Source organism: Alosa pseudoharengus, unplaced genomic scaffold, assembly GCF_046254945.1.
Source record: "Alosa pseudoharengus isolate Yale_2024_CS ecotype anadromous, Long Island Sound unplaced genomic scaffold, YU_APseudo_1.1 YU_APseudo_1.1_scf_19, whole genome shotgun sequence".
Lineage (NCBI taxonomy): Eukaryota > Metazoa > Chordata > Actinopteri > Clupeiformes > Clupeidae > Alosa > Alosa pseudoharengus.
Genome location: NW_027468657.1, coordinates 29,690,760 through 29,832,941, shown reverse-complemented (window position 1 = coordinate 29,832,941; position 142,182 = coordinate 29,690,760). Strand labels below are relative to the sequence as shown.

General features: G+C 43.7%; 10 protein-coding genes, 1 long non-coding RNA gene and 1 other non-coding gene across 19 annotated transcripts in view; 6 read left to right on the top strand and 6 right to left on the bottom strand.

Annotated features, from left to right (window-relative positions):
- The window catches only part of csnk1a1 (casein kinase 1, alpha 1), a 22,536-nt gene extending 21,449 nt beyond the window's left edge, over positions 1-1,087 (top strand). For all 3 annotated transcript variants that reach the window (XM_076292272.1, XM_076292270.1, XM_076292273.1), the window contains one exon: positions 1-1,087. This exon is cut by the window's left edge and continues 898 nt beyond it. The gene's annotated coding sequence lies outside the window, so the exon portion shown is untranslated.
- Positions 1,088-23,367: 22,280 nt separating this feature from the next.
- fbxo38 (F-box protein 38) lies at positions 23,368-45,357 on the bottom strand. The gene is made up of 21 exons (XM_076292267.1): positions 45,005-45,357; positions 44,180-44,414; positions 43,925-44,058; positions 43,522-43,685; positions 40,643-40,808; positions 40,233-40,508; positions 39,654-39,747; positions 39,406-39,536; positions 38,106-38,276; positions 36,661-36,803; positions 36,009-36,225; positions 35,500-35,637; positions 35,134-35,322; positions 34,505-34,969; positions 30,727-30,827; positions 30,486-30,588; positions 29,878-30,044; positions 29,323-29,468; positions 28,753-28,856; positions 28,241-28,354; positions 23,368-25,641 (listed from the first exon to the last, which is right to left on the bottom strand). The coding sequence occupies exons 2-21, from the start codon at positions 44,308-44,310 to the stop codon at positions 25,463-25,465; spliced, it is 3,333 nt and encodes a 1,110-aa protein (XP_076148382.1). The 5' UTR covers positions 44,311-44,414; positions 45,005-45,357; the 3' UTR covers positions 23,368-25,462.
- A 3,085-nt stretch (positions 45,358-48,442) lies between these two features.
- Positions 48,443-74,624, bottom strand: fgfrl1b (fibroblast growth factor receptor like 1b). The gene is made up of 7 exons (XM_076292266.1): positions 74,158-74,624; positions 73,961-74,044; positions 61,785-62,057; positions 53,471-53,560; positions 52,422-52,700; positions 51,841-52,194; positions 48,443-49,938 (listed from the first exon to the last, which is right to left on the bottom strand). Exons 2-7 carry the CDS (start codon positions 74,031-74,033, stop codon positions 49,559-49,561), a joined length of 1,449 nt encoding a protein of 482 aa, XP_076148381.1. The 5' UTR covers positions 74,034-74,044; positions 74,158-74,624; the 3' UTR covers positions 48,443-49,558.
- Positions 74,625-78,419: 3,795 nt separating this feature from the next.
- LOC143133200 (uncharacterized) lies at positions 78,420-80,550 on the bottom strand. Of its 2 annotated transcripts, XR_012988488.1 has the most exons (4): positions 80,478-80,550; positions 79,670-79,720; positions 79,444-79,486; positions 78,420-79,196 (listed from the first exon to the last, which is right to left on the bottom strand). It is a non-coding gene; the product is annotated as an uncharacterized LOC143133200 (long non-coding RNA). The 2 variants fall into 2 exon arrangements; XR_012988487.1 differs by having other exon boundaries at positions 79,670-80,535.
- LOC143133338 (small nucleolar RNA SNORA74) lies at positions 79,798-80,000 on the bottom strand. Its single transcript, XR_012988501.1, has one exon. It is a non-coding gene; the product is annotated as a small nucleolar RNA SNORA74 (small nucleolar RNA).
- A 762-nt stretch (positions 80,551-81,312) lies between the features above and the next one.
- Positions 81,313-84,154, top strand: c1galt1c1 (C1GALT1-specific chaperone 1). Its single transcript, XM_076292264.1, has 2 exons — positions 81,313-81,605; positions 82,276-84,154. The coding sequence occupies exon 2, from the start codon at positions 82,288-82,290 to the stop codon at positions 83,248-83,250; it is 963 nt and encodes a 320-aa protein (XP_076148379.1). The 5' UTR covers positions 81,313-81,605; positions 82,276-82,287; the 3' UTR covers positions 83,251-84,154.
- Positions 84,155-85,176: 1,022 nt separating this feature from the next.
- mcts1 (MCTS1 re-initiation and release factor) lies at positions 85,177-87,729 on the bottom strand. The gene is made up of 6 exons (XM_076292265.1): positions 87,556-87,729; positions 86,706-86,858; positions 86,441-86,538; positions 86,208-86,341; positions 85,493-85,560; positions 85,177-85,402 (listed from the first exon to the last, which is right to left on the bottom strand). The coding sequence occupies exons 1-6, from the start codon at positions 87,564-87,566 to the stop codon at positions 85,321-85,323; spliced, it is 546 nt and encodes a 181-aa protein (XP_076148380.1). The 5' UTR covers positions 87,567-87,729; the 3' UTR covers positions 85,177-85,320.
- Positions 87,730-87,971: 242 nt separating this feature from the next.
- Positions 87,972-93,995, top strand: gcna (germ cell nuclear acidic peptidase). Its single transcript, XM_076292966.1, has 15 exons — positions 87,972-88,002; positions 88,586-88,748; positions 88,881-88,947; positions 89,078-89,121; positions 89,247-89,310; positions 89,393-89,469; positions 90,450-90,665; positions 91,192-91,258; positions 91,339-91,415; positions 91,544-91,885; positions 92,026-92,185; positions 92,293-92,437; positions 92,746-92,881; positions 93,002-93,206; positions 93,373-93,995. Exons 2-15 carry the CDS (start codon positions 88,592-88,594, stop codon positions 93,602-93,604), a joined length of 1,989 nt encoding a protein of 662 aa, XP_076149081.1. The 5' UTR covers positions 87,972-88,002; positions 88,586-88,591; the 3' UTR covers positions 93,605-93,995.
- An 810-nt stretch (positions 93,996-94,805) lies between these two features.
- Positions 94,806-95,714, top strand: LOC143132946 (uncharacterized). The gene has a single exon (XM_076292775.1). The coding sequence runs from the start codon at positions 94,806-94,808 to the stop codon at positions 95,712-95,714; it is 909 nt and encodes a 302-aa protein (XP_076148890.1).
- Positions 95,715-99,202: 3,488 nt separating this feature from the next.
- Positions 99,203-101,528, bottom strand: cetn2 (centrin, EF-hand protein, 2). 2 transcript variants are annotated; one of them, XM_076292262.1, is made up of 5 exons: positions 101,283-101,528; positions 100,811-100,969; positions 100,607-100,735; positions 100,347-100,529; positions 99,203-100,209 (listed from the first exon to the last, which is right to left on the bottom strand). In XM_076292262.1, the coding sequence occupies exons 1-5, from the start codon at positions 101,283-101,285 to the stop codon at positions 100,120-100,122; spliced, it is 564 nt and encodes a 187-aa protein (XP_076148377.1). In that variant the 5' UTR covers positions 101,286-101,528; the 3' UTR covers positions 99,203-100,119. The 2 variants fall into 2 exon arrangements, with proteins under 2 accessions (XP_076148377.1, XP_076148378.1); XM_076292263.1 differs by having other exon boundaries at positions 100,392-100,529; positions 101,283-101,526.
- Positions 101,529-102,083: 555 nt separating this feature from the next.
- On the top strand, positions 102,084-105,740 carry nsdhl (NAD(P) dependent 3-beta-hydroxysteroid dehydrogenase NSDHL). Of its 2 annotated transcripts, XM_076292964.1 has the most exons (8): positions 102,084-102,127; positions 102,295-102,354; positions 102,595-102,756; positions 102,929-103,075; positions 103,249-103,377; positions 103,830-103,972; positions 104,319-104,421; positions 104,762-105,740. In XM_076292964.1, the coding sequence occupies exons 2-8, from the start codon at positions 102,334-102,336 to the stop codon at positions 105,092-105,094; spliced, it is 1,038 nt and encodes a 345-aa protein (XP_076149079.1). In that variant the 5' UTR covers positions 102,084-102,127; positions 102,295-102,333; the 3' UTR covers positions 105,095-105,740. The 2 variants fall into 2 exon arrangements, with proteins under 2 accessions (XP_076149079.1, XP_076149078.1); XM_076292963.1 differs by lacking the exon at positions 102,084-102,127 and having other exon boundaries at positions 102,158-102,354.
- A 4,632-nt stretch (positions 105,741-110,372) lies between these two features.
- On the top strand, positions 110,373-124,962 carry znf185 (zinc finger protein 185 with LIM domain). 3 transcript variants are annotated; one of them, XM_076292259.1, is made up of 35 exons: positions 110,373-110,542; positions 113,352-113,401; positions 113,752-113,866; positions 114,058-114,162; positions 114,252-114,284; positions 114,359-114,412; positions 114,625-114,681; positions 114,790-114,870; positions 114,999-115,082; positions 115,492-115,551; positions 115,739-116,008; positions 116,117-116,200; positions 116,298-116,357; positions 116,500-116,562; positions 116,790-116,843; positions 116,951-117,022; positions 117,361-117,435; positions 117,522-117,605; positions 117,706-117,732; positions 117,818-117,871; positions 118,132-118,215; positions 118,316-118,342; positions 118,428-118,481; positions 118,823-118,873; positions 118,974-119,012; positions 119,239-119,283; positions 119,409-119,474; positions 119,583-119,630; positions 119,725-119,784; positions 120,059-120,130; positions 123,661-123,708; positions 123,807-123,845; positions 123,965-124,009; positions 124,129-124,228; positions 124,323-124,962. In XM_076292259.1, the coding sequence occupies exons 2-35, from the start codon at positions 113,392-113,394 to the stop codon at positions 124,419-124,421; spliced, it is 2,319 nt and encodes a 772-aa protein (XP_076148374.1). In that variant the 5' UTR covers positions 110,373-110,542; positions 113,352-113,391; the 3' UTR covers positions 124,422-124,962. The 3 variants fall into 3 exon arrangements, with proteins under 3 accessions (XP_076148374.1, XP_076148375.1, XP_076148376.1); XM_076292260.1 differs by lacking the exon at positions 114,359-114,412; XM_076292261.1 differs by lacking the exon at positions 115,492-115,551 and having other exon boundaries at positions 110,374-110,542.
- The last annotated feature ends 17,220 nt before the right edge of the window (positions 124,963-142,182 follow it).

Sequence of the window (142,182 nt, the reverse complement as noted above, 5' to 3'; positions counted from 1 at the left end):
ATTGCTTAGATGAAAATTGTATGCATTGATATTCTTTTCTCCCCTGTCATTTGGAAGTATGGGTGTTTAATTGATGCGCATAACCATCCTCCTGTTCATTTGATTTGCAACAATGGCCTCCATATTCTGTTTTGAGACTGATGTGCTCACGTCACCCCTACCCGTTATCATTTTTATATGCATATATATACACTTTTTTATCAGAGGAAAAATTACTTTTTCAGTTTTATAGAGTTGTCTTTCCCTGTTTTGAATTGATCATTTGGGGAAAGGGTGTTTTTGTTGCTTCTTCCTGCAGTGAAGCAGATCCTCTTGTAAAATATCTCTGGGACTTTCTCTGCTAAACTAAATTTGTTTTCTCTCGCTGCTGTTTAGAGTAGCGACCTTTTGCTCTTTTCTGTTAGTCTTTTTTTTTATTGCAAGAAAAAGTTGAGGGTTTCTTTTCTATATATTTTGGGGATCTTGCAAAAGAAGGAAGATCCATTTTGAGTTTCTCAGCCTTTAGTCACAACCAGATGCACACTTGGCTGTCTTCTTTTTCTCCTTATTACCCCCCCTGACCCAGCTTAAGGCATCTACTGCTGGACATTCTATAAAAGTGTAATTTATTCCCTTTTAGCATGTCAGAATAAATTAAAAATGACTTCTCAGAACCACTGTCCCAGTCTCTGTAATTTGAAGAGAAAACCTAGAATTCTCACCTTAAGCCCTAACAGCATTTTTTGTTTTGTCTTTATTTTTCTTACTCCATTTGTTCCAGTCTTGATATGTTTACCTCTCAAACCACAACACAGCCCCAGGCATTGTAAAGCCTGTATCAACTGAACGAGAGAATTGTGAGCCTCGCCACACTGAGAGCTAATGCTTTGACCTGAAATGTATTTTCTTTTTACCCCCCCCCCCCCCATGAGGTTTTGGTTGCCAGCGATACAGAGGGGTTTTTGGAAATGGTCTAAAGGTGTTGCTGTTAACTAGATCAGTTCCTGTAAACTGATTGTAGGGGTGGTGGGTAGTTGTTAGGTGCTTGTGGTGATGTTTTAATCTTATGGGATTTATATCTGTAAATATTAAAAAGGCTTCAAGTGGCTATCGTGGTAATTGGTTCAATTAATTATACCACATTGATATATTTAACCTCCCAGGTTACAGCAAGGACAGATGGTCATTCATGGCTTTAAAAAAAAATTTGCACAAATGCCGTTTCACTGGTTGGGGCTGCTTAGCACAAAGGGGGATTCCCTGTTTGGTAGCAAATTATGACCCATACTTACATTTGGATATGCAGAGAGTACAATGGCACAGGCATGCTCCCTTTAGGGAGTTTGCAAAACAATGGATGTAGTGGGGTTATACAAGGAAATTCTTTTAACACACACACACACATAAATGAATGCTGTGTTGTCCTAAAGCATTTGTCGTGTTGTGCTTACCACCTTCCTGTGAACTACAATTCACCTTTCAGTTGTATTGTTTAGTCGGCTGCAGCCATCACAAACCCGTCAATTGAACTCATGGTGCTCAAAGCGCACCACCAACAACAGTTAACACGGGGAGTAAAGAGTAAAACATATCTGGGCCTTTGTGGTAAAGAACCTTGGCTAACCATTTGGGAAGATGACCCAACATTTATCCGACTAGGCACTTTTAAGCAAAAGGCAGCAACAGGATGTCAAGACTTCTGTCACAAGTGTCACAATCCATGGGTGTCTAATTTGGGAGCCTAATATGGCTAAGGCTTTGTCATCCCCCAGCAGGCTAGAGAGCATCCCTTGGGAGTGGGGAGGGTGAGGGCCATGACTGGGCAGAACTCTGGCCGTTGGAGGGTGAAAGGGGCTCTGAATGCTCCTTTCATCTATTGTGAGGTCAACCTATGGGGAAGCAGCTGCCAGCAAAGACGAGAGGGAGGCCCCCAGACAGCTTACGAGCTGGACAATAGTGGCCACTGAGACAATCAGCGTCTGGAGGCAAAACACATACATCCCTGTGTGCACTTCTAGAGCTTTTCCGCCCTCTGCACTTATAGAGCAGGTGTCTGCACGTTTTACTTCAGTGACACTCAGGTAGCCCCACCTCTCCACAACAGGGACGCCATAGCCTGTGTTCTTCACTTGGTAATTACTGCAAACCCAACAGCTTAATTCTCATGTGTCTTGAAGTGGGGATAATCTTGAGTTCACGGCCCTTACGGCAACCTACTATGCCAGGCTCAGAGTTGCTCTGAGGAGTGCATCCCAGTGGTAGCCCATTTGAGTGAGGCATCACGTGCCCAGCAAGCCTCCTGTCGGCTGCTGGTGAGGCCGCTGCTGTTTCTGCGTAATGTAATCCTATTCCTAAGCCTTAGCTCGCCTAGCCCCAACCCCCATCTATTTTACTCTAAGCAGCACACTATAAGGCACACCCTGCCTCACTCATTTCTCATAGTGCGTCCACACCATTTACTAGATTTATTCAGTGGTCGTTGGAGGGGTAAATCCTTTGATGGGAGCTGTGTGTGAAGTGTCGATACACACAGGCTGCTCAGCTGTGAGTGGGGGAGGGAAGCTGTGACAGGAGGTGGGATCAGCTGAAAGCACTCTCCAACTGACCCGTTAGTGACAAAAATGGTTGGGTAGCTTCTGGTTGCCTACCAGGCTGGACAACAGAATACGGCACGTCATAGGCTACCCTCACGAGCATTTCTGTTGTGGATTATCCACTTGTAGGCTACCTGTCAGGAACTATATGCGACATCATTGCTAATGTTCTTTCACTGCAAACCTCCACGTCAAATTACAGTATTTGGGAATACATCAACCAAGAATTTCATGTCAGAGGACAGTTGTAGCATGGCCTATCAATCATATGGTTTAGGTACTAGCTGTTTCTCCCAGGAAGGTGTCACCGAAGTTTGGAGTCAGAAAGAACAGACTTTCGTCATTTAAAAGTACGCAAAGATCCAACCGTTTATCAGCAGGCCTGCCAGTAGCCTAGCCTACTACTGTCAACACAACACAAGTCTTTTGCGATGCCTTGCCCTTGGCTATATGGCGGTGCGATTATCTAAACAAGACGAATTCCAGTCCGCCTAGGTAGAAATGAGCTAGGGCAAGATAGCATATTTGAGTCATGCAGTAGCATAAGACTAGTTGCAATGCACTAGATTAACTACGACACGTTTATGAGCATCTAGAACGCAACCGTTCTCATGCGATAGATAGATGAGATAAATAGATACTTTATTGAAATTCAAGAACATGCGTATGGCGGTAGTAAAACATTCATGCGTGGGCATAGTGAGGAGTGGTGGTAGCGCATGATAGAGGCATGACCGCCGGTTCCCTTTTAAACTGTCCATTTGCAGCTGAACTCACTCACCTGAACCGAGCAAAACATTTCGCCTGCCGTTGACCGCGCCCCAGTGTGGCGCAGATTGGACACTACAGCGTCTTTGTTGCAGCTGTAACAGACAAAACTATCGAGTTTCGTGCCGTTGTCTTTCCGTCAGCTGATGGCTGACCTCAATACAGTATTCACAGCCATAAAATTAGATGCATAATAAGCCGGCCAAATGAAAGCTGGCAAGGAAATCCACTCTAAATTATACATAAGCCTCGTCATAGCACGTAGGTGGGAGATTGTGTTGCATGACCTAGTAGTAGACCAGGCCATCCCTTTATTCTTAGAAATAAAGCAGGGTAGGCTTTATACTGTCCTGTTATTTGAGGGTGGCTATAGTAGCCTAGCCTATACAGTCCTGCTGGTTCATACTTTAAATGTAACTGTTCAGAAGGAGTGATTTTCCCTAATGCTTTGACTTCAAATAGGCCTACTCCGGCCTACATCCAAGTATAGACCATAGTGCTGTCTTGTCCTTTTTGAAAGTGCTCTCATTATGAATAGTTTCAGGAGAGGCTACAAGAAGGTGAGAGCCTCATCCTGACATCATTGGATACATCTACCTAGGGCTAGACCGATGTAAACACCCAAGAGACCTGTGAGGTTTCATTCAGAAGCTACACACTGTTGTTAACCAGTCTACGAACCCTTACCAAATCAGTAGACAGGATTATGTCCTGACAACTTGATTAGAATGGGCTGTGTAGCATTGAGCAAACCCAGTTCATGTGAAACTAAATGAAAAAAAAAAGACTTCAGGCACATGTTTAAACTTTGGCACGCCCTTAAGGCAACAGATACACTGTGTTTCAGACCTGTATGTACTGCCATATATGTGCTGTCAAATTATTATTCATGCCGGGAAAAGCTATTGTCTACATAGGACGAAATATGTAGCTAAAGTACAATCATTTTATGAGTCAGGGTGTGGGAGGATTCATGACCTTTTGCTTTCAGTCTGCATAGTGTGTCAGATTAGTGTCTGTTTGCAGAGTTGAGTGACACTTTCTGGACGCCCCCCTTACAGCTCTAGTTCTGTTGAATTGTGAAATACCTGAAATTGTTGATGCTGCCCCTGTTTAGAAGAAACAAGGGAAGCAAAGTCATTGGAGAACAATTCAATTCAAACATGACAGCACATGTGTGGAATAAATGTGCCTCAGACAATTGTTCTGCATGTTCTGCAAACCTTAACTCTGACTGGGAAAAAAACCACATGTCCATACAAGGTGAGGTAAGAAACAGAAACTCAGCTCTTAGAACTACTTTGAATGAAAGGATGGTAAGGAGAAGAGAAGTAGGCCTAAAGGCAGAGATTAAGACCAGACCAGACACACACTGCAATGTACAATGTGGGTCTGGTCTGAAATGGACACTGTATGACATCCAGCTTTGGGGAACCCCTCTTCATCTCGTTTTCCTGGTTTTAGAGTAGTTTTTAGTGTTTTAGTGAAAGCAAACTCTTGTATTTCTGGGAATGAGCTTTAGATAGTCATACAGTGCATTCATACTATTAAATATGTCTTTCTAATGTATGACTGATAGAACACAGAGACATGTATTAACTCTCTCACAAACACGCTTGGCTTGGTGCTGACAGACAGTAGTTCACTGAGTCATAAGGTAAGATTATATCACACCACAGCATTGGACACACCCAGGGCAAGGTGCACTGAAAAATTCAGGTAAGTGTGTATGTGCGTGTACGTGTGAGAGAAAGCGAGAGAGATGATTGGCCTTTTTGAAGTTCTGTGATCCTCTATGACTCCTTCCCGGCCTGCCCCTCCCTTCCTGTGCGTCATCTGGTCATGTCTGATCAGATCTCTCCACCAGAGGATTTGTCTGGTGAGAGACGTGTCCATGCCCATGCTGCTCTTTCAGCTGACATTTAGGTGGAAAAGCCTGTTCACCTAGTATGTGAGGCTATACCTCATGCTCACCACTACCACCACCAACAACAAGGTGTAAACTTCAACCATTAATTGTTGTCGCTTGTTTGCTTCACAACTTCTTTGTGTACTCTGCTGTCCCGCGAAATCTCATTTTCTCTATGTAGACTTTTATACAGTATATGAACTGCACCATTTAGCTTGGTCTTATCAATGGGGAACTCCTGTATTATGTTTGACTATGGCTTCTTTTAACTGTAGACAGAGGCCTAGTTCTTACCTTTTTCTCGGAAAATGGCCTCTTCTTGGTCCTATCTGATATGTGTTTGTGTCCAAATGTTGACAGATCAAATAACTTTTGTAAGATTCAATTGAGATCAGACAAACAAACATTTGCTTTTCAAATATTTGTAAACATGTTGGTTATGAAACCCAACCATCCATCCAACCCACCATCATCACTACACAAAAAGGAAAGAACACGACCCCCCGCTTATAATCTCCCAGCTTGTTTGTGTTTATTAACCGTTCTCCCATCGGTCAGGGCAGCACACACAGAGACGCCCTTTGTGTGCGCTCGGAGGTCAGCTGGCTCCTGGGAACATTGAGAATCAACACCCGAGGATTCCAGTATCGGGTGCTTGAGGTAAACGTGAGGGGGTGGAGATGGTTGGGGGTGGGGGTTTGGGTGTTGGGGGGACCTCGTGTTCCATCTCCCATTTCCCACCTGCCTGCTTTGAGGAATGGGATTTCACGCTCCAAACAGTGGATGCCAGTGAGGAGCCTCGGGGCCGATCTTGTGAGGAGCATGTGGGACAGGGCCAGTGTGACTGCTCCTTACTCTGGAAAAGTGTATCTATCTGTCTGCTTGTGTGTGTATGTGTGGGGGCGGGTGGGAGTCTGTGTACTACATTCTCTCTCTCTCTCTCTCTCTCTGTCTTTCTCTCTTTCTCTGTCTATCCCTCTCTCTCTCTGTCTATCCCTACTTCCCACTGCATGCCCAGAATCCTTCTTTTACTACAAAATTCCAAAGGGAACACTCACAGATCCACTCAACTGTTCACACTGGGCTGTAATATTCAGCTGTCGGCTGCCCACGCAGCTCCACCGCTGCTACACATTCAATGGTGGTATTGATTGTAGAGGGGCTCTCAAGAATGTGAACATTCTCCCTCTCACTCGCCTCTGTGACTCATTTTGCATGTGCATATGGAACATCTGTAGGGAGAAGCAGGCAGCTATTTTTACTTTTCACAGCAGGGGAATCGGGCGAGCTTCTCTGTTTCACCACTGAACAGTGGAGAGTGCTTGGTGGAAATGTCCGCCACATTTGCCTAAGCCTTTTGAAATATATATGGCGGATATTCATGTGTTCACACAAAGATATTTGCCTCATTCTCTTCACGTGAGTCATGACAAGCTGTGGCTATGAACAGACAACCACATCCTGTTGAGTCTTCAGTGTTTACACAGACTTATGGGCTACATATATGGTTTCCTCTGTGTATAGCAGGCTATAGGATAGCCACCATGACCATAAGAGAGGGGAAGCATTTCAAGACCTCTGGCTATACCAATCCTGAATTCCAGTCATCTGGCCTAGCACGTGTCAAAAGCTGTTGGACTTCCCTAATGTAGTGTGGAGGAAACCATACTATGCCACCATGTGGACAACATTTGAACATGTCTGGTTGTGATATTCTCCTATCACCTAGATGGCGCTGTTTTGTCGTTTGTCTTTTAACCAATGAAGAAAATGTACTGGTCATGCTCATGTTTGAACAAGAGCCATAAATACTCAAATGCAAGACTTAACAAAGCTTTGGGGATCATTTATTGTCATTTTTACAAGGAATTCTGTAAATTAAAAAATATATATATACAACATATGTAGGCTAATAGTCTATAACATGTAAAAGTAAATGGTGCATACATGGTGCATTCAGACATGATGTCAGGCCCCAACCCCAAGAACAGTATTTCCAGGAATCCCCCTTGTTTATTGCCCAAGGGATTCCTGGGAAAACTGGACCCCGGGGACAGGGAAAATTTATACTCTACACAATTCCATAAATAGAGATATATGACACTGGGAACATAAAATACTCCAAAGAGCAAAGCAAACTATAAGGACAGGGTACAAATCTTTTTTTGTGTCAAGACAAATAACAACAAATACACTTTATTGCTTTCTAACCAATACTTATTTTAACTGCACTGAGAATGTAGTTATGTCCCAACAATAACGTGGGAGCTGACTTAGGCCTTGATCAGGGTCCTGGTGTGTGTGTGTGTGTGTGTGTGTGTGTGTGTGTGTGTGTGTGTGTGTGTGTGTGTGTGTGTGTGTGTGTGTGTGTGTGTGTGTGTGTGTGTGTGTGTGTGTGTGTGTGTGTGTGTGTGTGTGTGTCTGTCTCTCTCTCTCTGTCTGTCTTTGTGTGTCTGTGTGTGTGTGTGTCTGTGTCTGGAGCGGCTGCCCTCCCTCCCGAGCTACAGTGCTTCATCTCAGACTCCCAATTGACCAGAGATGCAGCACTGCACCTTGGGCCGGACGACCAGGGAATGGGTCGCCATCTATCCATCCGTTCCACGTCTTCGACATATCTTGGACTGTCCAGACCTACCTGTGTGTATTTTTGCCCTCTGGACACCAGGATTTCCTGGACTTGGCTTTGATCCTCTCTCACTCAGTTCACTTCACACCTGTTTCATCCTGACCAACCCCAGGGCATTTGGACTTCCTAGAAAAGAACAAAGACAACATAGATGTAATGTCTACGTTTGCATGGTAACATACCATTTTCAAGAGATGATATGGTTGTGTGACCACTGCTAAGCATTAGTCAGAGCTGACCATATATATAAAAGAAGACCCGCAATGTTTACAGAGGAAGTTGAGCCACCTAAAGGAGAGGGAGCTGTCATTGGTGGAGGGAGGAGGGAGTTGTAAACATTGCGAGACAGGACAGGAAATGGCTTTGACCCCTGTTTGCCTGTATGTTTAAGCACTGCTCACTTCCTGTTGCCCGTGCCCCCAGCTCCCCACAAACATTCCTCCCCGCTCGCCATTCTCACACTCCTCTTCTCCTGACGCCCCCGCTCCTCTCATCCCTCCCCTAAACTCCATTCCAGTTCTCTCTCTCTCTCTCCCCCCTCTCACACATACACACACACACACACACAGCCAGCAGCACCTGGCTCTCCTTTGTATGAGTATAAAGCTCTTGTAACCGTGTATAAAGCTATTAAGTCTTAACCAGGCAACCAAAATAAAGGTATTCAAGTTAGATTAGATTAGATATTAACAGCACAACAGCAGAGCTAAGAAAGCTAGCTGTTTAACAAAAAGCACTGTATTACAGTTGTCGTCATGGTATTTCTTAACTTGACATTCTCAATTCCCTTGGGCCCAGCGGGAACTGTAACTGTGGACATTTCTCACAGTGGGACATGTGAGAGGCCTAATGGGCTCCCTGAGTGAGTGTGTGTGCTGGACAGCTGCCTGTCCTGCTGAGACACAGAGATGCTCTCCCCAAGGCCGCCTGCGCCACTTTGGCTCGAGTCGGACCGCCCAGCCCTCTCTCACCAGCCTCACGGCCGCAGCGTGCCGGACCAGAGCCAGTGGCATCGGCCAGGCGAAACCCCCACACTGCGGGGCGCCAAATTCCACTGAACAAACAAACCGCACGGCCGTGCCCCCGACTGCGCACCCGGCCAACTTTCAAAAAGTGCTCGGGGGCCACAGAACAGCTCAACTAGCTCACGCTTCCTCTCAGATCAGTCAGGGATCTCCCCACAGAAAGCCACAAACCTCAGACTATACTAGCCTAGAACGACCATACACAGTCTACCAGCAAGTTTCCCTTACAGCTCACAGGGCCCTGACAAAGTCCTTAATCTGCCCTTCAGGGCTTAACAGTCAGTCAGTGGCACAAAAGGACTCAGAGCGCAGACATCGATACCCTCGTTGCGGCCCGATGGGTCCATTTCGGACCAGAGAGACAAGAGAGGGGTTGTGAGGTCCACATGCTTCTCTGCCCTCACCGCGTCACTCCGCACAACACGCCGCAGAATGCGGGGGCCACGCCTCTTTGTAGCGGGTCATTTAGTAGGAATTTAGGGCAGCCAGGTCCCTATGGGGGGAAGAAGTAATGGGACATCCTGCCTCCTGAAATCAAACAGCATCGGCAATGAAGGCAGAAAGTAAATCAGGGCATCATTCACTCTCTCACTCTCAGCACTGCATCAAGAAACAAGGGGCTTTAGCTTTCATTCACATTCAGGGAGCCACATTTAACTATTGCCTTCAGCCAAAGATATATAAAAAAAAACGGAGCATTAACGACACAAGGAAAAGCCGAGTGCCACTCAAACAGATAAACCAGATAAAGTCATACTTGTGGTATCTGACTCAGTCAGGAAATGACTTGGATCTGATGGCTTAAGGAAAATTATAAACACATTTCCAGTCGGTTAATTCCACATAAGTGGCACTTCGGCTGAAAGATATCGGGGAGCTGCCAGGTCGGTGAGCCTCACTCTGCCCCGCGTGGTGCGAATGACGCTGTGGTGTCTCGAAACCACAAAATAATATACAACACTGAAAATATACGACTGAGCTTAGCTAGTCAGAGTGGCTCAAGCGGTATGGTCTGGGTGCTAATGCTGTCGGCTAATCCAGGGAGAGAGGCCCTGTTCTTGGGATTGGTTATTCCAACTTAACTCCGCAGATTCTAATGGCATTCACAGCTGAATGCGGCGGTGCAGCGATGACTTGCAGGAGGAGTGCCTGACGAAGCTGAGACCTCAGCCGCATTGTGCGCACACACACACACACACACACACACACACACACACACAGACACACACACACACACACACACACACACACACACACACACACACACACACACACACACACACACACACACACACACACACACACACACATAGAGAAAACAGCAACCCAGCTGGAAGGTTAACAGACAGGCCTGGTGGAGCACTTAAGAGCCCCCCTGCTTTAAGATAACGCTGTGCCGCCTTCCTCTGATGCCACCGCAGAGGCGGCAGCGGCGTATTTTTGTCTCCTGGTGACCCGGCGGAGACGAGGGCCTGAAATGGACAGCGCTGAATGGAAGTCTAATGGCTGGCGCTCAGGGCCGCTCCGTCCTGTCATGTCCTGTTCCCGTTAAAAGCGTCCCTATCTCCTCTGAGCTGGGCCAGCTGCCCGTGTGTCCAGGCACCCCTCTCTGCTCTGCTCTGCAGGAGGTGTGTGTGTGTGTGTGTGTGTGTGTGTGTGTGTGTGTGTGTGTGTGTGTGTGTGTGTGTGCACACCCTGTTTGAGCGTTGCTCACCTCTGGCCTGGGGCGTGCCGGCTGCTCCAGTTGGTCCTGCTCCCATGGGGCTGCCACTCTTCTGTAACCCCCTGTGAGTGGGTAAGCAGAGAGAGAGAAAGAGAGAGGGAGAGAGAGAGATGGAGAGAGGGAGAGAGAGATGGAGAGAGGGAGAGAGAAAGTTTTTTAGTCCATTCAGACTGTACAGTAACTTTGGTCTACTTTCCTCCCCTCACACACACAGACAATGACAGGCTGAAACCCAAGCTGCATGTTGTTTGTTGGACTTGAATACTTGCTCTCATTCTCTATCAATAATGTCCACTAAGCTTATCAATTATTGTTGTCAAATTTGCAGTGTCTCGGGGGCTGCTATGATAAGCACAATGATAAACACAATAAATCTCTCAAATTTAATTTTGGCAGAGGCACTTATCCCATAGAAGGAAAGCAAAACAGATATGATGATAGGGGGAGGGGAAAGCAAAACAGATATGATGATAGGGGGAGGGGAAAGCAAAACAGATATGATGATAGGGGGAGGGGAAAGGGGGTGGGGAAAAAAAGGAAGAACGTGAAAATTCCCAAGTCATTTTGAGCCTTTTCCAAGAAGTGAGAGCTTTAGGTTGTCTCAAATCCCTCTCTTGGAATCTCCCACCACCTCCACCACTAGTTCCCCTCATACCCCTCCTCCCCCCACGACCATATAAGGAGTTTCGAAAGGATTTTATTTTGGGATAACGGAAAATGTAGCTGCGCTTTTGATAAACATTCACTCGTTCAGCCTCTTACGGCCAGTGATTGTGGAAGCAGATAGTTTGTCACTGCTCTGTGCACACTTGCCCCTCCCCACTCCAGCACCCCCCCCCCCCCTCTCCTCCCCCAAGCCTGCATACATTCCCTTTTCTAGTCACAGTCTGCCACTGACAGACATAAAAGGGAAAAGAGAGGCTAGGTGAAGAAGAAGCCAGAAAAGTCTGCAGCGGCTCCTGGAAAAAGCCACTCTCTGTCTCCGCAGCCTACTCTAACTAGAGTGCATGGCGGTATGGACAATGTTTAACACCTCTTGGTTGAGAAACTGCTTGGAGTTCTCTTTTTTTGGCTTTGACAGTTTGTTTTCACACAAAAGCCATACACTCTCAGTGAAATTCTGGGATGCTGAGTGTGTTTGTGTGTGTCTGTGTGTGTCTGTGTGTGTTTGTGTGTGTGTTTGTGTGTGTGTTTGTGAGAGTGTTTGTGTATGTGTATGTATGTATGTGGCGGCCCTTTGAGGAAGCACAGGAATTCTCTCTCATTTTCTCCACAAAGGGAAGATTCAACAAACACACAACACTTGTGTATGTGTGTGTGTGTGTGTGTGTGTGTGGGGGGGGGGGGGGGGGGGGTTGTGTGTAGTGTATGTGTGTCCCTGCATGCGTGCGTAAACGTTACTGATACCAGCATGCATGTTTAATAAGCGAGACCCAATAATAAACATCTCTCCCTCCACTCTAAATCCCATTTCCCAGGCCTGAGTTTCCCACGTCGAGTGAGGAGAGGAGCCGCAGCGCTGGGGAGAGGCGGCTTTCAGTAGAGCAGCGGGAGGCGCATCCTCCAGCAGTCGGGGTCACTCCAAAGAACACACTGCAGCGAGCGCCGTGCCTCCCGTCCCCCAGGAGCACACTGCAGGGGACGCTGCGTCCCACACACACCAATTAGCCTCTCAGGGGCCCGCTCAGCACCGCACCTATATATTTACAGGGTCACAGGGGAGGCACATCCCAAATAAGAGGGGACACAGTGGTGTGTGTGTTTGTGTGTGTGAGAGAGTGTATGTGTGTGTGTGAGTGAGTGAGAGACTGAGTGAGAGTGAGAGAGAGAGCATCTGTGTGTGTGTGTGTGTGTGTGTGTGTGTGTGTGTGTGTGTGTGTGTGTGTGTGTTTCTGCATGTTTTTCTGTGATTTAAGTGGAGGGTTTAGGGTTTACTGATACTGTAGTAATTGCCTCGCTATGCTTTGGTATGCTATACAATGGAACACACTGGGGTAATTTGTCCAGATCAAGTGGAATGTGAACGTAAAACTGTAAGGTGGTCAGCAGATCAAAGCAGCCCTTGCGGAGTCAGAGGCCAACAAACTGTTATGTCAAAAGAATTACCGAATACTTCGAAATGTCAAGAACTACAGTCGGACTCCAGGGGCCAAGATGAAGAGGCCTAATGGTAAACAGCTGATCATGAAAGGAGGGTGTATACACAGTGTTAGCCTGATAGAGGGGAGCCCATCTGACCTGATCGACTGATTACCTAAGCACTACCAGCTTTGCTCACGACACAGGGCCTTGGCTGCTCTTGTAAAGTCTTAACCATTCCAGCAGATGTCCAAAACAAAAAAATAAGATGTGAGTGGACGTGCGTCTCTGAATTGGCCATAAATGTACATGACTGTACACTGTTTCAGGTGGCGGTGACGCGGGCGAGGGCCAAACATTTATACTCTGTTTGGAGCCACTCAGCGAGGAAGCCATCAGTTGCGAGAGGGGGGCCTGACGTCTGGGCGACTGTTTATGCTAGCATTTCACAGTTGAGAGAGAGAGAGAGAGAGGGAGGGAGAGAGGGAGGGAGGGAGGGAGGGAGGGAGGGAGAGAAAGAGTATACAGTATACAGAGAGAAAGACAGCAGGAATGAGGAATGTAAGAGTGTTAGCGATAGAGAGAGAAAGAAAGAATACAGAGAGAACAGCAGAGAGAGTGAAAATTGTAAGAGAGCTATAGAGAGAGAGAGAGAAAGTATACAGAGAGAAAGACATGGAGAAATAGGACTGAAGAGAGCTAGCCATAGGCAGAGCCAGTGGCAGAGTGCTCACCTTCACAGCACAGCATAGCGCAGTTCGGCACGGCAGGCAGACGCTCTGTTTACACAGACACAGACACAGGCTCTGGGCCCTGATAATGGAGCGAGCAAATGCTCCCGCACGCCCAAACATTGCCTTTTAAGGCCCCTTCTCATTTCTCCCCATCTACTTAAATCATCTCAACAGGAAACGTGAGGGAAGGAGGGAGGGGGAAGAGAAAAGGAGAGAGGGAGAGAAAGAAGGAGAGAGGGAGGGAGGGAGGGAGGGAGGGAGGGAGGTATGACGGGGAAGGCCTCCCTTGTTAGTTCCCCCTCTCCTCCCCTGACAGACTCGGTCTAGATTAAGGGACCTAATCTGATCCAAAGCCTGGACGCTCGCTCTCTCCCCCTCACCTCTGCTCCTGACCGCTCACGCCGAGAGGAAACTCTAATTGGGCTGTGAAGGACACAGAGCAGCTCTGAACCCGCCAGCCAGCCAACAAAATGGGCCTATTAGGCAGCCTCAGTAATTCCCCCAGTTCAATTACTAACCGAGAAAAAAAAGAAGAGAAAATTGCCTTGGTGTAGTCTAATGTAAATTCTCTTGTCATGTAAAGAATGTCTGTCTAGTGAATGCATGTCCATTTCCTCAGGATCCAAATGCACTACATGTACAAAATGTGTGAGTTGCTGTTGTCTGGAAAGCTTATAACCTTCACGAGAGACACTAGGGGACCTATGAATCCCGCCGACTCCTTGAGGCTGATTTGAAAAAACCCCATGATGCCACTGCTAAACACAGGATTCTCTGTGCAGGAGAGCATGGTCCCAAATTCTCAGAAAACTGGTAGGATACTGCTCGACACTGTTTGTGTGTGACTTTGTGCATGTAGCCGTGATAGTGGTGGCCAATCAAAAGAGGCTATGAAATCAAAACAGTACACAACACACAGCAGTTCCCATAATACAGCCAATATTGTGTTGGCATTACAGTTTAAAAACCAACAGTTAAATAAGCTGTTTACAACTCCACTAAAACAGAACAAACTGATAGCTCTTTAAGAGTGCTGTGGTGAATAACTTAATACTGTGACGAAAACAACTCTTCAGGTGGCTTCTTCCTAGTGTAAACAAATTGTGATCTAAAGTAAACATAACTGAAGTGTAGGATTTTGTGTATAAGCGGAATAACCAGAATACCCAAATATTATCTAATCACACATTCTTTTGTATCATAGGGCATTTACCCGGCCTTTTTATAACCTGAAAGGGCACTGACGGACCCCACAAAGCATTCCTTGAATGCACAGCATTGGAGCAGTGGAGCGTATGGAAAGTAGTTTGGCTCAAGGGATGAGAGGGAGACAGAAATGGACATCCTCTCCTCTTATGGCCAAGGGTTTGAAGTCCCAGAGGCAATGACATATATGTGTGTGCTAGCTGATGTGGTGGAACCGAAATCACAGAGGACAGTGTTGGTGTTGGGCTGGTGCTGTGAGGATCTTGGCCATGAGCCATGATAAGGGCTTTTTTTTAAAAAGAGAGAGACCTCGGACAGTCTCCGGGGAGTGTACACCCCCCCCCCCCCGCCCCACCCCATGTGAAAGTGACCCTGGGAACGGGGGTCCCCAGAGGCTTGGGGAGGGAGCGAGTGACACGCGGGATGAACCAGAGGAGAGGGGCGAGCCAGAGGTCATGTGAAACTGCTCTGGTGTGATGGCTTCCAGACTTTTGACTCCTCGGAAAACAAATAACGCACTTCCTCTCCCTCCCTCCCTCTGACCACCGCTACATCTCTCCTATATCTGACCCATCCATCCATCCATCCACCTATCCATCTATCCGTCTCTCCATCCCTCCATCCTTTCCATACATTCATAAATCCATTAGATGCGAATGGAAAACCACAGACAGACAGACTGCAGTAAAAACACTCCTCGGCCCTTACAGAGCAACCAACTATGTGTGGGCCCGCAGTGTGTCTCTCGGCAGTTTGGTTTTGTGGTAGAAGGAACAGGGCACGTACGACATGCTTTGGGCCAGCTGCTGGATACAGATCGTCACTGATTCATGTCTTAGGGATTAGCAGCCTATATGCCTATCAACAACTTAGTTAGCCACTCTTCTCCAAATTAACCAGAGTTAATGAAAATGACACTCAAGGTGGAACACTTATCTGACAATGGCAAAATAATATTAAAGATCAAGGCTGGATTAAGGGTAATTCAACCTCTCTGCTTCTAGTGGCACTTGCAGTTAAAACTCACTAACTGTAATGGCTGATTCTGCATGAAATGTGTTGGAATTTTGGGGGGCTGGTATGCGTGTGTGTGCCTGTGTCTAGGTCATCACAGTGGCATCTAGCAGCCTCCTACACAAACCTCCTCAAAACGTCCACCAACAGCTGCGTACATCTGCTTGGCTTCTCTCCTACTCTCCTCCCATGGCAAGTCTTAAGCTAGCTCACGACTCCTCACACAAAGAGACAGCGGAGAAAAGACAGGGAGAAATGAAGCATGCCTTATATAGAGGTGCAACTTCACTTCAGCATGACCATCTGGTATCATGCATCTACTGTCATGTCATAGGTCACAAAGCAAAGTTGAACAACTTACAACTGTCACAACTGTATGTGTAAAATGAAAGTCTCAGTCTATCTCACATGCATTTTGGTATATTACATCATTGCTTGATGACACACAGCTTGATACTGGCTCTGTATTTCAGTTGCTAAACCAACTCAGCAAAAGACTGCTGCTCTTGGTAACACTCCACGGTGCAATGTCAGTGTGGCCTCTCTCCTGTGATAAGAGTGACAGGAATAACCCACTGCCCTCTCTTACTTTCACATCACACTCTAGCCCATTAAGACAAGCACATATCAGTCATGAAACATTCATTTAGTTTTTAAGATGTTTTTTTTAAACTATTCTGTTATTTTGCATTATGTATAGCATCAGATCTTACCCTAGATGAACCTTTAGTGAGAAGTTAAAAGACTCAGCCCTCTGTATGGGTTTGGAAAGTCTGCCAGTGCCCCCTCCTGAAGTCGGTTCTGTGGAATCTTATCAGTCTTTTTCAAACAAATCGCACACCCAATTGCCCATGCCGGTGACTATCACAGCGTGCCCTGTTCCAGAGTGCAATTTCTTCCAGACTCCAAGGCACTGTTATCTACATCAGGAGGGGAAGTGAAGGAAGTTTCACAAGCCCTCAACACACACACACACACACACACACACACACACACACACACACACACACACTCACACACACACACACATGTCCTACAACATCAGCCAGCCTCAGTCGTTAACTCAGTATGACCACATAACCACTGCCACGATAGATGAGGTGCCAAAATGCCATAGCAGAGATGCATGCCATCTGTCCCCAGTGACTAGAGGAAGAAAAAATAACCTTGCCCACCAGCTCGCCACACATGCTTCTTACCACAGAGTTGATGGTTTAAGGAGAGAGAGAACGACTTCATACGGACACCATTTCCCCCAGACAGGAAATACATCATACACTAGCTCATGCAGCATCTGGTTGCAATTGTGTGCTGGCATGTGATGGTGAGGTGGACTTACCTCCCAGTGCTGGCTCTTTCGGGGAAGGTGTGCCGCTGGACGCCGTCCTGGTCCGGTGGACTGGTGGGCCGGGCAGCCCTGGCCTGGTGGCGGTCGCAGGAGGTGGTCGAGGTGGCCGAGGCCAGGGGGGGGGGGGGTCACCATGGCTGCCGGTGGAGACGCGGACTGTCTGGAGGGGGTTCCCGGCTCCAGGCTCCCTTTTGAAGCGTGGCCGGCTTGCCGAGCAAAGACTTTTGTTTTACCTTATATGAGGAGAGGGGCCGGCCCTGCACCGCAGCACCACGAGGAGGGAAAACCCCCCGAGCCGCACGATTGGCTGGCGGGAGGGCCCCCGTGACCCCAGTCTGTGACCTGCGGCGTCTGAGGAGGAGAGCTCTTTGGGAAGGAGGGATCCTGTTGGGGGAGGAGGAGGGAAAAAAAGGGGGAGGCGAGTCGGGGGATGAGGACGGGAGGACGGGGGGCGCGGTGTGGGGGGCGGGGCCTGTCTCCCTTTCGAAGGAAGCTGCATTTGACAATTTTCATATTTCTTCTAAATTTGGAGATTTCTGCCCCGTGCTGGAGTCTTGGCCGCCCTCGCTCCGGCTCCATGTGGAAACCATTAGCAACAGAGGGCTCGCTGCCATCGCAGCCTGGGAACATGAGTGTGCTGCTCAGACACAGTTATTTAGAATAATTAACTTCCTCTCAGAAGGCTCTCATGGCTCCATATGGGAAAGCATTTACTCTTGGCGCACTGGGAATCGTATACAATAATGTCACAGAGACTCAAAACGAAGCCGCAGGTGGGCAAGACACACATTGTGTTTACTGTATTTTATTTATTTATTTATTTATTTATTTATTTTCTTTCTTTTTTTGGAAAAAGAGTAGAGACTTGAAGACATAACCCAAACATTGGCACTGGGCATTTTCTTATCCACCCACCCAAGTAAGCACACACACACAAACATCCTCGGCTCTCTTGCGACCTCATTACAGTGCAGATTGTATCGGCCACAGTAATTTCACTACTCGCAATCAAAACATTGCAAGTCCACTGGGGTGTATGAAACACAAGTCTGTCTGTTATGAGGAGGTTCATTGTACAAAAGTGTGTCGAAGTTATCACAGTTTTGTGGATATTTTGGCATATCTGTTTTGTGGGGAAATATCTGTTTTGTGCAATTCCATTATGTAGAAACATATTCACAATATATATTTGGTGACAGAAAAAAAGTCAGGTTCAGTAAAGAATAATAATTGTTGAAAGAAACGCGTATCGTAAACATGAGATGCCACATGCTTGCGTAGTCTCTGGTGTCTTCTCCTGGTATTTGCACTGATGAAATTTTGTTTCAACACTCAAAGATCAGACATATCAGGGTTTAATGTCAGATAGAATGTCATAAGCATAATCATACTCACATTTACAAATTTATATGATCAAGACATAGCAAAACAAACTTCAGCTCAAGCAAATAGCTAACAGCTACTGCTAAGTATTTGACTGACATATCTCTGATCTAATGATTACTGAGGTTACTTTATTACTCTGAAAGAATAAAACTTGAATATTTCCAATCAAATCATCAGAGTTTATGGTCTGTCCATGCTATCATTTATCATTAAACATCCCCTCTGTCAACCATCCAGCGCATGTGGACAGTTTTGGTAACCAACAGACAAAGACATCTGCCTTGAAGACAGATAAGGGCCTGTTATAAAAAAGGGGCCGGAACAAAGCCTTGACCTTGAACTGCATATACGGCCAGATGACTTCTCTTCTTCAACATCCCGCGGCTCGGGAGACTCAGGGGTCAAACAGACAGATTGGATACGGGTCCAGAGCGAGGAGGGGCAGTGTGTGATGCCTGTGAAATGTCAGTCAGGGTGAGCCCCCCCCCCCTCCACACGAACACACACACACACACACACACACACACACACACACGCGCACACACACACACACGCACACACACACACACACACACACACACACAGAGAGCCCCCCCCTCCACACAAACACGAACACACACACACACACACACACACACACACACACACACACACACACACACACACACACACACACACAGAAAGAGAGAGAGAGGCCCCCCTCCTCCTCCACCTCTGGCTGTATAAGCCCCTGCTAATGTTTGGAGGTGCTGTCTCCTCCTGAGGTGGGCTGCCAGACGTTGGGCTTGGAAAGACTAAATTTAGACAGGGGGCCATGGGGGCGGCCGGGGGACTGGGAGGGTTCCAGCGTATGGAGGGGAACAAAAAGAAAACACAACAGTAAAACAAAGCGGAGGAGTGCGGGGGCTCTCCCGCTCCAGCCGAGCCCAGGCAGGCCCTTCGTTAGCGCAGTGAACTGAGGAGGAGGTCAGCCTCGCGCCCTCCCCGAGAAGCCTTAAAAAGGCAATGTTTGGGGAAGATTCTCTGTTTACATCTGCAGAAACGAGGGGCTATTAAAGTCAGCAGCCAACCAGTGCCTCACTGCTTGGCAGCTCTCAGGGCTAATAGCCCGGGCTGATAGGCATGTTTTTTTTTTTTGTACCTCCAAAAAGTGTGTGTGTGTGTGTGTGTGTGTGCACTCACTCACACACTTCTTTTCCCTCTTATGGAAAAGACGTATGCCTTTTGGTCCTCATTTATGGTTTACATGCACTGTGATATCTGGATTACCATCATGTTTATATAGTTTATTACCAGTGAAGACCTATAGGGAACTCCTTTAAAGGGAAAGCACTTTTTCTTGTCCTCTTTCTGGTGAAATCTGAAAGTCCTCACTGGATGAAGTCGTGGCACTGAAGGACCTTTAGAAGGCCACCCAGTTGGATGGGGAATATTTGGGCAACCATGAGGAGTAATGTGCTCTGGAGACACAGTCATGCAACAATTAAACAGCAATATTTCATTGTGAGCTAGATGCAGCCGAGTGCCTTGTGAAGCCTCGGTGAGAACCGAGCCAGTGAGGCTCTGTTGTGTACCCAAAAACAGAGAGATAAACAAGAGTGTGAAAAATGTAAATAAAAGAAGGATTCCTCTTATCAGAGGGCTGACGTCAACCAAGTCTGGCTCGGTAAATGCGTTTATTTGATTCCGCTGGAGCCTTGGTCTATTATGAAACCTAGGCAGCCGCATTTGAATAAAGTATATCATTCTTTATACCCACAGATACTGAGATGATCTACTTATGATCTACTTAATTACTGTGTGTGAGACTACTCAGGTTTTTGCTTCAGATCCACAGCATCACCAATGAGGCACGGTAGGCAACATTCATGAAACCAAACAAATTTGACTTACATTTTTTCTTGTTACATAACATAAGTAGTATTTTTTGGAGTTACTCTTAAAATTCCGGAAAACTTTTGCAACATGTTTGTTCAGTGCAAAACTGGATATACGCATGAATGCTGGGTGATTCTGCTCTTAATGACAAAAATTCCAACAGCCCTATACAATGCTCCTGGGTCACACACATACCAAATCTAAACCAGAAGTATTGGTTTGGCCATGGGAAGTGAATAAGATTGCATACACATTCTCACTGCAGCGTCACGTCACATGATCACTTTTTCCCAGGCTGCTGATTTTTAAGGAAAAGGAAAAGGAAAAGCTGCTGATTTGTTTCAGGGAAAAGTTGAATAATTGTAAATATTATGCACACTGATGTTGATGCTGAATGTCTTAAATTAAGTGTATTTTAGATTGCCTTAGAAAAGACAGAATTACTAAAAGAAATTACTTAAAAAGACACTGATAGCTGAGATGTGCTGGCTCTGAGAAGAAAAACTTTGTTTTTTTTATCTTTCATTACAGGAAAAACAGTTTTTCCAGTGCACTGCACAGCTCAGGCCAGATTGATGGAGACAGATTCTTGTCTGGCTTCCCAAATGAAGATTCATGTGCTTTACCTTTTGCCTGTCCTGAGGAGAACGAGCGCCCAGCCAGGGTGTTTAATTTAGCCCTCCTGTCACATCTGACTGGGCTGGCTCTGCTCAGCGGCATGTTATAGCCAGCGCCCCACGGCCGAGGGTGGGGTGGGGTGGGGTGGGGGTGGGGGTGGGGGGTGACAAAAGCCATACCTGCTCCGTCGGCAGGATGTAGCGGCAAAGTGAAGAGCGCTGGATCCTGCCTGGCTGACAGCCGTGTGTCTGTTGCAGTGAGAGTGAAAAGGGGATCACGGAAGAATGAGTGGGACGCCGGGGCCTCTACTGTCCTGTGGTGTGGTGTTTTTCCCTGGCAATTAAAACCAATTTCCATTACAACATTCTCCTTTTACATTTTGATATAGTGAGACAATGAAATGGGTAATTGCGTCTTTCATTTACAATCATCTTCCAGCATAGTAATATTTCTGCTGTCATATTTGTAAAGACAAAATTGGTAATTTCACACCATAGCTGGCAGGACTGGAATTGTGTCCGTCTCAGTCAGTTTCACAGGAAGGATTTGCAGGGAAATTAAATTAAACAGTGGACGGATGATTATTTTTTACTTAATTAACTGGAATGGGACAGAGTGGGAAACTCAGGAAATTGCTCTCATCGAGACTGGGTTCATTGGCTGTGTTTCACTGCCATCAAGCTTGACTCCCCCTCCAATTCCTCACGCACAGAGTGGGGAATACTAAGCCATACAAAGTTAAAAAAGCAGCACCTTGTCCAAGCAGCCATGTCATGTAAATCCTCACAGATATAATTATCATTATTTATACCGAGTGTGTGTGTGTGTGTGTGTGCGTTCTATGTCTGGATACTATCAACAGGAAGAAATTATATTTACAGTAACAGTGAAGACAATGAAAGGGCATCTGAAATCCCAAGGCAGTTTGGGGGCCTCAGTAGAAATTAGTCTACTGTGTTGAAAATGCATGTATTACCGGTACATGACAGCCAAGACAGAAAATAATGTCCATTTTCTTGGCCCAAACAGGTGTCAAATGTTGTCTGCCTGCATCTGCCTCAAGAACATCCACCCGCAAACACACATATTCATGATAAGACCAACAGGAAAGTAGTAGATTAAGACAAGTTTATGTGGTGGGCACAAGTTTGTGGAATTAGACAAAGAAACAGCTGTCAACTTTTCAATTCGATACCGTGACTGTGAAACACCACTATTCACATAGTATCCACCCGACGAACTAGGCCAGTTTCCCCGAAGGACTATAGGTGAAAAAAAAGAGGAAAGCACACCATGATGGGAAGGTCTAAATAACAGACCACGAAAGACCATGAAGATTATGTTAGACACTCTTCAAGAATCTCTATTTGCCTTAAAGGAATAAATAATTTACAGAATGAGAGGGAGAACCAAGGCCAAAAAGACTTCATCTAAGGACAGCAGCTATCTTCAAATCTTGTGAAGCCATTAGGTTTGGTACAGGAGGAACACATCTCACGGCCCAGCAGAGATTTTTCCTACCTAGCGTCTCCAAACTTTGGCAGACCTTCCGTGCGTGGTGGAGAGACATTACAGGTTTCAAGAGCCCCTTCAGACAGGAACTCGGCTCGGAGAGGATAACTGTGCTCCTGCCACAAATCTTTCTGCCTTCCTGCTCGGGACAAGAGTTAAGCGACAAATGGCTTTTAACATTAAACACCTATTCGGTGTCAGGGAGCGCAGAGTAAACAGAGCGACAAGACTAACTCCAGAGCAGTGGTGTGCACCCCCCCCGACACCCACACCCAGCAAGCTCATCTCACCTCTCTTCACACATGCGGGGCAAGAAGACGGGCTTCAGACAGCCATGTCTGTGCTAGTCATTTGGGCAAGAGGTTGCAGAGCAGTTGGTTTTTACAGTGTGCCGGCTTGATGGAAAACTGTTCCGTCTCCTTCTGTCTCTCTGCAACACGCAGCTGTGTGCTTCTTGTAAACCAGGTGTCTGGCAGAGGCCAGGGCTGGGCCTGTTCTGAGCCCAGAGAGCCTAGGGTATGCTGTGGGCAGGTGTGTGCTGGGTCTAAATGGGGCTCTTACATAAGCATGAATTTGAGTAATGGTGAATTTATATATATATATATATATATATTTATATATATAAGGGCAAACTGAAGCAACAATTTGAACAAAACAGATACAACTCCAATTCTTAGACTAAAGTGCACAATTTGGAAATCCCAAACTTGGATAACACATTGGGGGATTAATTTTGCTCATCACTTAACATTTAGTCATTGCAGCACTGTGTCTTAACTCTGTCTATAGGCAGAGCTTGTGTTTTTACAGATGCCACCACTTACACGTCAGTGATGTGGACTCCAGCTCATTCCCTTTATGAGTCAATCTCATAAACACACACACACCTGTGGTTGATGTCACCTCTCTCACCATCCCACACACACACACACACACACAGACAAAGATGAAAAACTCACAATCTTGTATTCTCCCTTTTTTATTATGTGAAATAGGTCTTTTTTTATATAAACTTATAAAACAAATCTGGAAGATCCTTTAAATACAGCTTATCTGTACAAGGTTTTTTGTGCACAGGTTTCTGCAGTGCTTAGCATGGTTCTCAGTCGAAACCCACCAGCGATTGTTAGCTTGGCCTTGAAAGGGGAGAGTCAGTCGCTCGAGTAGAAAGAACAGCAGCAGCAGGAAAACAGGGAGGGCTGATGACGCTTTTTAATGGCTTTTTTTTCACTCTTGACTTGACTTTGTTATCATGTTAACTCCTGGAACACCGAGTTCTTTCACAGTAAATGTATTCAGCATTGCGTGCGAAGTTAAGACAAAACGTGTTTTTTTTTTCTCTTCCCGTTCTTTCGCCTTCTTCTCGTGTCATTTGTCGATGCACACAAACACCAGACATGCACCAATCTCTTCACCTGTTGAGCTTCCTGTGGAAAACTCGCTCAAAAAAACAAACAAAAACGGGGTGCAACACCTCATCCCAGATCCAGAGTACTCTCCCCGCAGGCTCTCTCTCTCTCTAACACACATTCCTGGAGTCTCATTGTCCACCTCTGGTCACCAGCAGAATGGTGGCAGTACGGGGACAATAAGTAAAGATGCTGCCATGAGGGGTGGTTTGAGGGGTGGACACCTGGTCACATGTGGGTCATATGAAGGGATGAATTCAGCCATGACCCGCTCACCTCTCACGCTCATCAGTTACGGTCTTCCAAACTAAACTAGAGGATGTGAATGAGTGTATCCAGCGAAACAAAACATGTTGATGCCTCTATGAAATCTGAATCCCTTTTTTAATCCTCAGAAAAACAGAACTACAGAGGGAGAAAAGGTAACTAATGATTCTGATACTTCCACAGGTGTGCAAGGGGCCTCCAAAACGTTCACCCGACAGACAGGAGTAAAACAACCCAACAAATGGCACCAATACAATCTCTGGTAATAGTCCCTACTCCAACCCAGTGTCAGATCTCAAGAGTAAAGTAAGAGTAAAGAGCAAAGGAAAGAGGTAAATTAAAATAAAGCAAAAATAAATAAAAAATAATAATAATAATCATAATAATATTAATAATAAAAAAAGAGACAGAGGTTATAGATTCCGATTCATTTCTAAGGGCACTTCTAGCCTTGCCGGTGGGTGCTCTTGGAAAGCGTGCTTCCTCCTCTCAGCACTGGAGGTAGGTGAGAGAACAGAACTTTCAAAACAAAACAAAAAACAAAGCAAAACAAAACAAAAATAATAAAAACTTGGTACTTCACCAGCTAGCAGTAGAAATCTTCCACACAAGCAAAAAAAAAAAAAGTAGACACTTTGGGGGATTAACCAACACAACAGAGAACAGAATACTATTTCTGTTTGATCGTATCACTTCATATGCAACTGAAAGACCAACCAACCAACCAACCACAACCTAGTGAATGTTCACCAAGCACAGCACGTTCCCCTACTGGAAACCAACCTCTAAAGAAACCCATGGTGTGCACTCTGCTCACGAGGTGAGCGCTCCTGCACCTTGGGAGCAGCAGCGTAAGGCGAGTCTACATCTCATCGTCCTCCTCCTGCAGCAGCAAAGCCACAGAGGGTCCTGGGGGAGGCCAACTCACACATGACAACACTCTGGGTAGGACACCGGAAAAGAAAACTGAGGAAAAGCCTGATGCTTCATCTGACAAAACATACTTCTTTTAAGAAACAGACACTCATCATCTCTCTCTCTCTCTCTCTCTCTTTCTCTCTTCTTCAGTCATCTGGTCATGGTGCTCGTGTTGAGTGACAGGGCAGCATGTTCTATGCTCCTACACCTCTCCCTCTCCTAAAGGTCCTCTTGCACCCCCACCCCCATAGACTGTACCACAGACCAACGTGTGGAGGTGAGAAGAGAGGAGGTCAGTGTGGAGCACCTGTGCTGGAGCAGGTAGTGGTCAAACCCTTAACCACCTCCCCTTCACCCCCTTTCCTCTTCAAATGAGTCTCTATACCCCATCCCCCCCCCCCCCCCCCACTAGCACCCTCCACTGTGGGGCAGGGCGGGAGGCAGGGGATGGGCAGGAAGAGACGAGGCACTAGATGTAGTCATCGTCGATGGGCTGGCCGCGGGCATCGCAGTAGTGGATGAAGACCACCACCAGCCGCTGGAAAACGCCACGCCGCGCCTGCCGGCGTTCCGAGATCTCCTCGCCGATGGTCTCCATGCAGATGTCGGCCGACAGCTGGCCCTTTCGCCGTGGCGCGTAGATGGTGGCTACGTGGAGCAGGGAGAGGAGGAATGTTAGCCGTAGGATAGAACCATATACATACTGGCCCTCATTTATGAAACGTGAGTACGACGTAAAACAGGCGTAGGACAGGCGTGCGCTCATTTCCACGCAAAGCATGGGGTGGCTACGCTCGAATCTCACGTCAAGTCTCAACTCGTGTACGCAAGTCTTAGGCGGCATAGCGCGGTGCAGCAGTAAATCATTGGAGGATTGGAAAGTTGAAGAGTTGAATTCATGGAATATCTTGGACCTAAGACTTTTGCTGCACATTTGTAGCCTACTTGCCATAATGTAGCCTGTTATGTTGACACATTTAATGACTTAGGATAGCCATTAGGCCTACTTTCTCTTTGGAAAACACAACAGCCATAATTATTTTTTTTATCATTTTCAAAGGGCAAATGGCAGTGTTGTATGGTTTTGTAATGAATGTTATTGTAGTATGATGTGTTTCCCAGCTTTCTTGACACTTTTCTAGCTGTCAAAATTAACAAGGTTCAGCTGTACTTGCAAAGTCACTGTGGCTATCTTGAGATCACGAATGTTTTTCTTGGACGTATAATGCACTTCGAAGGGGCGAGGCCTTTAAAACGAGCATATATAGGGCCGTGATATTTAAATTACGCTCGTTTCCAGCTGCCACATTTATTAACACACGTTTATTCTTACGCTGCAATTGGAGTGATACGAAAGTTTCAGGAATCACACGTGAGCCCCGTTATAAGATGATTTCTGTGCTGATCCATACCGGTTTCTACGCTCGGTTGATAAATGAGGGCCATTGATTGCAAATAAAGCTTGTAAGGGATGCAATACAGACCCATCCACACTGAAAACAATAACTACACACAATAATGGTTTATAGCTTTTAGCAATGGTTAATTAGAACAAACGATAATGGTAAAAACTATATATGGTTATTAGGGTATGGGTATTAGTCTACAGCGTATACTATAACAACAGCAACATTGTGAGCGTTTTTGAGAACAACAGAAACTAGAGTCTGAATGATAAATCGGTGTGCCGATATTAGCTATTTGCCGATCTATCGGTATCGGCGTTTATAACGGCCGATAACTACTTTAACATTAAGTAAAGGAAAGCCAAATACTGATCCTCATTTTGGCCAATTTGCCCTCACTTTTAAACACAACTTGTCCTCCTTTTCAGAGTCACCCTATTTCTGCGATTTTATAGCACACATGTAGCTTCCACTTCCTTTTAAACACAAATTATGACTATCAACTGGTGTTTTCAGTGTATTTCTGCACAGAACCGCTTGCATGAAGTGAAAAAATAGGCGTCCCTTCCATTCTTTAGCTGGGTCACAGTTGCAGCACGGTTCAAGCCGTGCCTGAGTCGCAGATATGGCGGAGGCACTGTGGCTGCTGTAACCTGTTAACACTGGTGCCGAAATGAAAATCAACACACAACGAAACAGTTCCGCAGATGCAACGCATAGGACATACTCATATGAGAGTATGGATGTTATCTTACATTATGCAATTTTCCTTTCCAATCACACAAAGTATTGCTTATAGGGGGCTTATTCCTTTACTTTTTCATTTGTAGCCTGTCACATTTATTAAAGGTAAACTATGCAGTATTGGCAATTTCCTTACTGTTTTCTCGGTTTTTTGCTTCTTTTTCGCTGGCTCTGTCATGACGAATGTCGCTACCTTTTTCTAGCCGGTGCCTGGCGTGTATGTGTATGTGAATGCAGTAAAGCAATTCGTTACACTCGTTATACTTCCTGACACTGAGACCGTCGGCCCGCCAGCCCACAGTTGCAAGGGTGGTTTTTCCGCTCACAGGCGCTAGGGGGAAGCGAGACAGCCACCATTCAACCCGAAAAAAGTAATATAACCATTCTAATGACTCTGAAGCTGTTAAAGGAAGGTAAATTAAGTATTAAAAAACTTGCATATTAAGCTAAAAAACCTGCATAGTGTGCCTTTAAGTCAATGTTTCCTCACTGGCACAGACCTGTCACTCACCAACCAATCACAAGGTCATTGCAAGCAAGATTGTACATGACAACTGAGGTCAGCTATAGCAATGGAATCTTTTTCTGATCCTAGGATTTGAGACTAGGCAGCTTTGCGAACAGGACTAAGGACAACGTTAACCTAGAATGTTTTAGAGAAACAAGACAAAAATGCTTTGTATATACAGGCCCAGAACTACTAGATGCTAAAGCAACATGCTGATTGGTTGGAATTCTTTAACATTGAACCAACAGTTAGAGGATCATGAGGAGCAATTCCCTGAATGTGGACATGGAAGTGTACAAGATTAGAATCATGAATGAGCCTGAAATGAGAATACATGGTAATTGCTAATGTCAAATCTCACTAGTAGTGATTGACTGAGCTTTACTAACTCTCATGTGGATAATCTATATTATATTACATTATCCATACTAGCATCTCATATGGATAATGCAATACTTATATTAATATATATCTTTGCTCTATCAAGAAAGTGGTGAGGGTCATGGAGAAATTGAAACGTTCTTATGGCATTAGGTCGTACATCATGCAACAAACAGGGAAAACAACATAATCAAAAGCAATGACTCACTGATTTCATCATCTTCAAAGTCATAGCGAGCATAGCTGTTAGGCTCTGCTGCGCGTAGTGTCCGTAGCCAGGGGAAATCAGTGATCATAGTGTACGGCGCGCCATCCACCGCACCTACAGACCAGAGAGCAGTGAGAGATGAGGAGGAGGAGGAGGAGGAGGAGGAGGAGGAGGAGGAGGAGGAGGAGGAGAGATGATGAAGACTCCAAGGGAAAGGGTGAAGTTTATAATCAAACAAAACAGCGGTGGGGGGGGGGCAGTGGTCATGGGAAATCTCTATATGATAAACTGGGGTGCTTAGATGGGGAGGGTGGGACCAAAATGACCCAAAGCCTCCCAAACTGAATCCATCTCACTGTTATGACATTAGCTTTAGGGAGGTGGAGAGGGGGCTGGGGGGTGGAGAAGGCCCCGAGGTCAGATGCATGTGGAGGGTTCTATTTATATTTCACAGGATGTGTGGAGCACGGAGACCCTGCATTTCCAAGGGGCTGGACCCCACTTCCGCTCACCCTCCAAGGTGTAGATGTCTCGCCCCCAGGGGTAGTTGGGATACTTCTTCACATCCTCTTCCGTTCGTGTGGCCTCCGGGAAAAACTCGTACTTGATGAGTTCTCTGTTGATGAAATGAAAATAATTCACTGGGGGTTGGGTGATGAAATGCAGTGTCTTTGGCCCAGGATTGCTCTGCTGTCCTGATCCTCAGCTAATCATTAAAATACCCAGCGTGGCAACAGTAGCACCACCTGGTGGTCACTCTGTGACTTGCGCACTGAGTTCTTCACTGAAAACAAAATAATTGGTTTGGTTTGCTTTCCTCTCTCATATTCCCCTGCTCACGGTCCTTAAAGCGTAACATCAGTCACCTTGGCTCACATACAACTGACTGAATCATAGACAGCAAATAATCTATTTGAATTCATATATGTGTGTGTGTTTTTTTCTTTCTTAAATCACACAATGTCTGAGGGAAGGCTAATCTGGCACAGTGTGAGCTTCCAGTGGAGTGAGGGAACAGTGCGGTCAGTAAAAGGCGCGTTTCCTGTGCAGCTGCGGGGAGCCGAGGGGCCGACACTACTCACTGGCTGATGTTGGCGATGGTGTCCATCCAGCTCCGCACGCGCACCTTGTTCCTGACGTTGGGCGGGTTGCTGAACTCGTGGATGATGGCGATGTGGTAGGGGTACGGGCCGCTGAACAGCATCTTCTCCAGCGCCAGAGAGTTGATCTGCGGGACGACAACACAGGCATCGGAGTTGGGCTGGGCTCCTGCTGACCTTTGACGAGCTTTAGAACCATACACCTAGGACAACATTTCGCTTTTTCTGATCATTGGGATTGTAAGAACTAGATTTTCACTGGAATAGGGGATCCCTCCAAACCAGGCAGTTCATCCTGCAACTCTTTAATACTATCTAATAATAGTACCTCCTATTACATTACACACATACACAGTGTATTTGTGATTTCATTTTCTGTTCAGCTCAAATATATAGAAAAAAAGACAACTATGTTACAAGACAACTATGTTGCCACCTTACAGTACAGTATCAAACCAACAAAACCACTATCTTCTCTAGTCAGCAGTTAAGCGTGTAGGACATGGGGAGTGGGCGGTGCGGTTGAGCAGCTCTGACCTGCTGCATGGGCCTCATGTAGATGATGCGGTTGCGCTCTGGGGGCATGCGCAGGATCTGATCCAGGACCTGCTCCATGTCCAGCTTCTTGCACTGGGCGTAGTCGAAGCGGTTGACGATGGGGGCGTTCTCCACCTTCAGGTACTTCAGCACTCGGCAGCGGGTGGCTGGAGACGCAAGAGGACAAGACCAGGAAGGAACACGTAGTGAATGGGTAACCACGGAAACCTACACGGCAACTGTTTTTTATAAATAATATTAAACCACAGGTTTGGACTTCACTGCGGACACATACGCTATAGGGCTATAGAAGCTCTACCACTGCTTATTTCACTGTTTTTGTGTAAAGTCTAAAACATTTGGTATAAGTATACTTCTTAGAGTGGCAACCTTCAACATAATGACTGAAACTGAAATTAGAAAGGCAATTTTCTGTTCAAAAAATAAATCCATATTAGAGCCAATAGCAGTGGAATAATCCTTCACAATTCACTCCTGGGGAGATAATAGTCCTGCACTTCATGGAAAATACTACACCACCCAAGGTGAGGGCTATTTTTTTGTACGTCTGAAAGGTCAGTCATTATTCGTTCAATATGCGTACTCACCGTGGACAAACATCATTTTGGGGCAGTCTCTCAGCACCAGGTCTGTAATGCCACAGTTTGTGAGGGTAATTCCAACCAGGTTTTTGGACTTTAGTGTTAGCACCTTCAGGACAGAAAAAATAGAACATAGAACACACACACACACACACACACACACACAGACACACAGTACAAGGATCAAATGTGGATCCCTTTTTTATCAGACCATGTAATGAGGAAGAGGAGGCTGAGGAAGACTCGCCTGTACGTGGTCATCTTCTGTCACTGGGTCACTGGTGCTGGTGGACTTGTCCGCTGTGCGTTTCCTCTTCACTGTGACCCGAGGCTTTGGTTTGGACAGCTCTACGCAACAAAGGTAAGGGTACCCATGTTTAGAAAGACACTGAACCTCGACATTGGGCATCATAATTCCTATTATAGTACCTTGTGCCACTATTTAGATAAGCAAACTATAAGGGTGCTATTTTGCCTTACAAACATTGTTGGGAGTCCTTGATTTAAACATTACAGAGATTTTTAACCTAAAACTAGATAACTCGAACCAACAGACTTGAGTGGGTCATAGACTCCTTGAGAATACCAAATGTCATTTCTATTTTGCGGGTTCTGCTATGAGCCAAGTTAAACCTTGTTTGCGCTCCAGCATCGGAATCAAGGTAAGAGCTATCCATTAGAGCTATTTGACCACGTATGCTGTGGAAACCTATTGACATAATCTACCTTGTTTACGGACGACGCTTTAAAGGGACACCAGGCAACGTTTTCGTGTTAATTAATCATCTTCGTAAGTCGGTATATGGTTAAATGACTCATTACGGGGCGAATGAAGGCTCTCTCGCCCGCCCCTACTGCCTGTAGAAAGAATATCCCACTTGCAAGTTCGGTGTATCCTACCCGCCGACCGAAGCAGGATCAGTTTACAGCACAGAGGCAGGCTAACGAAACGCTAGAGATTGTTGCAAACGTGTGTATAATGGCAGAGCCGGCAAAGAAGCAGCGAAAACCCTTGACGGAAGACGCAAAGAAAAGGAAAAGAGCTTCAGACCGAGCAAGGGGGAGTTTTGTAGAGAAAAATCATCAGGCTTGCCTGGTGTCCCTTTAATGGGCACTTGCATCCCATCCATGGAGCCGATGATGTTAGAAAAACCCTGAAATAGCCAAGGCCCATTAATTAAAAGCTCACCAGCAAAGATACTTTCGGTGCAAATTGGGAAACTTAAAATAAGTGATGCTGACCTGCCAGTTGGTGAAACTACACAATGATCCTTGCGGGTTTGTGGCCAGGAAAAATAATGAAGTTGCGCAGGAACCGCTTTAGTGCAAGGCAAACTTTACCTACCGACAGACAGTTGCTTTGCCGATATGCTCTGCGTACAAAAACTCCCACTCGGAGAGCGATCACCGATGCACAAAGTTTGGAGGGAGGCAAAAAGTGTAGCCTATTTAAAAAATATTTTATCCCAAATTCCATCAGCATTCTTAACCAAACTAAGTGACAACACACATAATCGACTGAGCTGCTTTGCTATGCCTATTCAAACGTATTTATTCATTTTCTATATTTTACCCTTTTTTACCGTAGCCTACTTGTTTTAATGATATCTTCAATGTGTCCGAGATGTTGTCTGTATGTCCATCTGTCTGGTGATTCAAAGACAAATGTCCACTATGGTGTAGGCTACATTAAATATTTATTTTATTCTATTCCACGATGCGTAACGTTATATATAGTGTTATATATTATATATAACGTTAAATATAGGGATGGAGAATGTTTTTCAAGTATATTAAGGATTCCGCTGACAAAAAGTTAGTGCTCTCGCAAAACCTCGTTTGGAAAAGAAACGATATCATGTTGTGATCTACCACCCTCTCACGGTTACATAATTTGTGCTTGTCAATCAGACACTTCTCAAAAGGAAACGCCATTGTGTGACAAGTGTCAAAACAGCGGCCTAGCTGAACGTGCACTTACCTGAACAAAACCTGAACATAAACTACCCTCTACCAGGTTAAGTTCAGAGCCTATGTTACCATAGTGACTTACATAGCCTGATCATTTTTGGAACTGAAATCCCAGGTTTACCACTTACTCTGGGTTAACATACCCAGTTAAGCCAGTAAACCCGCTTTCTGGAATAGCCCTCAGTGCAACAACTTGCAATAACACAAATTTTTCCATAACACTTCTGTTACACCACTCATGGCCAGATATGAACTATCTAGCTGCCTAGTTAGCAAAGTTAACTAACTAGCTAATAAGCTAGTTTTGACTTTATCAGCATACCCGTTTTGACTAATGATATGCATCTCTGCCTTCTCCGCCTCTGACTGAATGAAAACATGTCACAAACGCTATGAGGTCTAAGTGGTCCTCTTTAGATGTTTTTTAAACCTTTTTTTTCTTTTCTTTTCTTTTTCTTATTCTTTAAAACTGCTCATCTTTTTTGTTTCTAACCTGTAGCACTTTGAGATCTGTGATGAAAAGTGCATTATAAATAAAATGTATTATTAGTATTATTATTATTATTAATAACTAGTGCAGTGCCCGTTCAAACATGCCATTCCTGAAGAAAACCCGTAGCCCAATTACATGCCCACAGGTATGCCTGCTTTAAAAATAGGATGATAGGGAAACATCGCATCATCATCATCGCATAATGAATACTGAATATTATAATATAGCCTATAATTAATGTGGCCTCTAATACATGTGTAGCAGCTAATAAATTTACGCATGGCTACATGTGACATTTCTACAGATCAGAATGACATAAGCCTAACAATTGTTTTGAGTTAAGGCTATTAAGCTTACTGAATAACTTCCTAATACTGAAGACAAACCATTTTGTGGAATGATGCATCATTGTTTGAAATTTGCAACGATGTGACTCAAAAACAGTCTTTAGCATAAGTGACGTCGCTCAGTCTGCCACTTGTTGTTGTCTAGCTATGTGGCATTAGCCTATCGCTTGTTTCAATTTGGGACCTTGCAGTCGGAATTGTCGTTTGTTTAGTCAAAGTCTAAAGACAGTCCAAAGTAACCTGGGCTATTCATAAGTGACATCACACTGTCTGCTACTTGTTGCTGGTTATGCTTTGCATGTGTGGCATTCTGGGACGTTCTTTGATTCGGGACCATTATCGCTCGTTTCAATTTAGGACCTTGCAGTTGGAATTGTCGTTTGTTTATTCAAAGTCTAAAGACAGTCCAAAGTAACCTGGGCTATTCATAAGTGACATCACACTGTCTGCCACTCGTTGCTTGTCGCTGGTTATGCTTTGCATGTGTGGCATTCTGGGACGTTCTTTGATTCGGGACCATTATCGCTCGTTTCAATTTAGGACCTTGCAGTTTGAATGGTCATGTCATGTGCTTATTCAAAGTCTAAAGACAGTCCAAAGTAGCCTGGGCTATTCGAAGTGTCCGCTTATTGCACATAATTTTTTACGTCATTTTGAAGAGCCACTGCATATAACCTACCTGTGTGTGTTGGCATGTTGGCGTGTTGTTGCAAAATCCGTGGAGTTATCTTGCACTCGCTTAAGTGTTTTACCCGTGTAACCTACACTGATCCAATTCTGCCAAAGCCCTGCTTCTATCCTCACTGGTAGCTTTAGCTTACAGTCCTACAGTGCTGTGTGGGAGGGGGAGTGGCTAGCGGCGAAAGCCAATGCGTGCTTCTTTTACCGATATAGGCTATTTAACGATATTAAAATAGCCAAACAACGTCAAATTCGGCAGTGCACTTACTCATGCCTGTAGCAAGACACCTGCCAAGTTTGTAATCAGTCTGACAAACGGTCAGCGAGATATGCGTGCCACAGACACACACACACACACACGGACACACAGACGCTTCTTGCTTTATAGATAGATATTAAGTGTTCTAAAATAGCTGTAATGTTTTGCAACGTTTAATTCCCCCCACTGCAACGGTTTCGTCTCGTTGCAAATCTTGGTGTGAATTGGCCTTGTGAGAGCCTAGTGACCGTGAGGATGACCTGTAAGAGCTCACCTGACTCGGACACCAGGGGCACTGCCGAGAGCCGGCTGCGGGAGCGTGTGATTGGCCGCCGGGGGATCTCGCCCGGCAGACACCTGTGCTGCTCCTCCTCATCATCCCCCTCGTCGTCGTCGTCGTCGTCCAGGCCGTTGGCCGGGGTTCCTCCCGCGTGCCGGCCGTCCATCCGTCCAGCGCCCTGATCTGCAGGCCCCTCCGCCCGCGCCAGGCCTCCCTCCGAGCTGCCGCCCTGGCCGCCCTCCTCCTGGCTGTCGGCGTCCTCCCTCCAGCGGATGGAGCCCACGTAGGCCCCCGCCCCCGGCACCTGGCCAGCCCCGCTGCTGCCCGCGCTGCGCTCGGGGGCCTCGGTGGCAGCCTTCATGTCCGCTTTGATCTGCTCACTGGTCACCTGGCAACCCTTCTCGCAGCTGGGCTCCTGAGGGGGCGGGCCTCGCCGCCGCAGCGGCGTCTTCCCTTTACCTGGACGAGCACGGGCAACCAATCAGCAAAGAGTAAACAACACCAGAGCTAGCCAAACATGTGCATCCCAAATGTCCACTTCAACAAGTAACCTACGGCATGACAGCCTGAACACCACAACAGAGATGTGGAATGTTGACCTGTAGGAGGTTGGCTGTACTCACTGCTGTGTGGGGCTTGGACCTCGGAGCTGGAGCTCTTTGGTCTGGTGTCCGGCTCGGCGTAGGAGGGCTTCGACGGGCCTGGAGGCTGAGCCCGCACCCGAGCCTTTTCCTGCTCCTCCTCATCCTCACTGTCCGAGTCCAGCACCACCACCGGCTGCTTCTTAACGGAAGACTGCACCCCACTGGGACCTGCAGCGCACACACACGGTAGCAAAGATGAGACAACACACCTAGTGCTCAAAGTGTGTGTGTGTGTGTGTGTCCTCCTGAATCAGAGGCCACATTCAGGCAGTCCAGTGATTCGGACATGGTCTGATCATTTTGAAAATGGAAGCAGCGTTCAGATCAGTGGCGTTTCCCTCTGACCTGCTTGCTCCTCGTCGCCCTCTGCTGGCCGAGAAGGCTGGCTGGGGCCGGAGGCACCTTGCTCCGCGTCAGCCACCTCCATCACCACCGGGTCCGGGGCAGCGTTCTCCTGCACCACCCCATCCATCCCTCGGATGTCTGCAAAGGAACAAACACACACATTCACACAGAAATCTAATGTGCAAGTACAGCACATGATGATATGATCCATCTCATGTAGGTACTACTCAATTTCTAAACAACATTAGGTGACGAAACTATGCATATTAAAAGGGGTATATGGTCAACATTCTGAGGACTAAGGGTTAGGCTATAGCAGCAGGGTTTGTATTAGATAGGGCTTCATCCTAGACCTCTCCTGGGCTCTGCTGGATTAGAAAACTATGACTCAGGCCACACTCAGACTAACTCTGGGCCATCTCCCATAAGGCCATCATTAAGTTCCAGCCTGTTCTAAATTCTGTCCTCTGCTGGTGACGGTGACAGGGCACCGTTGCCGGGCGACCTACCTTCCGGTCGCTGTTGCTGCGGCTGCTGGGGAATGGGCGCTGCGGCTTCCTCGTCATTGTGCGGCGGAATGTTGGCGGCGGCGTCGTTGTTGTTGTTGTTTTGGTGGTTGTTGTTATTGTTGTTGTTGTCGTTGTCATTGTTGGAGTTCTGGTTGCTCACCAGTGCCGAGGAGACGCCGATGCCAGTGCCTGCGCTCAGACCCACCCGCGCACAACCCTGTGAGGAGACAGGCCTCAGATCAGCACTGGGGCAAATAGCCCTGTATGGACAGAGGTCACCATGGTCGCAATACACCCAGTCACCTGCTAAAGAGAGCTGTTTGCTTCAGTTAGATAGTTAGGTAGTGCTTTGAAGTAACACATTTTGAGAAATGTGAGGGTTAATGAAAAAGCTCAAAAGACAGTGGATCACAAACACACTTAGAGGAAGAAAGAGTGCAGGCATGGCGATAGGTACAAATGGAGATGTCTTCTACGGCCATAATATTTTATCATACCTGAGTCAAGCTATAGTGGGTAACTGAAATCACAGTCTCTCCATAAGAGATAGCCATTTGTGGCTGGAGTACAATTAACAGAAGCTCTCTTGTGGTCAGGGATCAAAGACTGCAAAGCAGACAAGGTAAGACAGTGGCATCTATGCTGGACTAACCTTGGGAGGCTCGCGGAACATCTGGTCCAGAGAGATGAACTCCAGGCTGGGCAGCAACTCAATGAATTGGCAGAAGGAGTCCAGCTTGACTGCATGACACCGCACCAGCGTGAGGTCCACCAGCCGGCTCCAGCGCGAGTGGTCTGCAGACACACAAACACACACAAGTCACCTCCAAATGGACATAAAAGTATTAGACACACAGACACAAGCTGCATACAGCAAACACTGTGAAAACAAGCATTTGGAAATAAGTATTTGAGGCGACAAACAGAGTACCATATGTGGCATATGTAGCATTGCATGTAGACACGTGTCATCGTTTCTACCTCACAAATTGTTTTTAAATGTAGGTTATAGCCGTGCTTTACCTGCTAGGTAGCAGCTTAGCCACATAACACAGATTCCCTGTCAGGTGTAATAGTAAAAAACTAAATCCCAGTGGGTATTTCAAGTCTTATCAAAAGGCTAGCAGCCTTTGACTTATTGCCTTAAAAAATAAAGAAAAGATACGTCAGTGAATTTAAGTATTTTAAACGCAGGTTGAAGTTAAATGCAGGTCCTAAAGTGTAAATGTCATAGAAATGTTGTACAATTATCTAAATAGATTAAGAAAGCCACTGCTATGATTATATTGATTTATGTAGATCCAGTGAAATTGCTACCTTGGCAACGCCATGTCATGGCTTTGGTACTCTCATGGTAGAACTCCAACTCCAATTCCAATTCCAAAGTATAGCATCACTCCAAAGCTGTCTCTTCACTCTTGAAATATTTATTGGTTGCACCTCCCTGCCATGTCCAATGACTATGCAACAATACCACTAAACTAATGATTTTTGGCTGTGTTAGAATTTTGCCGTTTTCCTCAACATCCCCATATGCCAACACAAACTGTAACCTAGGACACTGTATCTGAACACAAACATAATGGTAAGCCATTACGTTGGCAGCCTGAGCCTCAACATGTCAGATCACACCCGTTTCCTAAACACATTAATTACCAACAACGGTCAGCAATTACTCAGTTCAGGATTCTGAATGAAGGGAAAACATGTCAAAATGGTCACCCAGTGCCAGAACCACAGAGCTCTCCGTTTGACAAAAGGAAAACACAAGTGCATGCAGACTGTGCAGCACCCAAGGATGTAAGGCTGCACGTTGCGAATCCTTGTGAATGGGACAGCCTACCGTGACTCAGCAGTGATCTAGCCTGTCTGAGCTATGGATTGGGTTTGGAGAGACAACACTGATGCATTCAAATCAAACACCTAACTGCCTGTCCTTTTGAATACGGCTAGAGAGCACAACTGTGGTAGAGCAAGGAGAGACCCGACATGTTTAGCAGCAGACACCAACACTACGCAATAACTGCTAATGGCGGACACAAACAGCAATAACTGTTCAGGGTGAATGTACTATGATAATAAGGCTTTGGTCTGTACCTGTTATCCAGTTGTGAGGGTTGTGTAGATGAGGGCAGTTGTAAATGACAAGGTACTTTATGGAGGTGAACACCTCGTTGACAGCTTTCATTCCGATGTCAGTGATTATCCCTGGGTTCTCGATCACATCGGCCAGACCGTATTTCACCAACTCGTTGTGGCTCATTTTACCTGAGGGGGAAAGCAGAGATTCAAACCACATAGTAGACATCATTATATTCACAGTTATCTCACAATCACGGTTCATAAATGACTGTTTCTGACAAAAAGGCAGAATGGATAGCCTGGATGACCAGACAAATAAAATGTCACAAAGACAGGGTTGTATGCTGTAGCAACACACCCAAGATATGATTCTACCTGTAGGGGAAGGGATGTGCAGAGACACATCACGACCCGAATAGAAATAGTCCAACTGAAGACATGGCCAACTGAAATATCCGTGGCACCACCATAAGCATCATGCAGAAATCACACAAGAAAGAAATGGGTTGCATGCTGCCTATCTGTAAACACTACAAAACAAGTCTACAGTGTATGGGTATGGACTGTCATTTTCCTACATTCTCACAGAGGATGAATCTGAGGTCTATCGTCATCACTGAAAGGAAAACATGGCAAAACAACACTGAATCTTTTTTTAGATACGAGTTCCTGTTTATTCCTCCCTGTTTCACTGGGATTTAACATACGTGCTCATGTTGGCTCATGCCTGACACGCTGTTCTGATTTGAATGCAGCACTAAGCTGAGAGGAACCAGAAATCTGTGATCTGACATGAAGAATGCATTAGTGCAGTTTGCTTAAGAACAGCACACGACCACACACAGCAGGTCGAATTTTAACAAGCAGGGACTGGACGTAATTAGGCCGAGTGAGATTCTAAATAGATGGGTAATTTAAAGCACTTTAAGTATGCCCTGGTATACTTATAGAATTGACTGATATGATGGCCTACTTGAAGGACAACCTGAGGAGCAGATTATTTTTTCTAGGTCTCGATGACAACTGTTATGTCTGTATGCACGCATAAATGTATGTTTTGCAAAGCTATTTCCCAGTATCACAGATAACTAATCCATCCATCATGAAAGAGATTACATTCAAGTCAAAACTAATACTCAAAAGTCAAGAGAGCTTTGCAACAGAGAGACAATTAGGGTTAAATTGGTTCTTTTTCTACTTCTGGGATCCATCATCAGAAGTGAGCACTTGAAAATAAGCTTTGTTTAGCTTTGTTAAAAAAGATGCCAATTTTATGCAATAATCCTGTCAAACAAAAATGAAAATGATGACTTACATTGCAATAGGAACTCGTCGACATATCCAAGGTGCAAAGTCTCAAACTGGGGAAACTCCAGTTCAGCCATCTTCAGTGCAGAGAACACTCCATCTTTGGTTAGGGAGGGTTGTATTCGAACTTCATGAAGCCTAAGGGACACACAACACCCACACTACTCAGCATGGCTCTCTTATGTCCTGTGCTGTGACTTGTGGTCTACATAGTCCACTGACCAAGTGCACCAAACTGATGGGTTTCAATCTTACCGGCGTGCGGCAGTAATTATGAGGTAGCCCAGGTCAACTTCAAGTGCATTCTTACAGGCTCCAAATACTATAGTGTGCAAATTACGAAACCCTCCTGAAACAGAGAATTCTCAGTCAGCAATACAGTCAGCATGGCAAACTTCAACAGAGGCAGTCAAAGGAAGAATATTCATCATTGTGTGCTGTATAGCAAACAGATCAAGAATGAAGTAAACGTCATTTCACTTTGATACTCTAGAACTCAGAGCTTCATCAGAACCAGAACCACCCCCTGGGTCAACACAGACCCACCCCCTGGGTCTGCATCATACCTGCCAACACTCCCGTTTTTCCCGGGTTTCTCCTGTATTTCAAGGTCATCTCCTGGCGCCCTCCCGTTTTGCTATTTCTCCCGAAAAACTCCCATAATTTGCATGACCATCTTAAAATCACGGATCCATTCATTTTTTCTGTTAAGTCTGACATTTCCCAGGTTGCCAGAATGAAATACACCTTACACATACACAATCACTTACTTTCAATTTCAACCCTTTTGTCATAAAACCACCCCCTTGCCGGTCAGCACAGTCTGTTCCTCACCTGACCTCCAGCTGTCCTCCACCACGTGCTGAATGAGTCCCCCCAGGAAGGGCACCCTCACTAGCTCCAGGTGCTCCAGGTTGCGGGCCGAGGCCAGGCCGGTCACCAGGGGCACGTACTTTAGGGAGTTGGTGGGGCCGGCACAGTTCCTCATAACGAAGGTGCGGAGGCTCACGCACAGGAAGTCTTTGAAAGGCTGAGGCTTTGTGAGGCGCACCCACTTCAGGTAGAGGTGTCTCAGCATGGACACACAGGGGATCTCTGGCACATTAACCCCTTCAAGGCAAAATACCAAAACGTGCTTTAGGATTACAACTTTATCAATATGGCAGTGAACAGCCAAGTAATAAAGGATATCTGCTTGGAATTGCAATGGCAGAGATCCACAAACGCGATAAGAAAACACCTACCAACAAGGTGTAGGGTCTGGATTTTGGCGGCGGCTGGAATGGTGAGCTTGTTCTCTGGGGGTATAGGAAAGGCTCCGTTGCGGTTGCGAAACTTTCCCAGGATGTGGACCTGAGGCATGTAATTCCAGATGGCCTCCACAAGCTCCAAGTGAGACGTTTCAACTCCCTGGGCAGAAGGGGGGAAAAAAATGTTACACTACCAAGGATCACCTGAGGTATTGATGCATGACTTCAATAAAGCTGTAAATACATGACTAATGGGTCGTTCACACCAAGACCGATAACTATAACGGAAAAAAATATTGCTGTAACTAATATGAATGACCACGTCCACACATCTATCTGTAAATTACAGGAACGTCTGTCTGTGTGTGTGTTTATGTGTGTATTGCATACCGTTCGTTCGATTGATTTCGAACTTGGCAGGTGTCTTGCTAAGGGCACGAGTAAGTGCAGTGCCAAGTTTGATGTTGTTTGGATAAGAAATGCAAAAGATATTGTTAAATATATCGTAAAAGAAGCACATATTGGCTTTCGCCGCTCTACTGTAGCCACTCCCCCTTTCATACAGCACTGTAGGCTACTAGAGAGGATAGAAGCGGGGGCTTTGGCAAAATTGAATGCACACGGGTAAAAAGTTAAGGGAGTACAATTTGTGTGGATGATTATTATGTCTGACTTCAACAATAAAGACCCCCTGTATGCGGTTTGCGTGCATAAAATGATTACGCGGACAACACACCAAACAAACACAGGTATGCAATGGCTATTAGTGACTATTGATATCTTCCTTTGTATTTTTGTTGTATGCATGTGTGCGTGGATGTCATATGTCTGTGTATGATATGTATAAGCTATTGGACACCAACTTTGAATAAACAAACAACAATTCCTACTGCAAGGTGCCAAATTGAAGCGAGTGATAATGGTGCCGAATTTAAGGACATTTCTACATGCAAAGCAGCAACAGCCAACGAATGGAAGATGTGATGTCACGTATTGGCTACCAGAGTTTTTGCGTCACATCGTTGCAAATTTCATATGATGATGCATCATTTCACAAAATGGTCTGTCTTCTTTATCATCAAGTTATTCAATAGGCTAAACATATAGGGCCCTATTATCGTAGTCTAACTGTCTAAGTCTAAGTCTCACTGGTGAAAAGCTTATTTAAATTTAGTGGGATGTCCAGTTCACATTGGGAGTGTTTTCGTCGGGTGGATGCCGCAACAAAGCGTTTCTCAATCAGTCATGGGTGTGTTTTGGGCGTAACATCATTTAAAACAAATGAGAATGACATCGGTCATTCTCTTTAACAGCGAGCAGTGCAACTTTAAACAGCGCATCTGTATTTTGATAGTCAGCGGCGCATTTGAGGAATCTGCTTGCAAGCGAGACTGTATGGAACAGTTATTCCACTAAACCATGCTTTACTACAACTTAGCAGTATAGTAAAGTAGAGTAGAGTATAGCCTACACGCATTTGCACTCGTCTATTATTTGAACTCATTGGCAAAGTTAACTAACTTCACCGTGGTGTCAGTCCAAAACAACGACAAAACAGTTATACACAGTTAATTGCTTTCACTATTGACTGACAATGGGGTTACCATTGAAAACATAGCCTGAAAAAAGCAACACTTAGCCCAATAATGTTCAAATGACTGAATAAAAAAACGTCCATCCTGCAGAGGAGTAGCTTAAGCTTACATCTTGTGACGGTGCGTCTTCAGCTGTGCTTCATATTTGCCTCTTGCCTCTCGCCTAATCACTTTCATCCATCATTACCAATTTGCAAAAGATGGTGAATAACTACTCATTGTGAGGTGTATTTCGTAATACATTTATTCTAATTATGTTTCCCATTGTAATCCTGTAATTTGTAATGTTTTGCATTAATGTGCGCTGGTGCGCGTTTGTGAATGAGAGAAACATGGTGCGTTGTGCACCCGCCCGTATCAGTGTTAATAATGCACTCTTAAAATAACATATAAACAACTCTCTTGGTCAGTGGTGTAATGCGTTTTAGGTAGTGTACGATAGCGCCAGACCCCTCCTTAGGTTGTTAATTGCCATATCCCTTGGCACGCTGCTCAAAAAAAGAGACATGCAAGATAAGAATAAACGTTGCGCTGGGATAATAATCCGCTTTCCGCCATGCGCCAGGTAGCGAAAATAGGGCCCTTAGTCTTAACTCAAAGTTTTAGGCTTATGTCATTTTGATCAGCTACTAGCAATGAGTGGCAGACAGAGCGTGATGTCACTTATAGGCTACCAGAGATTGTTTTTAAGTCACATTGTTGTAAATTGCATATGATGAATCATTCCAAAAAATGGTTTATCTTCTTTATCATCAAGTTATTCAATAGGCTAAACATATAGACTTGACTCAAAACAGCTGCTAGGCTGATATAATTTTGATCTGTAAAAAACTGCCACATGCAGCCATGCTTAAATGCTGCTCACTGCACATTTATTATATTATAATATCATATAATATTCAGTATTCATTATTGAATGCTTAGCTGGACTGATGTTTTTCACCATCATCTTATTTTTTAAACTAGGTCTACCTGTGGGCATGTAATTGGACGACAGCAATAGCATGTTTGAATGGGAACTGCACTAGTAAACTATAACTATAACGACAAACAATATAGTTGGGAATAATTTTCAGAACGATTTTGAGAACGATAAAAACAATCCCACAAATTTTAGCCATCACTTTCATCAACACAAAGAGAGCCTTTTCTTATCGTTGGTCAGTGTGGATGCTTTTATTGGTATGGTTATAGTTATCGTTATAGCTATTGTTCCTGGTGCGAACAGTCCTTTAAGCGTCCTAAATCAGCTAGTCTGAGCTAGCCACACTGACTCACTATCAAATTGGGGCAGGCCTGCAGAGCTTCTAGAACTCCAGGGATGCTGAACGCCTCGTATCCTCTGACTCTCCGTCGCTCCAGGTAGCGGGGATGCAGCCCGTACAGCTGTTCCAAGTCAGGCATCTTCTTCAGCAACATGAGGAAACTGGAGTCTGTGAATCCTGGGATGTGTACAACGCCACATATACAGTGCACTGTTATTAAATAGTCAAGACAATGTCTTAATGATGAGGTTATTGCAAATTGGCTGTGGTTGTGACTGCACATGAAAAGTGTTTACTTAAAATTACTTGGTGCTGTTTAAACGTGTCCATGAGATAACCAAAGGAACTTCTCACTTTTCTTCTGTCATCATGTCTAAATTTCGTGTTGCACAAGGAAGGTCGGACATTCTGCCTACCTGATGGCATGTATTCCCACCAACGGCTTGCACACAGGTCTACCACCTTCACAACACGCAAGTACAGGGTCACGGCTTCCCGAAGCTTTCGAGACAAACACTCCATGCACATGATATCTTGCATGGGCAAGTACCTGCAGGAGGTAACAGCTTATGTTTAAAGACACATAGGCTTCTTTACATTAAACCATTGAAACGTCTGTGAGGGAGTAAGATGGCCATACACAAGATGATGTTTGACCTTTGGTGACTGACCTGAATATGTGGCAAAGTACTTCATGTGAGAGCTCATTCATGTAATCCTTGGGCTCCTCTTGACTAAGAGGGTCATGAAGACCCTCATCCAAGCTATGAATCTTGGTGGACTTCCGCCGTGGGCCCATCATGTCCAGGGTGGTGATATCTTCTCTTAGGGAAGACAACCAACTCCCTCCCCAGCCACTAGACTCTACTTTTCAGGCATGCAACACACACACTCTGGGTCTCAAGTCTGTATAACAAAATAAAAGTGGTTTAGTGTAAGAACATAATTTACACATATGTCAGTGGTTTAGTGTAAGAACATCATTTACACATATGTCAAATCCCATCAGTATCCTATAAGGTTCCACTAAAAAAAGCATTTTAGAACATTAAGTTGACAAGACACTGAACATTGGAGAAACGGTACTACTAGTGGGTATTCGCTAAGCTTGCTTGCTTTCTCACTAACTTAGCTAGCAACAACAATGATGACAACGAGCTAGCTAAAGAGCTATGATGCTAACAACTACTGGATGTTTAAGAAGTGATGCAGACACTTACCTAACGATGTAACAAACTAAATAAGATGCTACATCACTACCAAACTGAATAACGTGAATAATCGACGAGACACTATTTTCTATTGAACAGAAAATAATCCAAACAATGAAATAAGTCTGAGCCTAGCTGGAGGTAAGTTAGCAAAACTGAAGCAGCAACAACGCTTTGACCACCTCTTTTAAAAACGTAAACGTTTCTCCGTGACATAGCATTACACAATGCACAGATGGAAGTTACATGCACGTAGTCATTAAGACAAAGTAAGACAGCCTTCACCTCTTTGTTTTACTGGCAGTGCATGACGATGATGTGGAGATGCATTAGTTTCTTCACCAATTCACAATAATCTCCGTGGTCAGCTACTTGACACTTCTGAGTTGTTAGCTAGCCAGCTAGCTTCATAACTAGCCAGCGAGCTAGCCAGCTACATCCCCAACACAGGCCTTTCTGAGACAAGTATAAAAAACAAAGTCCTTTACATCCAATGAGATAATATCAATGTTATTTGATCTTGGGACTGTTAGCACTACCCTCTCACACCCTTTGTGATGAGTCTAATAGGTATGCACAGAGTGTGTCCACTGTAAATAACAGCCTGAAATCTGCCTCCCTGTGTTCCAGCTGCAGCTTTCAGACGCACTTCCTCCATTAGCTAGTTTCCCCCACCCCTTACGTTACGTTGTGCCTATGGTGGGAGGGGCTAGGCATAACACGCTTGTTCAGGGAGTTTGCTGACAGTTTGTTGTTTAAAGGTGCTCTAAGCGATATCATACGTTTTTTAGGCAAAAACATTTTTGTCACCATTACAGTAAACATCACCTCACCATCCACTAGCTGCCTGAGTCCTGAATACACTGTAAAAACGCGATCTCTGGGGACAACACAGGCTCCAAAAACAGCCATAAAAGTATTAGGGGTTTGCACAGACGTCACGTTTTGGCCGGTAACCATGGTAACCCAGCACGCGCGGCCATATTGGCGGTACTCGGTGAATGAAGTACAATGGAGTATTATGCACTTTGGATATCTTACGTGATTGTAGCCGTGTCTAAACAACAGAAAAGCTCATCAAAATGCGTCTAAGATGCAAAGGCATATAGGGCAGGACTTGGACCACAAGACGCGATGTTTCGAGAAATTACCACAAAGCGCGATGGACCACAAAGCGCGATGTTTCGAGAAATTACAGTTTATTGGCAGCGCAGATCCATATGAGTTGGGCGAGGGAGACGAAGTACCAAGTTCAACCACAAGCGCCCCCCTTCTTCTGATAACTTCTGGCATTATGGTAAAAAAGGTTTTTTAATAACTTTTGGAAGTCGATACCTACACCAGATGTTTTTCTCAGTCTGACCTATTGGTACAACCTAAAACACGGCAATAATTAACCATTTTCCTTGACGATGTTAGGGATTTACTTCAGTGCCTAATGCTTTCTAATGAGGCGAGTATCTCCAATATGGCAACGTCCAGATCTGATGACACGCCGTGCAAACCCCTAATAGTATAAGTGAGTAGCCTAAAGCCTACTCTTTTGATCCCGTGAGGGAAATTTGGTGTCTGCATTTATCCCAATCCGTGAATTAGTGAAACACTCTCAGCACACAGTGAACAGTGAGGTGAAGCACACACTAATCCCGGCGCAGTGAGCTGCCTGCAACAACAGTGGCACTCGGGGAGCAGTGAGGGGTTAGGTGTCTTGCTCAAGGGCACTTCAGCCGTGCCTCCTGGTCGGGGTTCAAACCGGCAACCCTCCAGTTACAAGGCTGAAGCGCTAACCAGTAGGCCACGGCAAACAACTTGCCCATAAAAACATAACAAACTGTTCCAGCAAATCACCGACGAGTTACCCAGCATAGAGCGCCTTTAATCCATAGAAAGTGACCTGCAGGTAAGAAAAAGTTTCCCTACCAGGAGATTCAAAAAATACTTTGATTTGCTCTTCTCATCCATATTCTGGAAATACACTAATATTACTGTAGAGAGCAAAAGCTGTTACAATTATGTTTTGTTTAACGAGGGAGATGGCTAACACTGAGTGATAGGCCTACATTGTTTTTTTTGTTTTTTTATGACCACAGAAAGTGAGGACCTTGACATCTCTTTACATCACTCCTCTGGGCTAGGCCTACTAGGCCTACTGGGATCCACACAGGTGACAGGTCCTGTCTCTCTCAACACAGCAACATTTCTCCCATGAAACATCCCATCCAGGTTTTGGCTTGGTTGGCCCACACCTGCTTTTCAATTTTTAGGCCTGCATTCCATAAAGGCACTTCGGGTGATATAAATCAATTTTCTCCCATTGGCATTGCAAACTTTTGCCCGAGTTCACATTTACAAAAAAAGACTGTATTTTAACACATTTCAAAAAGGTATGCACCTGCACATGAACAAAGGCAGCATTATTCTGCATACTTGCACTGTTTTTTCTTTAAACGAGAAACACAACTTAAAACATTTGCATGCTTCATAAATCAAATTATGACATCATTTTTCACGAAGACAGCCCTGCTGTTTAAATAAGAGTTGAAGTGGAGCACAGACAGCCAGAACTTGTCAAGACACAATTGCCTTTTGGAAGGACTTTGCTTTTTTGGAAGAATTCTGCTTTGGGACTTGATTCAACATTAACAGTCACAGCAAAATCCGGCATGGCACTTAATGACGCTTAATATTAGGCCAAAATCAACATGGCAAATGAGACTGGAGCTTTTTCATTCCATGCTTGAGTGTTCAGCTTCAAAGATGTCTTTAAAACATGCCTCTGTAATTTAGCAGATGAAAATATGGTTCTTACATCAAACAAAAAGTAGTTTGTTGGTGTGCACATCCAAGGCAGGTGATAGACAAAAAGTACTAGGCTATCAAAAGAAACAATCCACCTTTTTTTCTTACATCAAACAGCCTGTTCCAAACAGATTTCACTGCATCTGTGCCAGATATATGGCTTGTTTACAGTTACTCTCCTAGGTTGTCAGTCACTTTATTCCATTTTTGTTTGGTCTACTTACAGTGATTCTTTTGTGCATTCTCGTCATTTCTGATAGAATTCTATAGATTAACTGTGCTTGGTTGGTTCCATTGCCACTTGGTCAAAGGAGAAAAATGACACCAAACCAAAAAACTTCCTTGGCTTTCCCTTTCACTAGATGGCGCAATTCCTTAAGAAGTAAGCAGATGCCTGTGAGTTGTGACTTGACCATGCACATGTTTGCTAGAATTGAACTACTTTGTAATTTATTGTTTTGCACAGAGGTACGTCATCCAGGGAATTAGGCAGTCTTTTTTTCTGTTTGAAAAAAGGTCAGACGTCTAAAACCGAGAAGCAGTTACTCACTCCCCGATGTCTACTGTCAGTGCTGATTTGCAGTTGGACTCTTCCACTGGGGAATGAGGGGGAAATGGTAGTAAGCACCGCTGCCTACCCGGCGTAACCCTATCCCAATATTAATATCCATCAAATCCTATTGGGAATATTTATCTTGTTGCTCAGTGTTGAAAAGCACAACTTGATTTTCCCATTGCATTCCACAGGATGTTAAACTAACAGTGGACTGAGGCCATTCTGGGGAGGGAGAAAAGGAGCTCAACACCAACCTGAATAAGTACAGTTCACTGCTGTTTCTGCTGGACATTTTTGATTTGTGTAGCTTAGAGCTGATTTATACAGTTTTCACAAACAGGAATGGAATGAACATCAGTAGGATGAAATAGAAAAAATGTTCTTTTATTACAAAAATATCATTATAGTACATGTACATGAGCACCAGGATAAACCGCAGCATGCAATATTTCTTGAAAGAACTGCATATGTTTATGAGCATGTGGAGTACAACATAAAGTTTGAGAGTTAAACAAAACCTGAGGGGAGTATGACATAATGCTTAACTGTCATAGTAACTCGTTTGTGTTGTGTGACAAAGTACAGTACAACATTCAAAGTATTAATTTACTCCAAATTGTATTCCAAGAGTACCAAACATATTCTGTATCCTTTTGGTTTTGTGCTGTGTTTAAAATTTTGAAATGTCTCATTTGACACACATCAGGTAAATAATAGTAATACTGCCTCAAAGTTGAATATATATATATAAAATATCTTTTCATACAAATATAACAAGTCTATGTCACGTTACCTATCATATTCTTTATCACATTTCCCAGAAAAGCTTTCAATTTTCTTGCTAAACTTTTTCACAACAAATGAACAAATATTTCTACAACAAAAATATGAACCACAGTTTTGTTAGCTACTGCACACAAAAAAACAGAGCAGTTTGTAAACAGTATTGCTGGTGCAATTAGCAGTTTTGTCACAGTCGCAATTTCTAATTTACGAATGTTTCAAGACAACTCATATTGTGATCATTTCAGCATTTGGTAAAATAATATTTTGTCATTTCAGAGATACATATCACAGAATTAAAAAAAATGTTTTCTTGTCCCTTTATGATGTATAGGTTCAATTGGATTCAAAAACAAATTAAAAAAACACAAATAAAAAGAAAAAAAAAAGAAAAACATTTATAAGTCTTAAATCCAGCCCTGAGCCTTTGAGTCATTTCTGGGTGAATGTATTCCACCAAAGCTGGTACCTGCGCTTTGTTTGTGGGTGCAGTCCTAATGTGACTGCTATGGCTAGTGGTGCTACCACTACCACTGGTAATGGGGAATTGAACCTCTGGTGAGCTGTCAGTCAGTCCTCTTCAGTCCTGCAGCAGTGTGCTAGTCCATGGGGTGGAGGGGGGAGAGAGGCTCCTCACTCATAGCATGGATGAGTTGGAGCAGCAGCAGCGTCTTGAAACACACGTGGCCAACAGTGGCTCTTCAGCACTGATAGTGGAAGTGCTGATGAACCTTGCCCTCCACATGGGCATGGGAGTGTGTGTGGGTGTGAGTGTCCGTGTAGACCTTGGAGTAGATTTTGGGCGCGCCGTTTAAAGCCGGGGCTGCCATGCCCATAAGTCTCTGGTTGGGGAAGTCAGGAGTGACGCTGCTTGGCGTGACCAGGTCTTTGTCTACGGAGTGGTGCTCACGGTGGACCACAGTTCGGGGCGGCAGGCCACCTTGACGCCGGCGGCTATGGCACAACCAGAGCACGATGGTGCCCACAATAAGGAGCGCTGCCGCTGGAATGCCAATGATGAGAGGCCAAGGAAGCCCCGAGTTCAGGTGCGGAGGAGTGATGGTCTTCTCCACCTGAGGGTCTGTAAAATGAGGAGAACGGTACATGAGTAGGGGGTGGGATGGATAAAAAACTATAACATTAATTAACTAACCAACTAAGTCATGAAGTTATTAGGGATAATAAACCACCAAACATCGAGCATGGTGTTAGTACATCTCTGATCTCTCTCTCTCTATATATAATTATGACCGCCGCGCAGCGAAGCGGCGGTCATATAGGTTTAGTCATATTTTTTTTTTTTTTTTTTTTTCGCATGCCCAAATTTCCGTCAAGGATTCCCGGGACACTGAAAGACCGGGGTACACGAAACTTGGTGGGCATGTAACCCCACATGGATAGCATGGAAGCATCGTTTTTCGTTATGACCTGTAGCCCCCCCGCTGGACTGGACCCCCTGAAAGGAGGGTAGGGCAGACACAGTTTTCTGTGAATATCTCGAGAACCGTAGGGTTTAGGAGGACCATTTTTTTTTGTATGTTGATCTCAAGGGGCCATGTCAACCCATTCCATAACTACTCATTTCATGTATAGCGCCACCTAGTTAAACACAAAAAAGTAAAAATGAGGTGTTGTAATTGCAGGTATCTGTGACCTAACATAGTCAAAACTGTTACAAAAACTGATACAAAACTGTTACGAAATTGGAAGTGTAGGATCATTATGACACCCTCTGTATGCACGCCAAGTTTCGTGGGATTCCGTTCATGGGGGGCCACACAATAAATTAATTTATGTTACTATACACCAACTGGCCTGTAGGTGGCCGGAGACAGTTTTCTGTGAATATCTCGAGAACCGTAGGGCCTAGGAGGTCCACCTTTTTTATGTATGTTGGTCTTAAGGGGGCATATCAACCCATCCCATTACCACTTATTTCATGTATAGCGCCACCTAGTTAAAAATTAAAAAGCAAAAAATTAGGTGTTTTCATCACAATATCTCTGGATGACATGGTCAAAACTGCACGAAATTAAAAGTGTAGGATCATTATGACACCCTCCGAATGCATGCGAAGTTTTGTGTACTTTCGTTCATGGGGGGCCTTACAATAAAATAATTTATGTGTACATTTAGTGACGTACACCAACAAGGATTCCCGGGACACTGAAAGACCGGGGTACACAAAACTTGGTGGGCATGTAACCCCACATGGATAGCATGGAACCGTCGTTTTTCGTTTTGATCTGTAGCCCCCCCGCCCGACTCGACCCCCCAAAAGGAGGGTAGGGCAGACACAGTTCTCTGTGAATATCTTGAGAACTGTAGGGCCTAGGATGACCAATTTTTTCCGTATGTTTGCCTCCAGGGGTCATGTTAACCCATTTCATGTGCACACATGTGCACAAACAGATACACACGCACACACATACATTCACAGTAATCATACGTATGACACATACTCACACAGTAGACATATGTACGCATGCATGCACAGGCACATACGCAGGCACACACACAAGCACGCACACACACACACACACACACACACACACACACACACACACATAACATAAACAGGTACATGCACACATGCACACAATTCAAGAATTTCTCAGAATTATGAACAGGCAAGATGGAGGTTGGCTTGTATAAAATGAATTTTACATGTGAAATCTATGAACTAATCATGTTTTGGTACTGGTTGTCTAGCAGAGAATTGAGTGTGGATAATGCAATTTAGTGAGACAGTTAGAATCATATAGGCCTTTCAGCGTGATTTATTTTTGTGGAAAAAATGTGCTGGACTGGGCGGCGGTCATATTTTATACCGCTCTGCGGTACATCTAGTTTTTTTTTGAGATATTAACGGCTTAAAATAAAATCAAATGATTAATTAATTATTAAAAAGGACACAATAAAACTTGTTTTTACATGGCGGGAGATTATCTAATCAGTCAGGATAGTGTGGTCCTCAGCTTACCAGGTAGCACCGTGAGGTAGGCACTGCGGAAGCTGTAGCCCATGGTGTTGGCGCCCAGGCAGATATACATGCCAGCATCCTCCTCCCGGGCCTTGAGAATGGCTAGTTTGTTGAGGTACGAGCCATCTGGTCGTGACCAGACGTCGCCGGTGGGAAGTACAACAAAATGCTGCCCTCCGACCTCCAGGGTGGAGTTGTAGCGCCCCTCTGTGCCTGGGTCCACCCGCTTGAGCCACTGGATGACAGGCTTCACATCGCTGTGAACTTTACATTGGAACGAAGCGGTGCCGCCGAACTCCACCGTGGTGTTGACAGGGTGAGTCCCAGTGAGAATGGGCTTGGAGTTGGTACGCTCTGCGGGGATAAAGACCCAATCAAAAACAAATCGCAAAACATCAAATACTTTAGTAGGTTTTCACTGGCAGGAGTTTGCTGATGTTCTGGACTGAATCACTTTTCAAAGATAAAAAGATCTAAATCATTCTTCAGCATTGTCTGAGAAACAAGCACTAAAAGTAACTATGTTCTATTCGCTGCGGGCAACGATCTGGTCTTAGGATTTCAGGATCCATTAATCTTACCTATAACATCCACCTTGTAGGTGGCGTTGATGTGTCCTGCCGCGTTGGACACGTGGCAGGTATATTTGGCGCTGTCCTGCGGCTGCAGGTTTTTTAGCGTGAGGGTCCACTGCGGCCGCTTGCCCTGGCGTGGGGGCGGCAGGCGGGTGTGGTCCTTCCACCAGGTGATGGCGGGCGGGGGGTTACCGCTGGCCAGGCACTTGAGACGCACCGAGCTGCCCACCGGCTGCTCCAGCACTCGCCTACGCATCTTGGTGGGCTGGCTGAAGCGTGGTTTCACTGCAGGAGACAGTGCCCATTTTAAGTCATGGTATAAGGACTGAAAACACCCATAGCACCAATATTGAAACACCTTAAACTCAAAAACCTAACCTTTAACACCACCCAACACTATAAAAGTCTTCTGAGGCATTAAGTAATGTGAGAAGTAAACATGAAATGTAATCACTGTGTCTAAATACTGACTTTTCCACCATTTGTGGTATTTTATTTAAAATAGCATTGATTATTCTATATGATACATATAAACACCACCTCCACATGAAGAGTGTTGTGCCCCAGACCCGCCGTCTCCACACACACTCACACACACACACACACTCACACACACACACACACACTCATGTTCTTACCCTATTTCATGTTTTTACATTTAGATATTTATTCATATAGCACACACTTTTATCCAAAGCGACTTACAAAAATTAGGAATAACATTCTCATGACATTACATTCATACTTTCTTATGAAGTATTTCTCCCTATTAGGGCCTGTGTTTATGTTTTTGTACAATACATTAGTGTTTATGTAACTTTGTATGTCATCTCTGTTTAGCCTGAAGGAACAACTTTGGCCTAAACGAGGGAAATTTACCACAAATAGGTATTCAAAGACCCTAGAGTTCTTTGAAAAAAGACAGGAGAGTACTATTAAGTGTACCCCCACCTAAAAAAAAAATATCACATGCGACAAAATGTTAACAAACTAAAATGCTAATATCATCAGAGAGAATACTGAGGGTGGACTGTGTGGCGCATGAGCACACTGACCCCATGGTTGCCCTGTTGGGTCCTGCAGGATGTTTTCAGCATTGGGCTCCGCCACAGGAGGAGGCTTGTTCTGAGTCACGGCCGCGTCATCTGAAAGGAACCGAGGAGTTAGTCCAGCAAGGACAGACATGGGGGGGGTTGTAGGATTTCAAGGCGTGTTCAGGTATTATGTCTTTACAGACATGCTTTGCAATAACAACAGCCCATAGAGAAGAGGGCATGTGCGAGCCTGCTGGTTTTCCTTTGTTAATAGTGGGGCGAAAGCTGCATTTCCTGCGAAAAAGCACATAAATGCTACAAAAACTGGGAAAGAAAGTTTGTTAGGGAGGTTGGGAAGAGGATCAGTGGAGTTCAATGCTCTGTAACACTTTTATTCAATGATTTAAGCAACCATAAACCACATTCTTGTGGGAAAAAAAGTCAGTTTCAACTGATAACTCGAAATTCTCTATGCTACGAGTAGAAAGTATCATTGAGATTGGGGCCCGTAAATCTATGCTTGGTTGTTATTTTAGTGATGTGAGTCCTTTCATCCTTGAACTCAGAATTAATGTCTTAAAATGGTGCCATGTAAATCATGTAGGGGCTTTGGGTCGATGCAAAGGCATAACACTGGCCAAGATTTATTTGCTGTGCTTTGAGAGCCAATAGAACCCCTCTGTGCGAGAAATTGAGTGATACTGCTTGGAGATCAGTGGAGTGTGAGGTGTGCACTGGACAATGTGTTTTGCTTTGGGGTCTATGAAGTTTTACAGCTCTATGGGAACGATAACCAGGCTAAACTCGCGTATTATTCTAACTGGGGTTTGTGAGCTGGGGGTGAGCAAACACTGCCATATTGTTTCTTCTCTCAGATTTCCACACTGTTTAAAACACTATGCCGTGTTGATCTAACCCGGAGCAGGAAACCAATTAACTGACTTTAACCTCGACTGCGTAGACGGAGCTGAGAGGCCTGCTTTGTTTGGGACCTCTATCTGGCAAGGCTCACAGGAATGCACAGAGAACCTATTCTAACCTTACTGCTGACGGAGCTCTCACACACTCACACACACACTCACACACACACACATGCGTATAACCACACGTATACCCTCTCACTGACACGCTGGCAGACACACTCCGCAACACTGTAGTGTACACAACCTTATTCCGGCAACCCCGAGTCAACAAATCCGGTGTCAAGCCAGGTGTCCAAAAGGACAAATTATTCTCACATGTGTAGGTGAAAAGCTACCAAATTAATTCCCAGCTGCATTCTTTCCATGCCTGAGTTCATCTACGGCTGTGAACACTGGCGTCTGCGCGGTAATCCGAGACCAAAAATCACCACCCAAAGATATTGTTTTGGCACGGCAAGTCAGGCTCGATCAGTCACACGGCACACACCGACTGCACTTCCTGTCCTGCGCTCGCCACCGCACGGAGGTGACGGGGCTGAAGACCAGGTGTGGCGGGTCAACTGTGAAGGCGAACACAGCCGAGTCCATGTGCCGGTTTTGCCCTTGGGCTGTGTGTGCTGCCCTCGGAGCGAGTGGCCCACCTTAGTCCGGCTAATCCCTGTGCGCTCAGCCAGGGCAACACTACCGGAGGGGACGCGCCCTGCTTCCCAACCTCAGCAGCTCACAGAGGGGCTGAGTTGGGGGGGGGGGGCAAGGGGGATGGGGATTGGTGTGAAGGTAGAGGCAGAGTGGGGGGGGGGGGGGGGGGTTGAGGCCAAAGTGTTTTTACTAGTCACAGCCCTATTGTTAGCGTTGGCCCAGGGATCCGGGCGCAGAGGCAAAGCCGTCAGAGCTCATGAGAGGCCTATTCAGCACCACCAGAGTGGAATCAGCCAGGGGCTTTAGTGGGGCCTAAAGCAGCCTTAGTGAGGGCTCATTCCTTCCCTCGCCGCGCCAGAGCTCGAGGGATGTCTTCGCGAAAACAGGTGTCCAGCAGGACGCCATGGATTTCCTGGTTTTCCGCTCACGCAGCAGTTATCCCACGCTCAGATCTCCGCCCGAAGGGGTCTCTGGGCTCCGCGTTTCATCTCCAGGACAAACTGCATGCATCTGTGCGGTCAAACACTGATCACTTCAGACAGGCCTAGATGACCGGCGAAGCCAGGTCGGTCTGCACGACAGGATAGCCGACCTTGCGTAAGTAAGCCCATCCTGGTGACGGGGGCTTCAGTGCAGCTGGAATGGCATCTTGGCTGTGTTATAGAGGGGGGCCGTGGAAAATGGCGTCCGAGAAGCTGCAGACCGAGGGACAGGGGGGCCCCTTTCCTTTCCTCTAGGCCCATAGAGAGGCATACAGAGGGACACTGGTGTGAGAGATGGTGGGATATGTGTGTGTGTGTGTGTGTGTGTGTGTGTGTGTGTGTGTGTGTGTGTGTGTGTGTGTGTGTGTGAGTGTGTGTGGAGACGGCTGGTCTGGGGCACAGAGGGCTGAGGGCAGCCTGCAGCTCCCATTACAAACACTCTTCATGCGGAGGTGGTGTTTATATGGCCCCCATATTATTTTTTCCTACCAGGAGGACTTAAAAAGCACGATCCTGAAAAAGGCTTATTCTCCATTCATACCTGGGCACAAACATACGTACCAGGCATGTCTGTCATGTCGCCCGGCTCCCCTGATTTCAAACCAAGGTCGAAATCAAAAGCAAAACAAACACGGCCTTATGAGCAGGCTGGAATTCCAAGCCATGATTTTCATCAGTGGGGGCACATCTGAATAAAATAAACAATGTTGGGAGGAAAAATACACCAAGATTACTCTTTTTTTTTAAGATGGCATCATGGAGATGAAGATTACAGAACAAGGCAAATCAGTTCTGTTGATAAGATAGTAGTGGTGCCACAAATCCAAGGCAACAATTTCCTCCTAACTCAAACCATGTATATTACTGTAAATCAAAGGAAAACAAAGTGAAGGTGCTTATCCCTTGGCTTGTAATATATGGTCATCAAAGGGTTCTAAACTTGGCTCGGGAAGCAGCTGTAGTATTGACTGAACCCTTCATGAAAACTCTGCCCATAGTTGAACGATTAAAGAACACCGCCAAGATTCTTTTAAATGATTGTTCTTTGTCCGGTACCAAATGCCAAAAATAGTTCCCCTATGTAAATTCTGGAGAGAAAAAAAGTTTCATTTACATACATAGAAGGGATCGGTGAACCAACATTTTCACCACTTAATTTAAAGCTTTTACTCTTCTCACAAATTTTCACTCTCCTCACAAATCTGAGACACTTTGATGGGTTTTGTGACAAAACGATCCGACAGATATATTTGGCTTCTTGTCGGTGTCAGCGCGAGCCGTTTGTCGATTGAAGCCAGAGAGCCAAATTAAAGAGCATCTGTGTACACACAGAGCCTGGTAGACACAGCGCGGCGCTAAAGAAAAGCTAATTAGAAGTCTCCTCATATCTTTTATAGAGCCATAAGCGGTTTGCAGCAACAGGCGTATGGCGACAGGGAGGAAATTGCCACGGCCTAATCTGCCCCATTTCTTCTCCTCTCCATTGAGCACTGCGAGGCAGGCAGGCAGGCAGGGCCCCGGTCGGTGCATCCTAAAGGGACCTGGCGCAGCCACCGGCCCCTCTAATGAGGCGGATGAAAGGAGTCTTTTAATGTGGCACGACGACGAAGGTGGGTAATTTGCATCCCTCCGGTTGTAATTAAAACCCTGGGCAGTGGAGACAGGGCCCAGCGGTGAGCCCCGCCACCTGGGGTATAGGGTGGGGTGGGGTGGGGCAGAGGAACGGCTCTTACTGGCAACGTGTGGGGAAAGAGGGAAAAGGAGGAAAAGAGGACTTTAGGAGAAAAAATGGGAAGATTCATAGTTTCATCCATCACTCTTGGTTCTGACCATCTGTTTGATTATTTGGTACTTTGTGCTTTGTACAAGGTATTGATGTACAAGGCTAGTTTACCGTGCACTTAATGTGAGGTTCTAGAGCATCCTGTCTAAGAATATTTTGTTATAGGCAAGCATATTTCCACCAACAGCTGACAAATCTGCGATCTGTTCAAATGATTCTCCTCTGTATTTCTGTGAGCTCTGACACTGTAACTAACTGGAGGGCAGCATTTGCTGCCTAGTGCTACTCTCCCACTCTGTGAGCTGCTTATTTACAACCGCGGGCTTTTTCCTCTATATGTCTCTCGGTTCAGCTTAATTTCATGTGAGACCAGAATGGTTTCAATTCCATCTAGTATCCTTTCATCTTACCCCTCTTTTGCAACAAAGGCCTTTCTTCTTCTACTCACAGGCATGGATTCATTTGTGTCCATATGTGTGTGTGCTTTGAACTCGCCCCTGCTTATTTCTCTATGACTGGCGGAAAAAAAACAAACATGTTTGGAAGAGCCTTCACGGAGGAAATATGTCACATTACCAGTGATCAGCATTAAAAAATTAGATTGCTGTCACGTCCACAAAAATGTGATCAAAGCCTAGTTCCTTCTGTATGTATACTTCAGCATTCATAGCAGTTTCAAGGTGACGTCTCCAATATCAACACGGCAAATAACATTTCTGTTGCTCTTGCGGCATATCCAGCCCCAATATATCCCATTTATACTGCTTTACCGATAGCAAAAACGGGTACTAAGAAAAATATTAATCAAATAAAAAGCATCTGTGTTCCAGCGTGTGTGTGTGAGAGTTAGACTAAATACAAACACTGGCTTCCTTCATGGGAAGACAGAGAGCTGGAAACCTGAACCATGTTTCCCCTAACATTGGTTGCCATTCGTTCCAAGGCAGCGTTTCTGAGAAAGTGCACAGGTAGGTGTGGAGGTGCTGTTCTGTGCTGTCTGGGAAGGGGGAGGGTGTGTGTGTGTGTGTGTGGGTAATGGTAAGGAGGGCGCGTAGGGGGCAGGGAGGGTTTGAGCTGCTAGGGCATTGACCACACTGAATCATTTATTTTTATTAGCTGTGCTGCCTCCACTCCTGCCAGCTCCTCACCCCCTGGTATGTGTGCTTTAGTCCAAACAGGACCTGCAGGACGGGGGGACTCCTGTGGCTCCAGCCTGGGCCCCCGGCCTCTTCGGGCCTCTGGCTCCCCCCTCCCCGATACTCTCCTGTGTCCCTCAGCAGGCTCAAATTGGCCTGCTAGTGTAATTTTGATACAATTATCCATTTAGGTGAGGAGGACGTGTGCTAAACTGCAACATATGTAGCCCTCCGCTCGCAAACAAAGAACAAAAAGCAATCGCTGGAAAAGGTCCACCAGTCCCTCTATAAAACAGCCAGCCCAAACCGCCGTCTGACCAGAAGCCACAGTCTCTCCCACAGTGACACTAAGGAGGGGTGGGGTGGGGGGGTGCGGTGTCCATGCACAGCCCAACGAGTCGCTGTAGGTGTGCGGCCGCGAGGACGAGAGGGAGTGGCGACGGACGGAGCCGAATGGATGCCAACGGCTGGGACATGCTAAGAATAGAAGGCTCATGACCCGATGGTGGTTCTAAATTCCAGCGCTGAGCGTGCTGCTGGATGAATGAGCGTGGACACTGGGCCAAGGTCACGTCTGGCCATGTGTGCTTATTGGGCCTGCCAAGCTCAGGCCAGCCCACGCCTTCTGCCCTCAGGTATTCATGACTCAGACCATGCGCTAGTAATGCTACATTCTTGCAGTTTGGAGGAAGGACATATAAAATAATGTTTTTTTTATTATTTTTTTTTTTATTTTTTAAAGAGAGTCAATGGAAGCTCTGACTCCAGCTCTTTTCTCGTGACAATGGTGGTCTCATGCTAGGTAGTGCTGGGCTGTAAGAATGTTGGCTGCATGCAGAACACAATTATAACAGCAGGGGTAACCGTTCTCGGGGAAACTTTGGGGAACTTAGGGACCACCAGGGATACAGCTGGGGGGGGGGGGGTGATTGGGGGCGCTGAAGGAAGGGAGGAGGGTGTTGCACAGAGACCACGGCGCTGTGAGACTCCAGGGCTGTGAGAGTTAATGATGTGGTGACTGACTTGTCCTTATGCCAGAGAGGAAGTTGAGACTGAGTGTTGAGGGGGTTAACATGGGATTTGGAGGTCACAGCAGTCTTTCTGCAAAGCCCTCGACAGCCTCCAAATGTCATAAACATCCCCTCATTAAATACCATTTTTACTAGTATGTGGTTCAGAAAGGCCCATGTTAAAAAAGCCCTGTTTTGCACAAGATGCATGTGCACACACTGAAGTGAGTTCACAACAGAATCCCAAGTTCATACTATTATGAAAGTACCGCACGCAGCTTCCAAAATGATCAAATATCAGTTTCCGTTTAGAGCGTATGAGTGGGAAGAAATTTCCAAATACAGACATGTATTTACTCTTGTGCAGAAAAAAAGAGAAAATGTTCACTGTGGACTCCAGTGGAATCAAAACACAGGGGACTTAAATTACAACCTTACCTCACTCAGGTTCACAGGCTGATTACACCACGCCATCATGAATGAGGAACAGAACATCAGCTAAAAGCTAAAATTACCATTTTATGACAAGCGTACTGTTTTGAGGGGAATGTTGTGGCAGCCATTAGAGAGGATCTGAACTTGAGGTTAGACATGCAGCTTTGCCCATGCTTGCTCTGAGAGGAGCTATTCAGATTAGGTCTAGTTTTGACGACAACAGGTGCTATTGAATGTCACCCAAATTCCTCTCCTCTGACTTAATTAAGTCTGGCTGGAGTTTCCCTGCTGGGTGGCTATGTAACTCCATAAGGTGTCTCCGACAGCAAAGGACCCTCAAGAAAAAATGATAATAAGAACGTAAAGCTCCGAAAAGTGTCCAGTTTCCCCCAAAATGTTATAAACTGCACGTAAAAAATGTTTATAGGAAAATGTGGTTAAATAGGCTGTTATACATGTAGACTATCTCTGTAGGCACCAAACATCATAGCTAAAAATCCTTCTCTCCGTCTGCTGTTCTTTTTGGTTGAGGACTGTTTGCCATTGCAGCTAATGACTTCAGTAAGCCTTTACTGTGTATTCCACAGGGAACCACGCACCATAACTCACAAGCTCCACACAAACTCTCCAGGACGAATCAGGAAAACAGAGGGCTACCTTCACTCCCCATTCTGGAGGCCCTGAGCAAACACCAGGGCAGAGGAAGGGAAATGAGGAGTGGGGGGGGGGGGGGGTTCTCTAAGACCAGGAGACTGGAGACCCAATCACACGAATCATGTAATCTGTGGAGTAATCAACACACACCTCTCCTCATGGACTTGCCTTCCTTGGGGCCACTGAGCAGCAAGGCACACAGGAACAGCCTGAGGCTCTGAGGTTTCTGAGCTCCCCGGGCTTTTCGGTTGCACTGAACCGGCACAGATTTATGGCGGTTCAGGCGGCAGGTCTTCCAGCCACTGCTGTCCGCGCGGAGAGCTTGGGCGGAAAATGCCCAGTACACACTCCCCAAACACTCATCAGGAGCACCGCACATTCCAAACAGCAGCCTCGCACGAGAGAAAAAAAAGAGAAAAAAAAAACTGCCCCCAATGCGTGCCCCCCAACCTCCCAAATGTGCAAATCACCCTTACACCAAACACATGTTTCCAAAGTTCACTCGCATTTCAGGTCTGTGTCATTCATTTAGCCTGTCTGTCAGAGCTCGGTGAACTCCAATCCCTCCCTTTCACATTTTCTGCAAAATGAGAAACACTGTATTGGATTACAGGGTTCATAAACAACGGCGTGTATACAGTGACAGAAGTGTGAGGTAAAGAAGCCCCCCTTTGTTCTCTTGATTTGATATGCAACCCGGTGTTGGAGCGGAGCACCTCCACGCTAACAGGTTATAAATTTCCATCAACACAATGCTCGCTTGTGCGTTTCTCATTTCATGTGGCGTAAATGAAACCATGCTCATTTAATAGTGTGTTGCCTGCCAGTCATGTCAGTCAAGTCGAATGTAATTCTGTCTACCGCGTTTAACAAGAAACCAGAGTTCTTCCTGTCCCACAATCCCTCTTTTGTGAAGAGCTGTTGCAAATGCTGCTGTTGGATGGGGCTTGAAAGCTCCCGTCTGTTGACGAATTTTTTGGATGCTAGGACGTCATCTGTCAAGCGCCGGCCAGCTTAGCGTTAAAGCCTACCTTACCCGGCGTGTTTGATGTGAGGCAGGCTTTCCGCTGACAACAGTAAAACAGCATGAAAGCTATATTCACCCAGGAATGGAGGTGTATGATACAGGAGGTGATAGATGGGACAGAGGTGAAGAGGCGAAGCAGTAAAAACATCCAGAAGAATATAGAAAAGTAATAAGTGGGAAGGAAACACAAGTGCGTGTATGCAATGGCATCTGCACCATAATCTATCAGATCAGGACCGTGCTTACCAATGACGATTAGGGTGAAATTTAGTGCGATGCTGCCGAAGCCGTTGGTGACCCGGCAGATGTAGACCCCGGCATCCTCCATCTCAACCTCCTTTATCTTCAGGCTCTGTTTTAGCACGCGGTACCGGCTGTAGCCCTGGTTCACGTTCCGCCCGTCTTTCACCCAGAGGATGAGGGGCGGAGGGTCGCCCTCCACTGGACAGGGCAGGCGCACCGTGCGACCCAGCCTCGCCGTCTGTCTCTCCTCCACCTGGCGACTCATGTAGGGAGGGCCTGAAAGACACACAGCGGCAACAGTTCTGTTAAGCTATTCACTGAGTTCTCCACAGAGTTTTTCACTGACACATGGTGGGAGTGCTCGTATGTTCCAAACCAAATCCACACTCAGAGTTTGACATAGCCAAACATAGCAGTTCCCAACAACAGAATTTTTAAATTTCCTACCTGTTTACGGGAACAGAGGTAGGCAGTTATGTAAAAGAGATGAATTGCACTTTTCATACACTACTAATGGGCCGTATTTATCATTTGCTTGGAGTAAACTAATTATTCAAACATTGGCAAATGGGGCGTTTTCCCTCACAGTTTTTGCTTGAGGCTCTTAATTCATCCTCCTGGAAACCAGGTGACAGCCATCCGTGGGCCTTTTGGCAGGTAAACAATCCATGGAAAACTTAATGGAATTAGGATTTTGTGGCTTTCAAACTTGGGCCAGTCGGTCCTAGCGAGTGAGGAGGACCCTTTAGTGTCATCAAGTCTCAGACTTTCCACGTCTGCAGCCCCTGAACTGGTACCTCTACTCCACACAAGACCCACCCAGCTTTCCAGTAATGAATTCACCCCCCTGGTGAACGGGAGTCGAGCACACTTGAAAAGAACTCAACACGTACTATCAGGAGCCCTGGTTGCTCAAGGTTCACCTCTCACGCTCACAAAAATACTACTATTCACAAGGAATGAGAAGGGTGGGCATTTTTCGCTCAAGTATTTACGGGACATTTTTCCCTCTCACTCCCCCCCCAGTCCCCCTTGCGTGCACAAGGTCCTTTTCATCCGCTGCGTTTAGCAAAGGAGACTCCCATGAGAGCTCCCTTTCCATTTCCTTTGGCCCTCTTGAGCTGTTTCAGCACTGGAGAGTGTGTGTGTTGGAAGGTACCTCTCATTCATGGCTGGTACTGTAACATCCTGTTGCTGTACCAGCAGCTGCTGTGAGAACTGCCAAGATTATGGAAATTGAAAAATGAAACTACCCCCAAAATGTACCCCCTCCTCTCTCTCTGTCTGTCTCTCTCTCTCTCTCTCTCATTCTCTTTTGCAGTCACCCTCTCTGTTGGAGTGAAGTGTTTTCACCTGGAATTGCTGGTTGCCATCCAGGAAAGTGCCAGGAAAACAGAGGGAATGAAAAAGTAAAAGCTGTTTTGGTACAGGAATTGAATTACAGTGCATTCCACAATGTCACTACACTGAGAATATACCTCGCCATACTAACTGCCCTTAGAACTTAGAACTTCCTCCTTGAAATGAACAAGGGGTGGAGGATAAAGACGTGAAATAATAAAATAAAAAAAACACAACGAGGCAGATTTAACTGTGTGTGAAAGACTGCTTCTTTAACAGACACCACTGGACAAAGCCAGTATTGATGGGCAGTATCATTTCATAGAATGGACCAGTACAAGGACTGCATGACTGCATGTTGGCTTATGGATTTACAACGGTGGATTTCTTTCCCCCTTATGGAGCGGAGTGTATTAAAACAACCTGTGCGCTGGGCTGAAGTAACTAATGGCCCCCCTCCATCCTATTGCGTGCTCCTGAGCACATGCCATGCCTTGTTCACATCAAAACAGCCTGCACCGATCCAATGAGAGACAGAGACAGGAGGAGAGTGTGAGAGAGGAGATGTGAGACTGTCAGTCAGCCTGTCCGCCAGCCTGTCCGCCCCCCTAGCGTGAGGTGTGTATTTGTCACGCGAGCGCTCCCCACGCCGACAGCGCGGCCCTTTGAAGTGGTGCGGGGAGTGGTGCTCTTGGCCACGCAGGGGTGCTGACAGACACGTCGGCCCAGCGCAGAGACGAGCTGGAAGGATGAGGCAAACACATGCCGCCGCCACCCTCCTCGTCCACCTCCACCACCCCTACCGCCTCCACCCGCCCCCATCGCTCCGAAAAACCCCAGCGCCAGCTCCCCGCCCGCCCGCCCGGCACGAGTGGATCTGTTGGCAGACAAGGCGCCAGGCAGACCATGCTTCGGTGTGTCATACTGAAGGAAGCATGGCCGGGGAGAGGGCCGTGACGAAGCCTTTATCAGACACCGACCGCTGGGTACTGAGAGAGAGAGAGAGAGAGAGAGAGAGAGAGAGAGAGAGAGGCAAGAGAGAGAGAGAGAGAGAGAGAGAGAGAGGCAAGAGAGAGAGACGCAGGGGAGTGAGGACTTCAGGCCCTGTTGAGTCTGCAGTATGTGTCTGTTTCAGGGTCAGGGAGAGGTGCAATGACAGACAGCAGGGCCATGCGGAGAGAGAGCGGGCCGGTCAGTCACCACATGAGGCTCCAGATGTTTCTCTGACTGGCCTGTGTCTGCTGCCTGCTTTCCAGCGCTGTTAAAAAAGCTGTCTGCTTACCTTCACGCGTTACCAACAACACTCACCCACCCTGAACCCAAACCAGACGCTCGGAGTGGACATGGATTGCTGGACCCACTCAGGTGTTTCCGCTGTCCCCTGTTCACCAAAGCCTCCCTGGTTCACTGTCCCTCACTGATGTTAGATAAAAGGCAACCTCAAAGAGGCAATGCGCCTCAGTAGTTTTCAGGGCTCACTGAGGGGTGTCTCTGGGTCCATGTGACACGAAGAGGCAGACAGGATGAATAAGTCACACATTAACCCACTACACAACCTACACACACACACCCACACAGACACAAAACACGCAGTCGAGCGACGCAGATGTGCTCTTCGTGCCAATACAAAATGAATGGCAGATTTTTCTTTCAATGTTTTTCGCTGTCACTGATCGTGTGGCGCACTCATTTCTTCGAAGTCACTGCTTTTATCCCCCGAGCCCAGCCACAGACAACCCCACACCAGAAATGCTCCACACGGAGAACAGAAGTAGGGCCACATTCGCAGTACACATGGGACCCGGCACGAACAAAAACTCCACGAGACCTACAGCACACAGCTCCACAGAAGTCCCATGATTCAGTGTTATGACCGTCCACTCAATCTACGCCTGACTGCAAGTGACGGAACACTGCGTGCCGCAAGTCATAAGGTAGCGGTGTGGCTGAGAGCTGTGAATTTGTGTGCCGTCAGTAGAAATGAAGCAAGGCTCAGCTGCATCATAGATTTGAGTGGTGTAAGACAGGGGGTCTGTGACATATGGATTACCGGCGATCACTTAAAAAGCTACAGCGCATACTTGTCCCCTTCTGGCCTGCTTTGTTTTAGACATCTTGATACAGGTTTTTGATTTCGGGGGAGGATTTATTGGTTAGGGGCCCTCACAGACCGCAGTCGCCTTGCTTTGAAGCTTGCGCTGCCACGGCTGAATCAGATGAACAGCGCTGGTGTCACAGGGAGAGCTTCAAACAAACCTACACAGTGCTCCACATGGATAAGTTATTATGCTCGAGGAAGTGGCATGGCTTTTAAAAGAATGAAAGAATGACGCAGGCAGTGATAGACAGAAAGACAGGCTAGGAGGGTTTGATGGACAGAGGGTGAGCGGAGGGGGGGGGGGCAGAAAAAGCTATTAAAAAAAGAAAAATAAAGTGACAGAGAAAAGATAGGACACTGATGAAGCTCAGTGCGATGGAAAGCATTTATCCCAGAAAAGTAAGCTCGGTAGACACACGGTTGAGCTTTCTATGCTCGCCACCGAGCCCACGCCGCACATGTTAGCATAAGAGCGCTATGGGGGAAACCCTGCTGTAAATCCACAGAGCAGCTGCTGAAATGTGTTGAGCAGAACTTGGGATTCCCACTTGTGCCACCAGACAAGAGCTGATGGAAACCTCATGGCCTGGGCCTTTTTTGAGGCAATCTTAAGGATCGTCTCAAAACACGTCATGAATAATAGTCCCCCACCCCTTTGATGAAACATTTCATTAAGCTCTACATCTGACACCTCACTTTTGTTAGTAAGAGCGGGGCTTACATTTTGTTGTTCTTGGCTGGGTGCAAACTGAAGACAGGAGACTTAAATACTTCTGAAACAGATGCCATAAACCGGTATGAGCAAAAACAAATCTCAAGGTAAATCCATACCAAGTCTTTCTGTCTCCTGAGGTTGATGGCCTGATTTGAGGAGCAACTTGCAACTCTTATCTTCCTCCCTCCATATCCTGCTATAGGGGATGTGAACGGTGAGGAGTCTTATTGTATGACTGTTTACTTTCACTGATAGGGTCGTTAGACCAAACACTGCTGGGCCTTGTTCACTGCTGTGGAATTCAGGCTCTTATCACGGGGGAGAAATAGTGCCACAGATGGATGCTCCTCTGATGTGATCTGTACCAAACCCCATGCTGGGTAGAAGGAGGAGGGTTTGTGTACACCCCCTTCCTTTTCTCTCCTTCCCTCTCTCTCTCTCTCTCTCTCTCTCTCTCTCTCTCTCTCTCTCTCTCTCTCTCTCTCATTCCCTCTCTTACTCTATCTTTTATCTACTTCTTTGTGCTCCATTTAAGTCAGCTCACTGTGGCACCATCACAGTCTCCAACTCCATGCTTGTTGTTGTTCAGAGATTTTGAGTTTCCTCTTCCATAGCACAGCCCTACACGGCAGGCTTGTTTCCCTCACATTCATCCTGTGTCTGGTCATCCCAGGCTGCTGTCCCCCTGTCCCAGCTGCCCTGTGTGGCTCCAGCTGCTGGACTGTGGTGGACAGACAGCACCTGGCTCTGCTGAACGCAAAACACCACCACCAAGTGAATAATCAGGGACAGCAGTGAAGAGACCCACTTCTCCTCCCCCACTACATACAGCTCCCACCTCTCCAACTCTCCCCCCGCACCCACACACTTTTTAAAAGCCTGCCATGGCCTGTGCCCGACCAATTAACCATACTTCAGGACTTGAGACGGGCCGACCGATGGTTTCAGGTGGCGTTGTAATCTTGGGGAGCAGCTGGTCTGGCATTTGCTCCCTGTGCCTCTCTGCCTGCCTGGGCTGCTGGGCCTCACCCCACCCCACCCCTCCCCTCCCCAGGCCAGGCCAGGCCCCCACTCAGTGGGGGGATATTTTGAGAGGCCCGGAGATGAGATACAGGCAGCAGCCGTGGCAGTAAACGCTCCGCAGAGTGTCTGCGTCTGTCATCGCACTGACATGCTCGCCTTTTAACGTTGGCCCTCTGCTCCGCTCCGCCCTGCGTCCTCCGTCCTGCTGCCTGACGGTCGGTCGGTCGCCTTTGAGGCGGCCCGTCACACAGCTGTCTTACAAACCCACATGCTGAATGGAGAGCAATGCAACCACGTGATGAGTGTATGTGTTTGTGGTAGTGGGGGTGGTATGTATGTGTGTGTGTGGGGGGGGGGGGGGGGTAACTTTCCTCCACCACAAGAGCTTTACATACAGATATACTGACAATACAACTTTATAATGTCTGATCTGAAAGTCAAACAAAATGTGGATTCAAATGTAATTCAATGTGAATGCTTTCGTTGGCTTAACCTTGAAATAACTAAAACATCCTCCTCTTGGCCTGACATGTTAGGTAACAGTATGTTCAGAACATTCACACTTGTTTATGTTTAGTTTCACACCCTGGTCACCATCCTTCCTCAATTATGTTAGTGTAAAACTTTACACCGGCCAGGCATTCCCTATTGCAGCTGCTGGCCTGTTTCATGGGATGTCAGGTTTTTGTGATGAAGGGTGTTGTGTGTATGTGTGTGACTGAGTGTGTGTGTGTGTGTGAAGAGAGGGGGGGAGGGGGGACTATATAGACAGGACATATGGCATTTCAAGGGCTCTCAAAGTCAATGATCAAGCTCCTTGCTCCTAAATGCTTTGGCGGCAGACCCCCAAAGATCTGATTTCAGTGTCGGCATGGCTTCCCAACTCCCAGCGGGGAGCAGCCCTCTTGTGTCGGCGCTCAGGCTGGAGTCACTACGGCTCAGGTTCCCATCTGCCTCTCGCTGTATTTTTCTAAATGCCCGATTGTATATTTCTGACACACTGCTGGGAGTGTAGGTGCTCCTGAACCACCCAACGCTCGGCTGCTCCCCCATCCCCCCAGCGCGCATATCCTCATTGTGTGGACCACCAGCAGCTCAGACCACAGAGAGGGGCAGCGATGCCAACTCCGGCCTCATAAAGGCAGCTGCAGCTCCACGGGGTTCGGGCTAATGTTGTGTAACCTGGGCCCCATCAAGATAATGAGCACCTGCCTATTACGTGCCGCCTTTGTGTCAACAGCCCGGGCCGACAGACTATCTCACGCAAACGGCGTAATCCCGCTTTGGCATGGGGCAGCGCGGCACTTGGCCGCGTGTTTACGTGTTTCGGCTGTGACTCGTGCGGCAGCTACCGCTGCTACTGCTTTGTCGCTGACGGATGTGCGTGCCATAGCCCGGGCGAGGGCGGCCCTTCACAAGAGGCCCAGACAAGACCGCGCAGCAGCCCACGCAGGTGGTGATACCGATCAGCGACTCTGCGCCTGCACTACCTCCCTCCCCCACCCACCCGCCGCTTCAAAACAAACACGCCAGCCTGAAAGCGGAGGCCGCCCGCGAGTCTTTAAGACAGGATGTGCGCCACCAGAAGTGCCCCACTGCCCCCAACCCCCCCCCCATAGGACATCAGGCCTGAAGGGGTCACTTGTTCATTCTGGTGTTTACCGAGCCTCTCCCGCCACTGACCCGTAGCAGTGAACCGGGGAGAAGTGGTCCCTCGCTTTCTAACCTCCATTGAACAGTAGAGCACTTGAGAATGAAAGCCATTAAGGAGGCCCTTCCGCTGAGCCACAGGTTCTAAATGCCTGGAATGTCGGTGTTCAGGGAAAACCGCAGGATTCTAAAAGAAAAGACCTCCGCTCCTCAGTCAGATGGCGGGAAAGGGGTTGGGTGGGGGGGGGGGAGATTCACAGAGCAGAGAAGTATTCAGAGCTCTTTGGGAGGCACGTTAAAAGCAGAAGTGGTCTTTCAAAAGGTGATGTTGTAAAGAGATGGGCGCTGCTTAGACGGGACACCTGTAATCCCTCAAGTGAAATGCTGTGTAATCCCACCTTTAAATGGAGGATAAAGAGAATGCCACAAAGCCCTGCTCCAGCTAGGGGAGAGGCCTTGCTATACAGGACAAATTGCACATGACGAAAGCTGCGCCCGGTCTTGTGTGAGAGCGCCACTCTGACAGACTCAGTCCACCGGAATGACGGTGAACAATGGGAGACATGGCAGCTCTCAATCTCTCATTCACTCTGCGCTGGCCTCTCTCTCCCACCTGTGCAAACACACCAGCTGGCGGCTCACACAGGTAGAAAGACAATGAGGATGCACGGAGAATGACATACCAGTGAACTCAGAGAGCCATTCACCATGGGAATCTTTGACTAAGCCACGATGGAAGGAAGGGAGAAAAGAAAATGTTCAAAGGGCAGGCGGCTTCCTTTGTGTTTTAATGTCTCCTCTATAAATACCAACACTTTGCAAATAGTAGTGCTGGAGCTATGTGACCAAATGTTGCTCATTAACTGCCTTATTTACGTAAACCACTCTTTACCCACACCAGCACCCCCTAACAAAAAAAAAATCTATGGGCTTCATAGTTTGAGCACGTGTAATATAGATCACAGTTACAAAATTACAAAGGCATACACGCTCTTGGACCTTCAAACAGCAAGTTTCTGTTTTTCATCTGCAATTAGAAATATGGCCTGAGATGCAGCGTGAGGCTTGCCAGATTTAATGTGTGCAGGCTTTTAAAGGTCAGGAAGATTTTTGCCCGCGTGCTCAAAAGACTGGGATCTGCCATTGCGAACATCATGTTCAAATCTAAAAACAATGTTATTTCCCATAGAAAATGTGTTTGTTAACTAGCACTATGTTTACTATGCCAGGGAACACACACAGGCAGGAACATCTGCCAAGTAATCTGTTCCTTGGCTAAAAATAAGAAGGAAAAATAGAACTTCAGCACGGGCATGAGCATAGGTGAACTTCCTTTGTTCATGTGGAGTATCAGGCCAGATGTTCGCTTCCCTTGACTCTGGCAAAGATCCCACTGTTGCATGGATACATTTAACAATCGGCTGGAGTAATCCAGTAATAAATCAAGTAAAATACAGATGTATGTTTATAACTCTATCAAAAGTCTCTTGAATCTGACAATCCTTCCTCTATTGGAAATGATGAGTGTCTTTAGAACGCTATGAGAGACTGTATGTGGCAGAGTACCTCTAACCACTGGGACAGGGTCAAACCCTGCCAGAGACCTGAACGAGTCGAAAGAGGCTATTGGGGAAGCTCAGGTTTCAGCGTTCGCTTTTTTGTCTTCAGGCATTGTCAGTTCTTCGACGTGACGCCTGGGCACCTGACATTGTTTAACCCTGTGTGCATGCTTATGGGTTCGGGCCTGCCAAACCCAAAGCAGCTTGGAGATATTTTAACAGGTCAAAGAGGTACCTTCAAAAGATTCGCCAGAGAATAGACATGAGATGTCCAGATGTTGCATCAGGCCTACTTCTGACGCAGGTCAGCCTTTTACTGTCATTTATAGGCATGTCTTTAACATGCGCCCATACCAAGCTCAAGTTGTGCTCCAGCACATTTTATGGCTTGGAAGCCCCAACCCTAACATAGTGCCAACACTATGCTTGCATAGCCCAAGTCCTTCACAGGCTCCAGTTTTATGTGTGGGTGATAAGCAGATAAGCGGTGTGATGACCTGCAGAGTCACATGATCTGCCTAATGGACTGGAGGAGTCTGACACCTGCTGAGCTGAGCAAACAGGCGGAGACTCCAGCAGCTGCACTATCTCTTCCGCCCTGTTTGCTCAGCGGTGTGGAGTTCACCTATCCATCTGATTGGGCAGACAATGCCACGGCACGCATCACAAAGCTCAGATATGGCGGTGACCTTTTCCTCACCCTTTATTCACAGTGCTGGGATCACAGAGGTCCTCGGAGAGACAAGGCATTTGTTGTGACTCCAGTTTGTTATGCTTTATTACTTAAAACCAAATATATTTTTTCAAAACTCTTTGATAGGGAGAGAGAGAGAGAGACACAGAGAGAGAGAGAGAGAGAGAGAGAGAGAGAGAGAGAGCACGGCTCAATCCTGGAGCAATGCTTTGATGTGTGTGCCATTCGGAAAACATGTGCCGACTGCTGTGACCGTGATCCCATTGCTGTTTTTTTGGGCGGTTCTGTGGAGAGTGGAGTACATAAATCAAAAGAGCTCTGTTTATTAGCTTGGGTATGGTCTGCTTCTCTCTGAGTTTAAACACGAGCCCTGAACCCAATCTCCTGCCAGATCTAAGCATGTCCGGTGGGCAGCTGGCCCTGTATCTCTGAGAGGCTGATAGCATGCCCATGGAGGGGGGGCCGCGCTCCCAGGAAAGAGACGCACAGAGATGCGGGCCACGGCAAGCCAGCGGTGACGAGCGACAGCTAGAAACAGGAAACATCCGACCACACTATGGAGCGGAGAGCCAAAACATTTGCCTGCCTTTGCATTTCATCTCCACGGGTGTGCGCCAGGGTCTGCGCCAGCGTGAGCGCGTATCTCAGATCCCGTCCCGATATCTGCCTGGTATTCTCTACGTCTTGCTCCTAGATTACGGTGCCAAGCAGCATAAATCATGACATGCTAACAGAGACAGGGTTTTTTTTTTCTTTGCACTTCAAAACACAGTAGGCTGAATGGTGCCATCAAAGCCTGGGTGTCAGACTTGCCATTGTGAGGTTATCCAGTAATTGTTTAACCGCAGGTCATGAAGCATTCCTGTGACAGTGGAGGCACTTAACCTCACCTAAAACCTGGGTGAATTAAGCCAAAACCTTCTGTCCTGTCACTCATATCGAGAGACAGTGAAACCTCAGGGAAATTCAGGTCCCTAGGGGTACTTTTTTGATGTGTACAAGGTGTATTAAAGTACTTAATTAGTCATTAGATGACTTGGCCACACATTATGTGAAAGTCGTGGCTACCCATGAGAGGGAGAGAGGCAGCCAGTCAGGGGAAAAACCTTGTGAGATTAATCCAATTATAACATAATTCATAACTGTGATGTTTACAGTGTCTTCACATTGTCTTTCTCTTGGTAAGACTAAAACCTGAAGCTTGTGTATCAGGTGTCAAATATGAGCATTCTGACCACATAACATTCCAGGGCATCTAGCCCTGTGTGAATTCAAAGGGCTCTGAATCCTTTCAATATAACATGCCAAGCGATGCTGTCAGATGAACATCCTTGGTCTTCCAAGTCTTGGAAGTCTCACACTCATTGCCTATCTGGACTTTCCTGCACATGCGGAAGAGCCCTGGGTTCCAGCATTCCAAGGATGACTATGATGAGGCAGGGAGGAAAAGAGCAATCCAAGGACAACAAAGCATGTGTACGCTTCCTGCTCCGAGCCAGACCACCACACAGGCGCACAAACACACACACACACACACACACACACACACACACAAATACACACACACACACAAATACACACAGAGAGAGTTTACCACACAATGTGAGAGAGCAGCAGATGTTTCAATCAACAGAGGGAGACAATGGACTGTTTAAGGAGAGGTCCATGTGTGTGAGTCATGTTTGCGCAGCACTCTAACGTGATTCAGTGACCGGCTCCACACCTGACCTCACTGATTGATTGCTGCTCGTATAATCAACTGTGTTGACTCATTGGCCATCATTGAGTGTAGTGATTCACAAGAAAAGTTAGGGTCTCTGAGATGAGGCTATTTAGGGTTGTTTTTGTGCTAGACGTTTATCTCCCTCATTTGCATATCCTGATTTCTTACACTTTCAAAGAGGGGCCGAAAAAAGTAGTGCATGATGAAGGACAGGCAAGGTTGCGCAACTGCTGAATGTAAAACAGGGCCCTTTTCTTCACGATCACTTTGAACTTGGTGTTTTGCTTTGAATACATTGTTTTCTTTCTTTTGCATGGGGACATTACAGCATCTCCAATGGCCCAAGCCAGCGGGGTGGTGGGACAGAGGGGCCAGGGTGAGAGCTCTCCTCAGAAGAAAGCAAGAGCGCTCCACTGATTTACGCTAACAGCCCAGTAGGTGTCATGAGCTCTGCTTTGATTTTAATAAATTACTTTTAAACTTGGCAGGAGACTCAGACTTGTGAACCTCTAAATTTCAGTCGCCACTCAGGGAAAAAGACCCTCTTGTTTGTCTGCGGACTGCAAAAGCCAACAGAAATGCCCTGAAAGGACCCACTTTTATGTGGAGCCGACAGTTTGTCTGCTTGTCAGTAACCACAACACCAGGCTAGTCTCCGAGGCACATAGAGGTACTTTGATAAGCAAATTTACTTGCATTTTGTTGCACTTGACCTTACACCAACCATTAAAACCGGCTTCCTTCATGTATTAAACAAGGGGTTGTTGTATTGGTGTAATATTGGTGGTCTGTATTGGTGTAATATTGGTGGTCTGTTTAACTCTGAAAGGACTGATGTTTAGCAAAAGGTTTTCAGGACTGTAAACAAATATTGATTCTATTGCATGCAACGTAGCTCAGGCTTAACATTGCAGGTATTCAGGTCAAGCGGAGTTGGATGCTCTACGAGCTTCAAACCCTATGCTGCATTAGTCGTATAGCGTAGGCTACCTTTCCACATTATTCGATAGCTTATAGGGAAAATGTATCATTTCCACGTTAAACTGTATGCAGAATTAAAATGCAATGCAAAGTAGAAAAGTTCTTACAAAGAGTCGTGTCAGACTGGTCAACCCCCAAAGTAGTACAAGTAGACTAATAGCCAACAAAACATCACACTAATTAAAAACTATTAAAATCATCTCCACAAATGTCGGAAAATAGGCAATGCCTTCTCAAAGAGTTTCACATCAGCCTAGGCTACTCCTGAGCGAGATATTTTAAGTAGGCTAGATTCTTATTAGGCTACTTCACAAAGTCCGATACAGTGTATTGGCCAAGTGCAATAATGATAACCATATTCACAGAGTAAAATGCCATTCAGTTGTTTTGCTTACCTCTTGCTTCACATGACATTAAAAGCACCAGGATTCCTAGGTAAAATACCACTCTGTCCACTGTGGCGTACATTTCCTCAAACCCTGTCGGCAACAGTTAAAATGATAAGTGCCCGTCAGAATTTGACACCCGTTCTAAGGAGCTTTTATTTGGTTTTGCAGTATTAAACAGTATTTCCTCGTAGGTTACGACTCACGTGTTGATGGTAACTGGAAGTCCGGGAATCCAATGAAATCAGAAAAAGACAAAATTATTTTCCAGACAGGGGGATAGCTCAGTTCGTTCAAAGCCGCGCGTCTTTGGAAACGATTGTAGCCTAGATTTCGTCGAAATAGCAGCCCATACGCAACACTTCTTAAAAGTAATGTAACTGTTCATCACCAGAATGACTCTCGGTCTGCCTCATCCCTTAACGTCGTTGTATGGACTCAGCATCCTTAAAAACGGAGTTCGACATCTGTGATAGCCAATCAAAAAGTCGTGCAAGTTCCATGGCTGTTCGTCTCCAAGTACTGAAAGCACTGAAGTACTAGCGCCCCCCTATGGTAGGCTACTTGGCTAACACCACGAATTGCCCTCATTTTATCAGGACAATAGATGCATGAAACACAATCAACAAAGACTGCCAACATAAATCAGGTGTTCATCTCACGCCTACTTCACTTTTAGACATAAAAGGAACACTCTGGGTAGGCCTATAGTCTATGCAATACAATTCTTACTTGCCAAAAATCTCTTGTCAGATATCTACAACTCATTTAATCATAATTTTAATAGCATCACAAATTCTTTGTAAGAATATTGCATATATCGAGGATGTTCATTCTTCTTAGTAATCCAGAATTACATTACTAACTGGTAGCCTATGCATTATTATATCCTTGTGGAAAAAAATATTGGCATTGTTTTTCTTTTTAAAAAGGGACCCTTAAACAATAATAATAATAATTTATATTTTTTATTTTTATATATTTTTAAGATTTGTTGCCTCAAGGCAACATTGTACCATAATGGTAAAAAGTGAAATAATTCCTATTTTCAAGAATTAAAGCTAACTTATTCACCTATCTAATCTCTATTAAAAACCACATCTTTATAACTTATGGAGCCCCTAAGGGGACCTGAGCAAAAAAAAATCTAAAGTTTAGTTTCATGTGCTCACGTGAAACTTTCATGTGCTCACCTGAAACTTTCATGTGCTCACATGAAACTTTAATGTGCGCATGTGAAACTTTCATGTGCACATGTAAAAGTTTCACGTGAGCACATGAACGTTTCCTGTGTGCACGCAAAACCTTTTCACATGAAAGTTTCACGTGTGCACATGAAACTTTCACGTGAGCACATGAAACAAAACTTTTAATTTTATTTTGCTCATGTCCCCTTAGGGTCTCCATACATACTTAACAAAAATCTAATTTTAAATTCAGTTGTTGCCCCCAGGCAACATTGTACCATTGCGGAATGAAAATTGATATTTTACAGATATGAAGTTATGAAGTTATGATTAAAACATACAAATTATCATATGAAATCATCAAAATCACTTTCAATGTAATAGTTAAAAGCTTCATAAATCTCCCCAAACATTCGCAGGCATACACATACACACACAAGCACCCACACACATCCACAAGTTTGCATACGTACACCCATAATATTCCATGCACACTCATGCACACACATACATAACAACATCCACTCTCCCTCTGAGACCTGCACCTGACTTTTTGAAAGTTTAGTAAGCAATTTGTCTCAAAAGAGAAACACAGGGGGTAGGCCTACACTTTAGTAAATAGAGAGAACAGTCAGGCCTCAAACCTGGGGCTACAGGGTAGCAAGTCTGCAGCTTCACCACAAAACACCAAAAAGCCATGGATGTTGATATGGTAGTCAGGGCACATCAACCATATGGCATTCTGTAAAACTTAATTTAGCTCACTCATGCACTTCACACATACAGGTGCCCCTCGTACACCCATCCATCCACTGTACATCACAGGGTGCCTCACTAGTGCATCACCTTTCCATGGGGGCCCTCATACAGCTCATACTTTGAACACACTTCCTTTGGCATCACATGATTTACTGGAAGAAAAGTATTGAGAAATGCAATTTTCGCAAGGGAAAATATGGCGTCGCAAGACACCTGCACAGTCCCTGAATGAGGAAGCAAAATGACTGCCTGTGAGTCATGTGACTTCTTTCTTGCAGTTGCATTGAATAGTATTGGAGTTCCCCCTTGCTGAAGAATTATCCAATCAAATGGTTGTTTAGTTTTGTTTAAACAAGCCAAAGTAGGCTATGTTGTCTGAAGGCAACGGCGTACCACAGAGGGTTAATATATTAGCTTTTTATTTTGGATAGTTTGATATTGCATATGAGTAATGGGATAGACTATAATGAGAGTCTTTAGAATTCTATCATCCAGAATGCTAATTTATGGAGCCCCTGAAGAGACGTGCAGAAGAAAAAAAACTTTTCTGGTGCACACACACAAAGGCATCTTGTGCACACCAACTTAAAAAAAAAAAAGCCATGTAAATATATAACTGAATCACATTTATATAGCGTTTTTCTATTCCTCCGAGCACTTTACAATTCACAAACACCCAAACAGTTATACAGTGCTGGCAGAGGCTACCATGCAAAACGCCAACCTGCACATAGTTTGGGATTTAGTGACTTACTGTACCGTGCCACTTGCCTACTGTCCCACAACACTTATTCCAGCCCCATGGACGGATTATGAACTTTCGGGCCCCTGGGCCCCGATGTATTAAGGGCCCCCCACTAATTGTCGCATATGTGGGAGGGGGGTTTTGATGGTCTTCCCCCAGACAAATGTTAATTTGTTTGATGTGATTTCCATTAAGACAAAAACCACATCAACATCCATCATCTAGTTGCATAAGGATAATGAAAACTGACCAGTTACATCATGAGCACACATGACAGTTACAACTGTCAACATATGGTCATCCAATTCATTAGCATCTTTCTTTTGGTATGAACACAAATTGCAACAAACCTTCAGTTAGGACAAGGGTGCAGCAAACTGACTGGAGTGTCTTTCTTTCCTTCTAAAAACTGATTTCCTGTATTCTAGTGCATTTTGGGGATGGCCAATACTTTAATTCAATCAGATTCATAGCCTTCATCCTGATGTGTTGATATTGAGGCAATGATTCCATGCAATGGCTTGGGCTTCAGGGCCCCCTGACCCCTGGTAGGGCCCGTGCAGTAATCCATCCCTGTCCAACCCTACAACCCTCGCTCTAACCCTAACCCATGGAACAGTTGGCAAGTAGTGCAGGGCAGTGAGCGCTTGGCACGGGACGGTAGGCAAGTAGCATGAGACAACAGGCATGTGGCATGCACCACCACCAACATTGCAGTACATTATTGGTAAGTATTTACCCCTTGTCATCAATTATCAATGTACCGGGTAGGCTTATCTTTACATATTTTTTTAAACGTCTATCAGACTGTCCAGCACATGATGCTAAAGGGCTTAAGGTGATGAGGGTCACTTTCCTTCACAGTACACCAGTTACATGGTGCAATACCAGACAGTGTGTGGAGGAAATGAATAGATACATCTTTCTAGGCTGTGTACCATCAAAATGAGTTTGATGTAATTTTGTAAAGCAGTGTTTCTTTAAATTAAATATACTTCACATCTACAGTACACATTTCCCTCACCTTGAATCATCAAACTTTAGCATATCCTATCCATCTGTACAATCAATCAAGTTATTTCGAGAAGTTGCCTTGACACCAAGAGGAAAGGTTTTGATCTGTAGGTTTGCGCATCACTGGTAAATGCATTCAGTTCTTGTTAGCTTCTCAAAGAGCCCCTGACTTATAATGCAGTATTACACCAATTCATTCATTTTGACATGAATTTGTTTCTAGACAGTTTAATAACTTCTGTGCTGTAACAACGCAGCAGGAAAGACTATAGATTACAATCGGAATAGTCTCAATTCAAGTGTAATGCCTTGTTTTTCAGAAATTGCAGCCAAACTTACTGTAGTTGAGCCTAGGTGAGTAACATTAAGGTCATGCATTTCATAAACACTAACTGCACACATTCTAATGTCAAAGTGAATCAAAAGTTGCCATAGTTCAGTCCAGCCTTTTCATTTATGTGTGAAGTGTTCCGAGAGAGCTGCATTGAAGCAAATGCCAAACCATTTCTGTTTACTTTTAGTCTTTTTTTACCGTCTTGATGTCCGTGTGAAGCACTTTAGATTCCACTGTGCATACAAATGTGCTTTATAAATAAAACTTGAATGTTTCAAGTTTATTTTATTGCAAGACCAATACAGCTATACATACCACAAGAGAATCTGAACAACAAAAAACAAACTTCAACTATACATAGAATGTGTTGCATTTTACTCTGCATTCAAGAACTTGTAAATAGACAAATCAACAATGTTACACAAGTCATACATTTCCTCCTTTTATTGAAAACCAAAACAAAAACCACATCAACATCCATCATCTAGTGGCATAAGGATAATGAAAACTGACCAGTTACATCATGAGCACACATGACAGTAACAACTGTCAACATATGGTCATCCAATTCATTAGCATCTTTCTTTTGGTATGAACACAAATTGCAACAAACCTTCAGTTAGAAACATCATTGACAAGGGTGCAGCAAACTGACTCTACTGTCTTTCTTTCCTTCTAAACATCAGTTTATAACAAATTGCCTCCGCTACACAAGCCACTGGACTAGGAACACTTCAACTGTTCCCACCATGGAGGTATTATACAGAATTGGAGTACCACCACCATTCATTTCAATGGCCCATGCTAGGCTAGCTACTTCAGTCTAGCTCAATTCAGATCCACTATCTTCTTTAGAACGGTGTTTCACAGGCCTCATTTACAGCACCATCTAGAGTTAGTTTGGCAAAAAAAATAAGATGGTGGCAGTAGGCTGGAATGGTAACTGGCTGTAGCCAACCCTCCAAATCCTGACACCCCACCTCCCCCACAAGGTCACATTTATACAATTGCCATCTTCCTGATTGGAATAATCATATCTCCGTTACTAGCTGACTGACTTGTCTAGACACCTATTTAAATACACTCACGTTGAGTGCAACCGTGTCCCTTCTTACACCATTAATCCGAAACCACATATAATTAGGATATACTTGTTCCAACTGATGCAGTCTCCATGACTTCAAGTGAGAAGCTTCCAATACAAACCTAAGAAGGTACAAGAGAAGTTTAAGACAGAGCCCATAAAATATCTATAGAAAGCCATTAATGAACAGTTTAATGTTTCAGGCCTTGAAGTCAGATTATTGCAAACAGTTTACTTTAACCTGTGCCAGCCCTGATTTATTGTTCCAAGATTAAAGGATCACAGCAAGGAAGATGACCGTTGCCATGATTGTATCAACTTGGGTCAAATGTATATGGCTATATGGGAGTGCCGTTAAAGCATACATACCTGTTACGGATCCTGAGCAGGAACATGTGCAACAATTATAAACCTGCAATAAGTAAAACCTTTAGTGCATGTACAGTCAGTCAAACTGAAAATGAACAATGGATGCTCAGTTAATTAATTCTTCCTCAGTTAAAATATGAATGATGTGTTGAGAGCACATCACAGCACACAATCCAGGAATCAAATAACAAATTGCAATGGATACAGTTAAAAAATAAAAACTTACAAGATCAACCACCACGCAAGGGCAATATAACCACTCCACATTCAATCGTTCCTGAAATACAAATATAAACACATCAATAAGGATTCAAACCCAGAACCACTCGGTGTAGGTTAAATATGAGATTAATGAATGTTTGACCCCAGACTAGGAAAGTCCCAGTGCATGTAGGACACTCCACTCTCAGAGGGGACACAGCACTGCCATCACTCAACATCAGAAACCACTAAAACAGTGGCAACCAAGAAGAGTCAAACTGGCTGTGCCTTCCTATCCCAGCAGAGTAACACTTGTTCAGGCATGGTATAGGCCTGGACAGCTGACTATAGCTGGGTGACGCAAAGTCAAGAGTTTAATTAAAATGCAGTGACAAACCATTCAACATCAATTATATTAACCCATTACATATAGAGTGCAAATCACTTTAAAAAAATTAAAAAAGCCCTCCACCACCCTGCAGTATGCTAAGTAGTGAGGTTAGCTAGCCTCCCTAGTCTCAACCTACCACGTGGTCTTGAGTCTTTCAATGTAGGTTAACATGCTCCAAATGAAATCGCCCAAGTGAGACTAAAATTCAGCACTAACACACAAAACTACGTATGATACAAGACTCTTAGAGTACATTTTTATGTAGCTTCATATTAGCCTATTGTTAACGTTTCCGCGAAGAAACTTGTTGATACGGAGCAGAATCCCACGTTTTGTAACATCATGGTAATTAATCGTTTGTTTGGCCTATATACGACATAGGACTAAACAGATTAACATTGCAAAAGTAATGCAAGGAACACGGATGAAAGAAATATCCTACCATTTGTAAGGCCAACGCTTCCCCAACTCGAGCACGACACAACGAGAACATCTCACCACCACGCCACATTAATATAGGGATATGGTACCATAGAGTGCAACATGAAGAGCTACTTCCTTTATCCCAGCATTACAAGCGATGCATGTCGGTATAGCATTATTCCGCCCAAACCTTTAAAATGTTGTTTTGACTTATTGAGAGCATTTTACATGTTTTACTTTCAGATGCACGTATATTTTCTCATATTTTTGCAGTACAGATGCACACATTTATTTCACTGTCTATGGTCAACACAGATGCGGTTTACAAAAAGGAACAACGCATAGACTGCTTAAATGAACAAAAACTGTGTTTTATTCGCGATTTCACGGAAAAGTACAATTACCCCAAATGGGACAGTCTATCAGAATCATATGCTACATTTTCACTTTTAAAAATTATTCTTGAATCTGAGCACTGTCACACTTGGAGTACATGTTAAACACCATCTCAGGATGTTTTAGCTTGAATAAAATACATTTTTAGACGCATTTAACACTAAAATGTCAGGACATGACGGAAACAGTTGTAGCCTATACTTGTTATACTGTTACAATTCTATTATTAAATTATTTACTAACGTAAATGTGTCATTAATGGTGTTTTTCACCCAAAAGATGTAGGCCTAGATCATATTGGACCGAAAACAATCCATTTTCAGGAGTTTACTTTTTTTGTGATGGTGCCATCACATAAAAAGTAAACTCCTGAAAATTGATAACGCTACCACAAGGGGGCGCCGCGCCTGTCTTTCACGAGCAGGCTGACGGAAAGCAAGAAGGATTTATATCCGGAAGTGACAGTAGAACCTGAAACTAGGAAAGGTGGATATTTGCTTTGGTTCTGTGCAAATTAATACGACGATTTATCCCTGAATGTATGTCAGATAAATGCGGTATTGTACTTTCACGGTGATTATGACATGACTTGTAAAACGACGTCGATAGACGTTGGCTTTGGCTGATTTAACCTCAGACATATGGTTGTAATCTCGCAGTCTACTTAGTCAGCTAGATAGCATAACATTAACCTACCAACGACAGACTATATTGGACGTTTGTGCTTTTCTCTCTACTGTCTTCAACTAAGGTAACGTTACACGCAGTCAAACGTTCATGCATTGTTTTGTTTGTTTTTCTTCGTTTATTTATAGCTGCTAAGACGAATGTCCGAGGAACTCTTTCCAACTTTTAGTTTTTCTCCTCCTTTCATATGAGAGCAATTTAGCAAAGTAAAAATACTGTGCTATCCCTCTGAATGGGTGGTTGATGATCCAACAGCATTCTGAATCTGTAATTGTGGAAATGGATATGATGGATAAGCAAAATTGACATTACCTGAGTTGACTCCAATATTTCTTTGAACTAACATGGATTCAAACTGCAGTTTTTGGCCTTCGTTGATAAGTGGTCTTGACACTTGATATGCAAGTTAATGTTACATGTGCATTCACGCAGTGTGCCAGGACACGGAATGTTAGGTGAGGGATGTGAAATAAGTGGCCTCAGAATCATTTGGCCAAAAGTAGGACAAGTGTCAAGTCTAATGGCATATACAACTATGTGAATCTCTATCCATATTTTACTGAGTCATGCAATTTACGTTTATAACAGACCAAGTAAAATTGTTCAAATGTACAAAGGTCAGACATAGACATTGAGGAGTTTGTAAAACTTTCAAGGCTGACTTGTATAGCCTAGTTTAGCTGGTTTTACACTTGATAGCTTGTGTTAATCATTTTGTTTTTGTTTTAATACAGCACTTTATCACAATGATATCAGAAGGCAGTTCCTTCATAAAGGGCATGGCACTGGGAGCTGTATTTTGCTTGTTGCTTGCCATAATGGGGAGTTTCAGCCCAATTCAGCCCAGCTCTCCAGATGCTGAAGAGGAGCACCACCACCACCACGTCATCGCACCGAGCAACAAGGACATGCAGCTGCTGAGCGAGGCACAGATGCTGGAACTGAGCCAGAAGGTGCGGGTGTACTGCGCCATCATGGTCACGCCCAAGGTCCTGGTTCACTGGGCGGCAGCCAATGAGACTTGGGCGAAGCATTGTGACAAGACGGCCTACTACAGCTCAGAATCCTCCAAAGCCTTAGAGTCGATTGACCTGCAGGAGCAGGATGAGTGGGCAAGGATCCGAAAGGCCCTGATGCACGCGTACGAGAATGCTGGGAACCTGCGCTGGTTCTTCATGGCTCGCCCTACCACATTTGCCATCATCGAGAACCTGAAATACCTGATTCTGGATAAGGACCCCTCTCAGCCATTCTACCTGGGGCGCTCGCAGAACTCCGGGGAGCTCGAGTACGTGGAATACGATAGCGGCATTGCGTTCAGCTACGAGGCGCTGCGACGGCTCATGGAGGTGTTGAAGAACGATGACCTCTGCCCGGAGCAGAGTCGCAGCCTCTGGAAGGTCAGCGAGGAGAAGCAGCTGGCCATCTGCCTCAAGTACGCCGGCGTGTTCGCCGAGAACGGGGAGGACGCCCACGGCGTGAGCCTCTTCAACAGCCAGAGCATCAACGCCCTCATCACGGAGAGCATCGCGCAGCACCCCGACAAAGTGCTGGAGAGCTGCTGCTCAGACATGGCCATCAGCTTCAGCGGCATGTCGCCCAGCCAGATGCAGGTCATGATGTACGGCGTCTACAGGCTCCGGCCATATGGACATGACTTCCATGACTCGATGATATTTCTGCCTCCCAAGGGGTCAGATAATGACTGATTCATGTTATTTTATTTCCAGCCTTGTAATAAAAAATAAGACAGGTCCTGTGACATTAGGCCTGGATGCTGTAGGGCCATGAGGGATTGTTACACACATGATGCAGTCAGATTGCATAGAATGTTGCATCCACAGAGATCAGCTGCTGCGATTGTTTGGGGAATGTATAATATTGTAACACATTTGGAGGTTGAAAAAAAAAAAATGAAATTCTTCATACCAAATTAAAGGGACCAATGTGAGAATGGGTCAGGAGAGGGCAAATCCTATATCTAAAGTACTTTTATTTCTGTAATTATTTTATCATCTGTACATTTTCATATTGCCCTTTGAACCTACTTCTTTAAGGCTTAATCAGCACCCCTAGTATTGAAACTGAGGCACATAACCCTTGTCATTTATATGTGCAAAACCTGTGAACTTTTCAGCATTCATGACACTGTAACAAGGTCTGAGATTACCTGTGATTTGATAAATTATTTGTAGAGACAAATTACAACAATTACAATTACCTGGAACCGCACAACTTGATCTTTAATATTTACATAAGGAAGTATTGTGAAATGAGAATATGTCAGGACAATGAAGACCTTTCCAGGTTACCATAATGATAATGAAGTATATATTTTGTTTATTCCAAACATATTGATTTTATTTTTACATATGTCACTTGTCTTACTGTCAAGTCTCCCTTTTAGTAAGCAATATAGTTTGGTGGCATGTAAGAGATAAAACTCACCAAACAGGCAGATATTTGAACTGCTATGACCTAGAAAACAGTGCATTGCATTAGGGGTGTACAGTGCTCTGCATAACGATCAACTGTTGCTCTTGTCACCAGCCACTCTCAACATTACACACAGTCCCAATAAAATTGCTGAACTAGGTTGTTTAGATATATTAATTACAACATTGTGATGCCTCAAATATTCTAGTGTTTTTGAACATTACCTTAATGATTGAGTGACATGGAGGCCTTTTAAACTGGAACTACTTGATCAGTGTAACCTGCAGCAGTGGGATGAGTTTACAATTAATAGGAGTCTTGACTGAGACTAAGACTGTGTTTAAAAGTAGGGTAATTGGGTTTTGTAGTCACATCTGACCACAACTTTCCAATGATAATGGCACATACATTACCCGTTGCATCATCACATAGGTCAAGCTAAATACACATAATTCAGAGGCACATGCTGTAAAATTGCAGAATGTAAGTAATTAGTGCAAGGTTGTGCTGTGGAAAAAAATCCCATAGACCAAAGACTGTGCACCCATCACCAGCTCTTACACAAAACCTAAACCTTCCAGGAAAAGAAAAATCACTGGTCAAACAGTAAATGTGAGGGATTATTTATAATGACTTTCTTATAGTTTTTAAAGTATGTGCTACAGAGAGAGAGATATAGTCACACCTATTGCAGTATCTGTACAAAGTTTGATAATAAACCCTGTGATAATTCAAATGTTTCTTGTTTTTGCAGCTTCTGAATTTCTATTTCCTAACATTTAAAGGTGCTCTAAGCAATGCTGGGTAACGTCACTTCTGTTGACTTTCAAACAAAACAGAAAGCTAACTCGCTACTTTCTCCTCCTCCCTCCCGTGCTGCTCCCGTGCAATTGAAACTCTCCTAAACGCGCATCTCTTCTGTGATTTGCTGAAACAGTTTGTTATGTTTTTATGAGCTAGGTTTTCCCAGGTTGTTTTTGTTGCCGTTTTTGGAGCCTGGGCTGTCCACAGAGATTGCGTTTTTTTACAGTGTATCCAGGAAACAGACGGCTAGCGGTTGGTTAGGTGATGTTTGCAGTAAGTGACATAAATTTTTTTAGCCTAAAAAACGTGTGGCATCGCTTAGAGCACTAATAAGTGCCATATTAAATGCCAGAATAAGTGTCATAGTCAAGAACAAAATATAGAAAGATTTAAAATAACTTGAATGAAGGCTTTATTTGTACATGACGGTGAGGGTTTGTTTCAAAGCTTCCAGCTTGGTAGAGTCCATTGGTTTAACAGTATTTGCGTTGCCTGGTGCTCACGGTTCAGTGGTGCGTGTCATTCGTCTGATTGGAGTGTCACTTATACGTCTTCATGTGCCACAGTCCATCATTGAGATAGTGAACATTTTCAATACCGATACCTTTGTTCACTCGTTCTCTGTAATGGAATGATGTAAGAGACATTCATGATGGACAGTAGTGTTGAATATGTCACAAGCCCCACCCTCAAACCTCCTGCTGTACTTACATGTCATCTGCAGACATCTTCATCACTCCAACACATAGTGCATGCTGCTTGCCTTCTGCCATTATTGCCTGAGAGGTTAAAAGGGTCAAGGGCAAATTTGATCTCAAGATAACCCCTTGGCACACCCCACCAGCTTTGAGTAATAGTAGTAGTAGTAGTTTAATGCCATATCAGCATATATGGCTATATTGTGGCAAAAGGGTATAATAAAACAATTAGGGCTGCACAATTATCACAATCACAATATGAACCAGTGCAATTATCGCAAAGCCTACAAATAATCATGCACAGTTAATCTGGTCACATTTAAGATTTTTTATATTCATGTCATCCTCCTTGACTACGCAAATTCTGATTGGTGAGCATGCCTGGTATGTGAGAAGCACAGCACTTCTGATTGGTGAGTTTCGCAGTCATTCAGGAGTGCTGTGTTTCTCATGCACTAGGCATGCTCATCAATCAGAAGTGGCACAACTTAGAGACATTTGGAATACTGAACTGAATCAGTTCATTGACATTCAAAAATCATATTGCAAATTGCAAACAAATAGAATGACATAGATAACACAAAGGATGTAAATAAGGTTCTTCAAATCTACATGTGGTGTACACCTTGCTTTTTGTGGTGCCCCATCATCTCTGAACACAGAAATATGAATTAAAACAACAGTATTCACACAGGCATAAGAGTAAGAGCCAGAGATTGAAAGGATACAACTACTTTGTCTGAATCAGCAGGGTAAAGCTTGGCTCCGGGAGACGTCAGCCCTGGGCACATGATATTAGCTCCACTCAAGACAAATTTAATGGCCCCTTTGTCAACTTGTTGATGAGGAAGAATAAAGGGAACTAGAAAAATACACGTAAAAAATCAAGTTACAGAACAATATATGTTTCCATACATTCAAGTATATGGCGGTCGGCAACACATGGCAGTACATATCTTACATTTGTGCAGCAGTCTGAGGGTTGGGTAAAATGGCCCCTCTCTTTGTCTAAAGAAGAGGAGCTCTCCATTTACTGTGAGGATTTCAATATGTTCATGACTTCATCAGGTGAATGCAGGAAGAAGAAAGAGGCAGAAAACAGGTAGATCATGTTAATGAGTATCTGCCCTAGAACCTCCCTTCCACTGCAAGGAAATCATTATTCATTATTTGTGAACAAGGAAATCATTATTCATTCAAGAGGGATAAATTAACTATTAACATACCATCTCACGATTTTAACCGGATCTTTTTTTGGCATGATTTGATTGAGCCATGCGTCAATGTCAGGAAACTGGTCCAACAGCTGATTTTTGATTCCCTTGATCACTGATGTCTTCAGCTGAATGCAGTTGGAAACATTTTCCTTTTCATCAAATCTGCAAAAATAAGAAGACAATATTCATTCAAATGTCATTTTCCTTCCTACTTTCTCTTAACTTACTTTAAGCTTGAATAAGCATACTAAAAATGTCATTGGTATGTATATATTCACTTCACTGTTTAATGTTTTGCAACACCAAAATGTTGCAATTGTCAATAAATCAACCACAAATGAATGGACAGAATCAGCAGGCTTATTCCATGGTTTCAGTGACAGGACTAGTCCGATGATGAACATCAAATACTGACGAAGGCAGTCACGTTATGATAAACAAGTTCCCCAACACAGTAACATTATGTCAACTTATCAAGCTAAAGCTAAAACATGTAGCTGGCGTTCTCCTTGTTTGCCTATTTCCATTAGTGTGGATTGAGTGAAGCTGTCAGTTGACATAAACCAACGAGCTATCCAAGCAGATTGTAACGTTATGTTACAGCGTCTAAGTGAACTTGTCAACCATGCTCAGCTGGGTCACGCTAACGGTATGGGAGCATATTTTTGTATAGACACATTCATCTGGTCACATAATTATACCGTTATTTCAGAAGAGGTTTCGTGTCTGCTAGCTGCACGCTGGTTTATTTCGGCCAGTAAAGTAAAACGTCATTATAACTTCGCTATCATAGCTAGCCCAGGCTGTTTGGCTAACAAGCTGAATGGACGATTGTAAAAACAACCGATCTGTAACTTACTTTTTAAACATTCTTGTAGATAATGGTCAAAGTTGTGTCTTTTTTTCACTTGGCAATCCAACTTCGTATTGTTGTCCTTTGTCACTAACCAGAAAAATCACAAAAATGAGCAAATGTTCGAAAGCATGCGATGTTCCTCCCTTAGTGACTGGCAATGTACAATGCAACTACCGGTCTGGTTTTTGTTCGATATCAAAATAGTGGAATTAAAACATCAACTGGTTTGAAATTACAAATTAACTTAGTTCCTGATGTAGTCTGATACAAACTATTTTATATGAAAAAACTTAAATAATCAAGACTGTGATTTTTTCATAATCAACACTTATGTTGTATACGATACAGCTTTTACTTTGAAATATGTTAAACGATAACAACAAAGGAAGTAATACATGTTAGGGTCACGTTGCCAAATTTGAATTCTGGTGTGTGAAAGGAAGAAGAAAGGTTGGTCTATTTTAAACCATTATGCAATTGACAAATAATAAACACAATAGAACTAAATGTAAATTTCTCTCTGTCCTCGAAGCAGACAGTTTTTAATAAAAAAAAATGTGAATGTATGAGGAGGTAAAGTGTTTTGTCCAGTGGTGTAAGAAAACCTAGCGAAAAAAGAAGCTCTCTGACTAACTTGATAGCATTTGCAGCAATGGATATTTAAATACCCGTTAGGCTTCCGCGATTGATTCTATGCTAGATACATTCTTTCAAATACAAAAGAGTCTGTGTCGGTCAACAACAGTGTCATTTATTTGTTTGATAATGACATTAAAAGAGTGGAAGTCCTGTGCGGCTAAGTCCAACTAACGGTAGCGAGTTAAGTGATTGCAAACCAAGTAATTTCTTGACCTTTCTTGATCTTGATCTCACTGTCCAGCCAGAATATGTATCGCACGCGGTTCATTCGTTTCGACATTGGCTCACGTATATTACCTGTTTCATCAGTGTTATTCCAACCATATGTGCATTTGCAAATACTTTGCTTACTGAAGACTTCTTTTCAAATCTTTTATTATTATTTCATGCACAGGCTAAGATGAACAGACGGATTGTTTCCACTTGCCTTAGTAAACAGGTCCACGTCCTCGAACTCTCTGACGAGGACAGCTCAGGAAAAGAGAATTGTTTTGGGAAAGGAGGAGGTAATCAAAATCGAGTTGTAATCGACTCAAGTGACGGAGAATTTGATAAAAGTGAGTTGATGTTGCCAGACTCATTCAAGAATAAAACGAAAATGTTGACCGGCGTCCTTTGGTGCTGCAATGAATTTCATTCATGCGTATAAAATATGAGCAGATGTTTGTTTGTATTTGTACTCTTACCAGTTTTGGAAAAACTTAAAACTCGAACAACTGTTCCCAAAAAGTGCCGATCATCTGCTAAGAAAATCAGGTGAGAATGAAAGGTTTTCATGTATTGTTTAGTAATTACCATATTTCTGCATTCCATTATATGACCTTTTTTTGAGGATGTTTACCAGTACTTAAACAATATACAAGTTGTTCCATTTTCTTTATACTAGTAAACAGATTTCAAACCCATGCAGTGATGACAGCTTTGAGTCATGTGAGTAGTTGAGTGGGTGTAATTTGTTTTATTTACACAGTGGCTGTAAATTGTTTTATGAGTATATTTTCACTGAAATCTCCATTTGTTTACCTGTACAATGTCTTCTTTCTTAAATGTTTCAGTATTGACCCGTGTCAAGACTCCTAAGTCAGCACCAAGAAAAGGTTCCGTCAGTAAACATGATGGGTTAGTATGCCGTTTGGTTTTGAACTTAAATAAATATTAGTTACTTTTTTTACTGACATCAAGTGTGTCCTTCTCTCTACAGTCTGAAAGCAATCAATGTGGACTCATCTTCTGATGATGACTCTGTCCTTGAGACCAAGAAACCCTCTGTTTCCCAAGGTGCTGTAATATCACATGTTATTGCCTTGCCACAGGGGTGCCCCAAGGCTCCGTGCTGGGGCCCCTTGTTTTTGCTGTGTACACTACCTCATTGTGCCCAATCATTTACTCACACAGGTTCTCATATCACTGCTATGCAGATGATACCCAACTTTATCTATCCTTCCTGTCTGAGGATGCCACAGTCTTGACACGGATTTCTAACTGTCTCTAATATATCTGCTTGGAAGAAAGAACATCACCTCCAGCTAAACCTCTCTAAGACTGCTGGTCTTCCCAGCCAAACAAACCATATTTCACAACATAAACAACAAAACTGACATACTCTCTCTTGCACCTACCAAGGCGGCAAGAAACGTAGGCGTCATGATTGATGACCAACTGACCTTCTAGACCGCTACAGATGGTCTAGAACACTGCGGCCCGCAAAAACAAAAAAGGGCACATGTTACCCCGCTGTTCATTGAGTTCCGCTGGCTTCCCTTAGACGCCTGCATCAAATTCAAGTCACTAATGCTTGCATACAGAGTGATTGCTGGGTCTGCACCCACTTACTTAAGTGCTCTCATAGAAACTTATTTTCTTTTCTATCTTCTATTCTACCACTTCTCCTCCTCCCATACTTCTACTAGTACTTAATATGTAGGCACTCCTATCCTCTAGTACTAGTATTGACAAATACAGCGATAATTCCTAGCTATATTCTCCTCTGCGCTGTAGTTAAGTGTTATTCTAATGCTGTAGCTGTAGCCCTGTAGTTTAAATGTTGAAATGTTAATAGCTTAAATTTGATTCTATTGCTGTAGTCTAGCTCTAGCTTAAATCTAAAAATGCCTAAATTTAATAGCCAATTGAATTGTGTAATTCAAACCCACCCTCTTGCAATTGTTGCCACTAGTTCTTCGTGACTTATAGTAATATGGTTTCAAACCATACTTTACTCTGATCATGTATAATTTGCTGCTTCATGTTCTCAACAGCCAAGTCAAACCTCAAGCCTTTTCAAGTCTCACATCAATTCAACTCTCCATTCACAAATGCCATCAAGACTACCTATTTACACCCCAACCCAAAGCAGTGTTGCGATGATCCTGTTATGTCAGTCACAACTCCCATCCAATCATCTGCTCCTCCGAAGACAAGCGTTTCTAGACAACCATCTGCGAGTTCAGACAGTGATGAGAGCTTTGAGGAGTGTAAGTTTTGGCAAGAGACAAGACTGAATGGATCAAAGGAGTTTATTAGCTTTTTGATACATTTATAAAAGCAAACACAAATGACACAAAAATGCTTTTTTTACAGTATCTGTGATGTAACACTAAACTCAATGTTGAGGCACCAGCTTGTATGCGATATGCTAATGTAACTAATGGTTCACTTTAAGGTCTCATGGCACTCTATGTGCTTCTCTCTTTGTGTTAAAAAAGGGGTGCACACATCCAAAGATTTTCAGGTGCAAGACAAAGTATATGTTAAAAAGAGAGGAAAGTTTCTAAAAGGCCAACATTTCGTTCACCAGAATCTTCTTCAGGCAAATATGATAAAAAGAGAAACAGTCACTCAATGTAAATGCAATCTAATCAACAGTCTGATTAATCACACCTGCTGCAGCAAACATTTGCCTGAGGAAGATTCTGGGGGATCAAACGTTGGCCTTTTAGACCTTCCTCTCTCTTGGTGTTAACATCTGACTATTAGTTTCTTTTTCTCTAAATGCAATAGTTTTAAACCGGGTGAAGACGCCGAAGGCACAACTAAGAAAAGCGTCAGTCAGTGGGAGTGAAGACAGGTGAGAGGACAGATTATTTTTTTTCTTGCATTAGAGTGTAAAGTAAAATGTTGTTTGTATAATGTATTTTCTTTTTACAGTTTGAAAAATTTCATTGTGGATTCTTCAGATGATGATGACTTTGTTTTTGAGTCAAGGAAGCCTCCAGCCAACAACGGTATTTCTTTTACCTCACTTTCTGCAACCAAACTCATCTGTTAACATAATGAGTTTCAATAAAGTACTCTCTTGCTGTTGGTATCGAAAGTAGACACATAATTATTATTTTTTTATCTGGTTTAATAGGTAGCACCAAGTCCAAACCTCCTCCTGAGTTTTCACCACAAGTTGAGAGACGACCCCTCTCAAACTATGACTCCCCTGTCTTCCTCACTGATGATGACGATGACGATGCAGATGGAGTCGCCATCACAAGCACTTGGAAGAGCCGCCACACCAAGTCTACATCAGTGACCCCTCGCTCAGTCGCCGCTCCCGCCCCATCCTCTGCTCCTCCAAAGTCCAGTCAGATTAAACTGAGTGGCTGGGTCAGCTCAGATGATGAGGAGGTTGAGTCTTTAATGGACCGCCTCAAAAAGAACTTAAGGCTAAATAGTGACCGTGCCCAAACTCCTAAAAATAAGCCAGGTATGTTGTTGTTGTTGTTGTCCCTTCCGATAATGTTAATATTTATCTGTACTGATGCATTGACTTCCTTTTTTTTTTCTTTTTCTTTTACAAAGTTTTGCCTCTCTGGAATATTTTAAAATTCTATTTTTCCATTGCAGAGCCTAAGCAGAAGCCCTGCCTGTCCGATTCATCTGTAAAGGGAAAAATCCAACCAAAACACAGACGTGAGAAGGGAGCTGAGATTAACCACACGCCCGTGCAACCTCCAAAAATCCCACTGGTCAGTCAGACGGAGCCCAGAGCCACCAATGGAAGCAGGTATGTCTGTCAGTCTCTGTCTTTCTGGAGTCAAAATATTAACGTTTTGAAGTATGCTGTTTGAAAATCAACAAACAAGTCTCTGCAAACTCCTATCTCCATACCAGGGCTATTGCCTGTAAAGTCCCAGGCTGTTTCCTGCAGTCTCTATCGGACGCTACTTCATCTTACTGCCGCAGTTTCAAGCAGAACAAGGAAGAACTTACCAGCAAACTGTATCGTCTGTACAACACCAGTGTTTTCGAGAGCAAGGTAAGTAGGCAGGTCTGCCCTGTGGGGTCCTGGGAAAAATCAGAGAACGTTACACACTTTCCATCATACTTTCCCTGCAGGAGAGGGGGAAAGGGCAAGGAGCAAAACAGCCCAATAGATACAGAACTGATCTCTTATGCCAACTGCTGTACTCCACACCATTTAAATGAAGTAACGTTTTCAGTCTTCAGCCTCAGAGAAGAGGACTGGTCTGCAAAGTCACTTTCCTTAATGCTGCATTAGACTATTAGACCCATGTGGCACCACAGAGGCCGCTGTGTATTACTAATATCATCCCAAACTTTCAGCTCCCAGCCGACATGTCCGTCACTTGGTGCAATAAGATGAGGAAGACAGCAGGATTCTGCATCACAGGCCAGGAGCGTGGCACAGGCGTTCGTTATGCACGTATAAGACTGTCTGTCAAAGTCTGTGACTCAGCAGGTAAATTGTCCCCTCCTTTCTCTTTTGAGTTTTTCTCAAGTAGCTAGCTGCTGTAAGGTCTGTTAATATGAACATGTTAGTCATAGACTGTGTAATATGGGGCTCAACTGTTGTTTGTAGACCGTCTGAGGGACACCCTGGTCCATGAAATGTGCCACGCCGCCCCCTGGCTTATCCACAACGTGCGGGACGGCCATGGACCCATCTGGAAAATGTTTGCCCGGAAAGCCACGCTGGCCCATCCCGAGCTGCCCATGGTCAGCCGCTGCCACAGTTACGACATCAAGTACAAGTTCCAGTACCAGTGCAACCGCTGCAAGAATACGTGAGTCAGTCAACAGATTAAGAAGGGTGGAGTTTTCTGTGAAAAGTCTATCTATCTATTAGTCCTGGTGAAAAGTCTAATACATGATGATTAGTGTGATACAAGATACAAAGTCATTGATGGTTTTAGTGATGAAGTTAATTTAGTTGTTATTTTTACTTTCCAGCATTGGACGGCACTCCAAGTCACTGGACACCCAGAGGTTTGTGTGCGCTCTCTGCACAGGTCAGCTGGTGCTGCTCACGCCCGCCAATTCCCGCGGACCCACGCCCTTCGCAATCTACGTGAAGGAGAACTACAAGACAATCCGGCAGCAGCTGACTGGCCAGAGTCACGGGGACGTCATGCGCAAGCTCAGCGCGGACTTTGCCAGCAAGACGCGTCTCAGCGAGAGCTGAGCGCCTGCTGAAGGAAGGTTGGGGATAAAACAAGAGATTTGTGATTCTTACATGCATAACTAATAAATACCTCACCGATGAAATCATTTGGCAGCTTCAACAAAATCAAGCCATACTATTTGTTAGCTGAAAAGGGACTCAGAAATTGAATCTCAACTAGTGAAGGAGTGGGACAATATGGAGAGTGTAATTCATCTGATGAAATATGCTGGAAATGTTTTAACTATCTAATATGTGACGGTAATAGATAAGTCCTATTAGGCAAATAAAGTTATGACAAGTTCACTAGTCACTAGTCATGTTTTGTGTCTTTTTAAATGTTTCTGTGAATTTCTGTGTTCAGTGATGTGTCTTATGATGTATTTTGTTTTGTGTCTTTCTCAATAAAGACTTTGTGTACCAACAAGGCAAATTGTTTGTCACTGAATACAATGCATTTTGTATAACAAGACTGATATGAACATAAGTAAATACTGTAGGTTTGATAAAATGATGTGATGAAAATGAAGAATGCTGAAGCCTTTGTGACCGCACTAGACATTTGCCTCTGCACAAAAGCAAGCGGGAGGTGACTATAAATATTGTGGTAGGGTATCCATGGCAACTAATTAAGTGTTGATCATTGATTATATTAAAATGAGAGGAAAGGACCCTGATAACCAAGGCACGCATGGCAGAGCTATATGCTTTGTGAAAAGTCTGGTGCTGCATTTGGCTACACACATCAGATGTCTTGTATGACAACAACATAATGAGTTATATGTTGAAGATAAATTGCTTACATTTTAAAATTAAACCTGATCTTCAATGAATTCATGCTGATTCAAAGGTGAGTGAATGTATTTTTCTAAAATATATATTAATTCCATCAAGTATAATAATATAATGAATATACAGTATAGTGAATAATATAATAATATATACTGTATAATACATAGTGAAAGCTGAGCTGCCGTGAGGTATATCAAGACCGATTTTTTTGATGTGATGTGATCATACATTTATTTCAGATTGATGTGTAGGGCAGGAAAGTTACATTTTCAAATTTTGCTGTCTGACAATATTCCTTCCAAAAATTTGTCACATGAACATAGTCTGTTACATTTTAAACAGCTTTTCCTTTCGTCACCCAAGCTGATGATACCTATTCACACAGGCTCTTTTTGGTGTACAACACTATCATTTGTCCTTGACAGGCATCATGAAGATATGTAATGGCACCATAGTGGTGTCCATGGACCCCCACCTATATAACATTGTCAGCCTAACCATTGCGTGCTTGATCTGCGTGGGCAACATGCTCCTGAGCATTCCCCTGCTGGTGGCCATCTGCAGGTCTCCCTCCCTCCTCGGCAATCCCCGCTTCCTCTTCCTCTTCCACCTGCTCATCTGCGATGCCCTGCAGCTGGTCATCCCGCTGGCCAGGGCCGCCCTACTCACCTCACGCCTCACCATGCCAGTGACCCAGTGCGTGGTCTTCATGTCCGCCGACCAGTTCTTGGTCATGGTGGCCCTCCTCCTGCGCGCCGCCCTGTCTCTGGATTGCTGCGTGGCCATCCGGCTGCCCCTGCACTACGAGACGCTGCTGAGCCCCGTACGGCTGCGGGTGGTAGTGGTGCTCGTCTGGACATTGCCTCTGCTGATGAGCGTAGTGACCATGTGGGTGATGCTGGACCGCGTGCACATGGACGCGGCCATCCCACTCTGCCTCCTTTACGTGGTGGTCTGCGGGACCCTGTGGGACCTGGGGCCTGTAATTATTTTCGACATGGCGGTCAGCGTCTTGCTGCTGCCCGTCTCCTTCCTCACCATCCTCGGCTGCTTCGTGCTGCTCTGCTGCCAAACGCGGGGGCGGCTCTGCTCACAGCGCACGGCCGGGGTCACGCTGGCCATGCAGGCCGTGCAGATGGTCATCCACGCCATGTCGGTGGTGCTATCTACCACCAATCTCCTCAGCAGCGAGAGTAACGAACAGTGGTCCCTGGCCACCAGCATTACTTATACCCTGGGCATCTCGCTCATCTCGCTGGTCTATGGGTACCGCTCTCGAGAGCTGCGGTGCAGATTGCTGAAACCCCTTGTGTGCAGTCAAGTCAACGCCAGTCAGTGAACTTTTCACACCTATTATATTGTATTCAACTTCTAGTCCAGTCATTTTAAGCCAAAATAGGGGTCAAGGTTGAACAAATTGCAACACAAGCAAACTTAACTGATTTTGAATCCTCAATATGTCCTGATCGAGTAAGGGGAAAAAAGCCCCAAAGAATCCCGATAGGGGAAAGTTTAGAAAAAGACCCAAATACCCTATTCATGCGCCCATTCAGTATTTTTCTCACGTGAATAGGGGAAAAAAATGTACCTTCACATATCACCATGAAAATTACTGAGTTGATTACTTACATCAAGACAAACAAAAAATGTATTATAAGTTTTTTGAAATTGTTTGTTAACATGGGCAAACAGGGCATAATGTAATTACGTATAGTTAATTTGTATAAATACCACAACGGAGCTAATAGTCCAGGCAAAGGTCTGACCCAAAACTAATTGCAACAGAATTTATTTTCACATTTTTATATTTCAATTGGTGATCTTTACACCATAGTAAAAGACCATGAAAATCCAGTTGGTGGAAATATGTTAAAACGAGGGTTGTTTTATGCATTATTCTTCAGCAAATACTGACAAATTAGAATGTTGTAGAATACACATTCTAAAGAATATCTGACCCCATCTAACTTTACATGGAATTTTAGAATGCATTGTTGAGGAACAAAGTGAATTTCTTTGGCTTATTTCAGACTGGTTTGTTGCAAAATTGGTGTCTATTTTTACATTGTGGCCCTTTGAATCAATGGAAATGGTTGTTGAATCTTTAAATAGAGCCAAGTGTGTTTTTGCATGTAAGTGTTCCACAATGTGTAATCTGTACAAACACATAGTTAAGCATTATTCAGCCTAGGAAATTTGTTTTGGTGTTTATGTAATCTGATTTAGAGGTCGTTGAAACATACAGTATATCACATTAAAGTATCAGTCCATCATTTTTCAAGTCTTATAGTAATTGACCCCTTGCCCAGGGGTTGACTGATATACTGTCTGTCCAATCAGAGGGGCCTGTATGATGCCCCTTTACTTTGCACAATTTTTGTCTAAAACAATAATCGGACAGCACAGTATGTTTATGTTAGTGAATGCAGGAAAATTGTGAAGGCAAAGTTGAAGATGGACATGATCATGTTCTAATTCGACAGAAGGGTGCAGATGGGATAACTGCAGTTAGCCTCCAAGTGACTCTATTGTTGTGACATCTGGCAAAAATGCTATACTAATAAATATAGTTTAAAATTAATAATTAACAATGCATGCCTATGCATGGGTCATGGTTTTACCAAAGTCATAGAACAGTCAAAACTATACATATTCTAAAAGTATATGCACTGTATATGAAATATAGCATCAATCAACTTATGTCCCATCTTCCTCCATACCATGCATAACACATACTCCTCTATTCTGTATAGGCGAATCAAGTGAACAGCTGATACATTTTGGCCTGCACTATTAAGGGAAACAAATTAAACACCCTAAACTATATATTTTCTGAAAGCATATACCCTCCAGAGGAGATATAACACCATTTAAGACATTTCCCATCTTCCTCCATGCCATGCACAATACATTGCCCTCTATTCTGTAAGGCGAATCTAGTGTAAAGTGGATACATTTTGGCCTATACTGTCCAGGTAAAACAAATTAAACACCATAAACTATATATTTTCTGAAAGCATACACCCTCCGGAAGAGATATAACACCATTTAAGACATTTCCCATCTTCCTCTATGCCATGCACAATACACTGCCCTCTATTCTGTAAAGGCGAATCTAGTGTAAATTGGATACATTTTGGCCTATACTGTCCAGGGAAAACAATTTAAACACCATAAACCATATATTTTCTATAAGAATATACCCTCTAGATGAGATATAATACCAGTTAAGACATGTATTATCTTCCTCCATGCCTTGGACAATTTGTTTGTCAAATGTTGCAATTCGTTTTGGGTCACCATACATTAGCTATACATAATTACATTATGCCCTGTTTGCCCATGTTAACAAACAATTTCAAAAATCTTATAATACATTTTTTGTTTGTCTTGATGTAAGTAATCAACTCAGTAATTTTCATGGTGATATGTGAAGGTTAATTTTTTTCCCCTATTTGCGTGAGAAAAATACTGTATAGGCGCATGAATAGGGTATATTTAGGTCTTTTTCTAAACTTTCCTCTATTGGGATTCTTCGGGGCTTTTTTTCCCTTACTCAGAACATATTGAGGATACAAAATCAGTTAAGTTTGCTTGTGTTGCAATTTGTTCAACCCTTTCTCCTAAAATGACTGGACTATTCAGGGTCCTCAGGGTTTCAGAGGATGCATCATACAAATTAGTTCAAATAGTATGAGATCTACATTTTTATTTGAAAATGTCAAATTGCCTATTTTACATCTACACCATGTTGCAATGACTCCCCTTATTTTCAGTTAATGTCTATATTTCCTAAAGTATACATTTAGTTTTATGTCTATATCTGCAACTAGGTCATCACAGTAAGGGTAATAATAATATGTTATGTTCTAGTACAGGAGAGCCCTTAAAGAAAAAAGAAAAAACATGTGTAAATCAGAATCAGCAATCAACCAAAATTAGTTTAGAAATATCGGAATATTGAATATCGGCAGAAATCCAATATTGTGCATCCCTAACATTTAACACACTTAAAAGTCCAATATAAAAAAAATCTCAATATTAAAATGGTTGTAATATGATTTCAGTTGCTAGCCTATATAATTTCTGCTATATTTTTTCTTATCAATCCCTTGTTTGGTATGTATGCTGCAGGTTGAAGTGTTCTTAAGCCCATACAAAATGTAGATTGTGTGGCAACAGAAAATGATCCAAGGTTATATGGTAGACAAAGCCAGGCCTAGTTTTTGACAATGCACAAATGTAACATGATATGTTAATAATGCTATAATACTGTGACAATTGTTTTTACTAAGACCTTTGAAGGGAATAATTTTTTATCAAGAGCTCTTATCAGATATGTGAACTCAACATGGATTATAAATAAACATGCCACTTTAAAAAAAAAAAAAACGAACTTGCTCTGGATAGTAGGTCCAGGTGTATGGCTGGATACCCATGCCTATAAATTGCCTGTAAATTTGACCATCAACATGTCATAAGAAGATTATAAGGAAGAACTAAACACATTTTTATAGTGTGTATAACATTACTAGTTCTGTGGTTTGTTTGATTTTGTGTATAAACTAAAGCATGTGACATCAGGATAAAACCAGCTCCACATATTCACCATAAGACCATGCTGATAAGGTGTGAACTGAGTAAATACACAAAAGAGGAAGTAGTCCCATCTGTTTGAGTAACATTATGTACCCATTCACCTATACCCAGCTCCCTCCCTACCATCGTTTAGAATAATTGTGATAACCTGTTTGGTCCTTAATAAAGTGAGCATCTTTAGCACAGCATATTATTATAGCTGACGCAAGCAAAGGCACTGACAAAGGGAACTGCTCAAGTTACTGCTATATTTATACTTTAAATAATTCTAACTGCTTATGCAGTCAAATACAAAACATTCAGTACTCAAGGGCAAAGGTGTACAAATACAAAGAGGGTGCAAGAATATCCAGTACATATAAGAAAATACAGACACAGCATCACTTAACATTACAGATGAAAGTATTTAGAGAGACCAGTGCTAAGGGGTAGCAGATATGGGGGCCTCCCTGAAGCTTACAGACACCCTCTGTCACAATTTAGGCACAAGGATGAGGTCAGCGGTAAAAATACAGAGCTTACTCCCTGAACACACAACGGCAAGCAAAAATACAAATTCAAGCAGCCAGAATTCAGTAAGGGAAAAAGTACTATAGTATTTCTTATCATATAACTATCTTCTTTCATTTTATTACAAGACTGAAATATATGTGTGAACATCAGGAATGGTATGAGATTGTTGTGTTTAGGATCAACAAACAGGTTTTCTTTTGTTCCCAAGCAGATGTAGGCACTGTAGGATTTTGGTGCTCACCCCAAAATGTTTCTGGGAGCGATCTCCAATAAAAATTACACAGCTGTGCTTTGTAATTTTTTAACATCAGCCATTGAGCAAATCAGATAATGGCACATATTGTTTACCAACACTTGGCATGGTATTAAGTAAATGGTCTTATACAACTGACTTCCAATGTATTTAACCAGAGCTTCCCATAACAGTATTTGGCAAACAGTATATGGAGCTAAATGCAAAACCATACATATATAACTGATGAGTTTTGAATGGGAATGTCAGATTTAATATAATTTGTGATGTTTTCATTGTAAACGACCTCAGTGCACAGGACAGGTGTAGTAGTGACCACAGGGGACTAAATATACTACATGCCCCTTGCCCCTGCCGCTGAAGATAGAGACTCAGCTGATCAGTACAGGCTTGTTTTCTTCATGATGCGAAAGAACTCCTGCTGGTTCACCTCCCCATCTCCATCTCTGTCTGCCTCATCAATCATTTCCTACAAGAGCAAGGAGCCACACACAGCTGTTACAACAATGCATTGCACATACCTAATACAGACAGATTTGTCTGTCACTAGACTCCATTTTCCCATTTGAGGGGAAATGCTTGAAAATGAAATAAGGAAATGTTTACCAAATTGCTGTGACACATTTCAACAAGCCCATTGACGTTATGTACCTGCAGCTCCTCATCTGTGAGGTTCTCTCCCAGTTCTTTGGCCACTCTCTTGAGGTTGCGGAATGATATTTTCCCCGTCTCGTCATCATCAAACAGCCGGAAAGCTTTAAGGATTTCCTCCTTAGAATCCTTCTCAGCCTATAAAATGGGCAAATTAGTTATGCGAACAGAATTGTGAAAGAAACAGGCATTTTCCAGACAGACCAAAGCCTCACCATTTTCTGAGTCATAACCGAGAGAAAATCATTGAAAGAGATTTTCCCAGTGCCTTCCTTATCCACTTCTGTAATCATCTTCTTGATCTCCTCCTTCTTGGGCTCAAACCCCAGTGCTCTCATTGCCACCTGACACAAAAAAAAGCACTTCAACATCTTGTTCTTGAATAAACACACCCTAATACAGTCTGATTTATAGCTCACCTTCAGTTCCTTTACATCAATGTGACCAGAGCCCTCTGTATCAAAGAGCTCAAAGGCCTCCCGTATCTCCTGCCGCTGTTCCTCTGTAAGTTCAGGTTTGGGGCTAGTTTTTTTGCGTGGAGCTACCGCCCCTAGTGATGGCCTCTTGGCACTGGTGGCCTGTAGACAACAGGTTGAGTGGGATTAGGTAACTGTAGTAGTGCTATCATTCATATTCCAAAAAGCCAGGCTGCTGTAAAATTCAACGCCAAACCCCATGTGGTGTGGTGTAGCTACACCTACATGTGCAAATCATGTTACACACGACACAGCTCCACACGACATATTGCATAGGAAGAAACGTAGGCCTACACAAATAAATTGTTACGCGCGAATCGTGACAGTGATGAATAGCCTATCACATAGGCCTACACACATAGAAAACAGTAGTGATGCAGAATCAAGTGAGGTAGTGACTGTCCTGCGTTCTTACCATTATGTATCTAGATGGCTACCGACTCAAAAGCCAGCTGATCCTTCGATACCCAAACAATCAAATAAACGCGACGTGTGGTCGGTAAATTTGCCCGATCAAGCACGTGACAACTGTAATTTATATTAATGCATTTCCAGATTGCCAATTTTGTTTACGTTCGCTCAAGGTGTAATCGTCATCGTCGGCCAGAAATTATGATCTGGCCAGTTTTGTTGGTGGTCCGCGGTCGGCAAGGCTACAACACTCTCAACATCGATTGGATATATGCAACATGTGACATTAGATTGGGCATTATCATTGGCTGATCTTTGCGTCGCATAGTGTGCATTAGATCTACACAAATCATTCTGAACAGTGCAATCAGTGCACGAATGCATCTTTTTACAGCGGTAGACTGAAGGCATTTTTTTTAATATACATAATTTTACATTAGGCCTATTGTTTTTCTTTTGAGGTTTTATATCGAAAATAAAAGCGATGATCTCTTGAATAAAGGGAGCTAGGCCACATGCCTGCATATTTATTTAGCCTAACCAGCCATAGGCTATAACAAGCCCAGGCCCTAAACAACAGTGAGATATGATATTACAACAGTTTATCTACATAAAGTAGAAAGAGGTGGGCCGTTTGATCGATAGGACGGATGACTGATACAAATAACCGTTGATTGGTCTGAGCATGGCGTTCTTTTGCGTTACTTTGTATCATTGGCTTTGCTTACTTGTCAATTTGATGTCGGCGGTTTTCAGCCACCAATGAGATTATCACCAACTCGTCAGCTGATGCAGTCTCATATTTGTATCGAGACTCGTTTCGACTAGTGGCGTTTGAGCATCTTTCAAGTGAGTTGTTGAATTCAGAAATTCTGTATGTAGCCTGTTTGATAGATTGTAAAGTGTTAAGCTACGTTTAAATCGGCCTGGATGTAGTTAGTGCATGTAGGCCTGTATTTTTCTCAAATACTGAGTAAGACTAACGCAAAAGTCTTGACACGTGCTGTATGTTGTAGCCTCTCTTTTAGGTTCGGGTTTGGAATATCCTGTTCAGGATGGCCACACGCATTCGACCAGTAAGTTTGGAAATAAACCGAGTTGATTGTATGGTTTTCGTTTAGGATAGCCATCTTGTCAAAAATAATTATATGGACCAATTTACTAGATATGCCCAGTAGTTAGGCTATTCTGTTACTGTAACTCAGTCTAAGTGGGTCTATTACGTGTTTTCACTCATCAGCCTTACTGTGTCTTAGAGTTATAGTGCTAAATATCAGTATTCCTGTGTGAAAGCCTGTTTACTTTATTGTGCTCAGAGCAGCAAAAGGTGTGCTGTCATCGGTGGGTCAGGGTTCCTTGGGAGACACCTGGTGGAGAAGTTGCTGGAGAAAGGCTACACAGTTACAGTGTTTGACATTCGACAGAGTTATGAACTCCCTGGAGTGGCATTTCATGAGGGGGACCTTTGCGACAAACAGGTGAGCTTTTTTACCGCTAGAAAAAGACACGTTCTCTCCAGAGACATAGAAACATACAATAAAAGAATGACATTCCATTGATTTTTTGGATGCAGCAATGGCATCAAAGGTTCTCTCTTTCTCTCTCTCTCTCTCTCTCTCTTTCCCCCTCTCTCTCTCCCTCTCTCTCTAGGCTTTACTTAGAGCTTTACAGGACGTTTCCCTGGTGTTTCACTGTGCCTCTCCAGCTCCTGCCAGTGATGACCGTGCACTATTCCAAAAAGTCAATGTTGATGGCACCCGCACTGTCATACAGGCCTGTCAAGAGAGTGGAGTGCAGGTAGGAGGCACTGTGCCATAGAGCATTCTTCACTTCTATGTTTCTCAATGTAAGAATCGTACTGTATACACACAGATGCTTGGCTCACCTGAAACACATAACAATTACAAGCTCACCCGATTTCATTAATGACACATGATGATGGAAATATGTGTATCTGGCGGCTGTTTCAGAAACTGGTTTTGACGAGTAGTGCCAGTGTGGTGTTTGAGGGCAGTGACATTAAAGATGGGAAGGAGGATCTTCCATATGCGGAAAAACCTATTGACTACTATACTGAGACCAAGATTCAACAGGAAAAGGTAACTGTGATTCAATAGAAATGGGGGCAGGGGCAGTCTTTTTTGAAGGTGACAATTCATTTGCCAACATTAGAGCTAGGATTTTAAAGATGTGCCTTTACCGTAAAACAGCCGAATCTCCATATCCCACCAGTGCATTCTTCATTTGTCTCAGAAAGCCAGATGTTTGACCTGGCCTCCAATCTATATACTTGACTAAGGACTGTAAGACAGTAGAATGTAAAGGTGGTGATGCATGGGGAAACTTTTTGAGCAATGTTGCTGGGCAACCACATAACCAATTTAATTTATTCTGATTTGATGATCATGACTTTTGCCTACTGGTGATTAAAGTTCTCAAACAATAAAAAAAGTTCTATATTGAAAGAAAATTGCCCAGGAACATTGCTCAAAGAGTTGCCCCATCAGTTTAAGAATAAGCAGTCAAAAGTTTCTTCTGCTGTTGCTCTCAGCTGGTCCTTGAGGCCTGTAACAAGGATAAAGGCTTCATCACTGTCGCCATTCGGCCCCATGGCATCTTTGGCCCTAGAGACCCTCAGCTTGTGCCCATCTTGGTGGACACTGCTCGCCGTGGAAAGATGAAGTTTATCATAGGGTGAGTAATGATAATTAAGGACCAGCATCACTAAAACAGATCTCACTACTAAATGTTACTGTCATGATGAAATGCTTTGACACCTGAACAGGTGCAAAGAATGTCATTTAGAAATTTAGCAATAAGAAAAAGCATTCTTCACAAAGCTCTTAGTCTGTTTTATTTTTCTAGTAGTGTTTCTCATTTCCTCTTGATTTCCAGAGACACTCTCACATTCCTTAATTCAGACATGAATACAGAAACTAGCATATCTTGTTAGATCAGTATTTTAAACAGCATTGTTGGTCAAGTCGGTCAGGTTTTGCTCACACGTTCATGTTGGCACACTGTATTTGTGTCTTGGCAGTGACGGCTCTAACCTAGTGGATTTCACTTTTGTGGAGAATGTGGTTCATGGGCATATTCTGGCTGCGGAGCACCTGAAGCCAGATTCACCACTTTGTGGCAAGGTCAGAACCAGCTAACAGATGACCTTAAATTATCATTCATCCCCACCCTTCTCTCTCTCTCTATCTCTTTCTCTTTTCTACTGACTTGCTCTAGCCATCTTACATCCTCTCTCATTCCCAAACAGGTACACACCTTCCATACCACTCTGTCCTCACATGCATGCGTAGTCACACAAAAACACACACCCTTTGCCCTTTCTGTGACATATACTGTACTATGTGTAATGTGCAGATGCTTCCTAGTGTTACAAGCATTCACTGTGTTAAAGCATTTGATGTATGAAGGTTGAAGATACTGTTATCACACTTAATCTCCTTGTGTAATCCCTTCGACCTCCAGGCCTACCACATCACCAACGACGAGCCTGTGCGCTTCTGGGACTTCATGTCCCAGGTGCTGGTGGGGCTGGGCTACGACGCGCCACGCTACCACCTCCCCTACCAGCTGGTGTACGGCATCGCCCTGCTGCTCTGGCTGCTGGCTCTGCTGCTCCGGCCGTTGGTCCGCTTCAAGCCCACCTTCACCCCCATGCGCGTGGCCCTGGCGGGCACCCACCACTACTACAGCTGCTCTCGGGCAAAGCAGGACATGGGCTACCGGCCGCCGGTCAGCCTGAAAGACGCCATCACCCGAACGGTCGAGAGTTACCCGCACCTGCGGAAGGGAGCCTAGCGTGGTTGCTGACCTGTTTAGTTCGCGACTCGCACACATGCGCTGCCTGGTTGGGTGTCTGTTTCTAAGACTGGTTTGAAAAAGACTGTCTAAATGTGTGGACACCGCTGCTAATTGTGAGTCATTGTATTTGTTGAACTGGAAATCTATATGTTCTCTACTGTAATATGCATAGTATGCATAAATGAATGCATTTCAACTGCCTCACTCACCTGGTCTGATACCTCGTCTCCAGGCATGTTACTATGGTTACCTTCCTATGTGAGTGTGTGTGGTGCTGTGTCCTTCTCTTTAGCTGGGTAGGTGTGTGCCACACACAACAAAAGGGCTGACTGATGTTTAGGAATTCACTTGTTTGTCAAAGCCCATATACCAGATTCCCATTTGAAATTCACACGTCATGCCTTAATGGGTTACACTTGAGTATGGCTCATCTGCTGGGACCAACATTCCTTAGAACTGAAAAGTTATGTTGTTGAAATTAATATTTGACTAGCAGTTAAATGAAAAACAATCAGCAGTTAAAACAGTTAATTTTATAGCTGTAATTACCATGCCACTTTGTATGCATAGCACTTTGGAATGACTTATTCTCATGAACATATATGACTTTTTCCCAAATGAAGATGTTTCCAAAACCTTCTGACTTGCCTTATGTCGTGCTTTCTGTATATTAGATAGATAGATAGATAGATAGATAGATAGATAGATAGATAGATAGATAGATAGATACTTTATTGATCCCCAGGGGAAATTCAAGGTCTCAGCAGCATACAGACAACACATACACATTCTTTAACAGCAGAAAAAGTAATTAAAGTATATAATATAAAAACACAACTAAGCAATAAGGACAGTAGAAGATAAAGAATATACTAAAATACAAATGTCCCTATCTATCAAATTATAAAAGGGTCATATAATTTCATCAAATAGCCTAAGGTTCAGCATCATGTAATTTCTATGACAGGACTCAAGGTTTAGCCATGGTCGTCTGAGACTGCATCAGTTGCTAACAATGTGTGGAATGGCTCTTCCCAATTAGCTTCAAAGAGTACTCTAAGTGGGTCGTTAATCATTGCCCAATGGCCAGGTAGGGAATGTCCCCCGTCAAGATGCTTGTGACACTCCATTGTCAACTGATGGCCTGCTGTTTTGAATGTTTCAGCCAATTCAGAACAATATCCACTCAAAGCATCTGATCTCAAATGTACAATCGCAGTACACAAACCAAGTGCAGACATAGGTTTTCCAGTCACGACTTCAAGCGGGCCAAGCCCTGTCTCTTTGTTGTTGGTAGGACTCACACTGCACACGACCGGTGGCAATGGCGCAAACCAAGGAAAGCCTTCCTGGTGGCCTTTATCATAACTTTCCTTCAAAAAATGATTCATTCTCTCAACTCCTGTAAAGGATTGTGGGTGATGAAAACCATGGAACGACCATTGGGTGCCCAGCACCCTGCCAACCTCTGCACAAACAGCTGCAGTAAAACCCAGGCTATCCATTTTAGGCAGCGTCTGACATGCTTGCCCAATCCACATTTTAGCAGGCTCACCAGAAGTGGTCACATGTTGTATCTTGTTAAAGATCATTTTCTCACCTTCAACATCACAAACAGATTGGATGTGGTTTGTAACCGGCAGAATTTGTTCATTTAAACAAGTTGGCATCGGCTCAGATCTCGCACATTGGGCACTCCTTATTTCATTCTGAGCCTTCTCCACCTTTAGCGACTTCTCCTTCTCTGCTAAAGCAGATATTTCAGCCTTAAGCTCAGACAATTCTCTCTTGAGCGCATCAACCCTTTTTGCCGCCTCCTTCTTCTCGGCAGCCTCGCGCCTGAGCATGGCTTGATTCAAGATGACTAAAGACAATGGCAGCTTATTTCTATCGGATAGACGTTGCATTTCCCCCCACGCTCGCTGAAATCGGCCATAGGCCACAAATTATCATCATCATTCACAATGCCATATTTAATTTCAATCCTTTTCTCGGTCTCCTCCATCCTGAGATGACCGTTCAAAAAATCTCTCACCGTTGTAACTATTTCATCTTCACTAACTTGGGGCGGTGCCAGTCATTCTTTGTTACAGCCTCACACCCTGCACCATAGAACTACAGAATAAGACTTGAAACGCTGTCTTACAGCGCAGCGGGAAATACTAACAAGCACATAAAACAGTAGCTACAAACTCTAACTTAGCCTTAAGCTACAGTTAGCCTCTAATTTAGTCAGTCACCACTACTAAATTAGCCAAGAGATAAAAATCTATCTCAAAACATCCACAAAATGAAAAAAACAGAATGCAAAGCTCAAAATGCTTAAACAGGCCTACGACGTCAAAATAGTTGTATACACACAAAACATGCAGGACTGTTGGCTTCTAGACAGCTGCAGGCAAAACTTTTTCTTGCTCACACACTGGTACACTCTAGTCAAACTAACCCAAAGACAGCAAATTTCTGTTCTTTTTTGTAGCGTGAATAATTAAAAACGACTCACCGTTGAAACAGGCTGTTGTCCTCTTCAGGATGAATCTTGTTTTTTCCTTATTTCACGTACAACTGGGTGGAAACACCAACTGAAGAATGCTATTGAAATTGTCTCCTTAATTCCAAATGGAGACACAGTTGACCAAGTAGATTCTAGTGTAGTTAAGAGCAGGTAAAAACTTGAGGCTGGCTTGCGAAAGAATAGTTCTTTATTCTGGATGTAACAACAGAGTTCTGGTAACCCTGTTGTACGCACAGCACAGCACAATGTTGCAAGGTGAAGCCAAGGTAAGAAACTGAAGCAAAGATCTGGGAAACTCCTGGCTAATTATAATACCAGAATATACATTCACGTCTGGGGTCAAATTGGAGGGGGGGGCAGGCAGTGATATAGCCTTATTCAATTAAGACGTCTCTTGTGGGGGAACAATTAGTTAGGTACACCATTTGCTATTGTAAGGTGACAACATTCTGTCTGCTTACAATAATAGTTCTGTCCCCGCAGTTTCTGCAGTATTAAACAAAGAACCAAAAGAATGACATACAGAAAACCACTAAAATCTAACAATACTAACATTTAATCTAAATCAATTCTAAAAACAGTATCCACATAGTGGTGATTACTCAATCAGAGGCGCTTGCAATGACTGAGGCAGGGACTGAGCCTGTGATTCTCTGTGCATAGTAAGGTAAGGTAAGGTTCTCTGTGTGAATGAGTGTCATGGTGATAGTGGTCATGGTGATAGTGCAAATGAGTAAGTCCAACAGTGCAACAATGCAGAAATAAAGGCTATAGATCTATATATTTAACTATTTTAAGAAAAGGTATAAGTGTGGCCACAGTTCGGCTGTGGCATGGAGGGAGGGGTTATGCATATGTGCTAATATAGCATGCAAACAGTGAGGCAGAAAGACAGTAATAAAAAGTGGCTAGTGGACAGATATCCAAACATGGAGGGGGTGAAGAGGCAGACAGACTATGCAGAGAAGTCTATCTCTCCTCTTCCCTTAAGTGAAGCATTGAACAGTTCAATGGCCCTGGGGACAAATGACTTTCTCAGTCTGTCTGTTGTGCAGGGCAGTGAGCGAAGTCTCCAGCTGATCAGGCTCTTCTGCTTAACAATAGTGCTGTGGAGTGGGTGACACTCATTGTCCAAGATGTTGATCAGTTTGTTCAGGGTCCTTTTGTCAGATAGTGAAGTGATGCACTCCAGTTCAGCTCCCACTACAGAGCCAGCTTTCCTTACCAGCCTGTCAATTCGCCCGGCATCCTTCTTCCTTGTGCTTCCTCCCCAGCATACTACTGCATAGAAGAGGACGCTGGCAACAACAGACTGGTAGAACATTTTTAGGAGCTTGCTGCACACATTGAAGGACCGCAGCTTCCTCAGGAAGTACAGCCTGCTCTGCCCTTTCTTGTAGAGTGCATCAGTGTTGGCTGACCAGTCCAGTTTATTGTCCAGGTGGAGACCCAGATTTTTTTATTTCAGATATTTTTTTATTTCAGATATTTTTAGTTCTCAACAAACAGAAATGTCAGTATTGTATTTGTTAGCTATGAGTTGGAGGAGTTAAATTGTGAGTCTGTATTTGCATGACAGGTCAAGCAGATAGATTTGCATGGAAAGGTGAGCGGCTAGCACTCAAAATGACTTGGACCTGATACTGAGATAAAGGTGGCTCAGTCCTGCGTTGTTTCCATTCCATTCGTTGGTGTGGTGAAGGGGTGGAGAGATTCCAGACATTCTCTGAACAATCCTGAGAACAAGGAGGCTGGAGAAACCATGACTGACTCAAGTGGGCAAAGTCGCCTGACAGGTTTATACCATGGCTTCAAGGGTTAAGTGTGTGTGTGTGTGTGTGTGTGTGTGGGGGGGGGGGGGTGGTACCTATGGGTGAATTGTGGCAATCCACCTGTCAGAGTGGTACTCATGCCAATGTTGTTGCCACATTGACATTTTTGTGTGTCATTTTGCTGTATCCTGATTCCATCCACTCATGTGTGTACAAATGCAAGATGACTAAGAGTCAACCTAACTCTGATGTCTGAAGTATCCCTGGAAATTGCAACATCGCTTTCCCCACCCAACTTTTGTGAAATGCACAGCATTTTAGACGTATGTGTGCGGTATGCACGTCTTCGTGGTGATTGTTTTTTGTTGCCATTGAGGTGGGATGGGTTGCTCACAGTCTTTCAGGAGAGGGCTCTGCTGGAGGCAGCCAGGTTTTTTTTTTTAAAGATCATTCACACATCACTCATCTCCCCTGGTTCAGACCAGAGAAAGCACGTCATCAATTAATCAAATGATGTCTGTTGCTTGAAGTTTCCATTTCTGTCTCGCTCTCTTTCTTTCTCTGTTCTCATGTGCCTAATAACACAGTATGTCCATCTTGGCTATGCACCAAAGTCAAACCCTACGTACATACCACGTGGAGTTGATGCCATTATGAGGCACCTTGCCATGCAAGTTTAAAGATTTGCTGATAAACCATCTCATTAAAATGCTAGTTGTGTTGTGCCTCACTGTGCAGTGAGTCCAGGGCCAGATGTCCTTCAGGAGCTCTGAGACTGTTTGTGCCACATGCCCCATTAGTCTTTTACCTGTCAGCTGTATTTGCACTAATGTGCTTCCTTGCTGAAACAATGGGAAAAGAAGTAAACAGAAACTCCCAGTCTCCCCGTTTTCATATCTCAACGTGTGCGCGCGCACACACACACACAGGAGAACAAGCGCAGACATGGGTAGCCTGGCCACCCTGACTGGCTGCTTGTCTGTGCCAACGCCCGGACCTGTTCACTCAAGGGAGACACCTGTCAGGGGGTGGAGACTTTGTTTCCACTCTCAGTGATAGAGCAGCAGTCCTCCCCTCGCTTCATTATCTGGGCTTCGCCATCAGTTGGCTGTTAAGAGCGATCGAAGGAGCAGCTGTTGTTCAGGACTTCTAGCACAGGTAGGTCAAGATAATGACTTGCCAAGATTTATATGTTTATGGATTCTAGGCTCTATATGGTAGGTAGGAAGGTAGGGAAAATGGGGGGGGGGGTTATTTTCTTTGGATGTTCAGTGTGTATGGCTGAGTGGAGTGCTTATGAGTTGGACACATGGTGTTCTAGCATGGAAAGCTGTGAAGCTGAAGCAGGGATAGTTATCAGGTGTTCCATTCCTTACTTCCTGACACGTGGGGACTGTTTGCCGAACATAAAAACCATTTGGCTGTCAGTGTGTTTGCTGTTCTTAGTCTGCTGTGCGAAAGACTCTCCCTTTCTTCTCATCTTGTATTTTACCTCTGTGTTTGCACTCTCTCCCTTTCTCATAATATGTCTTAATGTGTGGAAAGTTCAACATGTACTGTAACTATCAGTAACTGTAACTATCAGTTCATTTCAGTCAAAGGGTCATAGCCTTAGTTTTTGTGCTGCACTAACTGTAGGCAAAGAATTTCCTGTAACGCTGAACAGATTTGTGTAAACTGGTGGCCCTACATTGTTTTGCATAAGCTCCTAACCTGTCTTTTCCCTGGTTGAATGTAACTGTTCTGTACTTTAACCCCCTTGTAGCTTCAGGCATAGTGTTTTGTTTAAACTAATACAATCATTAGTGAATTGTTGATTGATCTAATTTCAATTCTGAGGTACATTTACGCCCATAAGAAACACAATTGGGAGAAATCCTTGATCAGTCATCTTGATCTCAGGGTTAGCTCACCTGAACACGGTGTTTGTCACTTATCTTTGTGGCCCCTGATAACTGTAACCACTTCAGAATGCAATAGCTTTGTACGAGTGTGTGGCTCGATCTGATGGTTACTCTTTAACTCTTTTCTTAAACAGAGAGAGAGAAGTGTGTGTGTGTGTGTGTGTGGGTGTGTGTGTGAGAGAGAGAGAAAGAGAGAGAGAAAGAGAGAGAGAGTCTGTTGTGTGAGCAAGGGCGTAGGTTTGGTCTCAGCTTTGGTGGGGACACATTCACAACTCCTGTTGTCACAATACCAACATTATTGTTTCAATACCAATAGCAAGTGATGAATCTCGATTTCGATACTATTGCGATTTTTTAAATTTTTTATTTGGTTTGTGTGATTTGTGAGATCATTCACATCAGTGGCAATCATAGAATTTGATTGACCCTCCACACACACACACATAGAAAGTGATGGTTGTCATAGGCTATTTTGGAATTCATATAAACTATAAACTTATATTGTTAATTATTTGTAGTATTTTATGATCTGCATGATTACTAATAGCTAAACATATTTAGTAATTTGAATACATCATATTGATATTTAAATGATTAGGCTACACTTGTCTTTAATATCATCACTTGTGGTGTGTAAATCTAATTGAGTGCTTGTCACTTTAAGAGGAACATGAACGCAATTAGCTTTCAGTCTCATGGTTTTAGGCTAGTGAAAAATAGTTTTGCAAGTGTAAGGATATGTGGATTCAATTAATCATGTTTGCAATGTCATTAGATAAAATAAATGTTCAAAAAACTAACAAGTCAAAGATTTTTTTTCTGGAATGAGATCATAGAAGAGATAAGTGTCTCTCAATGTTCATTTCTATGAGTATGGAAATGCAACAGTTTATCTTTTATTTCTTTGCATTGTGCAGGCTTCATTCACAAATACATTAGCGTACATAAACAGAATATAGGAACAGGAAAGGATCCATTGTTTATTGCGACTGCAAGATTGGTAGCCCAATCCTAACAGTCAGTGATGGTGACTTCTATTCTGTGCCTATATGCGACTGTCCGTGCGGCACACCCTTAGCCTATTCAACATGACTCCTAACTTTGGTAGGAAGATTACAGAAGCTAGGTTTAGCTGTGACAATATCCTGGTTAATATCCTAACAGCTAATGCTATTTTACACAGTAAAATCCGCATTTGAAAGCCTGGTCACCAGTTGCCAGTTTGTATGCTAGTTATTTTGCCTAGACTGAATAATGAAAAAGCTTCGTATTTTTGGGTGGCATAGCTGATCTACAAACCACAAAAAGGGGCAAACATGTATGCTGAAGGGCAAAGGGAATGTCACAATGTTTTACTCTGGCCTTTTATGGGATAGGCAATGTATTGGCAGACAGCCCTAACTTACCATTGTCGTTGACACACACCCGCTCGCTTGACTGCCAGTAGCCTGTGCTTTAACACTCTCCGTGCGTGTAGCGTGCATGTCCGATAGCCCCCCCCGCTGTTTTTCAGCAAATCATATGACGTTTCTTGTAGCCTAATGTTGTGCTGGCTGTCGGAATCAGCAGCACAAATGAGTTCGCTAAAATATTGCTGGGGACAATTTTGTCATCTTAAAATATTGATTAGGACTAGTCCTTAGCGTCCCACCCTAAATCTACGCCCATGTGTATGAGTATGCATTTTGTAGAAAGTGGTAGGACAGGCCTTTCCACATGGCTAAGTGGTGAGAGTGCGGAATGCAGGGCCCATGTCATGAAATGGGGTAGTTCTACTTTGTTCCCATTGATGTAAGTTTACTATAAGTCACTTGGTAGCAGTAGGAAGCTTTTAAAATACCAGTTCACATCACTGATCTTCACTTATGTAAGCAGTGTAGCACTGGGTTGTGTTTACATTCACAGTATGAATTGAGAATTCAATAGCATTTAAAGAAGGTAAAATGTTGTTTGAATATTGTGTTTTTGTGATACAGCCACTTGCGTATTCTGTGCTATTGAACATTTATATCCAACATAAAGATCTAAATCACAGATCCCCCCCCCCCCCCTTGTCTACACAGGTGACACTGCATAAAGAAATTAACACGTGATCCACACACAATGTCAAAGGGTGAGCTAACCTTGACGGCGGCCAGTCTGCTTTGATCCTTTTCATGTATTTGTATTGAAGAATTAATGCTGCTGGATTGTTTCCACAATTGTATGACATTCCTGTCATGTTCAGCACACATCCACACTGTTGACACTGCTGACACTTCAGCTGACTCATCAGCAGTTTGCCGTACACACACTAAAAACTCATTAGTAAGCATTTGTAATAAAAAATCTCTTTAGTTTGATCAAGTCCTTTTTTCATGTGTTTGTTTATGTCAAAAAAAAAAAAGAAAAGCACTGAAAGCCTGCAGCGTAAACCTGTTTTAATGGCGTTATTAAACAAGGATATGTATTTCGTCCCTAAAGATGAGAGAACAAGTGTTTTGCGGACCACTAAGGTTCGGACGGCTATCAAGGGAGATAGCAGTTGGATACAGAGGCGCACAGAGGCCGAGCCTGAAGAGGAGGAGGATAAGCCATGGTGAGCACCAGGGGAGAGGAGTGAGGTGAAAGGTCTGGAATGTCCACTCATTCACTATAGTGAAGAATATGTTAGTCACTGCATAGTGCGCTGTCTAGTGAATGAGTGGATGTTTCAAACACAGGGCACAACTTACAATGAATTAGCACACCCGCTGTCTCAATGGGATATTTTGGTGACTGTTCTTACAGGCTGGCTGAAGTCCGGGCAAACCGCCTGAATGGAGCCCCAACAGAGACCAGTCCAGTCTCTTCACCTACAAGCAAAGAGCCTGCTTCCACAGACACCACACAAAGGTAAACATTCCACCGGGCCAATCAGACCAACCACAGGTGCCTTCTCTTTGGTCACATGCATAATATCACTGTTTGTTTGACTTCCACAGTACAAAATCAGCAACATCAGGATATCTAATCAGGTAAGACCAAGTCCATTTGTGAATATGAAGTGAACTGAACACAGACTAGTGGATTGACAGATCTGCTCTTACAGAGGGGTTTTCAAAAAAACGGACACCAACCCCGCTTCCTCAACCAATGGTCTCAGGTGAGAAATAGACCTCACTGTACCAGTGATAGTCTCAGCTCTCACAAGCTACTCCTTGTCCCTGCTACACATGCCAAGAACAGTGTCTGTAACAGGGGGCATAAAGTGATAAGCTATATAAGCATGACAGAACAGATTTATTTAATAGACCTTTAGCACTTCTGCAGTTCCAGTATGTCCAGTTTGTAAGACTCTGTATCTACATCCCACAGTGCTCCCGCTCCAACTTCCACCTTCACCAAGAAGCCGTCCGAGGTATACAAGAAAATGTGAGTGTAGTCGATATCTGCATGTTATCGTAATGTTGTCGTGCACATTTCATCTCAGCTAATCGTATGGACTGCTCGGTTTCACCACAATCTGTTTTGTGTTTCCAGAGCCCCTCATACGGTGCGACCCTCCACAGAGCCCACAGTCCAGACGGAGCCTCAGCTCTCCCCCGAGGAAGTGGAGAAACGGTGAGAGAGAGAGAGAGAGAGCGGATGAGAAGTAGGGGGGGAACGCTTAAGTTTTCGGAATGTTCTGTTAAACATGTCCTTTACGTTATAACTGATTGACAAGAAAAAAATGCATTCCTGTGTTTCAGTACGGAGGCAGCCAGTGGTGTCCTACAGAACACAAAAGCTGCCCGGCAGCGGTCCTACGTTCTCTCTGCAGCCAAGAAATATGAGTAAGTTCCAGGTGCCATTGTACCAAGAATGCAGTAATACTCTAGCTGCTTACAGGAGAGGTGAAGCACTCACACAGTCACACAGATCACACAGTCTATCAGACAGATGACAATGCAGAGGTGGAAGACAGTACAACTTGCATGCTGTACAGCCTTTGGGACTGAAATATGACTTAAGGCATATCTAGTTCTTAACAGTGGATGAGTTTACAAGGGCACAATTTCAGCCCATTGACATTAGATGTAATATAATCTATTGGACATCAGTTAGCCTGGCAAGTCAGACCCACATCAAGCTGTCGCTAGGGTGTGTCTATATTTCTAGGTTAGACATCAGTGGCATTTCCCATTATTATGGTTGTCCTGCTGTTTCCAAAAATGCTGGTATTTCCACATTCTATTCAATCAGATCCACAAGCAAACCAGAATCTCCTCCGGAGAGCACTACCACATCATTTGTGGCTAAAAGGTACACAATCTAAACTATCCATTCGTGTGTGTGTGTGTGTGTGTGTGTTACTCTCAGTATTCTCCTACTGCGGTTGTTCTGTCTGCAACTTCGTCACTAAGTTACTAAGGCACTAACCATAGTGATATCGTACTCTAATTATTTAATGTGGACATAAACGACTAAACTGCTGGATGAACTTGGACAGGGTCGAGATCAGCGACGATGAGACCGATACTCCACAGGAGCCCGTCTCACCGCCTCCCGCTCGTGTTAAACGTGTCTCTGCACCAGCGCCCACTCCACCCCCGCCCACTCTACCAGAGCCCACTCCACCCCCGCCCACTCTACCACCGCCCACTCTACCAGAGTCCACTCCACCACCGCCCACTCTACCAGAGCCCACTCTACCAGAGCCCACTCCACCACCGCCCACTCTACCAGAGCCCACTCCACCACCGCCCACTCTACCGGCCAGGTGAGTCAGGCAGACCTACCCAGGCCTGTGCCGCTGCTCAGAACTCCCTCACATGTGAATGTCCAGAGGACGGTGCGTTCATGTGTCTGTGTTTGTGTGTGTCACCAGCGTGAAGAAAGAGTTTCCCCCAGTGGTAGTGACCCCCCAGCCGCTACCCCAAGAGCGTATTCCTGAGCCCCCTGCTGAACAGAGGTGATACAGTACTACATACATGTATACATTGCATTGCATTTTAATGCATTTCATAAGTGTAAGTATTAAATGATTGGCTCGTTTTGTCTCCCCCCAGTGCTGAAACGCTAAGTGCTTTGTCAGACACCCTCATATCTTTCAACACGGAACATACCAGGTAAAACTTCCTTAACGACACACCCACGGCTACAAAAACAAAAGCATGAAAACAAAGGACAAACACAACAGAGATAATATTGTTATGGCTGTTTCATCTGTGTAGTCTCTGAGCCTCATTTTTTACCCCTCATCTTCCACAGTCCAAAACAAAAGCAGAAAGTCACTCCAGTGGTTGATTTGATCTCCAGCCCTGTTAAAGACCGGTAGGCACCAGCATCACTCAGCACCTCCTCTGTGTTCTCTGTCTGCTGCCTTATCGTGGGATTGCACACCTCTGCTGACCACAGGAGACCACCTTAGTCTGGTCATAGACAGGCACATTGAATTGATGATATCACTCGTCTCATGGCTCTCACTGCCAGTAGTGCATATACGTTTTTTCACTGTCCATGATTGCATGTTAATAAAATGAGTTTGATTCTCTTTACAGCATAACACACACAAAGCCAGTATTGTTTGAAGAGACAAAGACAGTGGAAACCAGGTAGTTAAAATCAAGAAGATAATTTTATTCAATGGCTCAAATGCTCATTTAACAAGTCTTTCTGTATCTGTATAATCTGATTTGTTTTGATTTGCTTAATTTTGCAGTGTTGTTCCTGAACCCATCCCTGAGCCAAGTAGTGACCTCCATAATGATGACCTCGTTTCCCTTGCACAGAGGTTTGTGTGAGAGAGTGATGTTTATCCTAGAAACACTTGGACTGAATATTCTATTTGTAGATTGAATTTATGGTAAATGCATGCATGGTTATGGCTACAGTAATGTTAACTGTTATTTTGTCTTCCTGCCACAATCTTCACATAATCCACATAGTGGGAAAGTCTCTCCTCTTAGTATAGAGGACTTGAATCCAGAGACTATTCAGACTTCTTAAAATCACAATTGTCGTAAAATCACAATTGTCATGAGATATTTGTGAAAGACAGCCAAGATGATGCGTCTCCCGACACCTTTCTACCCTTGTGTAACTCTTTCATGTTGCTACCTGTTTTGTCAGCGGTCATGTGGAGCAGGTGGACACTCCTCCTAGCAGCCCCCCAGCGTGGAGTCAGGATCTCCTGGGGCCCGAGAGGTAAGAGCTTCACCAGACACGATTCACTGATGCTCAGAAATGAGGAAAGAGTCGAATTTAATGTGAATATAATGGACTTTCCTCAGCTTTCCTGCCCAGACAAAGAAGACTACTGGAACACTTGACCTGCTTGCTGATGACGTCATCCCAATTGATACAAAACGCACCAGGTCAGAGGAATGAGATATATTTTGTGTATATTTCTCTGGTCATCTTTTGTTTAGAACTATGTTAGATAATTTACATCTCTCTTCATTTCTCTCTCTCTAGCCTCTCTAGCACAGACGACCTACTGAGGTATGAAAAATATATGCAGCCTTCCTATTTAATGGGCTATATGCAGAGATAGAATTTCGTTCTCATTTACTCTTTTGTTGATCAGTCCCACAGAAACCATCACCATAACCACCAAAACTACAATCATTACTGAAGACAGGTATGGCAGTCTTCTATTTCTGATACATGAGGGTGTTCGGCCATTGTCTTGTACATTAACTTTTCAAATTAGCTTCACTGAAGAGTTATAGTGGCCAAACATAGTGTGATTTAATTCAAGACCATGTTTAATGCTTGTCAATGACAAAGTGTTGGATCTCCTGGGGCCCGAGAGGTAAGAGCTTCACCAGACACGATTCACTGATGCTCAGAAATGAGGAAAGAGTCGAATTTAATGTGAATATAATGGACTTTCCTCAGCTTTCCTGCCAAGACAAAGAAGACTACTGGAACACTTGACCTGCTTGCTGATGACGTCATCCCAATTGATACAAAACGCACCAGGTCAGAGGAATGAGATATATTTTGTGTATATTTCTCTGGTCATCTTTTGTTTAGAACTATGTTAGATAATTTACATCTCTCTTCATTTCTCTCTCTCTAGCCTCTCTAGCACAGACGACCTACTGAGGTATGAAAAATATATGCAGCCTTCCTATTTAATGGGCTATATGCAGAGATAGAATTTCATTCTCATTTACTCTTTTGTTGATCAGTCCCACAGAAACCATCACCATAACCACCAAAACTACAATCATTACTGAAGACAGGTATGGCAGTCTTCTATTTCTGACACATGAGGGTGTTCGGCCATTGTCTTGTACATTAACTTTTCAAATTAGCTTCACTGAAGAGTTATAGTGGCCAAACATAGTGTGATTTAATTCAAGACCATGTTTAATGCTTGTCAATGACAAAGTGTTGGATCACTCATATTGATTACACTGTTAAATAACAGTCATAAACAACTGAAACAAACAGTGCACAGTGTTACTTTTCCCTGTACTGTTTCAAATACTTCAGCTAAGGCTAACCATTGATGTTAATTTTAATATATCTGACCTACTGTATAGCTGTGAAAAGAGTGACATTTTTTTTCTTTTTGTTTTAGTTCTGTTGATCCATTTGATCCTTTCCCAAAAGAGACCATGCCCATTAAGAGGTAATTATGTTATCTTTTTGGTAACAGTTTAGAGGGACTAACAAATAATACGTAACAAATATCATGACTGCAGCAATAACACACACTGTTCAAATTCTAGCCCTGTGAAGCTGTTTGATGTACTCAACACAAAAACCAGGTAAGAAACTTTGTTCATCTTATCTGTACGATAAAAAAACAGCATAAGCACTGATCCTTGTTCTGTGATATATAACATTCCAAATACAATTGCTTGGGTACTGTTACTAATGTGTTTGAACCATGATTGTCATGTTAACTGACTTCGGCCTATAGCCTGACCGATGCTATTATTCCTATAAGCCCATGAAATTAAAGCTTATTCTTATCACGTGACACCTCTACAGTTCCCCAGAGCCTGTCTCCCCTCCTAGTCCCATTCCTGATGACAGGTGAGACCTGTCTAGTCCATACACATGCACTTCAATAGGGATTCTTTTAAAAGTTACTTCTGGTATCTAAATGACTATACGCTGCTTGCTGATGTATTTTTGTTTCTTGCTATACCAAATGACAGCATGCCCACCGATGCGCTTATGAGCCTAGCTGATGATGTCATCCCTATCGACACAAACAGCACAAGGTATGGGAACAGCTAACTTAAAGCAGTCCTGGCTCTCTCTCCTATTACATGGACAGACGTGTGACGGTCCGACCATTGTGTGTGACTTTACTCCTTTCTCCCTCTCAGACTCATTACTAACAGAGATTGGGAACGCTTTGACACCAAAACTGAAAGGTAGGGAAGAAAACAAAGTAGGTTTGATGGAAAGATAATATCTGAACCTTTTGACCAACCGTTTGTTCCACTTTTGTGTGTGTGTGTGTCACAGTGAGGAGGAGGAGGAACCTGCTGCCAGTGCTGATATGGTCTCAGTTCGATATGAGAGGAAGTGAGTATGGGCAGCTCCAGTGGATTCTGTGACATTTTTTGAAATCCATCCATTTCATTGGCTGAAGCAGAGGTGTTGGAGGGGGCACCAGGGCAACATCATTTCAATGTCACTCTGCCTGTTGTGTGGCTTCTGGGCTTCTGGGCTGGGTACTCTTCACTCTTTACCCTTACGATAAACTCAACATTCACAACTAAAAGTTTGAGTTTCTCAGGCCGGAATTGGCTCCGTCTTCCCTGATCATTTGTTTGAGTAATCTATGATTTATGTTTAGGTCTACAGACAATGATTCCCCGTGGGATAAATGGACCTCCCCCACTGTTTACACCACTAAAACAGAAGAGAGGTAGGACCACTGTTACGCCATATGCTCATGCATATTAAATCAGTGTTTGAATAGACCTGATGAGGAACACAGTTACCACCATCACAACACAATATATATGGTCTAAAACAATGTTTCTCAGAGTGTGGTCCGCAAACTATCCCAAGTGGTCGGCGAGCAGATGAGTTGTTTGCAATATTGAACCAAATCCAAACAGTTCTTCAATATTGCCTATGTAAGCTATGGCAGTTTAAATCATATGAATCCTCTGACAAAATAAGCAAGGTGCAAAGACAGTTAGGAAGGGGGTTCATTGAGTAGGCCTATTGTGTAATATACTGTTGAAGTATGTCTAGGACTAGGTTTACTTTTTTTAAAGTGGTCCGTGTTTTTTTTTTTTTTTTGGTTAAAGTGTATATGCAAAAACATTTTTGACAAATAAAGGGACATGAAGCAAGATAGTGAGTAGTGATTTTTCTTGAAAAATCAACTTTAAATAGGCTAGGCCTACAATAGAACTATATTTACAGTTATTTTTATAACTGAATTTATGAACATTCCAGACACAGTGATGACCTCATAAGAGGGAGTCCAGCAAAGTTGAGCATAGGGGAGAATGGGTTTTAACTGCATTTTCTTTTACACTGATAAAATGTGCCAGTGGAACCAGTGGTTCATAAGCATGAGCCTGACTGGCAGGGACAAAGTAAAGACAAACAGGCTACAAAATTTAGGTAAATCATGGCCATCAGTGGAAAATTGATTAGGGGTGTGAGTAGGATCGGATCACTATTAGTAGGCCTATCATGGCTTCAAAATGGCAGTTGTGTTATTTTCCATCACATAGGCTTTCATATACAACAAGTTAAGTAGAATCAGTTAGCAAATTAATAGTCTGTCTATAGCTAACATTAGTTGATAAGCAGATGGATATATAAAGAGCAAATGTGTGGTAGCCCATATACACTGATGGTTTTATAGTCAGGTCTCTAAAGCAAGAAGCATATATGCCCATGGTTGGCTGAACACAGAGTTGCTTACTGATTCTACTTAGTTTAGGCTATATATGTGATGGCAAGTGACACAACTGGCATTTCCAAACATTGCTACATACCCATATACTCTTCATCACATTTTAAGATCAATAATGGTTGCCAGTAAAGAAAAAATGTATCAGGATTTTTTTATGTCAGGCAGGTAGTACTGTAATGAAGTCATGTTTTTGGCCTCATCAGTGTAAAAAAACCTACTGTATGATACCTTATCCCATGACCAACTTTGCTGGACTCCCTCTAATGAGGTCATCATTGTGTCTGGAATGTTTCCTGGAATGTTCATAAATTCAGTTATAAACCCTTTCAAGAGTTCCATTATCAGCATCATAGTTGGCCCCACAAGGCTTCCGTTTTAACATTCCATATGTTATCTTAATGCAAAGGAAGTAGATTGGGACCCAAATAGAACGTTCAAGCATTGTTTTTGTTTTTATTGTTGAAAGGGTCTATAAAAATAACTAACTAGATGTACCGCAGAGCGGTACAAAATATGACCGCCGCCCAGTCCAGCACATTTTTTCCACAAAAATAAATCACGCTGAAAGGCCTATATGATTCTAACTCTCACTAAATTGCATTATCCACACTCAATTCTCACTGGTATCTGCTAGACAACAAGTACCAAAACATGATTAGTTCATAGATTTCACATGTAAAATTCATTTTATACAACCCCACCCCCATCTTGCCTGTTCATAATTCTGAGAAATTCTTGAATTGTGTGCATGTGTGCGTGTACACGTTTATGTTTATGTGTGTGGGTGTGTGTGTGTGTGTGTGTGTGTGTGTGTGTGCGTGCTTGTGTGTTTGCCTGCGTATGTGTGTTTTGTGCATGTGCATGCATGCGTATGTCTACTGTGTTAGTATGTGTCATACGTATGATTACTGTTTATGCACATGTGTGCACATGGAATGGGTTAACATGACCCCTGTAGCCAAACATACGGAAAAAATTGGTCATCCTAGGCCCTACGGTTCTCAAGATATTCACAGAAAACTGTGTCTGCCCTACCCTCCTTTCGGGGGGTCCAGTACAGCCGGGGGGCTACAGATCAAAACGAAAAACGATGTTTCCATGCTATCCATGTGGGGTTACATGCCCACCAAGTTTCGTGTACCCCAGTCTTTCAGTGTCCCGGGAATGCTTGTTGGTGTACGGTCACTAAATGTACACATAAATTATTTTATTGTAAGGCCCCCCATGAACGAAAGTTCACAAAACTTGGCATGCATTCGGAGGGTGTCATAATGATCCTACACTTTTAATTTCGTGCATTTTTGACCATGTCAGCCAGAGATATTGTGATGAAAACACCTAATGTTTTGCTTTTTAATTTTTAACTAGGTGGCGCTATACATGAAATAAGTGGTAATGGGATAGGTTGACATGCCCCCTTAAGACCAACATACAAAAAAAAGGTGGACCTCCTAGGCCCTACAGTTCTCGAGATATTCACAGAAAACTGTCTCCGGCCACCTACAGGCCAGTTGGTGTATAGTAACATAAATTAATTTATTGTGTGGCCCCCCATGAACGGAATTCCACGAAACTTGGTGTGCATTCAGAGGGTGTCATAATGATCCTACACTTCCAATTTCATGCAGTTTCGACTATTAGGTCACAGATACCTGCGATTACAACACCTCATTTTTACTTTTTTGTGTTTAACTAGGTGGCGCTATACATGAAATGAGTGGTTATGGAATGGGTTGACATGGCCCTTTGAGATCAACATACAAAAAAAAAATGGTCCTCCTAAACCCTACGGTTCTCGAGATATTCACAGAAAACTGTCTGCCCTACCCTCCTTTCGGGGGTCCAGTCCAGCGGGGGGGCTACAGATCAAAACGAAAACAGGAGGTTCCATGCTATCCATGTGGGGTTACATGCCCACGAAGTTTCGTGTACTCCGGTCTTACAGTGTCCCGGGAATCCTTGACGGAAATTTGGACATGCGAAAAAGAAAAAGAAGAAAAAAAAAAAAAGCTGACTAAACCTATAACCTATAACCTATAAACCGCCGCTTCGCTGCGCGGCGAAATCGGACCCCGACGCGCAGCGGAGGGGTCTTTTTCCGCCCTGAAGGGACTTCAGGGTTTCCCAATATTATTTCCATTATTTCCCAGTAATGACCGGCGTTCTATACATTATCCCTTACATATTGTTCTATTTTATTTAAAGTTGATTTTTCAAGAAAAATCACTACTCACTACTATCTTGCTTCATGTCCCTTCATTTGTCAAAAAAAAATTTTAACCTGACATTTACACTTTAAGTGGTCCTTGGTCTGAAAAAGTTTGAGAAACACTGGTCTAAAACAATATTTGGTTTTGAGGAACGGGAAGCCAGTAGGCCTACATGTGAAAACCAAACATATGATGCTCTAGCCACACAAACCAACATTCATTAATGTTGTTGGATCTGGATCTAACATGCCTTACCCTATACCTCTGAGTAAAGTCACTTCATGATTTCTATGATTTCTTTTCTTTTAGCACAATTGATGCTGACCAGGAGAGCACATCATCAGATTCAGAGAAGAAGTAAGTCACAAAATGAGTGTAAAGTACATTTTAAATACTATACCATCTGCTCCAATTGCCACATATTGGCACCCTTAATCACACACTTTCTTTCACAGGGGGATTGTGCTCTTAAAGGAATATGTCGATGACAAAAGGTAAGCCTATGAACAATGAAGAATAGCCACCAGCTACGTTATTTTATGTTGGTAACTAACAATGCACAACTTAGTTGATACGGTTAATTGGTAATATGCCTATTTATTTCTCCCCGCAGAGACTACTCGACACACTCCTCCCTGTATGACTACAGCCGTGACAGGTAACAGTCCTGTTGTTCATACTGAAGCATAAACCATCCATGGCATTGGATTATATTATTAGATACATTGTGAAAAATAATAATCACTAATCACAATAAATGTGAACCTTTTTTTTCAGTAATATGTCTGCCTGTACATACTGTGGAGAGCTTGTCGGCAGTGATGCAAAGATCACTATTGAACATCTCAATATCTCATGCCATCCAACGTGTTTCAAGGTAACCAGCCAAGCATTTCAGAAGAACTAACTGACATAACCCTTCATTTTGTTGGATAAATACTTCAAATTAAGATGTTTTGTTTCCCCAACAGTGTGCCATATGCAGCAGGCCAATGGGAGACTTGCTCTTCAGCATGTTTTTGCACAATGGGATGGTGCACTGTGAGACCTGCTATGCGAATGTGATTTAATGCTCATTACCGGTCATTACCCCCCCGGAAAGATACTACCCATCATCCTAACAAGACTCGCACCGTTTGATACTTTTTCAAATGATACAGTTGAGTTGTTTTAAACTGATACTCAGTAAGAACATTACAGTGCAATAAATATGCACTGATGCTGTGGCAATCCTACAAGTATGAGTCAAGTATAGAATGCTTGACTCATACTTTCCAACTCCATTTGAATGAAGTTAATATATCCCTTATGGGATGAAGCTTTTATTTTCCCATACTAATAGAGGATTACTGAAATATTACTGTACTGATTTTACTGTATATTTGACAAATGAAGGATCTAGAAATAACTATACGTGTTGTATTGGGAGTGTATCTGCAACATCAGCAAGGCTTTGGAAAACTATCACTGTATAAAGGTGAGGATTTTTGTTACAAGAACATGAGCTCTGTATTCATCCCCACTGCCTTGTCTTCTTCCTGCATAATGTGCTGTTCTACTTGTAATGCTTTTGTTTTCATTGTCTCAATAAACCTTGCATGATTATCTAAAGGGTATGGTGAAGACGTTTAAGACATGACCCCATTGGGTATGTGAGAATCATAGGCTGAGAATATGCAAGACATTAAAGGCAGACTCTGATTTATTCATAGATTCAGCTAATCATAATGCTCCAGTTAACTGTTCAGTGCTTCGCTCTCCAAAAATAAACAAATAATTGGGCTGATGGCAGTTTCAACACAGAATGCTTTCTGCAATATCTGAAGGAACCTCACATTTTGAAAGCTATTAATGTCAACTGACAATAGACCACTAAAGTTCGCCTACAAAAAAGCTGCCATCTTTGAGATCCGGTATCTTGTGATTCTCGTGGGGACGAAGGTCTGAAATGTAGACGTTTTGCTCAACCCACTTTTGTCTTCTATCTTCTAGTGGGTACTGTGATCTTCGGTATGTTGAGACCGCAAACTTAGATTTTTGCTACCCCAGAGCTAACTTGCAATGCAACTTGCCACCCGGATCTCCTTATATGGGCAAAGATGGCAGCTTTTGTTACTTTTTGTAGACGAACTTCAGAGGTCTATAGTAAAGTCCTTTTAGGCAAGTCCCTCCACTCAGCGGCCATATTGCAACGCTTTTTTACTGGCTTTTTGGGCACTGTCTCTGTCACTATAGTCTCTGTCTATAGTTCAGGAAGATAAAAAAATCTGGCAAAGACAATGGTCTCATTATACACCGTGTTCCAAATTATTATGCAAATTGGATTTAAGCGTCAAACATTTTTTTCCCCCATTAAACTCATGGATGGTACCTAAAGTTCATGGGCATCGGAAAAAACCCAGTGAAGCGCAATCATTCCGCATCATATAGTCACGTCATGTGTGAGTCAGAGGTCGGAAACTGGGGCTAGATTTTGCTAACAGAGTTGCCCGGTTAGGGGCTCATCACTTTTGTCGTCACGTTGTAGTTCGTTTGTAGTCTATGTGGCCTTTCATGTTCAACAGTTTGAATGTGAACTTGGGAATTTGCCGTTTTTGTCACTTGAAAGCTGCATATCTTTCTTTCACAAGCGTCTTACACTATATTTTAAGCAAATACAGTTGTTTATTTAGGATTAGTGAGTGTATGTTTTATCCTTTGTTGTGGCATCCATGTTTGTCACACATTCCGACGGCAAAGTACATGAACACTTGCTGTAGGAAAAACAAAGTAATCACGGGGGCGGTCCTTGTCATTCCCAGGTTCCATGAATGCACTAGTATTGTGTCTCAGGGCTCTTTGGATCATTGATATCAATCTCAGACACCTGTGACAATTAGTTTGCCAGGTGAGCCCAATCAAAAGAAAACTACTTAAGAAGGATGTTCCACATTATTAAGAATTCCACAGGTTTCAAGCAATACAGAAAACAAAAAGGATCTCTGCTGCTGAAAAGCGTGAAATTGTGCACTATGAAAACATCGGATATTTCCCAAAAACGTAAGCGTGATCATACTGTGAAGAAATTTGTCACTGATTCAGAGCACAGGCAGGTTCGTGCAGACAAAGGGATAATAAGGAAGGTTTCTGTGAGACAAATTCATAGGATTAAGAGAGCAGCTGCTAAAATGCCATTGCAAAGCAGCAAACAGGTATTTGAAGCCGCTGTTGCCTCTGGAGTCCCACGAACCTCAAGGTGTACGATCCTCAAGAAGTTTGCAAGTGTGCATAAACCTACTATTCAGCCGCCCCTAAACAATGCTCACAGAAACGGTTGCAGTGGGCTCAGGAATACATTTTCAAACAGTTTTGTTTACAGATGAGTGCCGTGCAACCCTAGATGGTCCAGATTCATCTGTAAACAAAACATGTTTGAGTAATGTATTCCTGATGCCCTAATGTCCCAACAAAGCTGAGTCTCAGTGAGCATGTTTAGGGGCCGGAATCATGGGGCTAGAGCTGGTAGGCCCCTTTGGGGTCCCTGACAGTGTGAAAATGACCTCGGCAAAGTATATAGAGTTTCTGTCTGACCACTTTCTTCCGTGGTACAAAAAGAAGAACCGTGCCTTCCGTAGCAAAATCATCTTTATGCATGACAATGCACCATCTCATGCTGCAAAGAATACCTCTGAGTCATTGGCTGCTATGGGCATAAAAGGAGAGAAACTTATACTGACTGTCATTTGCATCAACTATTTAGAAAAATCTGTGAAATGTAATTTGGAACGCAGTGTAATGTGTGCTCAAGCCATGTCTGTATACCAATATGGGAGGCTTTTGATAAATATGGCCTAGCCTGACTAAAATCCCTGCTGATCAGCTCTACAGGTGCATCTCAAAATTAATATTATTAAAAAGTTAATGATATTGCGCTGTGACGCAACTGGTTACAGCGCCCATACCATATTTGCGTCCATGTGCCCATGGGGACATGGGTTTGAGTCCACTCCGGGTCATTTCCAGATCCCAAACCATCTCTCTCCCACTCACTTCCTGTCACTCTCTTCACTTTCCTGTCAGATTAAATGCATAAAAAGCCCCCAAAATATGAAAAAAAAAAAAAAAAAAAAATACCGGTGATGGTGTCTTGAGCCCTTAATCTCTGTCTGGGCAGTGCAATGGACTTTTCCACTACAGTATATTCAATTTTTTTGAGATGCATCTGTATATTAAAGGTACATTATGGTTTAGGTATTTTTGGTGACTGTAGAGCTCCCTCTAGAGTTGTGATATATTTATATTTTACTCTGCTGTTGTAAATAGCTCAAGTTCTTGTGACTTATCCCTCCTGTACACAATGAAAATGCTTTTGTTGTGGAGGTGAAGGGCTGCCGTTGTTGAAGTTGCATGGCTGGTTTTCTCGTTAGCGACTCGATACATCTATGCTATGCTAGTCACCTATTACAAATTCATTGACCATCAAATTGGCTTCGGAAAGGTGAAAATCTGGCATAGTGTACCTTTAAAGGCCCCAAAATGTTTTTAGGCCTAAACACCACCACTTCAAATTGGCCCAAAGACTTTATATCTCTAACTAGAAAATGTAATTTCGAGGAAATTACCAGTGCATGAAAATGCAAAACACACTGTATATTAACATAAAATGCAAAACAAATATTTATTTGGAAACAGTTGTGGGCAGAGGAAACAGTTGGCAGGAGTCGTAGTTGATAACAACTGACAGTAGAAATGGCTGAACAGTTGAGTAGTTTAAATAGTTAAATTATTTAATAGTGAATTATTGTAGTGAGTACATTTATTTTGAAACCGTTGTGGGCAGAGGAAATAGTTGAACAGGATCTGTAGTCTTAAGAGAGCCAGATTGTATGCTTAAAGCCTGAGAGAGTATATAGTTTAAAAGTTAAATGTAGATAGTGTAATGGATGTTGATAGACAGAAAGTTGAATGGATGTTGATAGGCAGATTGTTTAATGGATGTTGATGGGATAGTTTAATGGGTGGATGAGTTGATACAGGTGCAATCAGTTTAACTGGCTTTTTGATGAGGCCTAGTTGAGCAGTTGGAAGTTGATACAGGTGCAAATCAAGTTTTTTTTATTAATATCTCAAAAGGTTTACAAAAGTGAAAAATACATTCCTCAAGTGTCCTTTTCAAGACCTACGTTACAAAGTTTGAACGACGTTTCTACGTTATAAACGGTTGAAGCTGAATTAGACGCAGAAATGTGGTGGGGGGAAGAAGACGACGACTTCGGATATCAGAACAGAATTTTCATGCACTGTAATTAGGCTACCAGTTTATCAAAAAAGTTTCGCTTTGGAAAATCAGCACATAGCACACAAAAACACAGACATACATTACCAACTTAAAGGAAAATTCCGTTATTTAGCACTTTGAGTCCCTTTTCTGGTTTGTTTTGGATGAACTAGAGCGGTGGACACCGAAATTTTGACGATTGGTCCTGTCTTTTTGAATCGCCTTTGGCTCGTCAGAGTGGCTGCCTACAGGCATACTGTATATTGAAGAGGTTCAATAGGCCTACTGTTATACTATTTTACACTGTTTCTCTGTACAAGCCAATAAGGTAAATTTGTGTAGGCCTACCTGACAGGTTTCGGCTACCTTGCCTCTGTAGCCTTCATCAGAGGTGTCACGTGATGTTGGTGTGACGTCGTCTGAGATGTTATATGGAGTTTTCCATCCCACCTGATGTGGTGGGATGACCGTGTCCCCTGAGGTGCTCCGGGGGGGGGCCTGTGCTGTCTGGTGGTTTTTCATACAGCCGGGGGAGGCCCTGCAGGACTGTGTCCCAGGTGTGGGATAGTTGGTAGGCTCACCCGTGCAACCAGAATGAAAGCAACACATGGAAAATCTGCCATTTCAGACCACTGTAAGAGGGAAAACCATCTAATGAACTGGATAAGGTCCATTTTGAAATAAAAATGAATCATGTATTTGTCATGTGTAGTCCCCTTCACATGGACAACTGACCGTTAGTGTCTACATCAACATCATGTTATATGGAACACGGTATGAAACAACTTTGCACTTACTTGTAAGTATTTATTTATATAAGTATTTGTTTCCGTATTGCAATCAGTTGTCTAGCAATGACTGGGTCATCCTAAAGGGAAACTTGGCAGGATTAGCTATATTTCCTCTGCTGGAGAAATTATGCATTATGCTATTTCAAACTGTGGAAAAAGGTAACAATAAACCACATGGATTTGTTTACAAGCTAGCGAAACAGTTAGCGTAAGTTCAGAAGAAAAATGTGGATGTTACGTTCTTAAGGTAAGAAACACGATTTAAAACTAGTTTCTTGTTTATCACTTCTCTTTCCGGGATGTTGCAAGGTTGGTTTTCCGCCTGGGGACGCTAGGGGCAGCGGGGAAAGTCACCATTTTCACCGGAACAGGTAATTTAACCATCCAAATGATTTCTAAACGGGTTTATTATATTGAAATAGTTGCCAAGTTCCAACATTTATTTTGATGCAGCGTGGCCATTAGGTCATGTGAAGAATAAATAATATGTTCAAACTTAGGCTACACACTATGCATTATTGTGGCCTGTGTTGTGAAAATGCATATGTGTACAGTACAATATATACAGTGTGTACGAGTTGTTCAAATAAATAGCAGTGTGAGGTAGGAAAAGAGCAAATATTTGTAATAGTTTTTATTTCCATGTTTCAAATGTAATGGAAACATTACACATTCAATTCCAACTAAAATCTTGACTTTATTTTTTCCTTACAGGAAGCAAAGAAAAGGAATATTAATCTGTTCCAAAAATAGCAGACAATTTTCTCAACCTCAAACACTTGGCATAAACTGATGACATTTTTCAATATCACTGAACTAATATTTAGTTGCAGAACCATTGTTTCTGATCGTGCAACACAGATGTGAGGCAGTTGAGTCAACAAACTTCTGGCACATAACAGGTATTTCTGTCCAGGATGAACAAACTACATTCCAGTCTCTGTGAATTTGGGAAAAACAACCCTTGCAACTGTGGGCCGGCGGCCTCAGTGTCAGGAAGTATAACGAGTGTAACGAATTGCTTTGCTGCATTCAAATACACATACACGCCAGGCACCGGCTAGAAAAAGGTAGCGATGAGAGTTTCTCAGACATTAGTCATGACAGAGCCAGCGAAAAAGAAGCAAAAACCGAGAAAACAGTAAGGAAATTGCCAATACTGCATAGTTTACCTTTAACACACTGCTACTTAATTGATAGGATGGAGAAATGCACAACACAGTTACTACATTTTACATCTCAAAAATAAATAAATAAATAAAATTATGCATTCAGCACTGTACATTCACTAAAATTAAAGTTGTAAAAGGTACTGGAAAATATAATTCAGTACTGTAAATGGGAGCCTACAACGTATTCTAAATGCCACACTGACCATTTCTGTCTATTGTTGATATGGACCTGCACTGTTTAACAACTTGTTTGCACTCTACACTAGCTATATTGGCCACGTCATCATTTGAAACAAGTGTGATCAAGGAGTTGTGTTTAACTTATATTTGTGCTTTCTTTGTTTTCCTTTTGCCACTTGTGGTTTTGTTTTATGAGAATGTGTAGAGTTTAGCAAAGAGTCAATGACATCTGTAAATTCTGTTTTACTAGGTCAAAGTTTATGGTTTTACTGCGAGTAATCGATTCATACATGTTCAGGCAACAGAGCATTTGGTTCAGAGAAGTTTACCGTTTTGGCAATTGGGAAAAACAAACTTTCATTAGCCTTTGTCTAGATTGTACAGCTACTAACCGGGATTAAAGCAAAACATCTATTTGACAATTGTTTTCTACAGGTTCAAGTGAATGGGCTGCAACCAGGGTTCTTCTAGGGTGCTGTGTGTGTGCATTGCAATTTACATGAGTCATTTCTTTCTCTGTGCCTGAAGTTTACAAACATTTCTGAAGATGTTCTAGTCCTAATGGACACTTCATCATAGACTTTAAGAATGAGATAAGGCTGCATATTTGTTGGACCAAACCAGTAAATAAACTTGCTTGAGAGACACTCTTTTAGACTAAGGTAGACTAGATTCAAGCACTTTTCAAGCACTTTCAAGGTCAATTCTCAAGCTTATCCAGCACTTTACAGAGTGGCAAATTACATATTATGCACTCTCAAAAATGAGTGGTCCCACACCTTGGTTAAAGGAGAATTCCGGTGTGATATTGACCTAAAGTGTATTGAAACATGATACCGAGTGTGAACGTATGTATCATAGCCCATCTCGGCTTGTCCCCTGCACTCCAAAATCTGGCGCTAGTTAGCCGATGCTACCAACAGCTTTTTCAATTGTGGTGCTTCGGCATCGGGCTAGCCATGCAAATAAATCACTGTTTTACACCATTTACGAGGCTCAATGTATCTCCACACTTTATTGGTAGACTTCCGAGGGCCCTGACATTTAAAACGAGACATTGAGAACTTTGAAAAAGCACTGGTAGTTTACTTACAAGACGATTTATACAGACAGTATCTTCACGAAGTTTAGCGTTTGCAGCCATCTTAAATTTAGTCACGATAAGTCGAGCGACGAGTAAGAATGAACAGGTATGATGAGGGATCAGATTCGTAAAATAATTCAGTGGAAATGCATGGATTCCAGTTTCTTCCAGTAGCAGCAACTGGAATCCATGCCCTCGGAAGTCTACCAATTAAGTGTGGAGATACATTGAGCCTCGTAAATGGTGTAAAACAGTTATTTATTTGCATGGCTAGCCCGATGCAGAAGCACCACAATTGAAAAAGCTGTTGGTAGCATCGGCTAACTAGCGCCAGATTTTGGAGTGCAGGGGACAAGCCGAGATGGGCTACGAGACATACGTTCACACTCGGTATCATGTTTCAATACACTTTAGGTCAATATCACAGCGGAATTCTCCTTTAAAGGAACACGCCACCCAATGTCAGTAGTAATATATGTTCTTACCTTAACTTTCACGAGTTGAGTCATACCTCTCCCGTGTCCGTACGTGCACTCAAACGCTCTGGTGCGCGGCTGGACTGTGTTAGCATGTTGCTATGCTAGCGGGCTTTGACGGCAACTAAGCGTAGAAGTAATCAACGACATCCACGTTTTACCGACTTAAATACAGTTGCACGAGTAGTTGATAGAAATGCTACGGCCACGCAATATGAAACGTGGCGATTTTCCAAGCGAATAAACCGGAGAACTACAATGTGTGGCGCAATAGCACTTGGTACTAGAGTACTTCGACCTAGCGTAGTAGTATTGTTAACACCTAATTGTAGATCCTATCCACCAGAGTTTAGAATCCATGCTGGATCGAGCCTCAGCCTCTCCCTCCCCTCTGAGCGAGAGAGAGGCACACACACTAGAGATGCGCTGATGGGCTATTATTTCAACCATAACTGCATAGCAAAACTTATCATCCATCAGCCATCCATCAACACCAAAGTTTTTTGACCAATCTTCGAAACGGCACCCGCCCACCATCCGCTGGTTGTTTTAATGTAGCCTAGGCTATGGTGATGCAGCGCTGCTGACGTGAGGCTAGAAAGCCCTTGCCTGTTCTAGGAAGACTGATCCAATGCAGCAAATATATTAAAAGGCTAAAGTCGTACATTGGCTATGTTGTAGCCTATCCCCAGAATATCAGCAGCAAACTCAGTCTCTGTCTCGCAAAACAGTCTCCAAATAAAACGGCCTGTTGCCTATACTGCCAGCTTGTGACAATATATCGTCCAAAATGCTTGATTGCATTGCATTCTCCACATTTTTAGCTACATTTTCATGTACCACATCAGCATTTTTGTTCAGTGAATCTTTTGTAAATTGCTTTAAAATGAATTGCGCTGTCTGTCTGAAAAAGACGCGCTCGTGCAGTCAAAATGAATGGGAGTCTTCAGAACAGGCTTTCAGTCACCCTGACATAACAGTGTGTAAAGTAGCCTATAATGTGAATGACTTGTTATTTTATCAAGGATTTCTTTCTTTTTGCAAAAAATAAAGTACAATAGGCATTAATTAGTAGGCCAGGAGCATGTTGAAATTATGTGGCAAATTGCGTTTTTTATTACAATGATAAAATTGTAAAAGGACGTGACCGAAGCTGAGGCAAGCCAGGCAAAAGGCCTATAGGCCCGACGGTAATTGTAAAGCAATTTACAAAAGATTCACTGAACAAAAATGCTGATGTGGTACATGAAAATGTAGCTAAAAATGTGGAGAATGCAATGCAATCAAGCATTTTGGACGATATATTGTCACAAGCTGGCAGAAAAGGCAACAGGCCGATGTGCGTTTTATTTGGAGACTGTTTTGCGAGACAGAGACTGAGTTTGCTGCTGATATTCTGGGGATAGGCTACAACATAGCCAATGTACGACTTTAGCCTTTTAATATATTTGCTGCCTTGGATCAGTCTTCCTAGAACAGGCAAGGGCTTTCTAGCCTCATGTCAGCAGCGCTGCATCACCCATATAGCCTACATTAAAACAACCAGCGGATGGTGGGCGGGTGCCGTTTCGAAAATTGGTCAAAAAACTTTGGTGTTGATGGATGGCTGATGGATGATAAGTTTTGCTATGCAGTTATGGTTGAAATAATAGCCCATCAGCGCATCTCTAGTGTGTGTGCCTCTCTCTCGCTCAGAGGGGAGGGAGAGGCTGAGGGTCGATCCAGCATGGATTCTAAACTCTGTGGTGGATAGGATCTACAATTAGGTGTTAACAATACTACTACGCTAGGTCGAAGTACTCCCAAGTGCTATTGCGCCACACATTGTAGTTCTCCGGTTTATTCGCTTGGAAAATCGCCACGTTTCACGTTGCGTGGCCGTAGCATTTCTATCAACTACTCGTGCAACTGTATTTAAGTCGGTAAAACGTGGATGTTTTTGATTACTTCTACGCTTAGTTGCCGTCAAAGCCCGCTAGCATAGCAACATGCTAACACAGTCCAGCCGCGCACCAGAGCGTTTGAGTGCACGTAAGGACACAGGAGAGGTATGACTCAACTCGTGAAAGTTAAGGTAAGAACATATATTACTACTGACATTGGGTGGCGTGTTCCTTTAAGATAAAATTCAAGGACCTTTCAAGGATTTTCCAGACCCAATATCCTCAAATTCAAGGACCTAATGTGTCAATAAATTTCAAGCGTGGTCATGGTTAAATCATGTTACCTCAACAGACCAAGGACAAGGATAACTTGTCGCTGTTCTCTTTTATTTTTGGTCATGACTTGATTTATGATTTTTCTTCATGCTTACATTTTGCATAAAACTGAGCTGAAATAAACTTTTCCTAAACAAGTTAAACTCGTTACCATGAACCTGTTGGTTTATTCATCAATATGTTAAATTAAATATTTGGGCAACAAACGCTACACGCAGGAAACACGCAGAAATCACGCTGGCCGTGTAGTTAGAATAGACAGAAGTGGTGGTGACCTAATGGAAACAGGTTAATAAGAGGATGGAATTGTATGGATTTTTTTCCTCAAAAAGAAATTCAAACTTAAGGACCTCCATTTATTTATGTCTTTTTAAAAACTTAGTGGCCTTGAATTTTTTTTCCAGATTAACAAACTCCCAAGGATTTTAAGGACCCGTGGGAACCCTGGATTTTACCTTCTTTAACCATGAGTTATAACCACCAAAATTTGAGTTTCTTAATAGCAGGAAAATAAATTAAAGGAAAAAATGTGTCACCTGTCTGGAAGTAGAGTGTGCTTGCTATCTAACCTGAGTCAATATACCACCCCCCCACCAAATAAATAGTCACTCAACAAATAACCATTCTTTGCTGAATATGTGAACAAATAAATGTTAAGGCTCACTTTCATGATAGTCAAGACTGCCTACATTGAATGCAAACAGGCCTACATCCGTCATCATGAGCGAACCTCCAATGACTGGAGCAAAGTAGCCTAGTCAAGAAAATGTTAGCGACCTATTTTAGCAATGCATCTGTATGACCCTACTTATGACGCTACATTTGACAAGAGTTCTATTCAGCAATCCGAAATAGCCGTTTTCAAACCAACGCTCACTAAAATGGCAACCTCCCTAAATGTTGGTGCAGTCATCTCCAGGGTCACGCATGAAAACAGACTGGCAGGTCAGTCACACGCAGAAGCACAAGCGAGGAATATGGTGAAGGCTTCATTTTAAACTCACCGACTTTAAAAAAAAAAAAAGTCTGCATGTAATAAGCTACCTATTCCGTCAGATAGCCATTTGTATCGAAAGAAAGTGTTCCATTTTCATTTCAAGCATTGAATCCAAAAGTCAAGCACTTTGCAAACCTTGAAGATGCAACATTACAATTCAAGCATTTTCAAGGATTTCAAGCACCTGTACGAACCCTGAAAATGATACGGCCTCAAAGAAAGGCAATACCCTCTGCTAATAATGGACATCTTGAGCAACATGCACAAAGCAGTTATTACATTTGTGTGCTCTGCATTAAAATTGTATGAACCCAATTGTTGTCAGTTAAAGTCCCTAAACTAAGCAGCAGGTGGAAAGCAAAGACACCGCAGGGAATCGAACCCCATCCTGAAGAACAGGAGTGCCACCACCGGAGTCTTTTGCTTTTTTTGTTAACCAGGGTAAAAAGCAAAACCTGGAGGAACAAACAAGATTGTTCCTCCAGGAAAAGAAAAACCTGGCACCTGCTGCTCTACTCGCCTTGGCTCCCCGAGTGGCCTGAAACTATAAAAAGAAACAAGGCAGGTTTCCCCATCCCTTGCACAACCCATACATCTACTTCTCCAGTACTGCTTAAGGAAATCAGATTTTTTCCATGTGAAATTAGTAAATCTGGAGTCAGCTATCAAATTGCCACTTATCACGTTTGTTTCATCAGCGAGATTTGAATTGCTCCCTTGGTTTGAGGTACGTTCCTAAAGCTGTGAACGGCAAAGACAGAACAAGTTTACATGCCCCCCCCCCCCAAAAACCATACAAAGTCAAAAATAACTTATATGGAACCAATTATGTGAAAATACAAACCACACCCAAGCGCCATACCGGTGTTCAATGCTGGTGAATTGACTTTCCGTTGAGCCTAGAACTACACAAAACACAGCAGGTTTCCCCCATCCCCAGCGACTCCCAAGAACTCAGCCATGTGGCAGATTTGTTTTTGCTTCTTAATTTCATTTTTTGCCGAATTACTTTACATAAGACCTTTCAAATCAGAAATGGATTGCATTGCCTGCTCAGTGACGCTTCGTTCAACACTCAAGTGAGACGTGCGTTGCCTTCTAACATGGAAAGCTGAAAAGACAAGAGAAAGGATAGTTTACAGGCCCCCCCCCCCCCCCACCACAATCTGATCGAAAATCCCCCGTTATAAAGAAATGTATAGTAGCAAGCTATGGTTGTATAGTACAAACCAAGCAACGGCGCAATAATCTTCAAGTTGCTGACGCTCACAGAAGACAAGTATTTGGAGTGCTGCTTAGAAAAAGACGAACATCCACTCACTCATCCAGTCTGATCAGTTGCAAGCGGGGTCAGTTGTGCTTTTTTGAGGGATCGAAACTATCTGCAAAGAAGAGAGTTTGGTTGCGCCCCACCCCTCCCACACACCCAAGAAAACCACCCTCTAGCATGTAGTATTTAGAATGAAATGACTTTACATTAAGCTGTTGCATGTTTTTTTTCCCCATCAGTGTTATGCAAAGCCGAGGTTCATGCAATAAATGAAGTTAAATTTGCAACACGTACCCGGGAAAATTAAAATTAAGAGGACCTCACTTGAGACACCAAGAAACAGCAACCTGAGGCTCATTTAGCAGCAAGACAAGCTTGTAGCTCTTGATTGGACAGGAAATGATTCCCAGTGCTTCACACGGTTAGGGCGTTCCCAGACACACACGAGAAATGCGGGGCTCCTATTGGAAATTTAGCCTAAGAAACGAAGGGGGGAAAACAGGATAGACAAACACACAGCACGCAGAGAAGGACTTCGGGTGAAGGACTTCAGAGGTTTGGACTAAGCTCAAGCGCACAGAGGGATTGGTCGTCAGTCAGTGAGGACTCATTTGCTGACAGCTCCCAGGCAGCCTTTCATTCAGGTGCAGTTGCAAATGGAGTGGACAGATGAGTGATCTGAAATAAGAAGCTACTACAAACATTCCCACCACAAACACATAGAAGAACAAACACGAACATTTGCAGGAACTAACTCATCTGAGTTAACATGTGCTCAAGGTTATGAGTAATGGATGCTTATAGGCACTATTCAAAGACGCATGTTATGAAATGTAGAGTAAAGGTAGCAGTTTGTAGGGTTTCCATTGAACCAGACTGACATTGCAGGAACATTTCTAATGAAATGACAAAAACACCTGGTTTCAATGCACTCCACAAGGGGACTTCACACCATTCATACACAGCAGCATGGTTTTGCGCAATCTGCAAGTGAAAGAAAAAAAAGAGTGCAAAAGACCCTCTCCCCTACCCAACATTTGGCTAAAAGCCATGTAGTAAACACTGAGGTTTTCAAAATGTCCAAACCAATTAAAGCTGCACAGTTGCACAGCTTCTCAGTCACATTAACTTTGGGTTGTCACACAGTTGCATGACTATACACTACATACATGCTATGCATTTGCAAAGCATTTGTCTTTTCAACTATGCTCCTGCACAGTTGCGCAGGAGCTTGTGACTGAGCCTATGCCTGAATTAGTTTAAATAGATTGCTGTACTTAACACGATCTATCAAAAGAGCACAAACTGTGCGCGGTCCTGGCAAGGAGTTCAAAGGACTGGTTGTTCCTGTCGTCAACACATGGCCTGTTGTGATGGCAATCTTCACTGGGGCACTGTACAACTCTGCAAGATCAAAAAGAGACACCCCCTAGGCCCACCCAAACACCTTGACCAAGACACCAACAATACAATCCTCAAGAGGGTCTTCAATGGGTTTCCCGCTCTCAAATCTTAAAGATTTGAGTCCCATTATGCTTTAAGGGACGTTCAAGAGATCACCAAATTCTACACAATATGGATTAAATTCAACTACTACATACTTATACAAGTGTCTCAAATCTCTTTTCAAAGAAATTGCAATCAAGAAAAAGTTTCTTCAACTTTGCTTAACAAAGACTAATTTGTTAGATGAATCCCATGATGCATGAACCTTTCACTTATCTGCCTTCACTTCCACTCGGAAAGAACGCCACCAAGCCCTGGTCTCGTGCTTAAAATGCTCCAAGTTTACAATACCTGAAAAAGTACAAGAGGTTCCCCCAGTCCCAACACCCCAAGAAACAAATGCATACCAAAATGTATTCCATCACAACGTACTATGTATTTATTTACCAAATATGCTTTACAGATCGCTTTTTATACATTCTTACAATGCATGAAATGCCAAATGGCAAAGCCTATACAGTTTTTTTTTTTTAAAACGCAAGTAATTAAGTAAATTGTGAACAAGATAAGCAGCATTTTACAAGCTTACGTGATCCAAGACTGAAGTCAGGTGGGAAAAGCAAACCTTTACATTCTAAGAGCTAGACCTCCCGTTCAGCTGGCAGAAAGCGCTTGTACACTGGAAAATGCAAAGGGGAGAAACACACCTTGCACCACCCCACCCTAGATTATGCAGTATAACCCCACAACACCATTTATTCTTTACTACAAGTCAAGAAAGCTTCAATGGCACTTAAGTACATACAAGATGAATCAAGCACACAATTTGTATAAAGCACTAACAGATTACTTGCCATACGAACAAGGTAACAACGCCTTGAGCCTGTACGCATCAGTTGTGCTCCACCTTAGGAGGGACCTTTGGAGTGACCACCAGATCTTTGTGGGGGCGGGTAGTTTTAAATAAATCTGAAAAAGTCAAAATCAAGTAGTTCCCCGGCCCCCATATCCCAATTTCGTATTCCTCGAAATACCATCAATAAGACAGATAACAGAAATTGAATAAAGCCACCTTACAAGTTGAAATATCAAACTGCTTAACATTCAGATTCTTGTGCCTCATGTTACCCGGCATTGATGAGGAGCTGGTGTGATGGCGGACTTGTTACAGAACGAAGCGCGGCAGAAAGGTACAATGGTGGTTCCACTCCCAAACACGATTACTCGCACCTTTTCTTTAGAAACCCCGCTTTTACAATAGAGCTGTGAAGTCTAGGGAAGACATTAAGGTTAAAATCCCCACACCCCACCCTCCCACAGCAAGATGACATGGTTCCCCAATAATTAATGTAAAATGTATGAGATGTACATAGAGTAAGATCCAAATCACTAGAAGACCATTACAAATACCTTCCTACATTCCAAAAGGGCTGCCGTTTAAGGCACATCCTTATCCTTTGGGTCAAACAATACTGCTGTGCAATCTAGTGTGTGGACTCGCTATTGTGGAACTCGCGCTGGGTGTAGTCGCCCAAGCCAGTTGAGCCTGTAGAAAAGAGAACTCGAAAACGCGGTTTTCCCCTCCCAATCCCCTACAGACCAACTTGACCCAACATGTACAACACTTTAAACAGTATAAAAAAAATAAATAAAAAAAAGCTACAGTATGACCTCAATTCCAGGTTTACCTCAGGAATATAAATATTTCAGAGGATCCAAAATGTTATTTACTAGCAATAGAGGGAATAGTTACTCCCTTTATTTAAAACTCATGCAAACTCAGAGCTCATTGTTACCAGTATAGGAAGCTGCACCAGCGTAAATGTAGATGGACAGACGGAGTGGGAGACAGAGGTCGCAAAGACGATTAGACGAACCCCCACTTCTCACGATCTCCAAAGATGATGCCTTCTAACACAACCTATTGAATTTCAAAGGGAACAGAGACGCCTTTTCCAGTCGAAGGACTACATCGAAACGATGCCCAAGTTGTGGAGGTTGAGGGATAGTCGTCTCCCCAGCACACACACCACAGCACTCATCTCAGTCGAAACCACTCAGCCAACAAGGGGAACAGGTGACGGGGGGGAATATCAACGCGTGAAACGCCACGCCTGAAAGAAGAAAAGACAGGGCTTTGCGAGTAAAATGTTGTACAATTGCAAATTGCGTATTACGTTTTAATTTAGGAGCGATACCTATACCCAACATACAAACCAAACACCTTCCTCCTATGACTTTGAAGCTAGCTGGTGACCCTTTAGTTCTGTACGCCCTCTCCCTGCCTCTGATGTCACCCGGGGACCCATCTTTGGTTCACTCTGGCCTGCACTGGAATGGACTGCTGCCTCAGGGGACCATCTGCACGAGGATGACTACTCTGCCTTGCGATGCTCGACTCCCTCTGGTTGTGGACACTTCCTCCTTGCTTGCATCTCTGGGCCTGCCTGGTTTCCTCCCTCTGATCCTCCCTGGTTCCCCTCTGGCTCTGCCCCGCTCTCCCTCTGATCCCGCCCGGTGGTCCTCTGGCTCCCTTCGGTCCTCCCAGGTCCTGCCATCTGCTCCTGAAATTCTTCTAGATCAACGCTCACCACTAACTAAGTCCATTTGGAGAGTAATGTTACTCTAATAAACTCAGTCTTTTCTCTCCACAGAAGAGCAAATAACATTTGCAGGGTAAATCTTCAGCTACCGCCAAAAATAAAATGAATGAAAACAAATCAAACTCTTGAAAGAACCACAAGCAACGCTTTCTGCTTAATCGCGATCTCGAAAAAGGTCCATAGCCGGTCACCAGATGGTGCCGTTCAACACTACATTTAGCTCTTGGTAGACTCTGCCAAATACGGGAGTATTGGTTTTAAAACAAGCGCCTTGATTGCATTGAGCTAAAACTTCAACCGATTCACACTTCAACGGCCATTTCTTCCGCAACGTTCCATTGCCTCAGACACACATTTCATTTACATTTATGACTGCGTCACCTTTTCCTCACAAAGACGCGGCGCCATTTTGACTGATGCAGCTGTCTCAGAACATTCCTGGACTACACTTCCTTCACTACAGGCAACATACCCATACCAAATATGGAAATTAGCGTTAATGTTACCTATTAACGTTAAATGTTAGGTGACATTCGACGTAAAGAGTAGTCATACCTAACGTTAGATGTCTCACTAGCTTTTAGTCTTGACATTTGTCAACACATGAATCAGATGAAAACCGACAATGGTCACGTGACGCTATTGCCTTCGGTTAACATAGACTTTATCGCTAACGTTATCTTTATTAAAGTTAATATATATTTTTTAACGGGTAAATCTTCAATATCGGACATATCTGAAGTAAAATTAGAGCAAATAAAGAAACCCTATTAACTGTTAAGACTTGTTTTTGTTAGGCCTTTCTGACGCCCAATACGGCTAACGTTAACGTTCACTGATTAACGTTAACTAGCATAGCTTCTACCGTTAGCAATCTTGGCTTGTAAGTTAACGTTAGATGCTAACGTTAGTTGCTAACGTTAACGTGGCTGACATTAACTCAGTTGCTCAAAAATCTGTTAAAATGTAACATTATTCTTGCATTTAAACAGAACTACGCCCAACCATTGTTATCTAACGTTAGAGGCAAACTATGCCATTAATTTACTTGATGTTAACGTTAGCTATCCTATAATATATTAGCTGATTAGCTAACGTTAACAGTTTAACCTGACAGGACTTGCTTCCAAATCAAACAATCACTTCCTTAAAACAGCTAATATTGCATAAGATAACAACAGTTTAGAAAATAAGTTTCTCTCGTCAATATTAAAGAAAAAGACTACGACAGTGAACAAGAACGATACCGATCGCCGCGACGAGTCAACAAGCTGCACCCAAGTTAAAATACGCAGTGAACGCGAACGGTTTATATAGGAAACGACTCAAGAACCTT

Coding starts and splice junctions, on each gene's coding strand:
- fbxo38 (XM_076292267.1), bottom strand. CDS start 44,310: ATGATGGGCCCACGGCGGAAGTCCACCAAGATTCATAGCTTGGATGAG. Junction 39,748..40,232: donor GGAGGACAGCTGGAGGTCAG/GTGAGGAACAGA, acceptor TCTCTGTTTCAG/GAGGGTTTCGTAATTTGCAC. Junction 36,226..36,660: donor TGTTCCGCGAGCCTCCCAAG/GTTAGTCCAGCA, acceptor GTCTCCTCACAG/GGTTGTGCGCGGGTGGGTCT.
- fgfrl1b (XM_076292266.1), bottom strand. CDS start 74,033: ATGTACGCCACAGTGGACAGAGTGGTATTTTACCTAGGAATCCTGGTG. Junction 62,058..73,960: donor AATGTCATGTGAAGCAAGAG/GTAAGCAAAACA, acceptor TGTGTCTTTCAG/GCCCTCCCTACATGAGTCGC. Junction 49,939..51,840: donor CTACCTCACGGTGCTACCTG/GTAAGCTGAGGA, acceptor CTCATTTTACAG/ACCCTCAGGTGGAGAAGACC.
- c1galt1c1 (XM_076292264.1), top strand. CDS start 82,288: ATGATATCAGAAGGCAGTTCCTTCATAAAGGGCATGGCACTGGGAGCT.
- mcts1 (XM_076292265.1), bottom strand. Junction 86,539..86,705: donor CCGGTTAAAATCGTGAGATG/GTATGTTAATAG, acceptor CACCTGATGAAG/TCATGAACATATTGAAATCC. Junction 85,561..86,207: donor CTGATTCAGACAAAGTAGTT/GTATCCTTTCAA, acceptor TTAACCTCTCAG/GCAATAATGGCAGAAGGCAA.
- gcna (XM_076292966.1), top strand. CDS start 88,592: ATGAACAGACGGATTGTTTCCACTTGCCTTAGTAAACAGGTCCACGTC. Junction 89,311..89,392: donor TCCGTCAGTAAACATGATGG/GTTAGTATGCCG, acceptor TTCTCTCTACAG/TCTGAAAGCAATCAATGTGG. Junction 92,438..92,745: donor CCAGTGTTTTCGAGAGCAAG/GTAAGTAGGCAG, acceptor CCAAACTTTCAG/CTCCCAGCCGACATGTCCGT.
- LOC143132946 (XM_076292775.1), top strand. CDS start 94,806: ATGAAGATATGTAATGGCACCATAGTGGTGTCCATGGACCCCCACCTA.
- cetn2 (XM_076292262.1), bottom strand. Junction 100,736..100,810: donor TTGATGTAAAGGAACTGAAG/GTGAGCTATAAA, acceptor TTTTTGTGTCAG/GTGGCAATGAGAGCACTGGG. Junction 100,210..100,346: donor AAATGTGTCACAGCAATTTG/GTAAACATTTCC, acceptor TTGCTCTTGTAG/GAAATGATTGATGAGGCAGA.
- nsdhl (XM_076292964.1), top strand. CDS start 102,334: ATGGCCACACGCATTCGACCA. Junction 102,355..102,594: donor TGGCCACACGCATTCGACCA/GTAAGTTTGGAA, acceptor TATTGTGCTCAG/AGCAGCAAAAGGTGTGCTGT. Junction 103,973..104,318: donor AAGATGAAGTTTATCATAGG/GTGAGTAATGAT, acceptor GTGTCTTGGCAG/TGACGGCTCTAACCTAGTGG.
- znf185 (XM_076292259.1), top strand. Junction 115,552..115,738: donor ACATCATTTGTGGCTAAAAG/GTACACAATCTA, acceptor GAACTTGGACAG/GGTCGAGATCAGCGACGATG. Junction 119,785..120,058: donor TCAGTTCGATATGAGAGGAA/GTGAGTATGGGC, acceptor ATTTATGTTTAG/GTCTACAGACAATGATTCCC.